We start from the raw sequence: 144,179 nt of genomic DNA on the forward strand, positions 1-144,179 counted from the left end.
GCAGTGTTACCACCACCTCCCTCCCTCCCTCTCTCTCTCTGCTCTTCTTTTCTCTCCTCTCGATCTTCACAAAGCACTCTCCTCTGCCCACAACCCTCCTGTTTCACCTCCCCACCCACCGATGTTCTCCCTCATCTTCCTCCGCTGCTCTTCCCCTCTTCCTCTCCTCTCTCAGCTCTCTCTGCTCTTGTTTTCCTCCCGTCGTCCCACACCCAGTATCAGCGGCTTATCTCCCCCCCTTGGCAATCCCCCTCTCTCTCCGTCCTGTCCTTCCTCCTCCTCCTCCCCTCATTTTCAGTGGAACCCCTTATTCCCCGCGTTCGCTGCCAAGTCGACCCTCCCTTGTCCGCGGCGCTGCCAAAAAAAATCCCCAACGGGTCAAACAGATTCCCTCATCCACCCCAAAAACTTCCTAGCAGGACGTGTTTACAGTACTGGCGAGCAGCTGACGCTCTTCCCACCCGAGCGGCGTGCAACGAGTTGCAGCGGCAGGACCGGCGTCGGTCCCTGCAGGCGGCAACAGTACAAGTGACACAGATGCAGGTCACAGGGTCAGCGGCCTTTACAGTATCCTCGTGAAGCGCTGGGAAAGAGATTGGAGCTCAGGAGAGACGCAGATGGATTTTCGTTTTCTTTTTTTTTTTTTTGGAAAAATGCAGCTGTCTTATCTTAAATCAGCTCCGGCTAAATCAATGGTGGGGCTGCAGCAGAGTCAAGTGTCCCTGCTAATGTGTGTTTTTCCACAGCAGCCATTTGACATGAAATAGCAGGGTAAACACAGGAGATACTAATGACATTAATTAAGGCTCGGTTCCATTTCAGTGTAACAGAAGCTGGGTTTCCATCCAAATATATCGAAATTTTGGAGCGAATTTTGTCAAAATGCGCAAAAGAAAATGCGAATTTATGCCTGTTTCCATTAGTTTTGTTTTTGCGATTATTGAGAGGAGAGTGCCGCCGTGAGAATGACCGCCATAAGATAGCTCTGTGTGTCGAGCTGAACAACAACAAAACACTCAGCTGACACTCAACAGCTGATCATGGACAGATTCCTGCTGAACTTGTCGCTCTTGGGATAAGTCTGCTTACTATTTTGGCAGCGCTAACTCGTAACCGCACCATCCTAATAAGGAATAAGAGACAATAAATAATAATAATACTAATAATAATAATAACTAATAATTACACTGTAGTGTAGAAGTGTGACGTGGTATCCGGTCCAGTCATCGTTTATTCGCAAAACCTGTTTCCACAGCAAAAAGTCGCATTTTCTTTTATCGACACGCTGAGAAATCCACCCCCATCCAAGCGTAAAAACTTTTTTGCGAATGTTTCAGCTGTTTTTCGAATTTCTGGCGTTTCCATCCAAGTTTTTTTTTTTTTTTTTTTTTTTTTTCGCAAGTTCTGAAAATGCGAATAAAAATAGGTGGATGGAGACCCAGCTAGTGTCTTTGCAGTGAAACAGCATGAACAACTGCAGGACCTGTTAGATCGAAATGGAGCAGAACCATCATTTATATCATGAGCAGCGCCTGTGTTTACCCTGCTATTTCATGTCAAATGGCTTGCCGTGAAGAAGGTCCATCCAGATCTACTGTAGATCCACCCACGTTTGGCCAGATTAGATTTTGGTGTTCACGTTGTCCTTGTTAGGAAATCTTCTCCGCATAGGAAGTTGCAAATTTGAACTCAAAGGGTTGGTAAACTTTGAAATGTGTTTTTTTTTTTTTTTGTTAAAATGTTTTTATTGTCATCACTGGATATAGAAAAAGTCATGAAACCATGTTGTCATGTTGTATTTTCCTGTAAAGCCCTTTGAGACAAATTTGTAATTTGTGATTCTGGGCTATAGAAATAAATAAAATTGAATTGAATGAAACGACGAGAATCTGTTCTTTCTGTGCAAAGCGAGGCCTGCCTGGTCAGTCTGAGTCAGTTTTTCTGGTGATAAAAAGCTGCGATCACATGTAAGAGTGGAGCGATCCAATCAGGGGGCGGGAGGAATAATAGTGACTTCAATTGTGAATGCAAATAGTTACCTCTTGCTGAATCTGCAATGGAGATGAAGAACAGCCAGCCACTGAGGAGCTGAGGAAGACCGCTGGGATATATTTCTATCCACACCTGAAAAGCATGCAAGCACACATGGACTCCTTTCCCTCGCCAACGAAAGCAATTCACTGAAGCTGAAGTTGAGAATGTCGGAAAAGTTTGACATTTTTTCTGTCGCCGATCCAAGTATGAACATAGGGATTTGTGCCTTGCGGAGCTATCTGACAGAAAATGTTTACACTGTGAAAATCAAAAGCAGCAGCATCTGCAGGAGTGAAGCGCTGACGACCGCTCAGCCAGTCAGCTGGATGTGTCACAGTGTGTTTTTTCCCCCTGCTGTGAGAGGTGGCTGCTGATCCTGCTCAACACACTCAGTGAAGACATGAGCCATGTCCCTGTGAGCCCCTGCCCTCTGGGAGCGCCTGGACAGTGTCTCTGCCTCGCAGCTGAAATCACATCACATAAGCAACATGACAGATCACTGGATTGCAATTAGCGCAGCGTATGATTAGGCATGACAGCATCACCGTACACACTGTGTTTCATTATTAAACATGAAAATGTGTTTCCAATTTGCAGCACACTGCACAATCTCCACCTTGACAAGTCCTTTAGTCCCTCATCACGCGCTCAAATCTTGTTTTTCTACAGACGAGGTGAAAAATCTGCCAGTGGGATGAGATAATCCCACTTGTTTCCGATGCTAATCAAAATGTTTCCAGAATTTCCTTGAATCCAAAATCCTAGTGGGCTGATCCGCCTTATTCTGCCTTGTTTCAACATACTTATACTTATTCCAGAAAAATTCCTGAAACAATTGAAAACTGAATTAGAAACAAGTGGGATTATCTCATCTCCAGATTTTTTTTTTTTTTCAATAGGAAGATTTTAATACTGAACAGAAACTAAGTGACTTAACATGGGGATTTTGGCAGAGCAGTGTGTGCCTTTACAGTTTTTTTTTTTTTTTTTTTTTTTTTTTTTAAAAAGGTTGACTGAAACAGACAGCTGAACGCTTTCAAACCCAAGCAGATTGATTGATTTCTTACAAAAACATGGGAGGTAAGCAATAGGCAGCTTAAACAGGAAATGACCCCAAGTTAACAACAAATCCTGAACAATTAAAGATGAGAGAGAGAGGAGAGAGAGAGGAATGACCTGAAAAATTAGGGGAAAAAATCCTGTAACATAATCTTAAATGTAAAAAAAAAAATATCATAATTAGAAATACAGTTTGCTAGGTCATCCTGCCCCTTTTCTGAGCATTTCTATAAACTGTGCTCTCTTTTTCAGTTTCCATGTATTTTCTCATAATTTTTTACCAATTTCCTGGAAATTTTTGGCCGATTTCTTGCAAAGTCATTCACCTCCTTTCCCATGTTGCCCATGTCTGTTTTCCCATGTTTCGGGAAGAAATCAGGCCAATGTGTTGGTTTCAAAGGGTTAAACGTGCGCGTTCAGACGCCTCTCACAGACACAAGAAATCTTGACCGACTGTGCATCCAGGTTTCAGAGGCTCAAAGCAGGGAAAATCTGGTCTTTTTGAAGTTTTGCAGAATAATAGCAATAATAATAGCAATAATAAAAAACAAAGGATGTTTTCTTCAGTAAAAGTCGTCTCGGCCTTTGAGCACAATTCTTTAAATCCAGCTGCTTCCATGTAACTCTTCTCAAGGAGCTGCTTGGAGGCTGACCGTAGAAGGTGTGGTGTGTGAGTGTGTGTGTGTGTATGTGTGTGTGTAGCAGGGTTGTTACTGGAAAAGCACAGCAAAAGGCAATCAGTCCGAACATCCCTGGGAAAAGATCATGAGACGTTACATTCAATGCAGGAACCTGGCGAGCTATCAGAGGCCAGAGCAGATTGGCTGTGAAAAATTGGAGGCATAAATATGAATGTAATATTGAAGAGCGCACTCCTTGTCCATTTGTCTGCTGGAACAGCTGTGCGTGGCGGGGACTTGGCCAGCGAGAGGCAACTTATTCAGTAAATGCGGCTCCACTGGGGAAACGGTGATGTGAATATGAGGCAAGAAAGACGTACTGGAAGTGCCTCCCCTCTGCGGCCAGATGATGAACTGAGCCGATATCGGCCTTTATTAAAAATCAGATATCAGCGAGTCGCTGCTGTCCACCTCTGATGGATGCCGTGCAGTTTGATTGATTTTCTTGGAGAGCTGATCGATGCTGCACTGGTTGACCACACAAGTGCACATCAATATGTGGAAATGTTGCTTTTTATTAGCATCATCTTGAGTTCCAGTGGGGAGTTTTGCTGCATCTTGATTGTCTAAATGCTGTTTCAGAGGGTTTTCTTCCCACTTTCACGACGACAAAATTCTCAAGAGTAACACTGAATATTAAATGGCACTGAAAATTACTGTTTTTGAAAGTTTGGTCCATTTACTACAATTTCCCTACGTTTTACATCGCAGCAAACCATTTTGCAAATGATGCCGGGGTACTAATGACTTCACAACATATCATCCAAACCCCTCCATTTTCAAATATTAATTTTAGGTTGAAACAGCCACCTTATAATGTTCTGCTTCTGTGGCTAACAAAGTCATCAGCATTCATAAACCACAGAGCTGATAATTGACTGTGTAAAGCAAACGTTTCCCCGGGGACTATTTTTCATGGTGGAGGGAGCATTATCACTCCACCCAAGTTCAAGTCATCAAAACACAACAGCGCTGCTGCTTTTAAGGAAAATTAATGTGGACGACTTTATTACAGTGATGGAATACTGGAGTGAAGAACGTCTGAAGTCTCTGAAAGTTCATTTTCATATCATAGCAGAATTAATGGAAACCAACGGCAGGATAAAAGGGAGGAAAATGTGACATCTTGATTTAGTAGAAACACAAAGTATGTACATGTTGTAGATATTACCCTAATCATGCAAATTCACTGGTATGGTGCTTTAAATAAACAAAGGGCATGAGGAAAGGGGTGTGTCTCAAAAAATGACTCTGTTCATGTTTTATAAGAGCCAGAATGTTTGCAATGTTACAACACACTGCAGCGTTCCAGTAAAGAGGACTTGAACACGTCACAGTGAGCAGGATGTGACTCAGGTGGACTGGGAGGGGGGTCCCAATAACATTTCACTGCTGTATGTATGTGTATGTGTGCGCGCCACTGCATGTCTTTATGTGTCAGAGCTGTTTCCCAACAGCGCTGCATGCAGTAATTATGCAGGAATGTGAGCGCAGGGAGCCTACAGACGGCTGGGCTCGCCGTCTCCAGAAGTGCAGCCCTCTTTATATGAGCCGTGAAAGCCAGCGAGATAATAGTCAATCAACGCGCTGCTGTGTGAGCCATTAGCTTCTGGTTAGCGGTCCGAGGAGAATTTATCATGGAAGAAGTAGTTATTATGGAAACCGCAGTGACTACAATACACTGAAAGTGCTGATGACTGCTTGACTTTTTTTTTTTCTCGTTATTTCAAGCCTGAATGAACAGCTATCCATCCATAAGGAGCCGTGTCATTAAAACACTCGCTGCACACTGTACCATAACTGAGGCTTGACTTATACACTGCAAAAATAATGAAAAAAAAAAAACTTAGTCTAATCTTCAGTGTTTTTCTTAAACAAGGTAAAAAAAAATCACATGTGAAATACGCCTTTTCATGTGAAAATTTGAATTTCACATGTGAATTTGCCATTTTCACATGTGATGGCAATATTCACAGGTGCAAAGAAAATAATGTCACGTGAACTTCAGGTTTTCACATGGCATTTGTTTTTCACATGCGATGTACAGTTTTCACATGTGCACTAGATAGTTTCACATGATTGAAAATTTTCCACAGACAATTGGTCGCACGAATTCATTCAGAATTAACATTTTCACATGCGCTTGGCTTCTGAGCTACAATTTAAACATGAAATCACATGAGATTTGCATCTTCACATGTGAATTCCACACTTCCACATATGACTGGATTCTTCTCATGTGAACTATAATTTTCACATGTATTATAATAACAAGTGCTTTCAGACCACATGTGTGAACTCATTAAATCACACGTGGTTGTGCATCTGGTGCTCCAAAACCACATGTGGTTGATTTCAAACGTGATGTTTTTTCCTAAGGCGAATCAACTTTTCCAGATTTCCACGTTTCCAGATTATTTTTTTTTTTTTTTTTTTTTTTTTTTTTTAATTAAGAGTAATTTGAAACAACATCTGAAACAAGCAAAACTGCAATGTCATTCAGTGCAAGTGTGGGCCGTATATTATTATAGAAATAATATTACCAGCTGCATGCTGAGCTCAGTCTCCTGGTGTCCCGTGCTGCTCTGTGCTGGTCAGTCCACACAGAGTCGGACTTCACAGCTGTTCAATGTGATTTTGAAAGATGCAAAGTGCAGCGATCCACAGTGCCTCCATGTGCTGCCGGCCCTCTGAAAGCAAAATCAATCAATCAATCAGTCACTCAGACTTTATTTGTATAAAGTGTAGAAATGGTATTCTAAATGATATTCAGTTCATTTTTTCTACAAGATTTTAGCCTGAGTACAAATTTCATGAGTCAAAATGGTGATTTTTAAATATCATCTGACATTTTTTTTTTTAAATGTTTTAATTTCTATGTATATTTTTTACATACTTTTAACTGTTACTTTTTTGCACTTTTTATTTTTTTTTTAATTTTTGATTTATCATTTATGTAATGAATTTATTTATTTTAGACTACAGCTTGCTGCAGCTGAATCTGTATCTTCTCATCATGTGTCTGTCAGTCCTCCTCCTCTCCTCTGCACTCTGCCTCTCTCCCCTCCCTTGCTTCTCTTCGTCGCTGCCTGGCCTCCCTCTGCCTCTCTCTCCTCCCTCCCTGTCTCTCTCTGTCTTCTTTCTTCCAGGAAGTCTAGAGATTTCCCCGCAGGGTCACATGGAGGAGATTGTCCTAATGATGTTTGGATGACTCTCATCACAGACAGGCCAAACACTCGGTCATCCCCTCCTCCTCCTCCTCCTCCTCCTCCTCCTCAGCAGTAGCAGACCTGGGTCAGAAACTGTTTGTATAGAATTCTGCAGCATTTGATTTCAGACTCTCTCAGCTTCCCAGCCTTTCTTGTCTTGTTACTGGTTTTGGCAGGTAAACAAGCATCGCTGCAAAGTCTTCCTCTTCTCTGGATCTTTTTTTGGCTGGTGAATGTTGAGGTTTCATATTTTCATCATAAGGCTTCTTGTATAGGACTATTAGCTGCACAGGCTTTGCTGCTTTTGCCAGCTCCAGTCTGAGAGCAGAGCAGCACTGGCCTCTCGCTGCAGAGGGTGCAAAATGTTGCTCATGTGCCATGCCAAAGGAAGCTGTGAGCCGAGCAGCGCAAACAGGATCTGCATGTGTTTCTGTGTTCATGTTCAAACACACACCGTGACCTCGACGGTGTGTCGGTGTCACCTTTTCTGCCGGCAGAGAGAGAGAGAGAGAGAGAGAGAGAGAGAGAGAGAGAGAGAGAGAGAGCTCAGTCACACTGAAGCTGAACCGGCAAATAAACTGCTGCTGTGTAACTCTGACTACCTACCAACCTCTGAACAAAAATCACTTCATTTATTTGCTTAAACTTTTTTTTTTTTTTTTTGGCTAATTTTAAGGCATTTTTATTGTTTTTCTATTTTTTTTTTTGATAGTTAAACAGTAAATATATAATTTAAATAACTACAACTGTAGTTTTCTCACAATTATTTTATTTATTTATTTATTTTTTTTTTTTGTAATTTTTGTAATACATTTTTCCTATTTTTTTTGGCTAACTTTCGCATAATTATTTTGTGATTCTTTGTCAGTGCTTTACTGATTTTCAGATATTTTTTTGTAAATTGTTTGCTTTTTTAAATGTACTCTTGTTTTTCAAAGAGTTTGAGTGAATCCACCCGGGCTTCTAACTAAGTTAAACGGTTAAGTGGAAGGCGATGTGAGAGGATCCCTTCATGTCACTGTGGCTGCCCATCAGCTACAACACAGTGTTGGCGCCCTCTACTGACCAAAACGGTGCAATGCATGTGTGCTATGAAATGTATGTTTAATTACTTTTAGTAAGTCTGATCAATACATGATCAGAAAATAAATTAATGCATAAATAAAATGTTGGTCAGCTTGATTCTCAGTTTTGCAGCTCATTCCAGCTCATCTTTCATTTGAAAATGCCAGATTTTTTCCAGAGCTCTACTTGTCTTGAGTGGATGTGTAAAACTTTGGTTGGTATTCAGTGCTGCAGCCTGGTACTAACAGGTGCTGGGCATCGACATGGCCGCCTCACTCTGTAGCAGAGTTTTTCACAGGGGGAGGCCAGCACGCCACACGCTTTCAGAGGAGGCTCAGACACTGAGGGAAAAAATTTGTGACAGATTTCTAATAAAGTTTTATTTTTTTATAAGACAGTGGTGCAAGACTAAATATCGGCCCTTTGGTTAGAGAAGTCGCTCAGGGAGCGTTCTGGGGAGTTTTACTATTTTCCTACTTACTCAGAGTCAGACAAACTAACAGATGCCTTTGCAGTCTGCCTTTTTAATGTATTTGTATGTGCTGGATATGGGTCTTGTACTCGCTCTTGCTGATATTTGGACAAGTTGAGATGAGGCAAGGCCCACTGGCTCACACTTTTTTAAACTCCTGCTCTACATATATTTTCTATATAAAGGTGCTAGAGGAATTGACCATGGGTCTGTGACTATGAGACATCACAGTATTTTCCACATTTTTCCAGCTCTCTGTTTTCTGTCCTGTCTGTGTTTTGCACAAGTCCTTGCATCTCCAAAAAAGCCAACTTTGGTAACATTTAAGTGCTGAAAATGGGTGTTATCTGCTTTGTAACAACTCAGTAAACCTGTAAACTGACAAAGAAAAAGCAACAGGCACAAGGGATGCTTTGCATCATTATGTACAGCGGTTGTTATTTGTGATTTCCCCAAAACATTATCAGTATTTTACTACATACAATGCATGTAATCAATGTACAATGGATCAACTTCAAAGAGAAGAAGAGCAAAAAAAAAGAAAAGAAATAGCAACACAAAAACAGGCGGTGATTTGACCACGACGAGACATTGGTAAGGTATGTAAAGAATAAACACTATTCATTTTTTATGTAGGACTATTCATGGTGCCATTGATAACAGCAATGCCATGGCAACCGTCATGTTGAAAAGACAAGTTTCTGATAGAAGCATTGAGGTTTTAGCTGAGTTTTACTGCATGGTGGTGTGCATGTGTAAAAGTACTTATCTTGGGACTCGGTTGAGATAAACTACAATTTGAAAAACTTTAAAAACTTTTTTTTGTTTTATTTTCCTAATGGTGAGATGCTATGGGAGGTCACGGCCTGCTAGGATGAAACCAGTCAGACACAAATCAATTTGCAGAGCACTCTTTAAGAGTTTTCATTGTTGCTTGAGCATTTTAAGCTCTGGGATGCACAGCTGGAATTGCTCGATGGGGTTTGAAAGCGGCTTCATTGGCCCAAGGGTTAATAAAATTTCCTCAACCCATGAGCACCAGAAAATCCTTCAATTTAGATTAATACAAAGTGAGGGAAAAAAAAAAAAAAAAAAACTCTCTAGACACTGAATTAGTGATGTTAAATGGACTTGGTCCTTGTCCTAATTAGCTTGAATGCATTATTTGGTTTAAGCAGCTAGCTAATGAAGAAACATTTCTTATTACAAGCCAGCTGAGGGGACAAGAAAGTGTGATGAAAAAAACAGAAAAGCGCTGAAGAAAACACTGACATAGTCAATCCTAGCTGGACTGTGCCTCCCAAAAGCAAGATGCTCTTGACTACGAAGACCAATACGACTGATTCACTAAGTTCAACTAACAAATGAGGGTGGAAAATGAGAGCGAGAGAGCTAAACTAGCGAACGGAAACTCACTGAAACCTGTCTTAACATCAGTAATAAAAAGATAGATAGTCCTGTGTTCTGGTTTAAACCCCTGATATTGTCCCAAAATAGGCTGCGGGTTCTAGGCACACCAAGGTACAACCTGAGCTGAGCAATATGTGCAATTTATGTGTTTGTTTTTTTTGTTTTTTTTGTTTTTTTAAAGACATGAAAATTTCTGTATGTACTGTATCTATCTGTTTGTTTAAATTCATTCCTGACCACCCGGCTGGCCCAGGTCTTGCTATAGTGATCAGAGAAAAAGAAAAATAATAAGGAAACAAAAAAAAAAGACGGCAACGACAAACAGTTTTGTTTCGATGTTTTGCAGAGCATTTCGAGACAAAAAACACGACAAGTGCATCATTGGCAAAAACTGCTGGTGAGGGAGAGAGAGAGAGAAGTGCACACGTGACTAGTGTGCAGTTTGTGTCTATTTGAGTGTGTGTAGAGTGTGCACATGTACAGTGTGTGTCTTCTTTTCAGTCAGTCAGTATGAGTGCAGTTGTGTAAGTGCATGTGTGTATGAGCAAGCACATATATAAAGAGGTAGCAGAGAAATGTAGTCAGAGCCATAGAAGAGTTTCCAATGACAACCGTTTGTCGGACGGCGGTGGAAAAGCAGATGTTTGATCGACCTGCTCTCCTCTACTTCCAACACTCGCCTTGTCTTGTTTCTCAACACCACTGTCGTTCTTCCTCGGTACAAACCACACACACCAGTTCAAATGTCATATACCAGTAATAGAAAAAAAAAAAAATCCTGAAGTTCATCATTCAGTCTGCTTTTAATTTTCAGAAATGGTTCTAGACTAACCATTTTATCAGCATGTAATTTAGCATGCCTACCATCCTTGGGGATGGTAAAGGGCTGTAATTAGTTTTCCATTGTCTGTTCTGCCAGTTAAAATAAATTCATTTTTTTTCTTCTTAAAAGCCATGACACATGGACATTTTAAGGCAATAAACCACACGGGCATTGTCTAGCAGAATCTTGTCATTGGGCCGTTCCCTCTTAAAGCACATTGTGTTTAAGGTCATAATACCTCGACTCCACTGCCTCAAATGATGTTCCATGCATCCACTGCCTACAGGTCAATTTAAACGTCCAAATTACAACTGGGTGAATTGACATACTAATTACTAATCACTGAAAATATCTAATGTATCCAATTAATAGTTCTGTACTTCCGAATCTCAGACATTTTCAGTTTTGATTCAGTCAAAAGCAGACGATGATAATGCATGCACCTTAGGAGGAGCTTATATTCCTTAAGCTGCGAGCTGAAATGTTATTCCTGTTATTCCTATCACATACTGAGTTGATATCACTACAGAATACCATACAGAGATCAATAAAGGCTTGGTGTGTCATTCACAGCATGGTTTGTAGGTCTGGGTTTCTGAAGTCAGAAATAGAGAGCAGCAGTGGAATTGTAGCTTTATACCCAGAGTTATGGAGTTTGATTCCGAAGGCAGAGTGATGTGTGTGGACTAGAGTAGGTGAGTGTGTGTGTGTGTCTTGGCTGGCTGCTAAGGAGGACAAAACAGGACATCGTATCTAAATGTCTAAAATAGGATCCCAACATTACAACCTTTATCGGACATCAGACGAAAGCGGACAACTACAGACGAAGCGGACAGGAAACCTGCGACGCTGACTGAGGGACGCCGTGGTGCTCAGAGTCCAGGCCACAGCTGCTGCCTAAAGCCTGGAAACACAAGACAGGAATCCATCTGGACAAACCCGGAATTCCTGCTAGCTTTGACATTAAGAAGGAGACCTTGTTAGGACAGACCAGCTACTACACTCGACTCAGTGACACAGTCGTGTACAAACCTGTAACTGTATGAGTAAGTGCGAGACCTCCGTTCATGTTTGGGCGCTTAAGTGAAGCTGAAAGCACTTTCAAAGGGTTTCTTCCTGCAGCACTTTCTGCTCTACAAACAGGACCAGAAGGAATACACAGCGCCTATGGAGTCCCATGAGACAACAACTCAGACAAAAAAACGTACTTGGCTAAATCAGGTGCTATTTGGACTATGACTACAGCGGGAGGTTTTAGTAGCATCAGAGTGTTCTGAAGGCGTCGCTAAGAACAAAGAGGGACAGCTTCAGCCAGGACCCCCCCCATCAGTCCAGATTCTCACCAAAAGCTTCCTCTGAAGTGTGCACGAACATGCTGATGCACATCTACTCATTAGCTCAATGCTTTTAGGGTGGAAAGGCTTTTAAGTTTCACACTGCAGGCCGCAAGGTTCAATTCTGAATTGCTGTTCTTTCCTCCCAACACATTTCTCTTGCACTTTTGACTGAATTGTGGATCCAAATTTGTGGCACATAGTCCAGTGTGGTCCAGACTGAATCGATAGACCTTTTCATCCTACTCTTAGCCCTGGGCTAACTATCTTTTTACCCATGCTAGTTAGAGTGAGGGGTATCCCCACTCTTAGCCCTGGGCTAACTAAACCCAGCTCTGGAGCAGGGGTTAGATGTCCCTGATTTTCCAAGGATGTCCCCCAAAAGTCTGGGTTGATCCTGCCTTCAAGTGCAATGTCAGAAGCTCGTATTTCTGGCGTTGGAACTCCTGCATCTGACTTGACTGGACATTCAAGCGCTTTGGCTGGATTTACCAGGCAACCATAGCAACCTGAGAAAATAGAAGCTGTTACAAACTTTACAAATCACCAACTTGGAAATTCAGGCAGTAGTGCTGTTTCCCAGTTCCTGGTTGGTAATTATGAGTTTGAAGTGGTGTTTGGTACTTACAAAATATGGTAACTATAACATATGTATTCCAATGAGCACTTGAAGGCACTATAAGTTTTGCATTGTTAGAATCAAGGAGAAAAAACAATTCATGGGTTTCTATGATGCCACTCATTTGTTTTGTGGGTGTCGTTTTTTTAGGACCGACGTTACAGTGACTGCTTGCTGCTACCTGTGTTGAACATGATACCGATGACTTCCACGAGGTGTACCGTAAAAAGTAGAACTGCATTTGCTTCAAACCTGACAATGCTGGACAGTTTGCTATGAAACGCATGTTTGATTTGAAACTGTGAGTTAACACAGAAAGAAGTTCCTGCTGTAGTTCAAATGGCTTTGACCCTGACACTGTAGATTAGCAAGAAGACACCTGAACATGTTGGATGTGTAACAAGTTTGCCACGTAATTCTTATTCTCTCTGGAATTTTGGGATACTATAAAAGATTTCCCACTGGTATAGCTAAGTGTATTGTCAGAGTAGGTCCTATATTGGTACCATGTAAACACAGTGACGTCATGTGAAACACATGAATGGAGAGTACATGAAAAGCAACAGATTTGTTGTTCTACAAATGTCCCGGGCTCTTATTTTCAAGCGTGAATCTTTAACCCCAGGCTACCTGTAAGGCCTGGGTTAAAAGGTACGAGTGTGAATCGAGGCTAACTAAGCGCTGGGGCTACAGTAAACCCAGGGCTTAGTCTAGCCCAGGGCTGAGGAATGCAAGTGTTGATGTGCAACTTGTTGTTCACACTCGTCAAAACCATCAGATCAGGGAGCAAACAGAGTTGGGACGGTTTCAGCTGCAGTGTGCACACAGCCTAACTCCATGCAGAGTTTAGAGCGAGCGCAAACACACTTCAGGAAAGTGATGCTGAGCTGGGTCCTGCTTTACATGATGAAGCTCCTCTAGGCTTATCTTGAGAGTGTTGAGGTAAAATCATCCAGGCATTTGAAGAGAGAGAGAGAGAGAGAGAGAGAGAGAGATAAAAGGAATATATGTACAAAAAAAATCTATATAGTGTTAAAATAAAAACGGATGCTTTATAATGAACACAATCATGCTGAGACCCAAAAAAAATAAAAATAAATAAAATAAAAAAATTTAAAAAATATTGTGCGGAAGGGAGAGGTAGTATGTTTTGGTTAAAAGCAGCGCCCAAAGCTTAGCGACACGTCTTCTGTCTGTACAACATAGGAGAAAAATAAAGTGAGAGAGAGCGGAGAGACCAAAAAGAGAGAGACTAAAGGAAAGGGAACTAGGGGGAGAGATGGAATCGGAGGAGACGTGACTGAGAGAAAATACAGAATGAGAGCAAAAATAAAACGAGGTGAAGGAGAAGAACAGAGAGAGACTGAGATACCCAGAGCGACGGTTTACACGAGAGAAACATTGGGATCCACTTATATACTGACTGGTCTACTGGCAAAATGATCTTATCAGAACAATCGTCTTTACACAACAAGAACAACTGGCAACTAGTTTACTGTATGATAAAAAAACCAACAAAAAAAAAAAAAAAACACTGCAGAGGTTGCTGAGGAGAGAGCTGTGCTGTTTGTATGTATGTGTGTGTGTGTGTGTGTGTCTGTGTGTGTGTGAGTGTGTTCATGTTTGGTTCCCTTGTAAGCTATTGTAAATATATTGTGTCATCCTGTAAATCACTGAGGTATCTGTTTCCAGCTGAGAGAGGTTTCTGTAAGTAAGGCTACTGAGGTGGAGCTGCTGACCTGGGTTGAGAGGAGTGGGGTTGGGGGGGAGGAGGGAAGAGCCGGCGGCCATCTTTGGGTTCATTTGAGCCCACACGGGGCGCCGTTGGCCTGCTACAATCCTAACATTAACCATCACAGGGTAAACTGTAAACCCGACGCAAGGCCAATCTCGCCCCCGGTGCACTTGCACATCTCTGTCTAGGCATAATTTCATCCATCTGCGACCCAAACTTTGACAATTAATAATAGAAACTGAGCAACTAAATTGGATGTCCACCAACAGAGCCACAACGGCCGATGCTTCCCTCTCAGACGCCTTTAAGCCGAGAACCGGCTCTTGCCCTGTCTTGCATTCCTTTTTTTTTTTTTTTTTTTTTTTAAATGTTTGATGTAGATGTTGACGTTGTATGAAAAAAAGTCCACTTTTTTATGTCTTTGAAACATGAGACCTTTTCTGTACAAACACAGTGATTTTTTTCTTTCTTTTTTTTGTTTTAAGTCTGGATTTTAAGAGCTGCAATGCGAGACACAGAGTAGTGAGAAAGCTAATGTCACACTTTGGGTTTGGGAGGAGACATCTTGTCAGTCACTACACACTCTGTCTGTACAGCTGCTAGGTCTGCCTGTGGCATTTCTCTTTAAAAATACTTTATCTCTTTATCTCTTCTATACAGATTCTACACAGTCTCTTGAGGGAGAGGGTTCAATCCAAAGGGTTCTCAATGGCCAAGAGGCCATTTCTGAATCACAAAGCAACTGTCTTTTCACAGTCAGAAGTGACACGTCCAATTCCACAGCAGCCATTCAACAAACTCCCAAATCCCATCAGCCTTGGTGCGCCACAGTCTTCCAAAAGCAGAGCCTGACTGGCTTCTGAGTTAAAGCTATGAAAAGTAATCCTGCTTTAATTGGCTATTGCAGAAGAGGCTGTTAGATGGTTGGTTGGTGAATGAAGAGGCACGCCCATGCTGTTGCTGCAACAGTTTGCCATTGGCCAATCTCTGTGTCTGTCAGTTGAGGCAGTGTTAGTTTGATAAGGAGCATGAACACTTGATTGTGTTTGATGTCCTGCTTCTGGCAAAGCGGGCGTAGCTTTTATACAGAGCCGGGGACCACCTTTCCATCGACAATGAAAATATTCACTTCACTGGGTTCCCTTCCCCTTCAGGTTTAGCTCCCAATGTAAGATGGCTGCGTTGCCAAGTCTTTCCTGTTCCACAGAACGAAGGGAGATGAGAGTCACTCCCCACTACCCATCCAAAAGGACCAAAAACAAAACAAAACAAAAACACCTCATTAAACCAAAAGGGCCATTCAGTTTGCCATCACAGTTGAAATCAAAATACCCAGGAGGCTCTGCATGTGAGGGATGGGAACAATGTAAGAAGGGAAGGAAAGATTGTTCATTTGCATTGGAAAGGCTCCATGAGTCCACTTCGCTCAACTCTGCTTGGTTAAATGACGTCCCAGCACGGCAAGCCAAGCGCTAGCTAAGCCAGCGAGCTCTGACACATAAAAAACGACAATCATGAATCAAATAAACAGATTTCCACCAAGATGAAATGAAAAATATGGATATATAATCATCAAAGCTTATCATTTGACCTCAGAGAGAGAGAGAGAGAGAAAGAGAGAGGTACATCCATAAACTTGAAATGGACAGAGAGGACACTTCCTGGTGTGTTGTAATATACTGGTAGGTCTTGAAAATGGTCGCCAGAGGACTGAGGTTGTTGATAAGCGTTGCGTCATGTGTAGATCATGCATGGAACTCAGTCAGACGGAGTGCACAACACAAAAGCCACTGGGAATGTTCAGTGAAATGAAGCTTTTGAACTGATAGCACGTCCACTGTCTCAGTGCCATGGATTGTACCATTGCTCATTTCATTGAGAGCATCATCCAAACTAGAATCAGACCAATATCGGCTTTTTATTAATGACTGGATGCTGGCTGGTTGGTGTCATCCACCACTGATATGATCCACTGTGATGGAGGTTCTTCACCCATCAAGTAGGGGTGTCTGTAAACCTTTTGTGTGCCTTTTGTTTTCACTTAACTTCAGGAGGGAAACACTGAATACATATATTTTTTCCACATCAAAATAATCCAATTTAATAATACTTTAATTTTTTTTCAATCAAAAATATCATTAGGAGTATCAGCTTTCTAAAAGCCATAATGGTCGAGCCGTCCTCTTCTTCAATGTACCAAACAAACAACCACTCAGCAACGCTAACTTGAATAGGATTTGCCGATTCTGTCCATTCCAGTTGTGAGTACATTAGAAAAGAGTTCATCTTCTATTTGCATAAAGTACTGTATTTCCAGAGCATCTTACCATCAAACAAATGAATTCTTAGTATTTTGCCTACTTTTATCCTTAAGTATGTACACTTAGCAAGTGGTATTTACAAAGTTTGTCCACAAGGGGGTATACCAGGCCTGCAAGAGGGGACAGGAGAGCAGCCTAGATTGTGTTGACAGGAAGTGATATGATATGTAATGAAGGAGAAAGTAACATACTAAACCTCGCTTATCACACCTGGCTGGTGTCAAAATCATACAATATGCAGAAATGTATGAGGCTTGAGTTGTATATGCAATATTTACAAAACTCTTTTCCATGTGTTTATGAGTCTGCCCTGTTGTTTCAGGCATCTGAAGATTTCACTCCAAAACAGTATTGGCTATGCATCACTTATCAATATTGCTACCATCCATAAAATATCCACTTTGCCCAAAAAAACAACTTGAGGCTGATGTTAAGCTAGCGATATTTCAAAAACACAGATTGACTCTGCCATTTGATGGGCATATGTCAGCTTCAGTAATTACCAATAATGAGCTTTATGTTCACGCAAACAATCACTTTATAAGAGGAGTTTTTTTTAAGTTTAACAGATAAGCTTGGGAATGAAACTTGTAGTAATTATTTTAAAAAAACTTTTAGCTTAGTTATACTGTACTTATCATGATTAGAATCACAGTGATGCCTAGAGCTTCAAAAACAATCTCCGTCTTATGATTGTAAGCTTACGCCATACACACAATAAACACCAAGAACACGACATCATCAGACAAGCTTTTCCCTGAGGCAGCAGCAGACAGCTGGTTTCTGTCCAAACTATCGAGCTCTAACTGTCTTAGCAGCAATCTAACCAGCCAAACAAATATTTTGGATATTCATTATCCATGAAACAGGACTTTGTGTGTGATGTGTGTGGTGTCTGTCTTCAAACTTCACAGGTCCATTAATGACAAAAACCAACACAAAAGTGCCTCCCTGTTCTGAACCCTCAGTCAGAGCTGTGCATACACCCCCTTGTGGTCCATCAATATTCTCATATACTGTACAAACATCAAAAAAATAGAAGGAACCCTCACACACGTCCCCATGCTGTCTTGTGTGTGTTTATATGTTTGTCATTTGAAAGATGATACGCACATATACACGCACAAAGGAGGAGGGGCCTTCAAATCCTCTACATTATACAGTGGATCACTCCAAACTTATTTGTTTCCATGGAAACAACCTTCTTTCGCTCATAAATATATATATATATATACACACACACACACACACACGTATATGTATATACATATATGTATATGTGTATGTATATATATATATATATACACACACACACACACACATATACATATACATGTGTATGTGTGTGTGTGTGCGTGTGTGTGTATATACACACACATACACACACACACACATATATATATATATACACACACATATATGTATCAGCTTATACGTATCATTTATATTTCTATAGCATTATACATACATTCTTATTTTGTGAAATTCCCTTTTTTCTTGTGAACAGGGGAATTCCAACCATAGCAACTCCTTCCATCCATCAGAAATCCTTTTCTCATCACCCCCTTAAATCACCTTTCTTCCCACTGTTTTCCACACTAAAAAATTCCCCAATCTTGTTCTCTTTCCTTCAGCTGACCATCTGACACCTCACCCTCCACAAACTGACTGGCTGTGTTTTCCAAACACAGTCAGGTCTAAACAGGAAAAAAACGCTTTATCTCTTCTTGTCAATTCACATCCCAGCCAAATATTTGTAGATCATCGGTGAACCAAATGTTTCCTTTCCATTTTTTGTGTTAGCTTGCCCTCTTGACGTTTATATAGTTGGCTTTTCTCCGCTGCTATCAAAGAAAAAGCATTAATAACTTTGTAATAGTAATGTGGTAGCATTGCTAGCAATTTAGCTGTTCCCCACAAGTGCCAGGATGATTAATGGCTATCCATGTGTGTCTCCTCCAGTCGCTCATTGCGGTGACGTCAACGTGGAGCAATGAGCCGCGGATGTGGGGAAAAAGAGATGTTGGCAGTCACATCCATCCGTCCGACCTTCTTCATCGTGAGAAAATGGTGGTAGGGATCTAGAGGACAGGATCCAGGGAAAGGTGGTGATGAAGAAAGGCGGGATTTTGGAGGCAAGTTTGCGGAAGTGGAAAAATCTGGATATCCTTGTGTTCCAGATGTATCAGGAAATCTGTGATATCCTGAATCCAGAGGCGCTTTGTCCACAAATCCAATGGTCAAAATATCTCAGAATCTGAAGATCTTGATGCCCAAGCACTTCAGAAATCCAGAGTATGTCAGAGTATGTCATTATCCATAAATCCCAGAGGTCCAGATGTCGAGCTCTGTTGCTTGAAGGTCAGGAGGAGGAGGAGAATGGGCGGAGGAGGAGTGGGAAGAAGAGGTGAAGGTTAATGTCTACCTATATCTGATTATCCCATCTTTCCCACCACATGTTCAGGGTTGTATCGGGCGGTGGGGTTTTTTGGGGAAAAGACGGTGAGGGATGGTTAGTCGTCATGTATGTGTGTGTGTTTGTGTGTGTTTTGAGTGTGTGTGCATGTGTAGATTGATGCCTCCGTCTCTGCTATGACACCTCGCTGCCAAACACCTCCAGCACCAGTGGGGTGAGCTGCATGCTGTGCTCGGGCTGGAAGGAGAGCGAGCGGGTACTGCTTGGAGTGCTCCTCATTCAGGCTGCGCAGGTCGGCCAGCTTCTGGATCATTTTGGCATAGAGCAGGCGCCCGCCTGGGTGGTTGACCCGAATGTAGGCCTGCAGCGCCTCCGACAGGCGGTCCTGAAGCTGCTCGATCCGGGCGTGGTCCTGGACGCCGGGGCGATCTGCAGGGGGGAGGACAGACAGAATGGAGAGAGTTTAAGTGCAGGAGAGGAATGGAAAAGATAGGAAAGTGGGGAAAGGGTGCAAGAGGAGGGAAAGGGTGGAGGAGGTTGAGGTTGAAGGGGAGAGGTGGAGGGATGGAAAGAGAAAGAGAGAGTCAGTCAGACAGTCAGAGCAGTCTGTCATTTGGTCAACCAAATCCGTTGCCACCAGAAGAAGAGATAAAATTATCGGATTATGTGTGTGGTCTAAGGCCGTGTTCACACTCTTCTGCTTGTCTTAAAGAAAAACTGCTGCCTCAACCGCATTTTGTGCTGAGAATGAAGAGCAGGATGCGTAACGTGCACTTTGTTCCCACACAGACTGGTGTAGCGGTGCAGTAGCTGCGACCGTGAGCGAACAGTATTCATGTACATCTGCAAAACAAGGTGGAGACACAAATACAGCCCAGCCACTGCACGCCTATGCTGACTTCATGATCAAAGGAGCGTCTATCAATGTTTTGCTGCGACTGTCCTCAGTTTAATTTGGGCAGTTGTTGTGGTTATAAACTGTCAGCTGGCCATGGAGCGTCAAACTCCGCCTCTTCATGGTTGGCTGGCTCACAAAAAAGCGTCAAATGCCATTTGGTTCCATCAAAAAAAGTTATTGAGCTGTTCTCAGTTTTAGTAAGTGCCCCGCTCTGCCTCAAAAGACGACAGGCATTTTTTCCAAAGTGGCTGTCTGCATATAAGTGTCAAAGCTGCTGCCCCATTTTCTTTCTTTCTTTCTTTATTTCTTTCTGGTTTAGAATACGAATCGATAATAACTGAAATAAACTGCACCTGAGGTTTGAAAACAGTGGAGCAGTTTGAAGACGCCTTGTGCTTTCAGATGGGTGTATAGTAACAGATAACAGATAATGACAGAAATTTAGAAGATGAATTTGAGTTCATATTGTTGGTCAGGCTTCAGTGAGCTCTCCACCCTGTAAAACATTTTGACTGTAACTCAATACAGTCCTTTATTATTTTTTTAATTGTCAGCAGGCCCATTTGCTTGGTCATTTCCCCTCTTTCTGAACAGAGAATGACTGATTATTGTATTGCATGATTGTCATTTCATAGCTGAAGGCATCACCTACGCTGAGATGCCTTCAGCTGCAAATCATTTTCCATGTGCTACTGATTTAATCTAGAACACACAAACATGTAATTACCATGTCTGGATGAAAACTGTTTTATTTCCACACGGTTACTTTGCAGCCATAAGAGCCGTCTGTCAAACAAACTGTTCCACTTATATTTATGTATGCTGTGTACCTTTTCATGCTGTCATTAGCACAAAAATTGGGGAAAATGTATTGTTTGATAATATATGAAGTTGACTGGTTATATCACACAGTTGGACCTAATTATTAATTGGGTTATTAATAATGAATTAAGTCATTATTAACAATTAATAGTAATTCATAACTAATTAATGAATTGTTAATTTTAATTCATTTTAATTTTAATTAAAATTGACTGGTACTTCTCTAACACATAGATCTACATAGATCTGACATTCAGCTGGAACTAACACACACACTTGCTCACACACACACAAACACACAGACACACAGACACACACACAGACACACACACACACAGACAGAGGGAGAGGCAGTACCTGGGGAGAGCAGGCAGATGGCCATAAGCAGCACGTGTTCCTCCTCATGCAGGTTGAGTTTCTTCAGACCAACCTGGAATTTCACCAGGGGCTCCAACAGATCCAGGGTGTGACCCGCTGTGGAGGGTGACAGGAACACACCATTAGTGACTGCAGTGTGTATGTTGTCTCTTCTTGTGCTACAACACAATTGAGAGCTTTGTTACAGACCAGGGGAGGGCACATGTTTTATGTCTCTGTATGGACTTGAGAATGAAAACATAGAGCCGGCTGCAAGAATAATCAATTCCCTCTGCATGCTGTGAGTGTGTGTATGTACTGTATGCATCCCAGACGCAAGGCAGTGCTTGACTGGCGAGTGAGTAAGCAGTAAGTTTGTTTGTGTGTATGTGTGTGTGTGTGTGTGTGTGTGTCTGTGTGCATGCACGCGGCCATTTTATTGCTGCCATGAAAATACTTGGATGTCAAATCCTCCATAGGAATGTGCAGGTGTTATTAGAGAGGCAAAGCGTGTGATCCTCGTGAGACTCTGTTGAACAGAGCTTGGGCTAATAAAAATCACAGGGACACGTGTGTGCAAAGCTACAGTAAGGAACGGTTTTCTGGCCTTGTGAGTGTGAGCAAGTATTTTCTTTTTTTGTCTGTGCAGTGACGCTGTATTGATGTAGTGCACGATGTTGGGTCCTTCACAGGAAACTTTTACTTTTGAGAGAGCATTGCTCCCACATGTGCATGGAGATGGCTCGTTAACTGCTGTGTGTGTGTGTGTGTGTGTGTGTGTGTGTGTGTTTGTGTGTGCAGATGAGCAGCAATGTGTATATACTTGCTCTACGCAAGAGATGCAAGAGTGTATCCAGATTTGACATTTACTAATGTGGAATGAGTATAATCAGCAGAAATCTGCATGCACGAAAGTACAGACAAAATTCACAAATTTGCTTGGATGCAAATTTGCAGTTGCATGGGATACTTCCAAGTCAAGAAACATATTAAACATCTCTGTACAAACTTCTAAATGTGATTAGACATTTATAAATCCAAAAACATATTTACATATCCAAACACATATTTGCTCATATGGATTCATTAGCAAGTGTCAATATATATTTGCAGATCTCAGTACATATTTGCAGATCTCAGTACACATTTGCAGATGTTGGTGCACATTAACAGATCTTAGTGCACATTTACAGATACTAGAGGCCATTTGCGGATATTTGTGCACATTTGTAATACCATGTTACACATTTGCACATTCGATCCACTTACCCTGGCCTTCATGTTATGTTTTCGTGTGTTTTGTTGTTGTTGTTTACAGAGTCACTTTGCAGTTTGTGTGTATTAGTGTGTGTGTGGGTGTGTGTGATGAAACAAACCCTTGGTCACATCGTTGATGCAATATTTGAAGTCCGGTCCTCCGCAGCTCCAGGACATGTCCTCCAGGCTAAATGACTGGTTTGAACGCAGCATGATGATCTCAATGGCGCTGGACTTCAAAAGGGCAATCTGGTCCTCTGCTGTCAGCTCTCTGGAACACACATACACAAACACACACACACACACAGACACAATGTGTTGCGAATGTATACAGAAACAAACAAATAAAGAGCACATACATGCTGGCTCCAGATAACAAGCATTTGTTTTATCCTGCCGGACAGACAGGATTGGTAGAGTCTACAAGCATGACGATAATGTTAAGTTAAGAAGCTGTCACTCTTGGTTTGTAAACTTTTTTATAGTCACTGTGTTACAAGCTACGGTTAAAACAAACCATAAAAAGTATTTGCACCTGCTGTTTTGACCAGGTTTTCACACTTAACACAAGGACACAGACACACACACACACACACACACACACACCATATTATTCCCTTCCACACAACAATCAATTCAACATAACAGGTATTCAGTCTACAACTGGTAATTAAAACATCCACATTAACAAATAAACATCCTCCTGTTCATTTCCCCGCCTACACTTCTAGATGTGCATGTGTGTGTGTGTGTGTGTGTGTGTGTGTGTGTGTGTGTGTGCACATGTGTGTGCTGTGATGCTTTGAGGGACAGTGTTAAGGACAGGGTGCAGAGTGAATGCATTATATCGTTACTGTGGCAACCGAGTTTCAAATCCCAGGCTTTGTTTGGCTACAAAAGCGTGCGTGCACACACACTCACAAACACACATACACCCCAACTCCAACCCTTTCTATGGAACACTATAAACAGTACTATGTGTAGCATGATGTGCATCTCCCCTTTATGAGATGCAGACTTAACAATACAAAGGCCAAAAATCATTCCAACTAGGCATGTTGATTTAAATGTTTCTCAAACAAATGCAATGTTGCAATGTCCTTATCCTTCCAATTTTTTTTAAGGCATAACCAAGCACATTTCTAAAATTTATTTACAATTTTGCTCACACCTTACAAAAACTTAACAAAATGTGTTAGTACCCAAGTGCGACTGTTTCTGCATCCCCTCAATCGCTCTATTTAAAGTCCTGGGAAACTGGAATTGAATAGCCTTTATTTTCCCCTGATGTCACAGTTGAGTGTTTTTTAGAAATTCACCAAGGTTTGAAAGACCCAAAAGACCCATTTGCTGGATCTACACTGTGTTTGGAGTGGGAGCTGAAGCCTTCTAAATTGTAGTACCAACAAGGGGGCGATCCAGACACTCAAACTATCAGGAAAAAAGGAACTGTCAGGAAGGAAACATTAAAAAGCCTTTTTTGTGGTGGCTAAATCAGTACAAAGCAAACATGTTTCATCCAGTGTCGCTCATAGTCAGGGCCTTTGAAACACGCAATACAGGTGTGGCCTCCAATAGGAGGCAATCACATGACCCAGAGAATATCATGACAACACATAGAAAATAAAGAAATAAACATAAAAACATAAGATGAAATTACATAGAAATATATACATCAGCATAATAAATGGAATATATGCACCCATATATAGGTTTTACATTGGCGGTGAAAATTGAGAGCATATATAGAAATAATTACAGAAAACATATGAAGTCTATATCCTCAGACCAGGATACTGAAGTTGTAGCTATGGTTGTGGTGGGTGTGGATTTGCAGGTTCAGCTGGAATCCTTTACTTGGCCATGACACTTGGATGTGTCACATATAAACAGTTCATTGTGGTATTCTAGGTGGTGGAAAAATAACTTTTAGTAGTGATTTGACCTTGTTCAAACAATAAGGCTGGTGCGGGACATGCTGGTTCTGTTTAGTGCTCGGCAAATGCAGCAAGGACATAAAGCAACTGCTGATTTGCTCAGCTGTCCAGTGTGTTGACTGTAACTTGTTTGTTGCTGCTGGCTGACAGACTGCACTTGATTTAAATGGCTTTCTCCACCTTTGCCACCATAGAATGAGCAGAGCAGCAGCAGACCCGAGGCTCATGAAAGACCAGGTAGAATACAACAAATATATAACGCTTGTTACTTGCAACAATAACTGGAACAACGCTACATCATTTTAAACAGCAACTCATTAAAGTACACCATTGCTCAGGTAAATAATAATATTACATGTGTCGCTGGGTTATGTAATGTGCTGCTGCCAACAGCTGTACATAATAAGAGCAGTCGGAGACAGTAGTCTCTGCCACGCTGCACAACCCCCCACATCAACGATATGATACAATATACTTTATTGTTCTGAAGGGGAGGTTGTCATGGACTTGAGAGCACACATGCTGCATACAACAGAACACACATGATGCTTACAACACATCATAGATAAACAAAAGCACACACACAAATAAAACTGTTCAGAGAACGTTAAATGTTTAAAGTAGTGGCAGTAAAGCATCATATTGCGCATGACCTGAAACGATGAAGTGATTATGTGCTCTAAGACCCAAATAAAAACAGGTAAATAAATACAGCATGCTTAACATGAACAGAACAATGCATTTAGCTGCATCTCTCTATGATGCTGGAGACTTTGCCATTGACATAACTTAAATACTCAAAAACAGTATCAGCTCATCCTTCACTCATCACCCTTAGTCTTTGCATTATCAGTCAAGCAAACAAATAAATAAATGAAAAATGGGAGGCAAAAACATAACCTTTATAATCATCACTATCATAAAAAAAAAAAAGATTTGCAATTACATGACTCTTACAAGGCTTCTCTCCAAATCACAATGCTACTTCCTCTTTACACCTTGGCGGGGTTTATTAAATCCCAAAACACCACAACTGAAGAGACACTATGGATTTCAGTTTCCTGTGGCTTTAAAATTAGGTATTCATTGCATTTACCCATTGGCATAGCAACATAGAAATCCATAAGGGATTATAGTCATCTCATTGATTCAAGTGAACATAACTAGGTGAGCAATTCCCAAACTGTCCAGAGACAACATTATGCATACAAGTCACAACTATAATCACAGCTATCTCATGGGTATCTCTGTTAAAGTATTGCTCCCGTCACAGAGTGTGGACAGTTATATTTTTTAATACTAAATTAACAACAAACATCTGCCTACATGCACGTCCCTGGGACAAAAACTCATCAGATGGGGGTCAAAATCGAATCTGCGTTTGTTCATGTCTGTCGGCCTCCGGTGGAATCCATACAAAGAGCTGCTGTTCCACATGTTTTCTATTACAGACTGTATGTATTGCATATTTTTAGGTAACGAGGGGGTTTCCAAGTCTATCCCACCCTCTTAATAAAGAAAAACCCTTCCAGCTATACCACAGCCTGGGCTCTGTCCCAAATGTTTGAGAAGAACTTTGCCCATGACGTACAGCAGGCGAGCTCAGTGGAAGGGATGAATGTATATAAATATAAACGTATTCGTACAGAGAGTAATTTTCTTTTTCCATTTCTGTCTGGTTCACACGCATTCAAACACACAGATGCAGAGTCCACATGACCCAAAATGTGCATTAAGTACCTGTATGCAACAGATTTCCTTTTTGCATTTTATAATTATGTGGTGTATGTATGTGCATACACTCAGGAACTTATATCTGTCAACTCATCACGTATCAGCCGTGCTACAGTCTGTTCCTGCATATTCTTGGAAGAGCTTGTTTGTTTGGAAGCGTTAATAGCATCTCTCTCTGCCCAATAACACATCATGCATACATGGAGGCAGTAAATCAATGTGTTCCATGTGGGAGGGTGAGCTCTCTCAAGCTGCTTGCCTTTGTGTGTGTGTGTGTGTGTGTGTGTGTGTTTGTGTGTGTGTGTATGTGTGCGTGTGTGTCTATGTATATATGTGAGCTATGGTTGGACAAATATAGATGTTTACTACTCTAAACATCACTCTAAGCAGTCGATGAACTGTTTGGTGGTTGCAGGGGCTATAAGGCTTAATTTTCAACATGGCTAAAAAGAGGGCTGGGCAATAAAACAGCAATAATTACCACAATATACTGTTCCTCAATGTACATTAAAAAAAAAAAAGGTTCAACAGAATGTTGATGCAAAACTCAAAATAACATACAAACGGCCGCTCATGTGGCAGGAACAGAGAACCTTCAAGCTGCAGGCCCAGGTGCAAGACATTGATTGTATCGTGAGTGAAAGCCAAGTAGACGGAGGACAATGTCGGCAAGAAAGGAACCACAATGTTTGTAGCATGAAGATATTTTTGCTTGCACATTACAAGCTTTGTTGGAGACCGGTGCCAAATTAATTCAGCAATGCCACAAACCTTTTCCTTGACTTCAATCAATACCAAGCAGTCCTTCTTGCTCATGTTCTGACATGCTTTGCAAATAATTTCTTAAGGCCGCTGTTAAATACATTTTTTAAAATATTTTAAATCTACCTCAATCTAATCTCATTCTACCTGTGCGATATGATGATATATATCGTGGGATGAGAGAAACAAATCTATCAGTAGATTTTCATCTATCGCTTCTATCGCCGTTATTTCAAAAGCCACTTCATGGCAGGATTTTACATCATTGAGCCAGAGCTCACAGAAGATTTTGAAAGCACAATTACTCCATGTGGGCTCCAATAACAAACAAGCATGGAGGAGTGTGACACAGAACAAAACTCCCCACAACACTCTGACACAGAACAAGGACAGAACAGAGCAGCCCGACCAAGACAAGCTGAAGAACTGTCTTTGCTGCGAAGAGCTCCCACGTCAGACCTCAATTCTGTTCAGTGTCACTTCACATAAAAAGGAGAAAAGAAAAAGTGCCCTTCATTTGTGTTGAGTTACAGAATTATGTAAAAAAAAGTAGTGGCCATGATGCCAAATATTGGCCAATTATAAAGAAATTACAGCAACAAGTCTACCAGCCGTATTAACAGATAAAAATTGCTGTAACTGATAATGACTGACAAAACAGAAAATAGGCGACATTACAGCCTCTCATTTTTAATGCTATTCAAAATTCATTTTGGACAATACATGTTAAAGTTCAACGTAATTGTCAAATAAGCATTCTACCAGATGTACCAGACTGTACATCTTTGATGTACCAGATGAATAGTAAAGGCTCCTCTGCTAAAAAAGCAGCATTACAACATTTTTCACATCTGAAGGGATTTTTTGATACAGTACTCCAGATGCTATCAGTGCACCTCTAGATCCAGAATTCATGCATTCCATGTATTTGGACTGATCCCACAACCGTACCTGAAGCCTGGGATCATCTTGGCAAAGCCGATGACCTTCTGGATGCTGTAGGAGACCAGGTCGGCCAGGTGGGGCAGCATGGAGAGCTTGGTGTCCTCCTCACTAGAGTCTGGACTGCCGGCGCCGTCCTGGTACATCATCAACAGGTTACTGAAGTTCAGCTTGGTGTCCACTGACTCTGTTCGAGGTGAAGAGTGGCAGAAGAGACAAGGGAAGAGGTGGATGAGTAAGAGGAGAAAGAAGGTGTGTGTGTGTGTGTGTGTGTGTGTGCGTGTGTGTGTGCGTGTGTGTGTGGAGGGGGGGGGGGGGGGGCAAGGGAGGGGAGGGGATGCAGAAAGGGAAGAGAAGAGATGAAGTAAAACAAAGAAGAGAGATAAGTAAAACAAGGTGAGAGCGAGTGAGTTCAATGCGGACACTCTATCTTCAGTTTATCTTCAAGATAGAGAACGCCACATTTAACACTTTGTTTGGCTTTTTGCTTTTGCTAGATTTACAACCAATTTAAAAAATCAAAATAAGCAATTAAAAAACTTCTGTCTATTTCAGATTTACCATATCAAATGGCAGTGCTGAATCTACATATGACCAGTATAAGAAAAAGACTGCATGAAATTAAAGGTTTAGGGTCATGATATCCAACTGTTAACTAAAGCATCTGTGATAACAACTCATTAAATTAAAACAGCTCTGTGTTAATCAAAGAGTGGCATGTGGAAATAAGAACAGTGCTACTACCATTTCCACTCACATCTTTTGGTGACATTTTTATTTGTTTTACATCTCTGGATCAACTTGGCATTACCAAATATACAGAATCTGTCAATACTACCATTTAGTTTCGCTGCTGCAACAAAAAAATATCTGATCCGTGTTTCAGACATTTAAATATTTTTTAAAACCACAGGTTTTCAGAATTTGAAACTTTTCAGACTTTAAGGACTAACCAAAACATTTTAAATTACATATCACCCTAAAAATCTCAAGGAAAACATCTGAACAAGGCGCTGAGCAAGAACAAGGACATCTTCAACATCTCTCTTTTCTTCAACAACCTCTTCTTCAGCAAGGGTACAGCAAATAGATCCTTAAAAAAAAAAAAAAACTTCACCCTGGCAGTGATTTAAATTGAACAATGAATGGCAATGAATTTATATTTGACAGATTCTGCATGTGTATGCGTGTGTGTGTGTGTGTGTGTGTGTGTGTCTGGTGAAAAACTTTGGCGGGTAAAAGAAGCAATGGTTTTACGGCAGCCATGGATGTTGAATGGGCTTTCATTGAGACACTAAGACACAGCAGGAAAGCACAAGCACCGCACTGAGCACAGAGGCTGAGTCATAGTGTGTGCGTGTGCGTGTGTGTGTGTGTGTGTGTGTGTGTGTGTGTGTGTGTGTGTGTGTGTGTGCGAGTGAGTGTGTGTGTGTGTATACACCCATTTAAATTAACGGATCCCTTCATGGCTGTGTTCTTGATAAAGCTAACGTTGAAGCGTGAAAAGGAACAAGAACAAGAGGGGAGGGATTTGTGTGAGTGTGTGTGTGTGTGTGTCTCACCAGGTGAGTGGTTGAAAGAGTCGGAGGAGGCATCTGACAGAGAGTGAAGGGAGGCGGCTCGGCTGGCACTGCGTGTTACTGGGCCTTCCCGCACCGGAGGCTGTAAACAACACAGAGAGAAAACACACACACACAGATTAATCTAAAGGAAGCTGATGTTGGTATCCAAGCTGTTGTTCAGCTGAAACTATAGAGGACTGCAGTCACTGTACTGAGTTAAAATGACTTTTACCTTGTTGCAATAATACTATGAGAAGTGTGTGCCACTTCTCCGCTGCAGCAACAGTGAGCAGGTGGGATGGGAATCAACAGGAACTTCCGATATGAAACGATTCACAATACTTGGGTGCCAATTCAACATGTAAAGTGATGCTGTAATTGTGATTAAATTTGATTTTACATTATATAGTTTTGGATTTTTTTTCCACTGAACTGTGGAAAACAGCTGAGTCACACTTCCAAAGACAATTATGATGAGCTCCTCGGTCATTTATTTACTTTGGTATTTTCTACATTTGTTGCAGGCCTACAGAAAAAAAAAAACAAGCAGTAAAACAACAAACGTGTGGTGTTTGTTTTTCTGAGTAATCGGAACCTGATGTGGGCAATATGGGCTGCATGTTGGTCATGACTTTTCATACAGCAGTGCTCATGTTTCCCAGCTCATCTTCACGTTCTGAATGAGTAATGCCAAAGTTCTTCCAGAGGTGCAGTATGAATCTCTATATTTTTTCTTTCAGTCTTTTCCTGTGATGATAGGCTTTAAATAAATGATTATTTGAACACCACTATCTGCTGCATTCTAAGCAGAGATGTTTTTTTTCCCGCTTTGAATAAAGATATGTCTAAAATAAGGGCTAAGTATCCGTTCTGGGCCAGCATGGTGGTATAAAAATCATTTTAAAAAAATTCTCATGGTGTTGTATAATTCCCACCTCTGAGACCTGTCTTGTGTTGTGTGTTGTGTACATGCCATATTGGAATTAGCTCAAAAATGAGCTGCTGACTGTAAAAAAAAAAAAAAAAAAAAAGTAATAATAATAATAATAAAAAAAAAAAACGCTCTTGTCAGCTTTCTAGTGATGATTACAAGTAGAGCATGTGGGAATTTTTCATGTCATCCGACTCGGCGTCACAAATGTGTCAACACAGGCAGCAAACATGGCAACAAATCCTCCCGTGTCAGCAGTCCAAGGTAATAAAAATCACAATGATCACACAAGCATGCAACATCTGCTGCACTTCATAGTTGATTTCACAGTAACTTTCTGATGACAAAACTCCACCTTACAGTCACTTTCTTTAATTCCAATGACTAAAGATCCTCCATGCTGTAGAGACAAAAAGTGGTGGAAAGATTACTACAAATTGGGACTCAAGTTGAGGTACATTACTTTGCTGATATTTTACTACTGTAAAAATCAGCTCATTTAAAATGTACTCGGAGAGAAAACTACTGAGTTACGTTTTCAAAATAATAACTGTGTTAGGTGCATTGTGCAGAATTGGCAATGACAAAATGTGCACCAACAAAGTTTATTTTGAAAGGTTGCACAATCTGTCATTGATCATTTGTTCTCTGCAACAGATGTGATTTAAAATGTAATGAAATACAAAACGCAAACAAAAATGTACTTGAGTAAAAGTAAAATTACTGACTATGAAAAAAGTACAAATACACAAAAAAGTTACTCAATTACAGTGACATGAGTGAATGTAATTAGTTACACTGAGCAGGCTATCTGAAATTGGTTATAGTGTTAAAATGCCATGAAACACAAGGTATATCACCATGATTCATTTCTTCAACAGCACACATGCATTTTCATGCTGAACATTTACTCCTCTAGACCAATAAGTATACCTTAGGTGTGTGGAATTACTTAGTCACACCTTTAAATTGCATTATCTTGTCTGGTTACCGTGACTAAATAAAAATCTGTAACGGTGCACTTCATGGACCCTTCAGATGCTGTATCAAGTGCAGCTCAAATACATACATAAATCCATAACCTTCACTGAATGGACTGTGTGTCTTTCCCAGTGATGATGAAGTGGGAGCTACATGACCAAATGCAGCTCAATGTTGTGCAATTTGAAGGTGTTTGCGACTTTAATCGCATTAGGATGTTTGAAGATCTTTTCAATACTGCTTGGAGTGAGAGATGAGAGATTTCACAATTGGAACTAAATGCATTGTGAGAATACAGGTCCGTGTGGCACTGACGATGTCACACAACAAAAACGGCACAAGCCCTTTTAAGGTCTTAGGTTTGGATAATATGGTTTAAGACATTTTAAGACTTTCACAGGCCTGCGGACATGCTGAAATTTTATTTCTTTGTTTTCATGCGTTGCTACCAAACATGCTAAAACCAAAACAATTTGCCAGTTTGTGTCGCTGCTCAAAATCTTGTTGTTTTCCAGTCTCTATCCACTTCATTCATTTTGGAGCAATAATGGACCAAACTTGGTGGATGTATTACCACGATGGGTAAGAATATGAACTTTGAATTAAAATGGTTTCCGTCTCCTTGCCAAGATAATTTTTTGTTCTTGTAATCTGAATCAGCTATGAAGGTTAGGATGTTGACATCTGAAAGCCATCAGCTCATCAGCTTGGATCATAACAAAAACAGTTCTGGACTGATGCTCATATTGAAGTCTTTTTTCTTGTGTCTTAAAACAACCTGTAGGTGTGGCTGCATCCTTAGTCAAAGTGTGGACTTACCCTGAAGCGGGTGAAGTCAGAGTAGGAGTCATCGTAGGTCTTATGGTGCGCCTCCACCAGACAGGAGATGATCTGGGCCTGCTCCTCATTCAGTCGTGGCCTCAGAGCCTCCCGGGCAGCCTCCTCCTCCTTCCGCTTCAAGATCATGTCCTTCTTCCTCTGTACCTCCTCATCTGTGAGAATGACTGGAGGGAAGGACGTAGAGAAAAGAAAGAAAGAAAAAGAAAGAAAGAAAGAAAGAAAGAAAGAAAGAAAGAAAGAAGGGACAACTTTGAATTTGATACTCTTCATTTAATAAAACATCTTACAAGAAAACAAGAGGAAAAAGCCTCTGAAAATCACTTCTCATACACACACAAAAAAATAATCATATTCACAAGCAACAATAACAACATTCACAATGTGCTCAGGGCTCAGAGGTACAGCTGTCACTGAAATACAGTCCAACCCTTTTCTACCACTATGAATATTTCATTCTGCAGTCCACAAACATTCAGAGATATGACAATCATTTTTTTCTTCATGAAAAAATGCAGAGGAGGGGTAGATAGAAAAAAGAACAGAGGAATCAAAGTAAACACTACAGCTCAACATATGTATACAATCTCATGAAAATTGTGTGACACCATGCAGTAAGCATGTATTAAAACTTGTGAAGGGAATTTTTTTCTTCACAGTTTTGACAGTCATCGTTATACACAGTGGGTCTGATCTAGACCAAAAAATCTGGTTGTCCAAGCTGTTCCTGGGGTTGTAATCTCATTTGTTAAAATCTGTTTGGTGTGATCCGAAAACCTATGGGACACTACGGTCACTACGGTGCTCACACACCATGTATTGCTACTGTGCATGCTCATGTCCCCTCCCCAAAACAATGTAGCTTAGCCTATCACAGCTGTGATACCTTTCTACAGCCACAGAACGACAAAGAGGGGAGCTGGGAATTCCTGATCGACTGAAACTCAGGTGGGTGCTGTTTGAGCTCCAACAAAATTCCCCCCACTCCTCAAAGTTGCAGGTTAATAACACAAGCTTTAGGGCTTATGTCCACTCAGCATGTTTTTCTGGCAGAAAAGCGCTGGCAGGGCGCATCATGGGTGTTGTATCTATGACAACAATATTGAAATATCAACATTAACACTCTAAGATATGGTCAATCTACTCCCATAAATGAGCTTTTCTCTCTTTGATATGACAGTGTCTGTCTGGCATACCATACAGCTCAGGATGAGCCGACACAGCCATAACAAGCCTCTCCTCCATTTTCTCGGTTGTTACAAAGTTAACACTGTCACCTAGGTGACGAGTCGGTCCAAGGGTGACGAGATGATTGGTTGCCAAAAGAGGACCGACAGTGATGACACCAGCATCTTTCTGAAAAGTTCAGAGTTTTCCACCTAGAAGTGCCCAGAGCATGCGGAAAAAACTGTTGGAGCACTCTAAAAAAAGACGCTAGGTGCAGCACTTTTTCTCAAGACGGCTGTATGCTGCTGCAAATGCTCCCTCCACCTTGGGAACAACTGAAGAAAGGCCCTGGAGCTCAGAAAAAAACACTACATGGACACAAACCCTTAAGCATCCAGTGTGTAATAGCCTATTCTGTTAACTGAGGACTTACCTACCAACTATTGAGGAAGTACAATAAATGTTACTTTTATGCTGACAAATCACTTCATAAAAGCAGCTTCCAAACAGTGAAAATCTCAGTTTTGGAATGAAGCTCTGCACATGTTCGTATCCATCACATGAGAAGCACAAGGGCTCAAATGAAGTTCGGATGTAATCAGGAGGTAACTCCATTATCACCCCAAGTATCACTGAGTGGCAACTGATCTGGACTCAGTGTCCCTAATTTAGTCAAAGTAAACACAAACACACACACACGCACAAAGGACTAATGAAACCAAACTCCCCGTAACCTATCTGCATGACAATGTTATTATGCACAGGGGAAATCTGATCCACACAGCACTGAATTACGCCGAGCTAATCAAGGCAAGACTTAGGAACAAACAACTCAGTGTAGGCAAATAAATCAAGTGTGCGATTGTAGTTACACGCTTGATAATGTTTGAGCCAATGCCAGCGCCGGCAAACAATAATTAGGCTTTAAGATCAAAGTTGTTTCAGGCAGTGGACCGGGACGCCCAAAGTTACAAGAGCGTGTGGCTTAGGTGTATTTGTAAGGAAAAATCCACCCGAAAGCCAAATTTGTGTACCTGCCCATTAGGACAGATAAAACAACTCTAACAGATCAATACTGCTTGAGAAATTTATAGTCCTATAGACATTTAATACATGATGGTGGAGGATACAGAATACATACAGCATTAACTGTACATATTACAGTTTAGTCAATTTGTCTGGTAAAGTCATCTGAAGGATGTTAAGTAGAATTCCAGGGGAATGTCTGTCTTTTCACTAGGGTTTCAACAGTTCAATTATTTTAACTATCATTTTAGGGCAGGGATCAAAATAAAGTGTTCTGAGCTTTTTATTTGGCACACACTTTTGGACAAAACAAACAAAAAACCTACAGTACCGTGTATTTAACGTTACGTGTTTCATCCTCATGTGATGAAATAGGCTGCTGTTGTTCCCCCTCTGGTACTAATGGTAAGATGGCAAAGATTGCAGATTAGCAATTTCTGAAAAATGTTTTTGGTTTTTTATTACCAATTTGTGTTATGTTAGAGGATGTTCCCTATTTCTGCACTGGGCTTAGTTTTACTTTTTGAAGATAACTTACAGGCTGATGCCTGTGGAGGTTGTCAGTCATCCACATGATGGTTATCCACATAGAGTTGTGGACTAGGCTGGCCCGCAGCACCAAATAAATAATAATGTAGATTGCTACTATTTTAGAAATTATCACACAAGTTGCACAAAGTATCAAAAGCTGTTTTAATACATGTTTTGATACTTATTTTCATGAAAAATATGGTAAAAGATTGTGAGAGTTCTCACCCACAATGAAAACAGTTTAATTCTCTGTATTTTGTACCTCAGCTACACTGTTTGGATCAAATCAAGCTATTTTCCAAAATGATTTCATCAGGCGTTTCCTCTTTTGCAATGTGTTAGAAGAAACGCTGGTGCCCAAAATTTTTGTCTGAACCATCTAAGATCACAGAAACAGTGAATTTTGTTTAAGGGTGGATTTTGGCTTTGTGCGTGAGACACCAAAGGGAGGTGGGCACTGATAGTCAGCAGGAAAACTAAGTTAGCACTAAACTGGGAGAAGGAACTTTAATGCAAGCTCCACATATTTCCATCCTGAGGTACATGAACCATACATTTCCTCAGGTTGACATGAGGAGAAGGCCTGTCATGTCTGCTGGCTTTTTAGAAAATCCAGGCAACGGGTGCTCAACGTTTAAGTGGCTTTTGCCTTATTCATGCTGTGCGAGAGAGTGGGATGTTTATAGTAACTCTTGTATTTTTGACTAGACTGCTAGATCTCCTGGGAAATCTTGGGTTTGCATGCTGCTGCCATGCATCCTGGAGCACTGCATTGTTGTATAATTGATAATGTATTCACAGTGTTGAAGTGTTATAAATTATATGTACTTGTGTACTTGAGTTGGGGAGTGGGGAGGGTCATCACTTTATTACAGTAACTCCTGTATTTTTGTCTACAGTGGCACAGTGGTTTACACTTTTACAAACCCTAACTTATACTGTCTGATGATTTATTTATTTATTTTAATAAACAACGCTTTTGATATTAATCACTGTTAAATTCTTCAAGGACCATATCAAAATGTACTTCCCGTTTCTCCTTATGTTTTTCCAAAGCAGTCACTTGTATTTTAGAAATCCAGTATCATTTTTCCTCCCTTTCATCAGCCATTGGTTTCCATTAATTCCACTCCTCCATGATTTACAATTTTTTTTTTTTTTTGCAATGTAAAATGTGAGCTAATTGTACTAAAGGGGCCAAACATTCAAAACATGGTGCTTTAAGATCCCACCTGCATAATGTTCCAGAGGCTGAAAAAAAATATTGTGCATTACAAGATATGAAGTATTTTATCTTTAACTTTTTAAGTATTTCATTTGCAGTGAGAGACAGAATAAAGAAAAGAGAGAAATATTTCCTTAACTCTAAATCAAATGTCAGAGTTATAGCATGTGTGCATCATGTGTTCAGGCACACCACACATGTAAAATGTTTGCCTATGCATATATGGCTGTATTTAATGTGTCTGCACATTATATACATATCCTGTTAAGTGTGTGAATTTGCTAGAAACCGTACAGGCATATACACGTTTTTAATGGTGTTATTACTTGTGTGTTGTATGTCATCATGGTGTTTGATGACACTGACAGACAGCAGAGCACACACAGCAATGTGGAGCGAGTAAGAGTTGATAATAAACAGGGAACAAGGGAACGGTATGCAGAATATTAAAGGAATAACACAGAATAGAACAAAACTGAACAGAAAAAAACAGAATTGGAGCGGAACAGTGGCAGAAGAGAGAAAGAAAAACCTCTCTCAGGCCAAGGGACACAGCAGTGGTAGTGTGGGACAGCTGGAGGGCTCATCATCTATCACCCCAGCACTACAGTCAGGACTAGTCCCATGCAGGCTTGACGCCTGGCTCTACGGTTCCCTGCAGAAGCTGCGACAGTGCTGCCCTGACCCCTGCACGCCTCTGCCCACGTTATCCTTCTGATCCTCAGCCACGATGACCGATTACCCATCAAGCACTCTGCTGGACAGACAGACAGACGGCACGATGGCCAAACAGACAGAGTGACGGCCAGGGAGACAGAGACAGTGAGGGAGAGAGAGACAGAGGCCCCGAGCAAAGGAGCCAAAACACACGCAGATAAGAGGGCGAGCCTGCCAGAGGAGCAAACACACAGCCAAACTGCTAAAGGGAGAGGCAGACAGTGATGAGCAAATTGCACCATCTCAATATACATACTTCACTGACATGAGCTTTGATACAATATTACATTTTTCCAGTAGGAGGAAAAATGTCTCCTGACGTGAGGGAATGCTGAAATGCTGCGATTTGTGAAGTTCATAGGTATAGCACCTGTTGTTTAGAGGAGAGGCTTTGGCTATTTAGGCCAAAGGTCATTCTGTTTTACCAGGCAAACCTTCTGCACTCAACTTTATCTGCTAATCGATTGTGAATGAGCTGTTCCTGCAGCAACACGCAGCATGAATAATCAATTCTCAATATTCAGATCAGCAAGGTTCTGAAAAGCAGAGCACTTCCAGTTTGTTCAGGTTGTATTCATGGTAACTGTAAATAACAATATTTAAAGTTGAGTTTTTAGTGATTGTATCCTCGATGGCAACCACAGATGCAACATTATATTAACAGTTTGATGTGGCTAATCCAGACAACAACAACAACTACTAAGCTACACTGGCTAAAAAAACAGGCAATTAATCAGAACGCTTAGCTGACCAAAGGCTTTGCTTGGCTTTCACTCCTTTTAACCCACCGTCATTAATTAGGCTTCGGCTGCTTTCCAAAATCCATCCCATCCATGCCAGGGACAGGCCGCCTAAGAACCACTCCTTGTGGTTAAGGACATCCAAGTGTGTGGCACTAACCCCGACCATGAATAGGCACAGTTTGGTCAGAGTTTGGCAGAGGCGCTCAAAGCAACTATTCTAAGGCCGGGACATGATTGAACCAGTCTGTCTCCAGCCAGGTTTTAGCCCTGGATGGCATCATTAAGGCTGCACTTGGCAAAAAAAACAACACACCATCAAAGCAACGGCTTGACCAACCCACAGCATGAATGGCTGAAACAAGCCTAACCCAACCACAGCACTTGGCAGACATACAGCAGGCCAGTTTACCAAGCGAGAGTTTGCTATTTGGAAAAGGGCTGATTGGACCGTGGTGGTGTGTTTGTCATGCCATGTCGTGCCACAGAGAGGGGAAAGAAAGACAGAAAGAAAGAAAGAAAGAAAGAAAGAAAGAAAGAAAGAAAGAAAGAAAGAATCAGAAAAGTGCATTGTCTGCTCTTCAGAAAAAAACAGAGGAAAGCAAAACAGAAAGATGGGGAGCTGATAAAAACAGATGAGGGTGTCAGTATCAGTAATAACAGAGAGACGAGCACAGATAAAAAGTGAGAGACAGGTTGACTGAGGACAGCAGAGGACATCTGAGGACAGCAGGTCTGCCTGTTTGTGGAGGCCAGAGGGTCACAGCGGGCTTACTCATTAACCAGAGGACTGACAAACACACACCATCAGGTTAACACAATTGGAAGGCTCTGGTTTGACAAACACACCAAGATTCGGTGTGATGGAGCCAGATTCGGTGTGTGGGCATCACTTTTGCTTGTCGTGATCTTCCAGAGGTTAATTTAGGTCAGCCGGGCAACAGGAGATCCCACATATACTAACTATGGAGTGGGAACACTTGTGGAGGCATCACCGTGGAAGCGTGCATGGTGGCAGGACGGTGTGTGGTATGAAAACAGGAGGCAATGATAAATGGTTTCTTAAAACCAGTAGTTTATATCCTTAGCAATCTTGCAAAGTACCACATCATTGTTTTTAGCTTTAGTCTAAACCCGTTTCGTCATTTGGCAATGCACAGAGGGCAGGATCATGCTACCAGACCTCATCACAGCAGATAGTAAGTCTATTTTCAATTCAGTGGGCCTGAGCAAGTTGATGATATTATATCAAAACTGTGGAATGAGTTTAGATATTGTCTGGGATTTTAGATACTGTGATGTTGTGGCATAAGTCTTTTGTGTTGTTTTAAACTTATTAGACTGTTCTAGCTGTTCTGTTATTTGCCTCTACCTGCTTGGTCATTATATCCAATTTATCAAAGATCACTTTTGTGTAAATAGTCATACCTAGAGTAACTATGTATTCGGTATTTTAGAATATTCAATTTTTTCCATATTGCCCATCCCTACTATTGAGCAGTATTTATGTAAAACATGATTAAGAGCTGTAGTATTGTGAAAAGTCAACTTCAATTATGTGTCTTCACACCTTAGCATCTAATTTCCATGGAAACTTCCACAATTCTTGCATTCAGAAATTCACGTAACACAATGAATAAATGACTTGCAGGTTCTTCATGATTAATGTGTGTGTTAATGTAAGACGACTGTGTGTAGCTGAATCTTTTTTTATGACAAAACATATTGTGTAAGCAAAATATATGTAACATGCTAGTAGTTATGTTTGCTAACATGCTTGCTAGCCATCCTAGTAGCCTAATGGTGCCGTATTCCCTACAGAGCATTTCCATTTCCTCCCCCCCCCCTTCCCACTACAAGCTGCACACTAATCTCCAGTGGCCTACAATAAGGTAGCCTACTGATCTAATTATGTTGTTGTAACAGTATTGTTCTACAATAAATCACCCTATTATTCACTGGTAAGTTTGCTGCTGTGTGCTGGCATGTGTGCGTGTGTGCGCCGCCACCACAAGTGATTTCATACTGTCACAAAGTGCTTGCTAACAACCACTGTTTCACTGGTTGGCCCACATATTTGTTATGTAGGGCGTAATGTTAGTGCTGGTTTAAAGGCTATTTGGTGTCCAGTAAAAAGGTCAGCTTGTTTCGGCGTGTGTGCATGTGTGCGCCATAGCCACAGTAAGTGATTTCTCTGATGCCACTATAGCTTGACAAACTACTGTCAGATAACTGTAATTTTAATGCCAGTCCTACATATTTGTTATGTGATTTAAAGGCTTTTTTAAAAGGCTGTTTGTACAACAAAAGTATTTGGAAACATGTTGGTGTGTTTTTATACATGTTTCAATTATTCCAAATTTCCTCTATCCGAAACACCTTAATTCCCGAGGGGTTTGGATAATCAAACCCCCTTGAGCCCCCTGTCTGTGTTGATTAAATTTCATTATGTTTGGACTGTTTGCACTGAAAATATGTTACACTCACACTTTTGTTGTTAATGTGTAAATGCATCTCAGACCAGGTCTGACAGTAGTTTGGGTGGCCAAATTTGGGGCACATTTACACCCAAATGCGATGGACTTTGTCTCTATCCAGCTAGAATCCCAACACCCGGGATGTATGTTAATGCAGGTGAAAAGGGGTGCGAGGGAAATAAAAGAGAGTGGGAGAGAGAATTGGACAGAGAGGCAAAATGGAGGGCAGCACTACAGACAAATCTTTGCCGCTGAAAGACACCGAGGGAGGGAAGAGAATCGTTTGAAAGGCTGAGATGTTTGATATCAGAAACTCTCCTGCGGGTCATAATCCTGTTACAAGCGCACACCAACACACACATTAACAAATGTACACGAGCACAGCACCCATGAAAACACACATGGGTCTTTTCCCGGCGTCTCTCTGGGTAACCTCTGTCAAACAAGGGCAGCATAGCGAGTGTTTACTCCACACAGCGCTGGCACAGCTCACAGAGGGCAGGTTCAAGCCTGGATTGGCACACACACACACAGACACATACAAACACACACACATACACACACAGAATTCTAATCTAAATGCTGGTGGAGCTTAGACAAAGCTGCCAACAGTTACGAGAGGGTGGCCTGAAGGCAGACAAACGTGCAAACACACCCACACACAAACACACAGAATGACTGAATGCTAATTAATCCTCAAAGATGTGTTCAGGAACATAAAATAAACCTGGAAAAAATCTGGAAAACAGTAATCTCTCACTATAAATGAACGGCAGCTGTACTGGTCAAAAAAAAAGAGAGAAAAATCTAAATCCTGAAGACTAATCTGAATGTGGTGGTGGCTTTAAAAGAAACACTAAACACACCAGATTAACAGGACAGTATTTGTGCAAATGAATCACAGCCTGTCCTTGTGCTGCTTGAGGCAACAAGCTTGGCAAGGAATTTTATTTTGTATCCAGCTTTATCAACTTCATTTCAGGATATATTAGTCAAAACAGTCAAAATGTGACTTCCTTCAAAAAGCCTCACAGAAATGACAAGGGATTTAATTATGCTTTAAGGCAAATTCTGTTGTTTTCAAATGGTTTTATTTTATAAGATCAATGAGAATGTTATCCTGAAAAAGGTTACTTTTTTTTGAACAGCACAAATATGGCAGCGCAGATGTGAAGCTGGACTACAACATGAAACCTCTTTCCGGGCTTGTCATTTTTTACAGCATGGTCACAAGACTCAGAGCGAAACTGATCACACGCATAGAAGGATGTATGGTTCGAAACATAAAAACAACCACATGTGAAGATATGCACTAAACCTACGTATGCATTTCTATGCATTTTCTTGTCAGTGGCCTGTCATATGAGCAACCTAAGGAGGTCATATGAGCAAAGACACAGACACACACACACACACACACACACACAGAGAAAACTGGGTCAGACTCACAAAGAGACAGCAGTATTTATCATTTTCTATAACCTTCCACATGCCCCTATCTGTGTGTGTGTGTGTGTGTGTGTGTGTGTGTGTGTGTGTGTGTGTGTGTGTGTGTGTGTGTGTGTGTGTGTGTGTGTGTGTTTTCAGTGCCAGCCACAGACAAGAAAATGGCACTCTATGATTAGTTGTGTCAACTTCACCCAATCAGAAGTCATGCTCAGTGCCACACCCTCACCCTGCTTTCAGGATGTATTATTTAAGGGCACACTGGTTATGTTATTATAGCTACATGAACACACACACACACACACACACACACACAGGATATTGACAAGAACACACTGGATTCATTATCCACATAACACATACACAAAACAGATATAACTATAGCAGCAGTCACGTATGCACCCATGCATGCAGTCACCTACGCACACACAGCCGAAAGACAGACGCACACACATAAAGCAGACAGGCACAGACTTCTGAATCGTTACACACACACAAACACACACAACCAGGCCAGCTGTCACTCTGAACAGTGTGTGTGTGTGTGTGTGTGTGTGTGTGTGTGTGTGTGTCTGTGTGTCTGTGTGCATGTGTGTGTACAGTGGCCTTCCTTCACCCATGACCCGGTGGCCTACAGGCATGGCACTCGCTGGGACAAAACAAAAGAGACTATTTTCTTCCTGTAAGGATCCCCCCTCTCTCTCTTTTCTCCCATCTCTTCTCAAAGAAACAGAAAAAAGCGAGCGTCGTGTGGAATGCAGAGTCTACTGGGGTTCACAGACGTTTTCCATTGTTTGTGGTCAACATGGTGGCTAACGACAGCCTCAGTCCTGCCCTGTATCTCTATCCGTCTCTCTTCGCACACATACACACAGTCTGTTTGTGAATGAAATGTGGGCCAGATCATTGTACTTCTCTTTGGAAAAAGAGGGCTATTGTTGAATGGTACTTAAACCCCCTGTCTTCCTTGCTCTCGTCCTCCATCCCGCCTTCCCTTCTCTTTCATTCTCTTCTCGTCATCTTCTAACAGCCTCTTCGGCGCAGTGCTGTGGCGGCTAATACCCACACTGTGTAGTAGTAGACTTAAATCTCTTTAAATCTAGGCAGGCACTACTACCTGTCATGATTATGCTAATGCTCCGCTGTGGGTGCCGACAGCCAGTCTAGTTTGTTCAAATTCAACAAATAACTGTCAACTCTGCACTTTGTTATGAGACCAAACTATTACAATCAATAAATGGGGGGCAGGACGCTGGCAACTCATAATCTGACTTGTAATCAAACATTCTAATGTAAATGAATAATGCGACATGTTTGCACGAAGGAATCATTTTTTCGTAAGGGTTACAAGACCTTATGGACAAGGGAGGCCATTCTGAACACTCACTGTGGAAGACTGACATATAAAGACAACAACACTTCTTCAACACATTAACTGAAAATGTACATACATTTAACAGATCTCCTATTCATTTACAGTCTCAGTAACAACAACTGCAATGACACACTGTATTTAGCAGGGAAGTTAGCTGGCTAGTTTACTGGTTAGTAAACCAGCTGACATGGTCAGACCTGGAGCTAATGGGCCAAATATGTTAAAATGTCAAGTGATATCCCTCTGCATTCTTGAGATCCATTAATTTCGAAGGTGAATCTGTTAAATGACAGGCAAACAATTAAAACATTAAAGCTTGAAACCCCCAAAATGAGAGTGTTGTCCTGTAACGTTTGCATGTGTTAAATGATTAATGTGGGTATGGCTTTACTCGCTCTTTACCCAGTTACCCAAACTGAGTCACTCACACACTAAGGTCAGTAGAATAAGAACTGTTCCTGTTCATTCTTAATTTTATGAGTTATTAGTTTTATTTTTCTTATTATTGACCCATGTAGGACCCACTGACCCATTTTATCACAATTTGACCTGTTATTAAATTACATGGCCTGTCAGTGAGTGCATTATCAGCCGCCACAATGGTATCAGTTGGTGTTAACCCCAACAGCCTGCTAGTTTTCCACTCTGGCATCCATAACTAACACGGTAAGACCTGGCTCAAATAGTATTTTAAATACATGAGGCTGTGTAGTGAGGTCCAGCAAGTTCAGAAACTGACAATAAAGTAATTTGCAAGTCAAACTACTACACTTTCATTGACACCATCTGAGTTGCACTGATGTGGTAAATCCCACCCATCTGCTATTCAAAGCAGAATAAAAAAGCAAACACTAACAATTGCAGCTACTGTTTGACTCAGGCCTCATCAACCTGCCATATGGTACGCTTTGCCTTTATGCATTTTCACTATTGTCCATCCAACACTGCAAATCAGATCAATTTACACCTTGCCACAGATTCAACTGGCTGCTGCTGTTGCTGCTGGAAATCTATAAATATTAGATTAAACGCTATTCAAGCAGGAAACCAGTTTACTGCTAGCGCCGGCCAACCAGACCTTAATCTCTACTGACATTTGTCTTCGCTAACATTTAAGAGATAACGCAAACTAATAAATGATGTGGGCAGGTGGCTGGAACTGTTTTAGCTGTGTGGTGCTTTAAAATAATCTTAAGATAAAAGTAAGGAGGCCAGACGTAGCACCATACAATACACAAGTGTAGGCGATGGATCCAATTGATCAAGCCTTGTAAATACTATCAAGTATGTTGAGGCTCATGTATTTCAAATGGATTTTAATGTTTCACACAAGTACATATTGAATGACTTTTAAGCAAACATGTGCTTGGTTGAAAAGAGGAGGGCAGGGCATGGACTATTTTGAGAGTTTCAAATATGAGGTATTCCCCACATGCTGTTATAAAATAACTGACAGGACAAAGTTAAAACATGTCGCAGTACTTAAAACAGTAGGAAGCAGTTAAAGTCTTTGGTTGATAAAATGATGATGCCCTTACCCACCAAATCCCCTATAATTTAGGGAGGCTAAATGATGATTTTCAGATAGTGACTGATTTTCAAAATAGTATATACTGTTTGGGAAAGAAAACCATCATTTAGCTTGTCTGGGTGCTTGTTGATGATGATGATTTTTCCATTTGGACTTTGTAATTATTGAGTACAAAAACTGTGAACTCTCCTCTGTGTTTAAGACGGTGGCCTGACATTGACTCTACCCCAAAACTGATAGTAAACCTGAAGAAATTCACACACTCCTTTCAGAATTCAGATGACAGTAAAAACAAGAGCTTATCCACTTCAACAAACTCTACAATCCAACTTAATAACTCATTTCATGTCTTTTACTAAGTCTCAATCGAGCATTCCTTCAAACAAGTGAAAACATCTGGCAGTGGGGTGAGATAATTCAACTTGTTTCCAATGACATATCACTTCTAAAGTATTTCCTTACATCATGTGACATTATTTTGATAGCAGTGGAATAATCTGTCTCATTTCAAGACTATCACTTGTTCCAAGAAAATTGTTAAAGCTCATAAACCTGGATTTGAAATAAGTTAAATCACCTCAGCTCAGTAGCAAGGGCAACAGGATTTCAGGACTCAACACTAGACTAAACAACTTGCAAAGATGGACATTTTTTGCAGCACACAACGTTGCCAGTTCAAATCCCCAGACAGGCTGCTGGTTAAATCTGTTGGTGAGAGAGAAGCGCACTCTTCTCATCTAACGTCTTGTTCAACTGTCAAAACTCCTCTGTGGGCTGAATCTTTCACTTCTCTACTTGTGGTGGTGTACAGACACCACAAGCTGTGTCAACTTGTCTGCTTAAACAAGGCCTAAGATGAATAAACTGCCCGAGACTCATCTATGGATGTTGAATCACACAGATTAGATACGTTATCAGCCACTATCAAGCAAATTAGCAGCAAGGCCCGCTCGCAGGCTTGTGGTATTACTGCTGTCAGCACAATGTCAGGAAAATATCTGCTACCACCTGCTGCCTTAACCCTTTGAAACCTGAAGTGACAACAATTTTCCTGAGGTTAAGAACATGGAAAAAGATTAAAAAAAAAAAAAAAAAATGACCCAAACAACCAGAAAAAAATTAGTTACAAGAAAATGGCCCAAAGATTATAAAAAATAGTGAAAAAGAGGAGAAAACTGTAATTTAAAAAACTAACAGGAAAATACAGAAAACTATATTCATAATTATTATAATATAATATAATATAATATAATATAATTATTATTATTATATTGTGTGCAAATATATGTGTATGTGTGTGTGTGTCTGTATATATATACATGTGTGTGTGTGTGTGTGTGTGTGCATGTGTGTGTGTGTGTGTGTTTATAAATACAGTAACAGTTCTTATTTTACTGACTTTTTCTCTTTTTTCTCATTTTCATGTCATTTTCTTGCTTGTTTGTTGTTCTTTTTCCTTTTTGGGGTAATTTTCTTGTAAATTTATTAGTAATTTCTTGTTAATTTTGGGGTCATATTTTGCTAAGTTGCTCATTGCCTTTTTCCATGTTTCTTGAAAGAAATGAAATGAGCTGAGTTGTTCCTCAGCAAAATGTTTATTAAAAAGTTATTAGCTAGTAACTCACTGGAATCAATATGATAGTGCAGACAATTCACACTCATTTAGGCAAAGCTGTTAACACTCAAACATCTGAAGCTGAAGATAAACAGCATCTCTATAAAAGGCCCAATCATGATGATATGATGATATGTCCGCTAGCTGATGCATTATAAAATCCAAATGAAATGAACCCAATTAGCACTGGTTTTTGCGCTGCTTCACTAAAAGGTTTTTGGTGGCTGAATGGAAAACACAACATGTCAGAGGGGTCAACTCACACTCTTTCATCATGCCGATGTCGATGCAGCGTTTGAGGCGACAGGCCTGACAGTGGCGGCGGTTGTCCTTCGTGATGGTGCAGCTTCCGTTGAAGGGACAAGTGAAGGTGGCTTTGCGCTTCATACTGCGCCTGCAGGGGTTGAAAACAATCAAATTACACCAAACCTTTATTGACAAAGCACTTGTCCGCTGCGATGGTGCAGCTTCCTTTTGAAAGGAAAGGTGAAGGTGGCATCTGAAGAGGACAAAAATCATTCCCATTTATTTATGTTTATTAATGAATCAATCAATAAATTATCACTGCAGGCAATGCAATTTGTGCTGTGTGTGTGTAAAGCATAAAACCTCTCTAACACTTAACACCCACAGACTATTTAGAAGTCAGCAATCATATTAAAATAAAATGCTCCTATGAATAAGTACTTAGCATGTACCAAAAGATTTTTGAAATACTTTACATATACATAACTAATATGAACATCTTGTTCATATTAAAATTCATTCTTTGGCTGAAGGGAAGGCACCTTGACGCTTCATCTTGCATCTGGAGGGATTAAAACTAATGAAATTTTAAAAGACTTCATTAACAAATCCAATTGATGACAATGCAGCTTCCACATGGTGAGCAAGACAGAATGTAAAGGCAAGTGCAAAAAAGGGAAAGAGAATAAAACAGTGGAAAAAAAATCAGAGAATAAGGAAATGCAAAGGAAAGAGAGAATAAGACAGTAAAATTGAGGCACAGGTAAAAAAAAGTCCTCTCTCTCTAAGCTAATCCTGACACTGTATTAGAATCCTGTTCCAGAGTTAACCAAATTCCAACATGACAAAAACAAAACTAGTACTGGCCATTGAGACGGGACACGTAGGAAAATCCTGGCTGCACAAAAAGGAGCAGCTCTGCCAGCTGCGTCTGGAGGGAAAAATAGAGCTCCAGTTCTTAACAGAGGGAATGAATGTTCAATAAAACCAAAGGAAATACTTCAACAAAATCAGATACAAACATCATAATTTTGATGAAATTACAAATGACAGCATTATATTACAGTATATTATATTCACGTGCTTGACTGGAAGGGGAGCTAGACGGTGAGCAATGGACTGATAGCGATGTAATTGTTGTTTTTATCTAAATATGCCTAATCATTCTTATTCCTACTTTTTATTCTGTTGTTATTGCCCTTAGGAATGTGCTTTTGCAATCCTCCCCTTTTTTATGGTCATGCCAATAAAACCTCATTGAACTGAGCTGAACTGAATTGAGTTAAAAAGAGCGAAAGAGAAAGTTGGACGACATAAACAACAGAGAAAGACTGTAAAAAAACACTGTGAAAAATGGGGAGTGTGACAGAGTGAAAAAGACAGCGAGTCAGTGAGAGAGAGAGAAGGAAAAGGTGGTTGAGAAAGCTACCCATTTTTTTCAAATTTTTGAGGTGTAAACATTTCCTGTGCGGTCATGCAATGATACAGAAAAACACATAATACATCTACCACTACCGCTGTGTATATTGACAGAAGGCAGTCAATAAAAATGAGTAGTGCTTTGAATGAAGAAATGAATCTATTTTATACGGGAGAGCACAGAACAGAACACCACAGCCTGGCCAGTGTACATTTATATCTCTCTGGACAATAAAAAATATATGCTTTTAGACATTTAGAAAATTAACAATCATTATTCATTCAATTGGTATCTGCAGGGTTCACACGGGCAAGGGTAGGACCTTTTTAATGCTGCCTGGGCGCAGAAAAAAAAGGCTAATTTCAAAATCAATCAAAGCTGTGAATGAGTATATAAGAATAAGAAGAAGAGAAAAAGGACATCAGGGAATCACTAATTAAGTGATATGGCGTCCAGCTGTATGTAGTTAAGATGATAAAACTTAATAAAGCAGATTCTACTTCTAACACTGTTCTGGATTCATTAAGAAACATGTCATTACATGGTGCACAAAGACTTTTATTATTGTATCAAAAACATTTTACTACTTTTAAGACATTAAACTTTGATAACTAGCTTTTCAGACTTCAAGTTATACATCTCCCTTTTGAGTCTTTTGTGAGACACAAAACTGACAATGCAAATTTTGAAAGATCTCAAAGCAACGCAGCATATGGTCAGTTTGCAGCCCAAGCCCGCACACCCACCTGAAGAATCCCTTGCAGCCCTCGCAGGTCATGGCGTTGAAATGGAAGCCGGTGGCCTTGTCGCCGCAAACGCCACAGATCCGTGGGGCGTTCCGGTCAAACTCATCCGGCCCGACCACCGACGTCGTCACCGTCATGGGCTCCATCACTGCAGACAGAGAGAGAGTTAGAGGGAGTTATCCTCATCATGCAGACAAGTGTTGGTCTATCATGTGTTCATTAATGAAACAAAGTGTGTGTGTGTGTGTGTGTGTGCGCGTGTATGCATGCTTGTGGGTGTGTTTAATTGCAAGCATGCATTTGCTGTTAAGATAAGCTCACTGATATGATGGTTTGGATCATGGGTAGATTTAATAAATGTGAGCGTGCGCCTGTAAATTTCGCAGCATTCCTACCTCGAAAAACAATTCGTATCCTCTTGCCAGCGTCAGTATGTGTGTGTGTGGGAGAGTTTGAGTGTGTGTGTGATGTTTGTTAGGGAGGCGTGTGTTTTCCTCTCTTTATACAGACAGGTGTTGGACAATTAGCATATTTAGCAAAAGGCATTGACAGGAACACTCTGCATCTCGCTGCCATTGGCTAAATGACTCAGCAGACACACACACACACACACACACACACACAGCACTGAGTAGTCCTAATTTGAATGGCGACATTGCTTTGCACAGCCAGCAAACACAACATTAATGGAAGACAGAATTAATGACCGAAAAGGGACCATTTGCCAAACGCTGAAATGACCGATACATTTAATCCCAGCAGGATGAAATATTCTCTTCGTTGCTCATTCGTCCACATAGAGGAACACACCATCTGGCTTTCCCCTATGAAATAAACAGTAGTAGAGTAGCACACACCGATAGGCCCACTGTAAGTAAACTAATCCATTTCAGTCTGTGCTGAAACTACTTCTGTCTTAACTCTGGCTGAACTGATTTGGCGGCTTTAAGAAGGTCAAATAAGGAGAGAGGAGAGGGAAGGATGATGAAGGATGCAAAAAAATATACAGTATGAGGGATCAGAGGGTTACAGTGTTGGCTATCATTTAATAAAAAGCCGTGGGCCTGTGCAGTGTGTGTATAATATCTTCAGATAGGACTGACAGACTGACCCTGGCAGGGTTGTTAAATCTTATTTTAGTTCATATGCTGATGTGACCTTATGAATATCTTCCAAATCTGTTCAGCTGAACGAACCAGACTGGAGCAGCCCTGGATACAAAAGGAAGAGCCTGAGAGTAGCAAAGACAGAAGGGTTTTTGAATGTTTCTGTACTGTTGCTTCCACTAAAACTGATATTAACTGATTTATTACAATCTGTTAGTGAATCTGCAGCTTTAAGTCTTTATCAAGACCTGTTTCATGCTTGTTGGAATTGAACTGAAGTCTTTTTCAGTTTGAAAATAGCTAAAGTAAAGTAAAGAACACCAGCCACCAGCAAATTCATTAAAAGACATTAAGTCCACAGTAACTTAATTCTTCTGTAATACCAATGAAATTTCAAAATATTATTTGGCCTTAAATGAATTTTTTTAATTATTTAAATTTTTTAAATTTATTTAAAGGAACTGGTTTTGCAGAGCAGACTCCTTTCCTGTCATGCCAATGCAAATTTGGTTTGTACTGGATTGAAATTAGTTCAATTGAGAGAAAAAGTGAGAGGGAGAGAGCGGAAGAAAAACAGAAAAGACCTCCTATCTCAGATCATAGTGGGTTCTTGGATGTGTCATCCCTGAATAGAGAGATCTGGACTTGTATGCAAACAAAACAGTTAAGAAACTCTATGAACAAGGGCAAAGCCATGAGGGGAGATGAGGAGAGGAAAACCAAACGAGGACAAACAGAGGAGGGGGTAAAAGCAGCGAACATTGGCACAGCAGGGATAACGATCACATGGTTGCAGAATATAGCCGGCGGGGAACTGACACACACAGAAGTAGGACTCAGATAGTGTCAGACCAGGACAACAGGATGGAAGGAATTAACAGAGAAAAAGTGAGAACAAGGGAGGGTCGGCAAGGGAGAAAAATAATGAAAGAGGGGTGGGTGGAAGTAGGTGAGAGGCAGAGATGGAGACAAACATAGACTCCATTAGCTCTCATTACCTTTCAGCTAGTTGAAGCTTCTGCATCACTTCCCAGGAAAACACACACACACACACACACACACACACACACACACACACACACACACACACAAGCTAGGAGCTACTGACTGAAGCATCAGTCCCATTACCCAGAACACACCACACAAGGAAACCAGGACACACAAATGAACAGATTTCTCAAAACGGTGTGGGCCAGGCGAAAAACACTGCATCTAACTGAGTGTATTTAGGAGCAGGCAAAGCACAGGTAAGGCTTGCACAAATACTATTTCTGTCATATTAACACTGCAAACAAGAGACCAACACTTATTTCAAGTAAGCAAATCCAGCCCCTGCAAACATGTTCTCCCAGAGATGACAATCCATTTGACACTCACAAATCGTCCTTGTGCCCTGTTTTGGAGAGAGAAAATAGTTCTTCCTTTGCTATGCTTTTTGCAGCTTGGATAATGATGCCAAGGTTACAGGAAATGAAGCTTTCAACAGGAGTCTCTTTAGATTAGTTAATGGAGTCTGACCTGAATGACTAAAGTACAGACAATTTCCAATGCTTCCTGTAAAAATCACTGAAAACCATGAGAAATCGATGCAGCCTCCAGTTTATTGTTTAGGTGTAGCCTCAAAATAAATTCCAATCCTAATTTATAGTTGTGCAGCCACTCCAGGACAGTTTGTTCTTGCTACATCGGCATCATTATGGGTAAACATGCCAGCAGCCTGTAGGGATGTAAGGACATGTCTCCTTACTGATGAGTAAATAAATGTGTGGGAAGGTATTTCAGTTCTGGGTGGACAAGCATAGATGTTTATCATAGATGACATGATAACAGCATTTCCATCAACCCTTTTTTATGCATGTTTATGCACATGTCAAATAACAAATTGACATGGAAACATCAATGGTAATTTATTATAATAAAACTTTTTATTTGATAAAGAAAGGCTGTAATTTGCGATAGAAATATATTTGACATATAAAAAATAGGGCATATACAGGGGATTTAATCACATGACCAGTTGCTTTTTGATCTCTGGCCTCAGATAGAGTTGTCGTCATGAAGAATGGTACAGGTTTACAGAAGAAGAAATCAACACATTCCTTGAACGGAATGGTGGTAGGAAATAATGGCATAGATAATGCAACATTTTATAAAGATTTGGATGTACAAATGCAAAAATGAACATGTGAAAACTAGGCACAGCCATGTACCGAGCAAACAAACCAGCTTGCCGGAGCAACAGTCACTTGATGATGGCCCATTAAGATGCATAATCATTCAGCACCCATGAGGGTTTTATTTACTGAGCCAGATATTATGAAAAGTACACCTTAATTTCCTTGATTTTTGGCAGCATTTAATTATTTGCTTGCAATTCATTTGAATGTTTTAAGAAAACACAGCTATAGGTGATACAATCATGTGTGAATGAGAGAAAAGCAGAAGGTTGGCCAGGGTCAGTCCTGGACCTGTACTTCTTTGCTATGCCCCTGCCTGGGAGCTGCCCAGTAATAACACAGTCTTCTACTGCTGGCCACTGAGCAGCTCTGCTGGGGCAGCTTCAGTGCCTTGCTCAAGGGCACCTCAGAGACTCATTCATTTTCCCTAGCCACAAAATTCCCAGCCGGTCCAGGCAATTTGAATCCTCAGCTCTCCTCTAACTACCTCTAGGCCTAACTACCACATTATTTGCTTTTGATGTTCCCTGGGTCTGGCCACTACTGCAACATTCCCTCACTCCCTCAAGACTTGGCTTCAAAACCCTGTGGTTAGAAGGGTGAAATTGTTCGGTAGACTGAATGGTCGGGAAACAAATACAACATGAGCCACTAAGCAGAGTTTTGGCTTCCACCAATATGCAAGAGGGTTTAGTTTCGGGGGAAAACTCAATCAATGGAGGCTTCAAAAACTTCTAAAGAGTTGTGAATGTCACAACTTTTTTTGTTAATATACAGTGTTGAGCCTCATTAGTAGAGACCGTTTCAACAAAGCAGCCAAAGCCTGATGCTGTTGCCTGTTGCACAGCTACACTGTTTGTGTGCATGCATGTGACTCACATGTAACCATGTGGGCTTGTCTCATCCACAAACATACTGGTGATTTGAGGTTACAATGTGTGTGTTTTGGGGGGCGGCGAGGGGAGGGGGGCAGGGGGGCAGGGCAGATTGACCATGCACACACACTACATTATTCATTATGTCAGAAAAAACTAATTGACTTTTTTTTAGGCAGCAGGAGGTGAATAATGAAAGAGTTAGAGAGAGACTGAGGTGGAGACACGGCATCTAGACGATCAATAGATCCACAACAACACCACCAAAACAACCTGGCTTTTTCATTAATAGCGATGATTAACAGTGGCACCATTAGACTCCAGGTCAGTGATGAAGAAATCCATTGTCATTTCTCTTTATGTGTTTCTCCTCCCTCTCTTTTTTGCTTTATGTTTTCTCTCAGTTGTTTCTCACTTGCAGCCATTTATTACTTTGCATTTTCATTTTACAGGCATGATGATTGACAATTAGAGAAAAAAGTTCTTCCAGACTAAATAGGCTGATGTGTAAACTGCATCTCGCCTACTCACTTTCTCTTTTCCATATCAACACTTCCCTTTTTTCTCACATCAGTTTTCCCAACATCTAATTTCTTAGAACAAGCCATCAGCATGTACAAGACAGACGTGAGACTGATGGGTATGAAAGGAAAGAAAGAGTTTATTTGTACAAAAGTTGTTTACATGATAATATTTATTTGTGTGGTATTAGTTTTTGTAATGTGTTGTTCTACAACGTTCCTGCTTTGACAACATTACACTGCACTGGCAGCCAAGACAATATATACACATAAAAGATAACAGATAAAAAGTGATTAGAATCAAGAGTTATACTGACTTTGCAAATCAGGCATACCCTCACCATTTAGTTTTGTTTACAAGGACTCTTTATAATGTTAGATATAATGTACTAATGGTTTGTTTGTATTATTTTATTTAGTTTTCGTGTATTTACATGCTTTGCCAACAATGTTCATGCCAATACAGCAAAGTGAATTGAACGGAACTGAGAGAGATGAGAGAGTGTGTGTTGCTCAACAAAACAGCTAAGAGCTATGGATAATGGATTCTTCATGGATCCAATTTAATCAAATCATTTGAGAATATCGACAAATGGGGAGAAGTGATTTCACATGATTCCCTGGGCATTTCATCATTGTGTACTAGAGAGAGAAATGTAAACATGCATCCACACACACAGACAGATACAGATAAGTAGTTTATTTTTGATTGCAACATTACCTGAATGTACATGGCACTAAAAGAATGAATTCAGCTTAATTATGAGGTGAGACACTTGACTCTGATTTTACCTGTATGCTATCAAACTTCATAAGAGTGTGTAACACTTGAGACTTCACAGGTCATTTTCTACCTGTCTAGTCTTTACTGAGCAGTATAAAATTAATTAAAAACAATGAAAGTTGCTGAAAATTTAAGTTCAAATATGAACCTTCACATTTAAGCTGTGACTTTCCACACATCTCCTCTTCTGGTGCGCAGGTCATTGTGACTTCTGCATCATGAGAGCATACTGTACACATCTGCGCTTGTTTGGAAGATATTTTAAAGTCATCTCTGCTTACTTAGACAGTGTACAGTAGAGAGGGAACAGCAATGTGCTGTGACCTTTCTCCAAGTTTCTTGTACACAGTATCAGTGAAGACACTAATCAAACACTGCATTCTACCAATGACCAGGATGTCAAATGTCAATTTTGCTAGGCAGGTGAATGACAAAAGGAGTAGGTTCCAGAGATATCAGATTGACTGGGTTCTGGCTTAAAAAGGATACAGTTCTAGCCTTGATAACACACACCGGTTGCCACTGTGCATCGAAACACTGGGGAAGTCCTTTTTACATATTTGATTAGGAATGTTATACATTAAAATCACTCTAGTATATTGTAACATAAATGAGCAATTTTCCAATTTCACTCCATCAATTTCTCTCTCTCTTTTTTTTTTTTTTTTTTTGGAAGTACAGCAGTAGTTTAGCAAGCCTGTAGTACAACCCTGGGATTTCAACAGTGGCTCCAAGCAGTACATAACTGATTCAACAAACAAGATGAAAAGCATGTTTTGGGGATCGGTGCTAGCCAGCTGACTGTCCCGGGATGGCCTGTTTACGCTGCAAAAGTGGACTGATTGTGCTGTTTAGTCAAGCCAGGCCACTGCCATTCACCTCATGTCCCCTGCTATAGCCTTGAGACTCCTACCACCCACTGCTCCTACGGCCCTCGCTCATGTTGATACAGCTACAGCAGTATTAACTATAGCTGAGACATGACAACGATGTCAAAACAATCCATCGTGTCTTTGAACTTTGAATCCTAGTCCACCTCAACTAGTTGGGAACGTGTAACAGAAATGAAATATGGAGTTATTTCATGTAGACACGATAAAAACAAACAGACATCAAAACCATAGTGCAAAACTTGCAACAAAGTTGTCTAACAGTTTCAAATAATATTAATAATAACAAATACTACCAGTAATTTAACAAAACATCCAAGTGATTTATGAAGGACATCATCCTTTTATGTAGGTCTTCTACAATGAAATTTTGAGATATTAAACTTGGTATTCCAATCAAAGTGAAAATTCTGGTATTGAGGCAACACCAGTCCTTTTATCATTCCCTGATTTCTCTCCACTTCGATGTCTTTCCATTTGTTCCTGTTTCGCTCTCCCTCTCTGTTTACCTCTCTCCCTCTCTCTAATCTCACCCTCGACTCTCAGCTGTACAAACACATTTTCCCATGTTATTTATGAGCACTACGCAGCGTTGGCTGCTAGTGGCATCTCATGTCAACAGATGAAACATTTAGCGCGAGGGATAATCAGGCTGGATTACAGAGGAGTTGCTGTGTCTGTTGTTGATGATGTTTTTTTTCCCCTCGGAGGCTGTGAGGAGTGTGGTCGAGCACTGCCTCGTCATGCTGAAATTTATATGCTCATCTATAGCATGTAAACAGGGTCCCATGACACTGTCAATTAAGACATCATCATCATCACACATTATGCTAAGGAAACACTGTTCAGTGAAGTGAAAAATTTGCAGTTCCTGACTGAATCCATAAGGAGCAAAGCTGATTCCTTCATTTCCCAACATAAGAGTGGTATTATGAGAAAGGAATCAAAATGAATCCAGTCTTATGTGAAAGTAGCAACACTGTATACAGAACAGAATAATGACCTGCTAATAATACTGTAATGCAGCCATTTGGTTCGGAAAGGTACTGAGGAGGGTGCGTGTGTCCAGAGGAAACCCACGCCTTTGTTGTTGTTTTTGATTCTTCTTCCGTTTACAAACTGTGAGATGCACTGTATGCTTGGAGAAAATGACGATGATGAACAGAGTGAGTTCGGATTCTGTACATTCCCTCACCGCTGTCGAGGTAAACAGACCTCTTCCTTCATATCAGAGGAGAACTGAGTCAGTTGTGTGATAAGAAGAGATATAATTTCATAAAGCAAATTCCTGTGTGTAGTGTTGTACACTGCAACAAAATGATAGAATCTAAGTTTTGAAAAGCTTACCTTGAGTAATCTCAATGTATATGTTTAATAAGGCCTTGGTGCCATAGGAAAAATATTCAAACTTCTAATAACCTTAAACCTTTTGAAAATGATGCCGGGTAACCCTGGTCAAGAGAGACTCAGCCACCACTTCATTTCTTAACATCTTCACAACACTTGACATTTCATAAAAGAGCTATGACAAAGCCATATTCTCTTATGAATACGTCTCAACTGCTTACACTCAAACCCTAGCAAACAGGAATACAATGAACAAGGCAGCTATCCAAAGCCACAGTCACAATTCACACGGATAATCACAAAGGTTAGGTTGATAAGGAGCTGATAACGGCCTGGTATTAAAGGTGCATGATGCAGAATTGAGAGTTCAAGTGAGGACTGATCAAACTCAACTGACAAAAGACAAACAAGGAAAAAGCCCATAATTCAAATGCCACATTTCAATCCACCCTCAGAAATTTTGCACAGTGCACCTTTAAATGTGTAATGTTGCTGAGTCACAGTTGTCCACCTCATCGTCCACCTCTAATATAACAGAGATTCCTCCCTGATCAAAGAGCCATAAAAATAAATTTGTGCATAAATTTTATATTTTGTGTCGTTTTTAGCATAGTATGTAGCCCTTTTCATTGGAAAGTGACTCCCTCAGCCAACAGCAAAACTGAACTTTGATAGAGTGTTGTGTTGCATGGTTACGTGAGTGTTACATGATTCCAAATAGTGAATAAATATCCTTATTAATTGCTGTGTACTCCTCTGGGTTGCTAATCCACAACACTGTAGTTCTCTCTCTTCTATCTCTTTCTGTTTCTTCTATATCTTCACTTCCATAGCATGAGCAAAACAGGTTCCAAAAATAACACTTTTAATATGTAAATGTGAACACCGCAGTTTACGCCACTATGAGAAACATCGATACCCATATTTTTGAGAAAATTAAATGTCTCTCATCTTGCTATTTTCCTACTTGAATTCGAAAGCAGATCCAGCAGGAACCATCTGCATCTCATAGTAACCTTGCGCCAGGAAGAAATAAGCACAAAGTACTTTCACAAAAATTATAATTACACAGAAAAAAAGTACCTTGCATGGAGCAACTAATGAAAATCGACTCCTAACACCATGGTAATACAACTAAACTCTCACAACTGAACACAAAAGTTAGGCTACATTTTGCTCTAAAAGGTCTAGCATATACCAGAGGTTCCCGCTGCCCAGGAGCATTCGGCTCACCTCACTATGTTTCAAAGGAAAGTTTTAGTGTCCGATGTTGATAAGAACCATGTTTCAGACACTGTTCCACACTGACAAGAATAAAATTTGAGAGCACAACACCAAATCATGGACAAATTTAATATTGAAAACTGGCATAAAATATTGACTACTGGCAGCTTCAATACAAAAATATCCACACCAGCGTCTGCCTTCAATCAATGCACTGAAATGCCTTAATCCACACTGTCGTGAAATGACGGACTGAAATGAGTCACATTCAGAAGTCATTATATATCGCTGAAAAGGAACATGTAGTCCTCTTGTGTGTCTTTCTGTCTGTCTGGTTTTCCTCTCTCTTTCCAAGCTATCCCTTCTGTGCCCCTTGGAGGCCAATCAAACCACTGCACTGGGTTTGTCTTCGTGCCTTCATGCCATCATAAATCTATCGTTCCAGTATGCAGGGCCTCCACAGGCCTATATGGTGCTAACACAACAGGACCACCTGCCTGGACGGGAGGAAAGGAACATGACGCATGCTGTGTAATAGAGTTAGCATGCACTGTATGCATTAGTATGTACAGTACCATAGGCAGACCAGGGATGTGTGTGTGTGTGTGTGTGTGTGAGTGAGTGGTCGTGTGTGTTTGGGTGTGTGTTTGTTTTTCTGGTGAGCATGTGTAAGAATTTTCCATTAAACGGAGCACGACATGGACTTATCAATGTATCGATTAGGTGGCGCCAGCGCCATCAAACATCATCACCATGATTGAGCACTTTGTCACTACAATACTGAAACCAAGCCTGATGATAGATGCAGATGGGTTTTAGCCACATGTGCTGTTTCACACACTCATACACAAATGCATTCAGAAACCACAGGTTTACTCAAATGATTCTTGTTGATGATGGTGATCAAAAAAAGCATAGGTGCTACACAAAATGCGCATGTGCGTTATGGCATGGGCCATGCACACTTCTGTGGACAAAATGGTTGTAAACAATTACCACTTTGTCTCAATACTGCAGTAATGAAAGACATGTTGTAGGCTTGGCTATAATCTAAGAGGAGGAACGGGGGAAGAGAAAAGAGAATTTGCCTGTGGGGATCAATGAAGTATTAAATTATTATTTGAAAAAGGATCACATCCTCCTTGTTTAAATCTGCCTCCAAAAGCTTTACAAATACCTAGAAAACTTTCCAACAAACTGTGCTGTTTTGCACAAGACATGAATGAGATTATGATGTCACTGGAGTAGCTTTAAACACAAAATATTTTTATTTTAATGAAGACTTCATGTAACGTCATGTAAAATAAATCACTTTGCCCAGCTGAATGAACAAAGTGAACCAGGTGTCCCCTGTATAGAATTCCATAACTTCTTATAGCAAAGCAGGTACAGACTTGAGGATCCTGAAGGAATCACAGAAGTAGTGAAAAACATTTCTGACTACTACTATGCAAAAAAAGCGTTAGGTGGAATGGGCATCTCATTGTTAAAGAAGTACAGGTTCAAGGTTGAACTGTTCAAGTAGCATTGGTGGAAGAAGAGTGATTTGAATACACATCACTGCCTGTGGCAAACTGAACAGCGATTTTAATAAAAGAATTACATAGCATAGTTATGTTATGAAAAAAGACATAACATTAAAGTGCATTTCTTTAAGAGCATGTAAAGATGACCGGTGTAAACCAGTGTAACGTTTTTCAATTACATTTCTTTGTCAATGGACAATAAGTTATGAAACTAAAAGAAGAATTCTATCGCTCTCACTTTTTCTTCAAAGCTCAGCAGTAACCTGGTGTTGCTCAGTCGTCTCTAAGCCTCACTGAGGGAGGGGCACCACAGGAAATGGAATCTGTTGCGTACACTATATAAGGGCTCTTTCTATAGGTGACACAACATGGAGCATGGCCTACTTTTACCACCAGCTGTCTCACAGGGGGTCTCATGAAAAGCTAACCACCATGATTCCTGTCCTATGCGGCACAACAAAGCAGCAACCAGGCTGCAGTTGAACGCACACACACAAATCCCACCACCCTAAAGCCAAACGGTCACTTCTTGGGTTTCTTTAGGTTACTGCCTTTGATCTTTGATAGTTCGATTAGCATTTGACATCACCCGGAGAGTCTTGGCTCAGTCATTTTTGGGCTTCAGATGCTTGGGTTTATTGTCCAAACAATCCAAAGTCCAAGGTCACAGGTGAATTGTGTTTTAGGCTGGGTTTTCACTTTTACATGTCATAACTCAAATCCTATATGGTGGATTTCTGCTCAGCTCTATAAATCACTAGACATCAAAGGTAAGGCAGGAAGTCAGAGAGGAGTAGCAGAATGTGAGCGTCTAAACCTCGACTTGGGAAACACAGATCAAAGCTGGTAGCTTTGTAGAGTTTTCTTTTCTGAGTTGGTGCAAGGGATGGGTACTAAATTTGGTGCTTTTAAGCGTGCCAACCGATATACGTCAGTACAACCGAGTACCTATTCACATTAGATCAATCAAATTTCAGTACCTTGAAAGTGGGTTGTGTTGTGAATTCCAGTAAATATTGATAAGATTCCTTCTGAACCTTTGGAAAAATGAGACTGTTTCAAGCATCTGAGTGAGAGAGTGTACATTAGAAAGACAGCGAGCCCACTGTGTTCGCTGCCTCTGAGCCAGTAAACACAATTCAAACCTCCAGTTGGGAGATTTTTATCTAATGATATTCCCACCTCTCTGGAAAAGAATATCCTTCAACACACACCTGAGAGAGGGGTGTGTGTCTCTGCAAAGTTCTTCTTCGTTCCACTCTGCTCAGGATGTGAATGGCGACGAACGCAGAGACACAATGCCAGCTGCTGTGAATATCACACAGCCAGCGGACGTGGTGTGTTCATAGTTCATACTGACTTTGGGACGGTTTCAATTATTTTTCGGGGTGGTTCTGGGACGGCGGTGAAAAAAGTCGGCCTGGAGCCCTGACTGTATGAATGAAGAATGAAAAAAGAAACTGCAGCACTATGAAGGCATGTAAGCTAATTGGCAGTACAACATGGTGGAGCATGGGACAAATGAATGAAACATATATACCAATATATACATACATACAAAAAAGTTAAGTCACACCCGAAATTAAAAATTAGATTCAAATATTGAATCTAATTTACAGCATTAACACAGAGGTTGTGAAAAATGTGTATTGCGTTGATTACATTACAAAGTAGTACTAAGTATGACAATGAAACCGCCCTAATTGAATAATTAGCACAAGACCTAGCAGAGATTGTTAATGACAATACATGGGCTGTATTATGGTGCAGCTGTGACTGAAGACTTCAGTACAGTATAGTGTTCAATACAGTAGATCCCAGGACATCAAACAAGGGGAAAGGAGGAAGGAGAAGGCTGATGTTATCTGACCGGACACCCGCACATCGAACAAACGAACCAGAAGCCATTAAGAGGAAGGGGGGCTCTGCCTGTGTTTATAGTGTAGGCTTTGTACTGTGTGTGTGTGTGTGTGTGTGTGTGTGTGTGTGTGTGCGTGCGTGTGTGCCAAGCCTGTTTTAAAGACAGTGATGGAGTGTCCCGACTGGCTCGAGAAGCATGCTACAGAAAAGCACTGATGCGAATGACTGGTATGTGGTGTACCCCTTGACAGGCACGCAGACGCACACACAAACACACACACATACACAAATAATGGGCACTCACCTCGACCGCATTTTGGATAAATGCAGTCTCTCAATACTTAACTTTGTTCCCATAGTTGTGCACATGAATATGAATACAACACACATGCTAACACACACACATTAAATTTAAAACAGTAACTAAATTCCAACAGAAAACACTATATTTTTGATACATAAGCAGTTATACTAAAGCGTGCACCCTCTTTCAAAAATATATATGCAGTCAGTCCATGGAGTGAGTACTTTTCAAAACCACATCTGCAATTACAACTTTGGCACCCAGGCTGCATAACGCGAAATGTCTTTGAATAACTCAAATATGTTCACCCAATATACACACGACTGTAAACGGCTTTATTGCAGTGCATTATGGATAAATACTAGCTGTCATGTGAAGATTCTTAACCTTCTTTTTTTCTCCATCGTACAAAACACAAACACAAACTGATACTCATCCGCCAGGAAAGTGCTGAAGATGCTGCTAATTGTCTGTATGGTGTGCTGACTCTCTCCCTCTGTGTGTGTGTGTGTGTGTGTGTGTGTTATACATGCGCCATAATGATAGGGGCACAAGAGAGAAGAGAGCTGGGATAAATACAGGTGGACAGCCCGCCTCACTCACACTCTGTGACTGATAAAGAAACACACACACACATAATCTAACATGGGAACAATCCTGAATAACCCAGCTGTGTAAATGGATGATATGTTAACGAAATTATATCACTCACGCGCGTGCACACAAAAGCCCTATGGGTGTAAGGTAAACACAGGCAGGACGTGGGAACATGAAAATGATTAGTCTGGCAAAATATATTCCCTTGTTCATCAGATTAAAAGCAGCAGAAAAAACTGTCAACATTACTGAATAAAAAAAGAAAAAGAAGAAGAAAAAGTAAAAGAAAAAAATCTTCTCCTCCAGGCTGGTGTAAAACAGCAGCTTATTACCCTTTGAATACATGAAAACAAATGAAAAACACATTTGTCTACATTTGAGGCTACTGGCCAAGACGTGTCAGACAAGTTGATATGAGGTGCGTTTGATTTGGTGACAGCATCTCTGATCTGACAAGGACTCCCTCCTCCTACTCCTCTTCCCGGCTGGGGCAAAACAGCAGTTTAATGCTTGAATACATTCCAAAAACACAAGATATAGTGTCCAAGTAACACACACATGCACAAACACAACGAGGAAGACTAGTGGACAAGTGTCCAGTTTTGAGGCTGCTGGCCAAGAAATATGTTTCCCATTGGAAGAGGTGCGCCTGATTTTACAATTAGACTGACACGTAGCACTAGTTTGCTTCATGGCTGGCAGACTGTAACAGCTGCAATACAAACCCCCCCCCCCCCCCCCCCACACACCCCTTGAAGCAAGTGGAGCCTGAGGGCAGGCTTTATTTTGAAAGGTGTTTTAAATTAAAAATTTATTCATTCTTTTTTTTTTTCTGAACAAATTTGTCAGCAACTTGGAGGTGATTTTTCCAATTTTTCGCTGGTTTATGACAATTTAATGTCAAACACGTAATTGTTCTAATTCTACATGTAGTTTTCTGGTAATTGCTAATTTACTGTTTTTCTCATTTTATGGTAATTTATCTACTTATTTATTCATTATTTTGCTATTTTCTGCTCATTTTCTTGCAGTTATTAGAATTTTCATGTTTGTTTGTTTGTTTCATACTATTTTGAGGTAATTTTTCCACTAATTTTGTGGTCACTGTCTTGCAATTAAAAAACATATTTTTTTGGCAAGTTGTTGGTAATTGTGCTTTTTGTGATTTTCTCAATGTTAAATAAATCATCAGAAATCAAAGTAATTTTTTCAGCTTTCAAAGGGAGCTTAATTGTGTCACAAAGATTCACATACAGAATGCGCTGTGTGTGTATCTTGAAGCACAGCAGCATGTGCTACAATGACTTAAACTAATATTTGCAAAAGCATTGGCATGCACACCAAATTGGGCTATCTACCAGATCATTTTTGGAGCCAATTCTCTCGTCACTTAGCTTGCTGGGTAACGTGACCAATGGGCCAAACTCCCAAAACCTTGGGTCAGACCTTCAGTAAGCTGGTAAACAACCAGAAAAAAATAATGGTCCAAATGCTGTTTTCTGAAAAGAATAACATACTCAGGTTAACAATGAACAATTGTCATTTTTTGAATATTTTAGAAAGAAAATTGAATATTGGCACAAAGCGGGCTATCAGCTATCAGCAGATTTAATCGAAAATATCAGTGTCAGCCTTCAAAAACCCACACTCCCTGCTTGATTTATTCGATCTCAGAAGTGATCACATCCACTCTTGCGGTTGAAATGTGGTGTCAAGCAAGCCAAAAATTCTAACTATTTGAGGCGATATTCAAATCTATTTTGGCCCGGGTCTGTTCTCCTGCTTTGGCTCTACTGCCGCCGATCCATAGCACAACAGCAGCTCTGAACTTTAGACCTTGTTTTTTAGGCAAAGGATGAAAATGAGCAGACCGCCAGGCTGCTGGCAGACTGACAAGAGGGTGGGGGGGGGCAGCCTGGGAAGGAAGAAGGGAGAGAAGGATGAAGGAAGAAAAGGAGGGAGTAACGAACAAACAAAGAGTAAGGAAAGGGAGAACAGAGGGAGGCAGGGAAATGAAGGAAGGATAGGAGGAAGGAACAAGAGAGGCATAGACAGAAAGAAGCAAGAGCACAAGAAGGCAGAGAGAGCAGAAAGGAGAGAATGAAGCAAGGAGAGAAAGAAGGAGGAAAAAAGCAAGAAGCAGGGAATCAACAGAGGAAGGAGGGGAGAAAGGAAGAAAGAGGGAAAGAAGGGTAAGGAGGCTTGACTTGAGGAAGGAGGAACGTCAGGAAGGTGTAAGACGTGAAAAAAAAAGTGAGGAAAAAAAGGAACGAGGTGGCAATGATGGAGCGCGGGAGGTGGAGAAAAAGGCAAGCGCTATTCCAGACCAAGAGAAAGAACAAAACAACAGGCCGGACAACAGAGTATCTCATTCCAGAGAAAAGCGCTGTCTTGTTTTCTCCCTGAAAAATGTATTAACGCTACAGGGAACTGACTTACGCTTCTATCAAACTGTCGAGCCAGTTTCAAACAAACTTTGCAATGTCACAAAAAAGTGAATTAGGTGCATTTCCATCGGCCTTGCTGAAGCAAACAAACAGGCTTCCTGAACATCAGACAAAAACATATCCAAGAAAAAACGGAAGAAGCCTTAGAAGACCTGATTAGTATTAGGCCACTTGTGATTAATCTTTAGTGCTGGCTAGTGTCAGCCATATTTCATGCTTGGAAATATTCTAATACACTCACATAATGACTGTACAACCACAACGGGACCTTTTACATGAGAGAGACGTATATGATGTTTCAAGGAAGCTGTGGTGAACTGATGTTTTACAGACATTTCAAAACACCCAGAGCCACTTCTTAACCGTTGTGCGGTAGGAAAAATAGCCAAGTCTACGTCATTGTTTATTTGACTGATGCACTTACATATTAAGGGAGAAAGAATACAGGAAGGAAAAATATGCAAGTTTGGGGGAAGGAAAGAGCAAAAGAAAGATGGGATCAGGGAAGGGGAAAAAGGGAAGGATACATGAAGGTAAAGAGGAAGGTGAGGAAGCAAGGAAGTTTGGAGGGAAGGGGGAAGAAAGCAGCAACAAAGAAGAAAAGATGGAAGGAAGGACAGGAAAAAGGACCGAAGGCAGAGAGGAAAGAGGTAAAAGTACAAAAGTCAACAGAAAGAAAGAAAAGATCCTTTATTAAAAAAATATATATATATATAAATATATATATATATTCTGTTTCAGTGCTGTTTTCTGTTAGAGATACTGAGTTTAAATAACAGTTTTGGCTGAAGTTCGTCAAAATGCCTTTCCCATTCTGCTTTTCTAGCTTGTAGATTTTCAGGTGGCTGACGCTGAGGAGTGGGACAGAAAGTGTTGGACAGAATGACGGCCTGGTAAGAGTACACATTTTACACACCAGAAGACACACAACATTCCTTAAAGTAGAACACAAAGTCTGTTCATCTTTGACTGCATGTGTGTTTTATTTTCACTTTCAACAGCTGCAGAGCAGAGGTGGTCAGAGAAAGTAGAGGGACATATGGCATATGCAGTGAAGTGCTCTGGGCAGCCATCCAACCAAAGGAGAGGGAGAGTAGGGCAGCACTGAAAGCCGCCGGCCATGCCGTTTACATTGCGTCACCTCTAACTAAGCTACTGACACAAAGGCGGCGTCCAAGTCTTTAGGCAGGTTTTATGTGAACCCAGGCCTGTAGGGCTTTTCAACAAGTGCACCTCAACGAAATTCAAGCACACACCAAGCTTGTTTGAATGTAAGTGAAAGCAAACTTCAAGAAATAATTTGCCTTTCTACATAGTCTGAGTCAATACTTAGTGAATATTCCTGCTCAAGTTTAACCACTGTTCTAAATTTAGACGCCTGCCATAAACTTTAAAACCAACATATGTAACCTTGGCCACAAACTTTAGTGTTAAGATAGCTATGTTAGACTATATTAGCTGCTACAGCCGGCCCATTTTTTAAAATACTGATTTCTTCATAACAATTGTGATTGTTTTCCCATTGCTAACATTGGCTTAACGTTAACACAAACACCAAGCTATTTTTTGTGTAGATAAGTGGCGTATTGAATCCATTTTGGACGGTTTTTAATGCATCATTCTGAGGCTTCTCATTATGGGTAGCTCTTTAATGCACACCCTGAGCTTGACCTCTCAGCTTGAACTTTATGAAACTGTAATTACTCAAAGAGCGAGAATGAAGAATGATGTATGAAGCTTCTACCACAATATTAATCCTACTGAATTGACACTGTTCAAGCTGCTAATGTACTAGTCCAAAGCCAAAAGTCTTTTTTTTTTTTTTTTCCCCAGGAGTATAGGCAACCAAATGAGAATTTTAACATCTTGCCCTGGGATCTGACCTGATTAAAACATTTTGCTACTCTCTCAATTTATGGGGTTCCACTGCAAGCAAGTCAATGAGCCATTTTGGGAGCAAATTCATGGCTTGAGCAACCAGAGTCTCAGCAAAAGGTTACTGTCATTTCCTCCCCTGCAGTGTTCACAGTGATGCTCACTTATTGCTCAATGAAAACAGCACTGGGTCACAACTACAATTTATTTGTAATGTTCACCTCGAAGCAAATTCTCTCCGCCTCTCACACACATACACTGAGACGTGGAGCTCAATCAGTGGCTCACACATTGCCTATCAATGCATTTCTGTCAACTCCTGAGCTCAAATACAAAACCAAAGATCAAGGTGAGCCCTAGGACCCCTGCTAGTTGACTTGCCATCAGGTTGTCCAGGTCGAAGCCAGTACAACTGAGCCACAGACATAACAACCAATAAGAACCCTGGCCAATGAATGACATAAGTCAATACCCTCTTCATACTTGCAATATTTAGTTAACTGAAATGCACCTGCTTCTCCCTGAACAATCACAGTGAGATACATGATCAAGCTCAACCTTGTCTCATCTAAGGAAAAAAAATAAAAATAAAAATCAGGCCCACCCACTACCTCCATTGAGAAATATTTCCATTTCATAAAATACAGCCTGAACACACAAACAGATTCATAACTGAAACGCCTAGCAAAGCATTTTAAAAGTCTTAAGGTAGATTTGCGGTTTCTCTGTGGGTAGTGTGTGACCTCCAAGCCTTTAGGCTCTCATTCACCTACTGCTCCACCACCACCACCACCCCTCTGACACCCCACCACCACCCCACGGTCTCTTTCTTCGGTGCTCTACATTAAAACCACCACATTGAAGCGAGGGTCGTGGCAGCCCCATTCAGGCAAGAGAAGAAGTTGTCAGAGCATTCATCCAGTGAAGCTGTCAGGCCAACACAGGGGCTGTGTGTGGTCTGTTTATGTGTGTGTGTGCATGCGTGCGTGTGTGTGTGTGTGTGTGTGTGTGTGTGTGCATGTTGCAGCAGCAGCTTGCAATGAGCAGCTCACACATTCAACTAGCATTGGCAGGAAATGCAGCGTGTATTTGTATACGTGTATATATGTGTGTGTGGTCAAGAATATGAAAAATACAAGATCTTGTTCTGTGTAGCCTCCCAGCTATTTAAAGGTGAGGCATAATATAAGTTGTAAAGACATTATTACCCTTGGACCTGAGCCTGAAGAAACCAGAGACAACATTATGCAACACACACCGTAATTATACAGTATAGCTCAACGCATAATGCAGTGCAACATGATGTCATATAATGTAACATCCCATCAAGGCATAAGGTGAGCTGGCCAAATGCAGTTATTTATATACTTATGATTACATAACTTTTTATAGATGTTTTGCATTGTTTGTATCTTTTGTATGCCAGTGTGGATTTGTCCAATTTTTAATCAGCCTTCAATCTGCCTTTGTTTTTTTGTTAGTTTTTGCTTAAAAAAACAAACAAACAAACAAACAAACAAACAGCAGTCATGTAACTCTCTAAGGAAATAAATTCTTTGATACGTTTAAGACACACAAAGGTGGCTAACAAATGTTACCACTGGTTTGTCTTCTCAAGCAAAGGACTTAAACCTAAAAAAATGCACTTTGATCATTTGAACTTGGTTTGGATGTGAAGAATGACACTGACCAGGAAAATATTATTTACAATCTTGGCAAGCTGCATATGATGGCCAAAGCTAGTAAGACCAGCAATCTTCTCGCTCATCTCAACATGATTGTGTTACAAAATGCAAAGCTGCTTCAAAACAAGGTTGAAGATCAAAATGTCACTGAAAGTTAAGCCAATGTGAAAGTGGAGAAAGGGGATTAACGTCGTGACAAGTTGCACACATTCCAGCCAAAAGAGCAATGTGATTTAAGGAAAAAAAAAAGAATCAAGAGTGAGGGATCAAAATAATGTCCCACCCTGCTCATACCACTGACCTGTGGTCAAGCTGCACAACATAACCGCACACCAGCTTGACTGCACACTGTATAAGTGGTACCTGGAAGCTAGTGAGCAGATGCATACACTGACTACACAGGAGAGTTGTTTGGGCCACTAGAGACCTGGTGACCGGACGATGACACCTAATAATACATCCAACATAGAGGCCACGGACCTCAACAGCTGTATGGGACTGCACATGACTATCAGTAAGTCTGAGCAGCACAGATCCTGTAGATGAGGATAAAAAGATTTTAGTCTTGAAGGACATTACTCAGAACGACATTACCTACATCTATCTAATGAACAGCCAAGCACAAGGCACAAAATAGCATGTAAGCAGAGGCATAACAGGCACACCTAACCTACACAGCCTAACCTACCAACCACAAGCCTTTGCATGGTCATTATGTTTTTATTTTTTTACTTTCAAGTTCAAGTTCAAGTTCAAATTTATTTAAAGCCCAATATCACTGTTTACAGTCTCAAAGAGCTTCACATGCCCACAAGTTTACAATGAGCAGGACAACGCCCCCTGATTTAATCATCATAGAGAGCAAGAAAAAACCTGAACTGTAACGGGGGAAAATGGAACAAATCTTAAGGACCAAATTACAAACAATAAATCCTAATCAAAAGACATTATGCTGTGTGTTTTGATTAGGCTGCTTATCTAACCCCGTTGTCCCTCAATTTTTCAGTGCATCTACATTATTTTAACATAACCCAACATAACAATGCAATGTAAGGCAGCCACTGCTTAACCTTGACTAACAATCAGTTGCCTTTTGAGTCAGGTATCTATGGAAAATGAATCCTGACATACCTGACTAAAGTAATTTCAGGCATAAAGAACAAATACAAGCAACCTGTGAAATAAAGAAAGCAATGTGCCACATACAGTAAGACACAAGAAAAGCCAGCAGTGCCAGCAGTCACTACTGACCTTTTACTAGTGTGAGAGAGCTCGCTCCATTTTCCTCCCAGCAGCCAAACACAGGAGCTTACAGGCAACAGAACAAAATACCCCTGGGTCCAAAGGTATAAATCCCACTTCTCACTCTTCCTCTCCCTCTCTTCCTCAGGTTTAACCCTTCAGCTGCCTTCCAGCCTGAGCCCTAGGATGATCTGAATATTCCCTGGTTTAAGGTAAAAGCTGCCACCTTCCTGTTTCCTTTAAATCCTGACCTTTCCCTCTCGCTACTTCATTACTTGCCTCTCTTTTTTAAATCCCTGTTTGCTACTATTTCTATTCCCTTCTTTTTCAGCTGAAGCCTGCAGCAGAAAATAGCATAGCCTCTAGCTATGTCAGTATTGAAAGGGTGGTGGGTGGAGGGGGGGTAATGGGCCAACAAGGTGAAGCCTGAAGGTTAATGGTTAACCTGATTATTGGGGTCAGCAGGGCAAACTCCACAAATATAGCACAAACCATCACTGACATGGCAGAGGAGGTTAAGGAAGGGGGGAGGAGGGGGGGACGGGGAGAAGAAGAGGGAGGAGCAACAGAGAGACAAATAGGCTAATTCACAAGGTATGGGGCGAGAGAGGGAGTAAAGAAGCAAATGCAACGAAAGAGAACACAATGTGAGGAGAAAAGGGTCAAAGAAGGAAGGAGAAAGAAGCAAATCTGCAGTGGAGGGTGAGAAAGAAAATTTTGGGGAATGAAATGAGGGGAAAAAAGAACAGAGGAATACAGAAAACAAAAAGGAGGGATGGGGAAAGAAAGGGAAGAGAGTGATAACAAAGCAGAGAAGGGAGCGAGGAGGAAGAGGGAGAGGCAAGAAAGAAAGGGAAGATGGAAGGAGCATGGAGAAAGATGAAAGAACTGCAGGAAGGATTCCCTGAACTCAGAGGGACTCTAACAACCTGTGGGTTTGTACACTTAAAGCTGCCCAACAGTCATGCTCTGTGAATGCACTGCAATACTGGGGAATGTGATGCAGAGCTTCAGATTTTTTTGTTAGCAATGTCTTCTACAACCCATGATTTAAGAGATTTACCAACAACCAAAAGATGGGGAAAATGTGTTACAAATCAACACAGTGGGTTCATTCAGATTCCCAAACTGAGCTTCAGGCCTTTCATGTAGCACTCAGTAGAGCCAGTCTGAATTTTCAAAATAAATAAGCTACCCACTGTTGTATCTGGGAAATCCCATAGCCATTTTTTTGAGGCCAAGAGCAATTGCCAGTTTATAGTGAGATGGATAATAAAACATCAGGTTTATCTTTTGTGCACAGTTACTGCAAGTACTAAGGAACATCAATACCACACCAACTTTCAAATAACCTGGTATGAGTGACAGACAAACATGATATTACGTGACGGTAATCAAAGTGTGATCGACAAATGGCCTTGTCTAAACTTTGTTGTATTTTGGCACCAACTTTAAAACTGAATTGAGTGTACCACCCTGGTTCATCAAAACAACTTCAGCCTTAGTTCAGGGAAATATTACCCTGATCCAAACCTCAGTGCTAAAGAACACCAGTACAAGGCTATACCAACTTTAGATCAGTGCAATGTCATATGAGTCATAACCTAATATAACCCTCTGAACTCTGAAATGAGAGGAACAAGATGTTAGCAAATATCCAAACACCGACGGCATGGATATCTCCCAGTGCTATCTTTATAGCCATGTGACCTGAGTAACAAGGTGACAGGTCTGGTGACTTTATTTCAACAGTTAACCTGGCCCTAAAAGAAGTGGCCGCAGGCCACATGACTCTATATGACAATGATCTTTAGGTGTTGGGAATTTTCTCAACCTTGGCATGAACCCCATAGCCTGAGGGGGCCAGTTCATGAAGAGTTCGATGATGCATTTAAATTAAAATATAGGGGAAAGGGCATAGAGGCAATGACATGCTCCTACATCTGACACTCCTGTATCTGTTTTACTATTCAGCCCACTTAGCTTAGTCAAAGTTCACCCTAAAATATTTGACTCAAAAATTACAGTTACATAAATACTGTAGGTGAAAGGGATTGTACTGAATGAGCTAGCTACATAAAAAATATTATTTTTGTGAAGATAACACATGAAGACTTGCTTAATGTGACGTAACAGAGTTATTTTGATGTCCAGCCACACTGGAATGTTATTGAAGTCCCTGGAGGATAAATTAGAGCTAACCTTAACACAAATAAAAGCAACCAAATCATCAACTTGTTTAGGAACCGTTAACCTGCCTAAACCTGCCTAAAAGCTACTGCTTTCTTCTGCTAACTGAACTTGAACTCTAGTAGCTGGAAGGTTTTGGTCAGCAGATTACCTTGCACACATTTTTCAAATGTACTCTCTATTTGATATTATATCATCTTTTATAGTTGAGCAGGTTAGGGTTAGCAACAAAGCAGTGATGAGCACGGGTTTCTGAGTTGAGTTCAGCAATTCTCCTAAACTGATGAATCTTTCTGCTTCTTTCCAATTCTTTGTAGAGAAATTTAAAGTCAGTATATCAATAACACAACAATGTACTGCTTACAACACCAGTATATCAGCAGTGTTTCCAATTTGCCTGGCCTGCATACATCATACATCAACAGCTGCCCATTTTTTATAGATTCATTTTGCACATCATGATGCACCATGCTGGCATTTAAAAAAATGTTGTCAAAAGGCAAGATTCAATTACTGTCAAGCACTGTAAGTGTAAGATAACTGCTGCTGATGCAGCGCATACTATTGATCACACACTCCTTTCAGTCATGCCGTCGTGCTGCTACAACCAAGCTTTCAATTCTACTTCAATAGTGGTAAGTTACTGTTAAGTTTAATATATTTTCACCAAATGTGTGGGGAAAACAGGAAATTTTTAACATAACCTGAAGAGGACATATATGAGTGGACAGCACATGGATTGGAATAGTTAACTAGACAGAGCTGCTGTCTGCCTCATGACAGGCAGTCAGAGTCAAACAGCTGAAAACATTCAACAGCCTGAGACAGTCCATCATGTCTTCAGCTGAATCCCAGTCCACGTCAACTGATTGACATTTTGGTGCCAGGGGTTAAGAGTGGTAGTATTTTGTTTACAGAGCCAAAAAAGACAAACACCTAAGCAACATGGACCCTGAGCAAAATTGGAAATGCAAACCTGATCTTGGTATTGAAGTCAATTCTGATATTCTGATAACACTACCGTGCTGTCTGTATCAACAAAAACTAAATATAGAGTTAATTACTGTATATAGAGACTGGATGTTGTACATGCTTTACTACAATAGAGATGATTATATGGGAGTATAGTAGTTGCAGTAACAAGTTAGTCATTGCTAGCCTACAGTGTCCCTTGGTCCTGGTTTCTCACGGGACAAAGCAGCGTTAGGGGTTCATGTCCCACTGCAGCCTCCAATTTTAAAAATGTACGCCAATATGGTTCCGTAATGACCTTTGGATTAAAGAGGTCCACTAAACGGTATGTGTATGCTATTCAGTTTCATTCATTCAGCATAATTTAAGGTCCACTATAAACTTAATTCAGCGGTAAACAGTGTTTGTGAACGTTTAGTCTCAACTTTCCAGACTAAGCACTGTATAGTTTTCATATTGAGCTCCAGCCATGATAGTGTTACTTTGATGAATCAATGGGGACACGTGACCACTGGGGCGTTATTACACCAGCTGACCAATGGGAAAACAGGATCAATTACTCATCAGGGAAAGCTGTAAGTTAAATTACTGCAAGGGCTGACATGATGATGACTGACAAGACAGAAAAGGCAGTGGGCACTTAGGTACGAGCTAAATAGTTAGTTTGAGCTCATACCCATAATGTGAATATGGATGGCTATAAATCTACTAACTAACTCAATACATTTGCTCAAAATGGAAGATGTTCATAGAAGATGAAATCATCTGTATTTTTACAATATTGAGCCATGAACCTAAGCAAACATGAATTGCCAACATGGTGTTTTGGAATGAAACCCACACAGTTGTTACAAATGCTGGCCAAACTCTAAGCAAAGTGCCAACGAGTCCTTGTGATTTCATCACCCCACTGAAGTCAAGAGGGGGCAAAAAAACTTGACAATCTGAGGCCTTTTACCCTCTGCCAAAAAGTCCATATTCAAGTCAAAAAAAGTAATCAGGCCAAAACAAATATATTAGCTTGCTGAAATATAAGGTGATTAATGTGGTAGACACCACTCAGGCAGTAAATCTGTCAGTTTTCAGACAGAACAACATCCATTTTAGCATCCAAAATAAACTCATCGGAAAATAATTTCCTTTCAGCAATGTCAAATGATGATTGGACAATTACCTCCATTAGCTGGGGTTCATGAGGCGTAAACTAAAATACTTCAAAATGTTGCCAGTTGCTCCACAAAATGAAGGTCTACAGTGCTCATTACATCATAACATGAGCCCTGTATTATACCCTTGATTCTTTACATCAAGAGCGTCAGTTGGCATCGTCTCCGTTGAAAAATGAAGTTCAAATGGGTGTACTTGGGTCAAACAGTGCACATTTTCTCTGATAGTAGAGCCGTGGCAGTGATGTAGAGCCACTGCCAGTTAAATCATTTTCATGAACTGTAATGAGAGGAGCTTTCTGTCCTCAAGCAAACAGATCTGACCCCCACTGTGGTTCTAGGAAGTGTTTTCCCTTTCTGTTTGTAGCAAGGAAAGATGTTTCACAGGCTTGTTCTGAGTGGTTCTAGTTAGTCCAGTGGCCTCACAAATTGACCAATACAGGAGGGGGTGTCATAAAAAAGCATAACTGTTATGAAAAATATAAACAGCCCAAATTCCATGACATTAAATTGCATTTTACATTGATGTTTTAAAAAATATGTTGGTGTGGCCAGTACATTTTTAGACCAGGTCATGCATACAGCCATCCTTGAATGCTATGAATTCTATGGTAAAATGAACGGTAAAATCCCTTTAAGTGGCACAGTGAAGGTACAATTGCCCTGCTCTAATGAGACGGTGACAGAAAGAATAACCATAACTCTGTGCTTAAACTCAAAACAATAAGAACTCTATTGAATATGATTCTTAAATCTTGGATTAAGCTTGGTAACCAGAGTTTCTAGAAGCAAGGATCCCTGATATTCTGGTTTTGAGCTGGACATGCTGGCTTCAGAGAGAAATTGAATCCTGTTATTTCCTAGGATGAAAGCTTAGTGTTCTGTGTATGTGTGTGTGTGGGGGGTAGGGTCCAGTGAGCAAGGGCCAGGAAGTACAGGATAAGCCTGGCCGGTATGCAACTCTAGTCTGTAGCCTTCTTCATCCTATCTAAAGGGGGAAAGAGGTGCATTCTTTGTGCATTATTTTCATTAGCTTATAGCAAGTTGGGAGACTGCAGGTTAAAAAAGGGTATGCAGCTGGTAACACACAGCACTACTAGCAACACAGGTATATTGTGGACCACCAATTTGTCAAAATCTTTGGGAACACCTCATTCATCTCACACCCACATATAAGCACACCGCTCCTACTCCAGACTCGAGGAAAAGACACACTCATAAACATACAACCAAATCGTGCCTTCCTTGCCTGTCTCTTCCTATTCTAGTTACCTGTCTTCCGATGGCAGACCTACTTGACACACTGCACACGCTGATGGGTCTTTGAATGTTCCGCCAGCACCATTGTGGAGCAGGTAATAATAGTTAAAATGACAACATTAGGCCAAGTATCATTTCAACCCCCTCAGGGAGTATTGTGTATTGAACTCCTCCCATTTCGTCTAGACCGCCAAGTATGCAGGTGTAAATCAATAGTGGGGCCCCCAAGCACACACCTGAGCTCGCTCGCTCTCTCCTCTCTCATCTCTCTCTCTCTCTCTCTCTCTCCCTCTCTCTCTCTCGCTCAGAGCTGAAGTTCAAGTTTCAACATTTATGGAATTTAAAGTGCATTTAACAGTGTCCTTTCAAAAACATTAAATGCTAAAAACAAAAAAAGTTAAGTTAAAAGTAAGAAAACACAAACGAAAGGAATAGCTAGATGAACACAGGAAGAAGAGAAAACAGATGTAGGACCACCGCTTTATAAAATGAGCAACTGATTGTGGTGGTGGAGTTGGCTTGGGGTCAGGACAGGGCTCAGGATAAGATCAACTGTATAGATGGGTTTTGCGTCTTGTGCTTGAAAACAGAAACTCTTTCACATTGCCTAATGTGTTTTGGCATGCCGTAAAAAGGAGAAGAGCTCTGAAGGAGAAGGACCTGGCATTCACTGACTTTTCAAGATAACAGGCACTGTAAAATCCAGCCTTGGTCCTGTTCAAAATTTAGTGGCAAACTGGGCAATCTTGACCATCTTTGATTAGGAATTGGGTCACTGATTAAATTGTTATACCAAGGGCAACTCCTTGCTTGTGAATTCAAGATATTGAAAATGAGATTGAGAGAAAATTAAGATTGCTGTAATGGGGGTATGTAATGAATAGAAGAATTATGATCGGGCATAACCAATGGGTTTTGACATTAAGAAAACTGATTTAGGCCTAAGTAACAATTAACGACTCACAGCCCATGGAAGTCACATCACTTGTTCAGCCTGTTGTCCATGTTGTTGGAATAAAACCCTAAAACATCAGGATTTATTTTATCTTTACTTGGGAGATTTTACCAAGAAAAAACTGCTTGCCAAAAAGCCACAGCGATTGACAGTCACCTACAGTAAAGTCTGACTTTAGCTCCAACTTGGACCACCCGTCTGTGCTGGGCACAAACACACTGGAACCCATGATAAGACATTTATGAGTAGCCTTTAATGTCTATGTGTTGACCTAACTAGTAGATGTGCTTTCTTGCTGAAAATGTAAAATGTGAAGAGTGTAGACTATGTGGGTTCAAGTTAGGTGATGGTTAGAATTGTCTGTTGGTAGAATCAAAGTTTATGACTCTCGTTCCAAAAAAATTCTGTGACCTCTTTTGCCTTCCAAATCAATTCTGTGACCCCTTTTGCCTTCCAAATCAATTTTTTTTTTTTTTAAATTAACCTCTCTGTTTCCATAGTTCACGACAAGATTTTAACTAATGAAAAATGCTGTTGGTGGGTTGATTGAATAATATTCCATAATTAAGCTTTAAACACTGTGGTAAGAAAAATAAATGAATAAGTTAAAATTAAACAAATAAAAATATAAACTTGTTCCTCTCACAATTATTACACCTGCCGCTCATCTAACTCTACTCTACAGTGTTCCCAGTTTCAGACAAAACAAATGATTGGCACATAATATAAAACATGTATAGGCTATATGCATAGAAATTGCATTTGATATGTCAAACCAAACAGGTTACTATCTTGATAATAATAATGCATATTTGCCGAAAAAAAACAAAACAAAACATATTTTATGTTTTGAACAAAGACAATATAATGTGTTTGGCTCTTACATTGGCAGAGTGGACTTATGGCTGGGAGCTGCTGCCCCTATTCCCTACTTCATCCAGGCAGTTCAGTGAAATGAAAAACAAAAGAAAAAAAGAAAGATGAACCTAAGTGGAATATTACCACATAAAACAAAAGATATTTTTACGTCCTCACTCATGGCACTGATTATGTTTTGTGTTCCTAGGAATGATGAATGTCATCTATTTTGGCGCAATGATAAAAAGCCTTCATTTTTCACTGCAGAGGGTTGTTTTCCCTAAATGTTTATAGTTCCAATTTCATGGCAGACGCTTACATGGCGCGTACCCCAATAACACAACACAACAACAACAACTAATATTAAGAAGAATAAGAATAAGAATAAAACACATGTATTTATTGATACCCAAGTAATCTTATGGACAATATCACTGATTATATTACCATTATCTTATCAATACAGGTCCAAGGCCTGATGTGTATCAGTTTGGGGATGGATATGTAGGATGGAGATTATATACTGTGTGGTATACAGTAGGACACAGAACTGTGATACAGAACAGAGGCAGAGGATGTGTGAGATCCAGGACACTGGATGTAAGAACAAAGTATGTAGCTAGAACATGATGCATAACATCGAAACAGGAGAATTAGGATGTAGAGTGTGGAGATGTGATGTAGCAACAGAACATGTAGGACGCAGGGTATAATAAGTATGATGTAGGATTCCAGATTTGGGAGAGAATGAAGGATATTAAAAGATAAGACATGGGCCCAGGATGAAAGATAAAAGACACACAACGTATGATTTAAGACACAGGGCCCTATCTTACAACTGGCACAAAGCAGCGCCAAGCGCTTCGCAAATGTCTTTGCTACTTTGCTAGCAAAAGTGGACTTGGACACACCCTAAATGCACTTGCGCAACGCTTTTCAGACTACAGCTTAATGGCAAAACAGAGGTAATATAAAGTGAATGTATCAAAGACACAGAACAGTTTTTCGCAATGCAAGCAAGCTTCTTCTCTTAGCTGTGTTGCAGAGAGGGAAGACAGCAGTGTTAGATGTGTTTTCGATACAGATGTCCAGAGACAGGTCAGAGGAAAGTGCTAGTCCTAGATTTCTGACAAGAGTCGTGAGGTGTAACTACACAGCCCTCAATTTTTAATGCCTGTAGTCCAATCCAACCTAGCCCAAACAAGATATCACAGGACATGGATACAGGATCTCTCACACAAAAACACCCACACCCACAAAAAGGGGCCCTAGGGAAAATCATTTATCTCTGGTCCCAAAGTAGGTTGACAGAGGATGCAGAAGGGAGAACAAGGCAGGGAGAGGCTGTATCCAGTATCTGTACAATATCATTATTTATCAATTTGTAGGTTAAAGGTTTCAAAAATCAATGAAGACAATCAAAGAACCAAAATAGATGATTGGAATGAATGATCTTTTAACCCTACAATCGAGATAAAACACCTAAGATGCAAGTAAGGTAAACTAGGGTTGGGCAATCGCTTCTGTTTTCACATTGTCCAATCGTGGCTACTTGAGAACACTTATAGGCAATCCAAACGCCAGAGGCCAGCAGGAGTAGAAGAGGATGGGTTAGCTATGTAAGTTGCATTACAGTACGCCAGTGTGGTGTCATCATAGAACACTTAGGCTTAGTGTCGATTATTGGTTTTACTGACATGCCAAAGGTGAGCCTAAGGATTTTAGACTGCCTGTCTGCAAGCTATGTAAAAGATGTGTGCCAGGAAGGACACGCAGACAATTACAATTACAGTTCACATTTGGCTTTTATCCAAAGCAACGTACATATGAGACCACTAAATTATTTGCACAAATGCGAGTTCACCAGCCCTCCAAGGCTGCAACACTGTCCCAAGCTAGCAAGCTCTTAGCCAAAACACACCTCACCAGCCCTCGATATTGGCAGCTTACCTCTCAAGGCTCCAAACACAAGCAAGGCATCATGAGATGGGTCCGGTGCACAATAGGCGTTGATAGATATCTTGCAAAGGTGGCACTCCCAGACCACACAGTTGAGAAGGTATCTTTCAAAAAAAATGCTGTCTATGTTTTGGGCAGTTTGAGCTAACGGGACAAAAATGCCTTTTAAACACAGCCATCCCTAATGTCCACAACAAGCTAGAACAGATATTGCCAGTGACTTAAAAGAGACCCACTTCTTGCTCTGACTACAGACTTGAAGTGTAGCATTAACAAGTCTTCCTAAATGTCTATAACAATTCACAATGTTCTTTACAACTGGACATAAAAATCCAAATGCCTTGAGACGACTTTTCATCCCAGAGAGTCACACCGCCAAGGAACATCCTGGAGTGCTTCAGAGGGAGGGAGAGGGACTACCAGCATGGGGAACAGACAAAAAAAAAAAAAAAAAGCGTGCATCACGACAGACAACAGTGTCAACATTGTTGCAGCTCCACGGCGACTTCAGGTGGCTGTGGGTCAACTGCTTGGGCCACAGTTTGAACATAGCAATCAACAATGCACTGAACAAACAAAAATCTAACACTGAACAGGCTTTCAGTGTGTATCCCTATTAACAGACTTTTCACACAGGGGGCACAGGAGGCAACAACTTCAAAAAGCTCAAGAGCCGTGATTGATTGATCAAAGAACATTAGATAACCATGTCTGGATGATTAAAGAGCATTTTTATGATGAAACCATGAATTTTTCCCAGTATTGCCCAATGCTAATCATGACTCAAGGTCTATACAGTGAATAAGGTCAAGACAACAAACAATTCTCCTTTACAAGTCGCACCAGTGACACCTGCAACAACTCACTTGGCCAAGGCTAGAAAAACTCAGCTGGCACTGCCAGGTGCTGGTTCAAGATCAGCCCACCAGCCCGTTTACATCTGTAAAAACTTTACTCAATCTTTTTATCCACCTCTAGATCCTAAGCTAATAAGTAAGAGCAGAAAAATTAAACATTGAGTCATATAATATAAGCTGTGTGTGAGATGTGTGTTTATGTTGTTATAAGATAGAGTTGTTCATGTTTGGCAAGGCCTCTGTGTGTGTGTGTGTGTGTGTGTGTGTGTGTGTGTGTGTGTGTGTGTGTGTGTGTGTGTGTGTGTGTGTGTGTGAGAGTGAGAGAGAGAGAGAGAGAGAGAGAGAGAGAGTTACTGTGTATCTAAGTTTTTCTATTTGCTCTACAGAAGTGAAGTCACTAAGTAAGCTGATTGTTGATTTAATTAAAGTTATATCATACAGGTAAGCATATAAATAGGGTGTGTGTGCTCCTGTAGATTTTTTTTTAATGAGTGGCAGGTCAAATTCTTACCCCAAAACAATTCAATCTGTCAATTTAAAGGACGCTAAATGAGGCAGTAACAGACATCAATACGCATTAATATCATATTTGCCGTATATAAACAATAGGCTTCTTGATGACAGTGAGCCTGAATGTGTTTTGCCTGCACAAACCTGCAGGACTGTTTTGAGACAAATATAGGACAAATGCAGTTTTCTACAATGGCTGCTACCGTGAAAGGCCTGCACATAATCTTTGGCGAGTCATGGTGGGAGGGAAGTGGTTTCAGTGCAGCAGCCAGGCCAGAGATTAGCCATTGAGATAAAAGGGGGAAACTCTCACAGGCAGCTTAACGGAGTGCGAAGGGCCTCTTGAAAGAGCTCCTTCAGGCCCAAACACAGACATAAGCTTCCATTCAAACTGCCATTATCAAATTCAATTCCCTTCCATCTGCCTTTGATGCAGTTCAATACATTCCACCTCTAATCTAATACTACTCCATTCTTTTCTATTCACACTCGCAGAGAACTATTCAAAAGAGGCTTCAAGACTGGCATCTTCAGCGCCGTAGTCTGTCAATCAAATACAGGCCTGGCAGCATCCTGGCAGCTAATAAACTCGCTGCACTCAGATGAAAAGCAAAGTCAATTTTTCAGGTATCAGTCCTATCTTCAGATTGATGGGCATGCATTGCTGAAGTGGTAGCGTGAGTTTTGAACAGGCTGCATGCACCCTGGGGGTTGTGAAACTTGCTCTAACTCTAAATGACCCTGTGAAACTTCAGTTCAAGTAAAAACGTGAAATTTACTCATGCTGCAATTGTATAAAATATTTCCCCAGACAGCAGTGATTTATAATTGGCTGTGCCCTGCAGAAACGAACCAAGGACATCGTGGTTACGTGGTACGCTTGTAAAACCACTGAGGCAGCAGGACGCCACAGTTTTGGCATTTTGGTTTTGCTTGATTTTTTTTTTTTTTTTTCTGTGCTTGCAAGTAATGAAGGAAATGTTGCATGCTACTCTTATAACATCACTTATTGATTCAAACAACATGCAGTTTATGTTGATATCACCCTCTTTGGCATTTCATACCTCATTCCAGTGTGCATGCATTAACAATTATTGATGGATTTTTTTTTTTTTTTTTTTTTTTTTTTAAGTCATTGAGAACTGACAGTGTTCTTACCATGAAAGTGAGCCAAAGCACTGATATTTTACTGCTATTTGTTAACACAAATTGGAGTTTAGACTGACCTGGCCCAAAGGAGTGGTCGTATTATCACTTAAGCCATCAATTTGGATACGGTATTTGAAAGCATTTGGCTTCTGCTCCGATCTAGCAGCTGTCATCATCATCACTGGCAAACTGACTGACCCTTTCACCTTGAGGTCTGAAATAGTCCAAAATAAGTATAAACAACTGTAAGAGGGTCTTATCAGCCCACTGTTACCATCATCGGCAAAACAATCACTGCTTCTTCGTATTGGCCTGTGAATGCCTCAGTTGAGATGAAAGTCAGGGGATGCTGTTGACACATCAGAAACAAGCTGTTAGGACATCAGCCACATAAATTGTGTGTGCTTGTGTGTATGTGAGGAGTAGGAGATTGGAAGGAAATCAGGGAAGATGAAAAAGGACTGCTATAATTCTGCAGGCTCTTGAGACGAGTGAAAAGCTGCCACTGCAGAAGACCTGATGAAAGCACAAAGTGGAGATGGAGAAGGGAGAAGAATTTCAACCTAAGATGGCAAGAAGGAAATATTCTGACACAAGTTATGTCTGTATGATATTATAATATGCCTGCTCCACCTGTTCTCAGTATTTTCATGCATATTCATGGACCAAGGGCTAAACTGTAGGTCAGTGTGTGCTGTATTTCTTGTTATTTCAATTGTCAGATCATAACATTCTCATCATGAAATACATTAAGTATATTGTAAAACATTGGAATAATGACTGACATGTTGTTATATGACATAAACTCAAATTTGTGAGTCATGTACTTTCAACTCCAAACAGATCGGTTTGTAAGAAATGGCAAGTCATCTTTTTACCCCTACCACTAAGGTGTTCAGGAGGTCACCAAGTCATCAAGGTAGTGGCTAGTAGCTTTTAACTAAAGGAACAAACAAACTGGACCGTGCTGGGGGAATGCATTTGGCAAACATAAAATGAAATCTACAAGATTCATATTGTTGGTTTGGGGTGCATTTTTGGTCTACTGCCCAGCCCTCTATGTGGCCAAGAGAGCTAAAGCAGGCAGGGGGAGCAGATATCAGGGGAGAGAAGTTGGTCCATCAGCAGAAAAACTTCCACCGTGTCTTTGTGGGCTGTCTGACGTGTTTTCAGGTGTGGTTGCATGGCGTTGCAAACTATGAAATGATATAATGGAGAAAAAAAAAAAAAAGCACACACAAGGATTATAGTGAGGTGCTGATCAGTGGATGTAGGCTTGAGACAGGAAAAAAGTGTCACACTTCCTGGCTCCATATGTATTTCTCTTTTATTGTGAAATTGTTTCAGCCCTCAGGTCCTCTTCAAGATATCAAAGAGAGATGCATATGTTCTAAGCTTTTAAGTCATGTGTTTTCACTTCTCGAAGGAACAAAAAGTTTGTTGCTGGTTGATAACTAGTCACTTCAAACTTACTGTTCACCTTCATGCAAGCCTTTCTGGTCAGCTGTATGAAAGAGGGGTCTGTTTTCAAACACGGTCAACTTTACATTTTAGCAACTCAGATGATGTTCTTATCCAAAGTGGCTTACAGGGACAAAATCAGAATAAGTTTCATTTGCTAGATCACCAACATGGCAAGGAATGCCAGTGGCCTTACAATCATGCTGTGACCCAAGAGAGACCATGGAAAATGAAAAGACCACCTCAGAGCTAAGCAGAGAGACAGAGGGGACTTCCCATTGTCCTGGTTGGTGAACAAACCTGTAGGAGCTCATTTCAAAGCATCTGAAGAGACCAAACCATTTCTTTTGTCTCCAGACAAGAGACTCACAATAAAGTATGGTTCTAGCTGTGTAGGAAGACAGGGTTACATGAGACAAGTCTATACAAATGATTCAACTTAAACCACAGTCTGTCCCCATTATAAATTACCCCAAAAGCGGAGACGAAACAAAAAAAGACTCTTTTCCACCCACTACCTGGCATCCATTTATGAGAGAGAAAATAACAGGGTTAGTGGAAAACAACAGAGACTGACAGAGAAAATGACTCATCTCTTACTCCATCCCTCCATCTCTTTTTTTCCTCCATCTCTTGCTCTCCCTTCCTCTCTTCTGGTTACCAGCTAAAGCACATCCTGTTCATAAAAACACCACTGAACTTAAATGAGAACACACACACCAACACCGCACCAACACATTTACTGCCTGTTCCAGGAACTGACGGGAAGATAGAAAAGCATGCACAAAGGAATACAAGGAGTGTGCAAATGTGACGTAATATGGTAATTGAATGTAAATATTGTTTAGAGCGCCTTTTACAGCACATCCTTTGAGATGGAAAATAAAGAAAAGGGACAACAAAATAAGGAGAGAAAGATTGAAAGAAAGAAAAAGAAAGAAAGAAAGAATAATGGCTGCACAAAATCCTGGTTAACCATGCAACCTAACCAACAAACCAAACAAATAATATAAAAAGGACCTTGTGACAAAGAATTTGGGCCTTTATTTAACTCTAGCAATCAAATGGCACTAATGGAGCTTTTCATTGAACTTGAAATTGGGAAAATCCAACCTCCTACATGGAAAAGCAAAAAAGGAATGCCAGAAATTATAGCAAAGATCTAAATGCTCCAAGTTTTTCAAAATGCCAATGTGTGACATCTGGATTTTTACTTGAAAACACGTTTAACTTCAATCGCGTGTTCTCTGTAATCTCAATTATAACAGTATATATTTATAGCAGTGTATTGTTTTAATCTGATGAATGGAACTAGCACAAGCAGTGAAGATGACTAGCTGTAGCTAGCCTCACTAACACTAGTGGCTAACATTAGTTATCATCATTGACTCTCATTAACAGGTCATTCGCTGTCAGTGGACAGATGTAACGTGTGATGTAATGCAATGTTTTCCTCGCTTCTTGCAGACGTCCACGTTGGGTGTAACGGAACGCATTCAGCACAGAAGTGGGAAGTTCCAGTTCGGCAGTTGGATTAATTTACTAGGCAAGCATTGTTGTATGACAAAGGTGATAAATGCCAAACAACAAAATAAATAAATAAATAAATACCTTTTACCATCAATTGCTCTCTGCCCCAGAGGGTCACATTTCTGGAGTGTGGGTCTCACAAAAATTCTCTCTTCAAGTCATATTTACCACTTGGCTGAGTTATTCATGTGCACTTGACTCATAATTATCAGATTTCCAACAGCACTTAAACGCAGCTTTTATACTGGTATGCACTTTTCTAGTAAATGAGAATTTATACAAGTATGGGAAATGTAAATATGCATGTATGTAAAGGACACTTGAGACATACTGTTTGCTTTAATACACCAGTTTGATTAGAGGAACTCCTGCAGCTTGCAACAGCACGACAGCACTGCAAGTGTGTGTGTGATTGTAATTGTATGTATGTGTGAGAAGCCCCTGCAGAGAAAGCTGCTCGGCAACACGACTCCATCCTTGGCTGGTTTGATAACCTCCCTTGTCTTTGTCTGCAATCCGCCTCTTTCCCCAACAGATATGCAGTTTACAGAGAGGGTTTTATTCCCTTTTTTTTTTTTTTTTTTTTTTTAAAAAAGGTAGATTAAAAATTCTTTTCATTTTATTGAAACAGAGAGAAAAAAGCTATAAGGTACAGAGAAGGACAAACACTGGGCTTCTTCCTAGGCCTACTCATTTGAATTACTGAATTTATATGAATTTCTACAGTAAGGTTTCTCCAATCACTAGCGTGTTTCTAAGCATATTTCCTATGACCAGGACGAAAACAAAAGGCAGCAGAGGAAATCACCAACAGAAATAAGTAGGAGCTGTATGCCAGAAAAGCACACCCCTGAGTATTTCTGGTATCCCTCAAGCAAAAGAACAAGGAACACATACTGTCAGTGTCATGCAAAAATGTTGTGTCTATAAACTATTTCACAATGTGAAATAGTGAATGTTTTTAGTGACACAAATGACTTCTTAAAAACTCTGAATTGTGTCTAGTCCCACAGCACAACCATGCAGATGATATATAGTTCTTTCTTACTGTTGGAGCCATGTTGCAACTAAGATGAGAAAATTCATAGTTGAAGTTAAATTTGGAGAATAATACAGCTTTTGTTTCCTTCATCAGTCCGTCACTGTTCAGTAAATTTCATGATTTGTGGAAAATCTGAATCTGCAGAAAATCTTAATATACCTTGATGATGACTGTGTCCTGATTAAAAAAAAAAAAAACATAGCCTACATATTGGAGGTAGCGTAGAACACTGGTGTGATATTTTGTTAAAGGGTGGTATGAAACAATGTCAGTTGGTGTTGCTCCAAGCAGCCAACAAAACAAAAAGCCCCAGGAAAAACAAATCTATTCAAATGTTCCTGATCAGGAAATGTTCCTATATGTGATTAGAGCAACATTGCTGAGGCATCAATAGCAAGAAGACTTCAAGAGAACATCAGTAAACTTGTTCTGAACAATACTAAAGAGATGAGGGAGGCATGTTCCACAAAAAGTGTCTTCCTTTGAGATAACATGGTTTTTAAACCTTTCTAAAGAAGCTCATGCAGCATGCATTTCCATGTTTCAGTTTGGCAAAAACATTTCTCACCAGCAGTTCTTCCCATACAGGTAAGATTGTATGGGCATGCATCGCTGATCTTGTTCCTCGCAAACACACTTCTAAGACTGAAAATATGTCATCATTTTTCCCGAAAATGGCACAATAGAGTTGCCTTCTAAGTAGTCCTGTCTGCCTTAGGGGATTCTTTCCTTAGCGTTCCTGCAGAGTCAGCTGAGGAAACCAAAATAAGAGAGGGGAAATCGTGACAAACTCAACAAAATAGCCTTATGAACCAAAAATTTCAAATTTTCACTATTTGAAGACAAACCTCATAATCACAAAGCACGATCAACTGTCACAACAGCATTCATGAATCACGTTATTGGTGTATCCGTAGCAAGTACAAATGTCTGTCAAACATTACAGATTTTTCTTGTTGTTTAAACAGGCGGTCTGAATCACCGCATATGAAAGAAGAATCTGATTGTGAGTGACAGTTTCAACTCTGTGGTGACCAGCAGAACTGTAAACAAGTGGTTTTAGGGAGGGACCAGGCACAGCAGAGTGTGTGTGTGAAGTATGCGGGCGCAAGTGTGTGTGTGTGTGTGTGTGTGTGTGTGTGTGTGTGTGTGTGTGTGTGCGCACGCGCGCAGATATTTCATGCTTTCATCTGATTATCACTTTACAGCTGCATGTGCCTTCATTCATGGATTTGTGTATGTGTATTCATATGTGTTCATATGTCTGTGCGTGTGTATACCAAAAGAGCTGAATGTTCTGTATTTCTCAGCCAGGCACGAGTCTTCAACACATCACCACACACACACACACACACACACACACACACACACTAAACTGCAGAACACAGAACAACCACCATATGGAGAAGAGAGCAGGGATAGAGAGAGAGAGGGAGAGAGAGGTGCAGAGTCAGGGCAAAAACAGGGGAGTGCAAATCATTAGCTCTGTTTTCGTCTTGTTGTGGCTGTTGTTCTGTTGCTTTTTCTTCTCTGGGATATAGTATACATCCTCAGAAAACAAAACCTCTCTCCTGGTTTCAGCGGTTGTCTATATATACATGTTTACAGACACAGACACACACACAGAGCAGGATGTTTGCTGGATTGCGGCTGCATGTTGTCTTAGGCAGTCAAACTACACTTCCCTCCTGACTCCTGTTGTACTCCTACACTCAGACGCAAAGTACTGACCACTGGCCACTGCCCCAACTTATAATGGAAGCTCAAATATCAGAACAGACTGCATAAAATTACCATTAGGTCTACTTTTACTTTTACTGACACTGAAACAACAAATATTATTAAAAAGAATATGACTAAACCATTCAACTGTTTGAAAGCTGAACAAATTCTATTGACTCCTTAAAAAAACACAGGACAAAGGTGATGAGCAAATGAGCAAAAAAATTGCAAGAAAAACAAAAAAGCAAAATACCACAAGGTCTACATGGATAGATTATCAAATACAAATATACAAATACAAGATACACACTGATGTGAGCAGGTGGGGACTATTTACATCTTATAGATGCGTGCATACTTAATGAGTGCAAGGTGTACAGTTATATCTAAGATGTTTTAAGGCATGAAGGGATGTTTTTTCATGAGAAAAAAACTTCTAAATATGTAACACTAATGATATTTGGTTTAATCAGTGGCGGGACTTTAATTAGCCTATCAGGTGCATATAAACTAGGCAAAAAAAGTTCTGCACTGCTTTTTCAGTCTCTAATTTCTCCCCTTTATTTATACCCAATAGTGTTGTAAAGCCTGATTCGTCCTCTTTCCAATGAGATACAACTTGTAAGGATCCTGCATTTCTGGAATGAGTGACACTGGTAAATGTGTGGGAAGCGATCAATTTTTTTTGAGAAAATCCCCTGCAATAATTTTTCAGTTGATCATTTCTCCCATTTAACAATACCGATTGGTGTTGTCTTTTATATTGTTAGAAAGCCTGATTAGTCCCTTTTTCAATGAGAAATAAGTTGTAAGGATTGTCAATTGATTGGTATGACCAACATGGCTAAACATCTCATTGGGAAGAGGACGAATCAGGCTTTACAACGGTATAAGATATGACACTATTGGGTATAAATAAAGGGGAGAAATTATAGACTGAAAAAGCGGTGCAGAACTTTTTTGCCTAGTTTACATTTCACAACTCCTTGAGTCTTAATATTCAATCAAAGCATCAAGGATTAAGGCGTCAATTTAGGAAAATTTTGAGGGAGAAAAAAATGAAAAAGTTACAAGGTATTCCTGGAATGGCAGCGTTATGTAACTGATGTTGAATCCAGTCAAAGTCGCCAGCAGGGAGGCAGGATAGATGAGAGCTGTGAGAGAGAGAGCTGCTGTTCCTGGGTCCTGTCAAGGTTTTCATTTCCTGGCTAAGAGGAATTAAAATACCTCATCTCCCTGCTGCCGTTGGCCCCCAGCCAGCTGAGGGGCCTCCCAGCCTGTGTGCTGGGTGGAGCCGGACAGGGGTCCTCCATCCCACCCTGCCTGCCTGTAGCTGGGTTTCAATCCAAGTGTTTTTTATACTGCATCGAATTGGAAAAGGCTGAGTGGAAATGGTAAATTTCTAACAGGAATTTTGACAAAGTGTGACTGTGTAGAATTGCATTTATTGCTGGGCCACAAATCTTTCAAACAACAGCACCGGCTTGCAAGAATATTAAAAAAAAAAAAAAAAAAAAAAAAATTAAAAATGTTTTCTTTACAGAGTGCAAACACTGCAGTTTTTGCAAATACTGTGATCTCAAGTCATCTCATTCGTGATTAGTAAATTGGAATACAAAACATTCTGCCTCACAATACACACTTTCACATTTTTCGCACTGCAATATGCTCAATTTCAATATATCATCCCATCCTTACTTGACATTTCAAATAAAAAGCTAAAATGCAAAAAAATAAAAAATAATAACAATAATAATAATAATAATAATAATAGTAATAGTAATGTTTTTTAACTAAGCCTGTATTTTCTGGTTGAGCTGCTGATGCTGTTTTTTTCCCCCCACAGTGCTGCCACACCCACAAACTGTTCATCACCTGCAGTGCTCCTCTCACATCCTTCACAGGTTCAGCAGCAAACAAACACCCACTCAGGTTTGAACACTGCCATGAAATGTGGATTGCTGAAGAAATACAAGCACATCGGATGTTTTCCCAAATGTTTATTCCTTCCACAGTGTCTTCAGCCCTTCAGCTCTCCTGGTGAGATTACAATGAATTTACAGAAAGGGTTTGGTGAGGCAAAAACAACTGCTGTCAACCTGAGTGTGTGGCTCAGGATCAGAACATACATTCACTGCCAGCCAATCCATGAAGAACATGTTTTACAAAGAGCCTCACGCAGATAAAGGGTGTACCCTACTAAAATCCGGTCACCAGTTTATATATGTCTTCCATGGCTGAGTAACATTATCCATTTCACAGAGCCTCATGACAAGCAGGCATGGCCTCTGACATGTAGAATATTTTATCTCAAGGCTATGATGCACAGCCTATTTCCAATCCAACGCACACAAGCATCTAGCTGCATGTCCTCTAAAATCATTCCCCAGATGAATCACACTGACTAAGGGTTTCAAGAATGCAAAGAACAACCTAAAATCTATATGATTTCCAAAAGCAACATGAGTGGCCTGGATTCAAAGAAATATAAAGAAGGCTGGACAATCTACTTTATATTGACACTGTGATATGAGACTTGATATAGTCTGGGTTTCTGGATATCGTAATATGACATTAGTGTTACTTGCTTTTAGAGGCGGTGAAGTGGTGCAGCATCTGCACTTATGACAACATTCTAGCTGTTGCCTCTACTTGCTTGGCATTCTTCCATTACTTGTGATTGTTCATCAAAAATTGCAACAATAGTCATCCGTACAATGTCCTCACGATACTGTCATCAGGGTATTTAGATAAACAAATGGCAATATATGACTTTTTCCTCATTGCCCAGCCCTGATTACAAATTATTTCTCTGTGTATTCAACATTGTTCAAGTGTTATTGGCTTTTCAGTGTCTTGTATGCAGCACAACACGTCATATTTGCTTCACTTTATAATAGTTTTTCATACGAGGTATGCAGAGCTTACCAACGGCGAGTCAGTTTTTCTCTTTCTGTCTTAGGATTTCTTTGTCCAGCTATGGCTCCAGTGTACAGCTCAACATACAAGCCCAGGAAAATTATTTCACCTTGAAAAGAGAAACTGAATAAATTCTTCGTCAACACTGTTTAACAACTGAGAAAGGTTTTGAAGTGGCCAAGTCAAACAATAAACACTCCCTGCAGTTTGTATTCAACAACAGGTAAAAACACAAGCATCCTTCCAGTGCTGTGATGGGTTAGACATAGGCGAACAAAAAGAAAATAACAACCATGTGCAAACATAAGAACAGACCATGTCAATGTACTGTCACGGTGAAGCTGCCATAGAGACAGAGGGAGAAACACAGATAGAAAATCAGAAAAAGAGACAAAGAGATAAGCAAACACACAGAGGTAAACTGTGATGGAGGGAAGTGGACAGGAGTTGATGGGAGGAAAGCCAGAGAGTGAAATTGTAGATAGTGTACAGAAACAGAGAGGTCACTGTGGCACAGCTGTGTCAGCTTTCAGCGCACATGCTGGGACACCACACACACACAGTGTATGTACACCAAAACATATACATATGCACTCCCTGTAATCACAAACACGCATATATGCAAGTGAAAATAGCCAATGTGCACTGAGTCACAAACATAAATGCACACACACACACACACACACACACACACACACACACACACACACACACACACACATACATACACTGTAGCATGACTACGTCAGCGTTGAGGTCCAAGCATGTGATTTCACACACACACACACACACACACACACACACACACACACACCAGCGTAGGTACTTAAGAGTCATGTTCATACACTTTCAGCTGGTCACTGCAGCACTGCTGTGTCAGCTTCCAGCTCCGAAAGCATGACATCCCACAAAGACACACACACACACACACACACACACACACACACACACACACACACTGGTGACTGCAGTGAAACTCTTGAGTACAATTAGCCAGGGAAGTGGCAAGTCTTTGAAATGAATGTGAGCAAAATTCTTTTCATTTACAGGACATGACAATACTGAGAGGCTCAAAACATAAACATTTAGTGGGTATCAAAAGGCTACACACTCATGCAGGTTTCCGAGTTTTATTGCTTTAAGGCCCAAAATTATAGTAAAAAAAATCACGACTCTTTCGACTTCTTTTGAATATTGTCAAACAAAATCAGGATAAAAGGCAAACTCATGTCTAACTTTGTATGAAAAAGGAAAAACTACAACAGTGTGTTGTGTCGATAAATAGCACAAACCTGTGTTGTCCAAATCTAGATGGGTAAAAGCTGACACGTCCACATTCTGAACACACACACACACACACACACCAAGTGGACACATTAAATCTCTTTTATAGCCTTCAAGTTGTGTCATTTTCCCAAATGTGATTCAGACAGAAAGGGCGGGGCGGCATGCAGTGTGCATGTGTGTTTTGGAACAGAGAGGAAGAATGTATGGCAGCGTTTCCATGCAAGCTGCAAGTGTGTACTACAAGCCATGAGCAGTGCGGTGCTGAAACAAATCTGACCCCAAGCAGACTCCAACTAGACTATTTCCAAGAACGCAAAGGCTCAAACTTGACATAATGCACGAGAATTACAGAGACAAAGTGAAAGCAAGAAACCAAAACAAGACATATACATAACACAGTATAACACAGTATGCAAGGAGGAAAGTAGAGAGTAGGAAACGGTGAGATAGAGAATAACAAGTGTGAAATGCTGGAGGTGGAGAGGGAGGGAAAATGACAGTAAAAATAAAAGAGGAAGGAGGCAGAGACAGACTGGAAGAACGAAGAGACAGGTAATCTGTATTTCAGGAGGACAAATTTGAGACCTAAAGCATAACTGAACTGCAGTACAGTGTTGGGTTTATAGTTAGCTGAGCATGGTCCACATGGTGGTGAAATATCCTCATCAGTTGCTTTGTGTTCCCATGGGCTGACAGTAAGTAATACTGTATTTGTATCTCTTCATTCACTTCAATAGTGCAGCAAAACAGCTCCCAAAATAATATTTTTTTTCTATTTCTTGTTAATTTCCTAGTTGAATTAGATCCGGCAGGTAGCATTTTCACAAATAACTGTAATTGGACATTTATGTAGTAAAAGTATTATTTTGGGATCTTTTTTTGCCGCACAGCTTTTAATGCTACCGGGAATTAGTCTTTACACCAAACTAGCAGACAAAATGAAACAAAGAAAAAGAAAAGGAGCAAGGATATGATAACAGTAAAGGCAGACTTAGTCCAGCCTTCTTCATCAGCTTTTTTGTTTGTTGATCAACCAAAGACAAGGGGAGGAATGAGAAACTGAGGTAAAGGAGGAGGAGGAGGTTATAATATGTTTTAATAATCAAGATATTTCATACAGCGTGCACATACATACAGTACATACCTTGGGTTTAGGGACTAGCCTAATGGAAAGCAGATGGTCAGGAGGCAGAGAAGAAAGAAAGGAGAGGTAAAGAGATGAAGATGGAGGAAACAATGTGGGGTGAACGGAGAAACACCAGAAAGACATCGAAACAGGAAAACAGGCTGGATTGAAGGAGAGACAGCGATGATTTGAGACACAGACACATAATCAAATAAAGACATAAAGGCAAAAGCAGCCTCTCTGTCAGTGTTCATAAAACCATAAATGGGTAGAGTAGGAAAAAAAAGACAGAAGGAAATTAATAGTTAAGGGACATTAAAGTCCAGCAGATTGTACAACTAACCCTGTTCTAAATTCATCTAAAAACGAACATGCAGTGCAAAGAAACCTGTCATTATATGATGACTGCATATAAGTCCTTTCAATCCTTTTTAAGGCCTTAATTTGGGATAATTTCTTGAGACTTTTTCAGACATTGTTAAGGACCTGCAGAAACTTTTGTCTGACAAACAGCAAGGGGGAACAAATTAAAACTCTAAAGTGTAATTGTTACCAAGTAACAAACCAAAATAAAACATTGCTTGAAACAATACAACCACTGGGGAAAATTAAGATTATAGCATGGGAAGGGAGGGACAGAGAGAGAGAAAGAGTGTGAGTGTGAGTGTGTGTGTGTGTGTGTGTGTGTGTGTGTGTGTGTGTGTGTGTGCGCACGCACGTGTGTGCAATAGCTCTAAGCAAAAACATGCTTGATCCTGTCCTGCTGGCTTTTGGCCTGCTGTTCTGCATTTACACTGGATCCACCAGCGTCAGCAGCTACATGCAGCTGTGTGTGTGTGTGTGTGTGTGTGTGTGTGTGTGTGCGTGTTGTGCATATGCATGCGCGTGCATGCCATATAGAGAAGGTTGGAACAAGAGAAAGCTATAGGAGAAACAGAGGGTGAGGCATGCAACACTCATGCCAAAGCCAATAATGGACAGTGAACTGAATTTAGAGAGAGACAGGGCATGTAGGGGGGTACTCAGTCGTCCACAACACTTTTGGATGACTGAGCAATTGTCCCACAAACAGGAAAAGGTGGGCGGAGCCTGCTGCAGGAGGCTTGTTGAGTTTCAACCAATCCCTCAGAGTGGGCTTGTCTCTCTCCCTCTCTCTGCTGCAGTGGCATCAGAAAGGAGAAGCGAGAGAAGGACTGTAAGCGGTGAACTGACAACCCCCCCTTACAGTGGGCCTCAACTGAGAGAGAGAGAAAGAGAGAATGAGGGAGAGAGAGACCCAGTCAGACCCTCCCTCTCTCTCCTCCTTGCTCAGATCGTCCACAGAGCAGAGGAAAGACACGTGAACACCTGCACTGCTGCAAGCCCACAGGACACAGCTTCACACACACACACACACACACACACACACACACACACAAAGTAAATCCCAGGTTTAATGAGTGGCCACACTAATGAGCCAGTCATGCTTTTAGTGTGGCAGTAAAACACATCCAAGTTACCTCTCATCAGTCTAATTAAAAAGCCTCAATTTAAATCAATGCAAACTGGACCCATTCATCTGCACTGGTTACAACACCATTTAGGCTGCTTGGGGAGCACGTCTTTGGTTCATTCGCTAGTCTGATTCCAATTTAGCCCAATCCAAGCCGATGAATAGGGCTGTACATTTTCAGGAAACTCAACTAGACTTTCATTTCTCCTCATTAAAAGCCAGAATTTGTGCTAGACATTAAAGCAAGTTGTTTTCATGAACATCGCCGGGGTTCCTAGGTAATTTTTCGGCAATAAACTTTCATGACTTTTCCATGACTATTCTGTCATGGCTTATGGTGCAGTTTGCGTGACCCATATTCTTTAGGGTCTGTATCCAAATGTTTTGAATGAAATGAAATATCCGATTTGAAAGTCCTTTGTCTTGTTCTTGTTGTTTGCTATTTGAGCAGGATATTCAAGCAGAAAAATGTATCTGTTTCCAAACTTAACATTTTAACACTTAACTCATTCAAAGATAAAAATGTAGGCTAATGAATATTTTTATATATATATTTTCCAAACTCTCAGGATGTGTATTATTTTTTGTAACTTTTCTAGATCACAGTCTTCAGTTAATAACCAGACAAACCCTGAAATATGCTGTCTTGTAGTCAAGACAAACAAAAAAAAATATCAAGCACTCATCCTATCCTTAATCACAACACTAAAGAAATTCTACAACTTCTATCAAGAGCAGTGTGCCAGGTCCATTTATCCTTTTAAAACTGAGTCACTGTGCATTCTGTAATTCTTTGGTGTATTTTGCTGCCAACCAAAATTTGCCCTCGGAGTGAGCAGTGTAAGGCAGAGTGTTGGTGATTTCAGTCTCTTGTTAAGCATTTTAAGCTGTTCCCTGGCCTCAGTAAGCCCTGCTTGGCCCGGATGAAAGAGAAGCGGGTCTGTGGATGATCCTAAGTCCACCTGACAGGTAAAATGGATATCCTGCTCATGAAGGACAGTCAAACAATACAAAGGGTCAACTGGTCTCAGATCTGTGCCTAGAAGGACAGCTTGGTCACCAGTGGTAAACGTCCAGCAGGGCTGCAATCAGCTCCGTTTCTAAATTAGTAGGTACTGACAGTAGGTAGGAGTAGAGGAGCAAGAAAAATCATTCTCTTAGCTTATAATATTATACTTTCCTTGATGGTGCTGTATCAAAATGGAAACTAATATTTTTTATGTGCCTCTCCATACTATACAGGGAATACTACATAAAATTACCACATAAAACGCACTCTATCAAGGCAATGGATTTCATCGAAACTTTTTTTAGAGAGAAGCAAAATTACAAATTTGAGATGATGACAGAACTTTTACTGGATTTACCACATGTCTCTGACACCAATTTGATGGACGCCTTACAGTCCCATCAGCAATATATTTACACCCTGGTGGAAACTGAACCTCGAACCTGGAGTTCGTGCCATGCTGAGCAACACCAAACCACAACTTACTGCAGGAACTCTGTGGTCCGAGCCCTTGTCTCCCTCCAAAGTAGTTCAGAGGTTGAACCCCAAGCAGTCTCTAAGCCCTCCCTGTATGTCAGCCTGTGACCTTACACTGTGAGGTGAACCGCTATTAGTGTTTATCTCACCGAGCCCCTTAGGGGCCTCAAACAAGACCTAATGATACCAACCACAACACCAAATCCTGGGCCCTGAATTACAGCTACACTTAAGTTGTAGCTACGCAATTATCACTCATATGGAATCCATTAGCCCCTGTTTAGCACATTTACATTAAGGAAAGGAAAGGAGAAGAGAGGAGAGGAGAGGAGAGGAGAAGAGAGGGGGTGTGACTGTATGTATTTTTAACATGTAATGTAATAGTCTGTGACATCTTCATATAAACAAATGTCAGTTTTGCTTCACTCTTTCATTGACTAGTGATTCAGCCTATAGCTGATTCAAGAAAGCCTTTTGTGCCTTTCTTTACATTTGTCGTTCTAAATTCTGTTCTTGTTTTGAATTAACAGAAGAATTGGGTAGTGACAGCCACCATGGTTGAACAGGCAAACAGACAAACAAACAGACAAAGAGAAGAGTGCCACCTAAAGAAACTAAAACTCCAATCACAATAAAATCAAAAGGATATGATAGCACTGACTACACTGTTTGGCAGGTGATCTCTGGGAGGAGCAGTGCAGAAACACCACAGTAATGAATGGTTTACAGCAAAAGCAGAGACAAAAATTTGTTATTGAAAAATACTTGCAATAATCATGTCTGAACATGCCAGAGGTTACAAGCCAGCTTGTGACTGGTCCAAAACTGATATTTAGCCAGACTGAGATTGTTGCTGAAATGACTCTTCCATCATTACACCTTGGGAACAGACATCACTTAAGCATGTACTGCGTTGTGTGACTGCACCACCATTATAGGAGGGTTTCAAATTCTGTTTAAATTCAGCTCTTGGATATTGTACACGTTGGTTTTGCTGCACTGTACCATGGGTTTGTTGACTTTTTTCAGCCACAAAATGTGTAAAAGAAAATATTTATGCAGGGAAAAAGATCGCAAAGGAAGGCAAGGAGCAATATGAAGAAAAATTAATGCATCTTAAGTGATTTGGATCCATATAAACCACCAAAGAGTGGACAACTGATCAAGATTAAAACACCTAAAGTAGTAACTAATAACTGATATTTTGAGAACCACCTATCTGCTGTTATTAACAGGCTGAAAAGCTGAGATCACTTTTTTGTTTGTTTGTTTTTATGCAACAATTACATCGCACAATCTGCCTATTTAACATTTCTGATTCTACATAATAGGCTATATTTTACTGGCCTCTCAAGCCAGAAGAAAAGCAAGGCTAGAATTTAACCACATAACTTATAAAAACTTGAAATACATGTCAAAACAAGTTTATAAGCTGATGTGTGTGAGAGAGCAGAACGCAATGAATATTATTCCAAAAAGGAATTTATGAAACATTTTCCTCCAGACATAACTGTAATGTGTTTCACAGGGTTTTATTTACTTATTTTAAGTTACAAGGCAAAATCTAGGCATACTGAATAATGAAATAAATAATCTGTGCAGTGTGCATCTAGCAGTATAGCCATTACTGTCCACCGTTCTGGTTGTGCTCTGTTCAAGGAAGTTGATAAGCTGACAGAGAGCCTTCGCCTTCAACAACACTTATTGGCAGCATGTCTAGCTCAGTCATTTTACAGATCATCTGATTGAGTCTTCACAACGGTGCCCGTCACATGTCCTTGCTGCTCCACACATCTAGTGTTGTATGTCCTTTCCTTTGGCCCAGTGAACTGTACGTGTGTGTATATATGTATATATATATAGATATCGATATAGATATAAATAGATAGATATACACACATATACAGTATATACACATATATACACACATACACACATATACATTGCTTGTTGCTTAACTGCAGATTGCCCCAGTGCGCTATGGGAATAATGAGTTCTTTAATTCAATGGCAGCAACAGTCTCACCAGCTGAGTTGGCTCTGTTTTGAATCAGCTTCTTCACTGAATCAATTCAGTGCAGTTCCATTCAATGAATGAGAAGGAAAAGGTGCTGTGGATTTTCACTTGTTTACGGACTGAAGTACATTATCATGTGGTTTGAATGTGTTCAGTTCATCATCCTATGCCACAAACAAGATTGAGAACTCTCTCTGAAGGATATGCTGAGTCTGTCCAGTGCAATTTACACACAGAAGGTACATGGGAGATAACAAATTGGAGCAATGGATAAGGGAGGTGTGAGCAGGTGACTGAAGAGGCAGCACACAGATGTTCATTAGGCTGAGAACTGGTCAACAAATCAAATAAAACCTCATGGCGCCAAGCAATAAAATTACTGCAAAATAAGTAATTTTCTAATGCACACCTCATGTAACTAAACATTACAGCTGAAGTCACGGAATCAATCTAGCATTTCTGCTTTTTGCCCTTATTACACTGAGGTGCTGGTTACAGTGTCAGTGTGTTTATATCAGTTACTTGCTCACTGAATGAGTCGGTGTTCAGAAGCCACACAGCACTCGTACAGGACCACTGAACAAACTGACCAAATCAGTGACTGAATCATTTTAGTGAGCGGACCGAAATAAACTGAATTTTCCAAATGAACCATAATTCCTACCACGACTCTGCTCTCTGTGGTCCACCGAGGGCGGGGCTTAGCCTTTCCACACATACACAGAGCAGTGTACACAGTCTCTGAGCGGAGCAGAGGAGAGACAGGTGAACACTACTGGAGTTGGCGACAACTTATTACATTACTGCAAGTGCAATAAAAGGCTCTGAAAATAGCTGCGTTTTTTTTGTTGTTGTTTGTTTGTTTGTTTGTTTTTGTTGTTTTTTTTATGCACCCAAACATGAATATGATGAAAGTGGCAAGGCTGCTAGAAGATTCTTGCATTCTGGCAACAAAAAAAAAAAAAAAAAAATCAACCTATGGGAAACACTGACAAGGGCATGGATAATGTATCACAACTGGACATTGCATTACCAAGTCATGTCCACCCCTTTGTTTTGATGACTTTAATTAGGCGGAGTGAAACAGTCTTTCTGCTGTAAAATAGTCCCCAGGGAAACATTTACTTTAGAAAGCAAATTAGGTTTAGTTAGTTGATTTATGAATGGTGATGACTTTGTTAGCCACCGAACCTTATAAGGTGGGTGTTTTAACTACAACTTCATTTTTAAAAATTACGGGATATTGATTATATGTTGTGAAATCGTTAGTCCCCCACATGATTTGCTGCAATGTAAAATGTGGGTAAACTGTAGTAAATGGACCAAACAATCACAATAACTATTATGATCCTTTGAAAATGTTTAGAAATATGCATATCGATGGGTGCACAACTGTGCGGCAACTGTATCGACTGTCTACTATCCAGCAATGGGGCAGCTCCCACTGCAGCGTAATGAGTGTTGACAACCAAGTCACCAAGTAGTAAACTCCCAACTGCTCTGAGGTCACTTTACAGCAGACTGTGGTTGTACTGGATAGCTCAGGAGTCAATGTGTGTTTGCATTCATGAAGCAGGTTGTTTCCAAAAATGAGCAATTGTGCTCAGTCAAGCTACCCCAATAAATGCAGGTAAAAAATAACAATAACAATAAAATGTAATTTACATGTTATAAAATGAATGGCTTGTAGAATTCCCTGTTGGATTCAATGTCTCTGTCAAGTCATTACCAAGTAATCCTACCTACATTGTTTATGCGCTATTAGTTAGATAATAGGCTATAACTGGACCAACATTAAAAAATGTAGTCTCTTGCTTGGAAACTGACAAGAGACTATTAAAACACTGCAAAAAAGACTGCCAAAAAATAGGTTCACAACCCTTTTGGGGTCTCAACCAGATTCTGATAAAAGCATAGTATACCAAATCTAAACAGTCTGTCCATGTCAGACCTGCAAAGAGTCATCTTCTATAAAGCAATAACAGCAGCATTCTATTTGAAAAGTCCTGAACTCCTTTTTATCTTTGTTCTATGTTGTGACATGACTGCCTGAGTTAGTTTAAAAACAATTATACAAGAAACAGTGTTGACTTAAAACTACATGAATGAAAAAAAGATACTGGAAAAAATGAATTCAAAGCAGCAAACCTCAGGCTACAGAGAGTGCTCAGACCTGCGGGCATTTCTGTGTGCGCGCGCACGTCTGAGTGTGAGTGTGTGTGGAGAGAGTAGGTGGGATTTGCTGGGAATTAGCTTACTTTTCAAAACAGTGCGCTGCACCTTGAGGGCCTCATGCATCTGTTATCATTTTACAACCTGCCTATAACTCAGACCTCTTGAGCACAATGTGCTCCGGTAAGCACCTCATTACAGAAAATAGCCCTTTGTATCCCACTGAGGTAATGGGTGGGTTGGACAAACCTTGAGATGAAGGAATCAACACAGCTAAGTGACAAAGTGATTGCCAGTCACACAAAAAACTCACCACTCCAAGCATTTTTTTTTTTTTTTCAGATTTAAAATATGTAAAGCAAGTATGATTCAGAGGCCTTCAGGCCCACTAAATATATTCAAAGCCTGGCCAGTATTTTCAAAGAAGAGAGACTGACATTCAGAAAGACAAGTGTGTATTGCTGAAGTGATGAAACCATGCACTCTTCAGTGGGAGGTAAGTGGCCAGTGAATCATGGCTACTTGCACCATGTTATTGTAGCCTGTAGTGTTTATTGACAATCAAGGAGAGGAGCAACCTTGTAAAAGCTGGGAGGTGTCAAAACAAGGTGAAAACAAACAAACACACACACTCATAAAATATCTACCGGTAAGCTCAACCACAAAACGGCAAACTACCACAAAGATTGCGCTTCAAAGAATAAAAATCAACCACCTCCCCTCCTGGTTCACAGTGCATCAGTTCTACCAAATGTGTTTTTCTTGCATTACATGAGAGGAATCAGTTACTTCTCCATAGTTAAAAACCCTGATCAGGCTCCTCTGTAAATAAGATTAAAATAACTTGCAATGCTTATTCAGAGGCAGAGTTTAATTTGATCTTCAGCCTCACAGCTTAACACATACTGTACAAGTAGCACATACTGTACAAGAACCTCAGCAATACCACTTACTGCGGACAGATGAATGAGGCGGCCACCCAAATCTCATTGATAAAACACAATAGAAAACTATACAATAGAATACAATACAATGCTGTTTGTCATCGCATAATTCTGACAATATGGTCATCATTATTATCCTGTAATATACATGTAAAATACAGAATAGAATAGAATAGAATAGAATAGAATAGAATAGAATAGAATAGACATGCAGTCCAATACTGATGGTGTCAAGTTAATAACCATTACCATTATCCTATAACATCTGTATGAACTCTATCCTGGGCTCTGTCCCTTTGTCTAGCCTGCCTGCAGAGGGGAACTGTGAACACCCCTGCCCACCGCCCCATCTATCTGCATGCAGAACTACACCTACAGGCATAAATACTTGTAAATATAATGCAAAGTAATGACCTCCATTTCAGTTTGGATTGCTATCAGCGTTTTAGATTTGCACGGGTTCGTGCACTGGCCCTGCTGCAGGCAAGCAGGCAGGCAGGCACACACATGTGGAATGTGAAGGAAAGCACCCGCCTACAATAATAATATTACCACACACAAAACATCACCGGGGCAAAGCGAACGTACAAGTGCCGAAAAGCCAAATGAACCTGCAATGCGAAATGCCATGTGGCTGTTATGCACATAAACATGTTACAGCAAGCAAACAAAACGAGAAGGCTGCGTGAAGAATGTTGCGGGATTTGTTGGCTGGTGTGTGGCGGCTAGCTTTAGCAGCGAGCTAGCTCATAACGCTGCAAGCTAATGGACTCTGTAGGGTTTGGTGCATGTCTGCTACTCAAACGAAGCAAGTGAATACTGTCTTACCTGATGTGGCATATCAACCTTCACTTTGCACAGTAGCAGAGGGGGGCCCCAAAGGTTGGAGCCAGGTCGCCAAATGTTCCGAGCAAATAAAGGTGACGGCAGCTTTTAACCACAATCCCCACCTCGTTGAAAAACTTTTTCCAGGGTAAAAAAAAAAAAAACTGTCAACAAAGGAGAAAGGGGGAGCGAATTAGGCAGAGCTAGCTAACGGTCACTCAGGGGGGCTGGGACTTCTGTAGCCCCGATAATGTTCCCTTCTGTATGCATGGACACCGTTACACCAATTCATTCAATAAATCTGGCAATTCAACGTAGCTTTCCCGGTCGGCAGTTATACACACCTCCTACCACTGAGCTTTAAACCTTTGACGCCTCCTTTGGGCGCTCTACTAAATTCGGCATATGAATAATACACGAGGCAACACTTATTTCAATAACATTTCAACTTGTAGAACTGATTCACATTGCTTGTAGCCGCCCTCCACGGTATATTTATTGGCAAAAAACTGCGGGAATACGGGCCGAACCAATTCTTAAAGTTGAAATTATACTGAGATTAGTGCTTCTTAGGTGACAGGATGAGTACCGAATTAAAGAGGAGATGTTAGGGATGTGTGAAGGGTAGTGGGTCATGTTCTATCACATCGGCACGTTTGCCAAAAAGCGAGGGCTCGTTAAATAGCCCCATTTGCGAATGGAGTCTGGAGTGACGGTCGCTCTCCTACAGGAGTTAACGGAACGTTAACGGGACAAGGATATGGGATAACGTAGGACCCAGGCACATAACCTTTAAAATGTCACAAACCACGTATTATTGTGCTACAGTAGCCGAGTGGCCGTGAAATGGCCTTACGACAATGACATTACGCCTGGGCTGACTGGGTTCATTGTTTGTGTCAGCGGCATGTCAAAATATTGCAGCCCGTTAGAGAGCAACAACAGCAACGATAACAGTTAACGGCAGCACAGTTTACTGGACTGAAAAGCGCGTGTGCGACTCGGCCTGAAAGCACTTTTCAGCGAGCAAATCAAAACGACACAAATAACACCCACGCATGAAATGCTATTGTGTTCTAACAACAGCTTACTGCCTCTGGAACATACTTCAAAAGGTATAGGAATGTGCAAAATAACTTACATTACTCCATGAGAAGAGCAACGTAGGCAGACACTCTGTTAGTCCAGCTTTTAGATCTGTATCTACATAGATGGACAGCACTTCTTCGTAGTCCCGCCCCCACAATTTAGGAGTAAGGAATATCTATACATATATCACCCACCAGCGCGTCCAATCACAGCTCTCCACTCCGGAAAAGTCTCTCTTGCCATTGGTCGCGTGGCTTGCCACTCTCAGCCCATATTTCCATCGGTCCTGTCTCTACCATATAGGGGTGTGTCGTGACGTAGGAAAACACTCTGGTAGGTAGTAAACAATTTATCCAAAAATTACAAATAATAAACTAACTAAATAAAATGCTATAAAAGAATTAACACATTTTTCACAAATTGCAACAAAAATCTCTGGACCTTGATGTGTTGGCTTCACATATAGTGAGTAGAAAGGTGACTAGGTGGAAAAGAAGAAATATAAATTCTGCTACAGTTAATGGGGAAAGGTATTTTGTCAGTGATAGTTTTTGAATGTGGAATGTTGTTTTTAAACTCTACAATATTCTCATCATGGATTATTTACAATTTACCTATGCATTATATATGAAAAGTCCCCAGCCCCCACCCTACCCCCCTCTGCCTCTGCCTCTGCCCTGAAAAGTGGTGAAAACTGATAGCATACACATACCAGGTGGATCAAGGGGTTAGTGAAACTGGTTTTGTATGTTACCAAGCTAAATGTAGGACACTCATTCTTTTGATAGCTTCTGTCTGTGAGTGTGTGTGTGTGTGTGTGTGTGTGTGTGTGTGTGTGTGTGTGTGTGTGTGTGTGTTTGCATGTGCATGGACGCCCAGGTTCCTCTTTGTCAGTCGGGGAGCATGTATGAACCTCTGGTGGAAGGTGAGCCAAGCTAAAGTGAGCTCAGAGAGTATGACACCACAGCGAGCAACAGAGCTACACGGCGTCCCCCCTGGGACTTTTTATTATAGCACTTCTATCACCGCATGAGGTTCACTGTGATGTGGAATTATCCTCTTTTCATATCCCTTTCTACTCATTCCCCCTGTTCATTTCATGGGTATATTCTGGAGCAGCTGGGACTCAGAGTCTTGCTAGGTCAAAGACGTGTCAGTGGGGATCAAGGGCATGCTGGATGCTGCAAGGATCTGACCTGTGACCTGTCCAGCTATGGGATGGTCTGTTGGGGCACCAGGCCAGCCAGTCATCCATAGTTTAATGTGTATTTTGGGCTAAAGGCCATGATACCATACATGGGCAGCATTAGCCCCTGTTGGAGGCTTTGCTTGTGAAATGATCAGACCAGCACTCTACAGACCACCCACCCTTCAACCATATTGAAAATTATCATCCAACGCCCACAGTTACATAAGCTGTTACAAGACAGATTTTTTTTTTTTTTTTTTTTTACATTTGAGGGAAAAGACATAGGTTCAAGACTGTGCACTGATAAGTGTAGTATCAAGCTGCGTTTCCATTTCTGCTTCTAATGCCTTTTCTGGTCAGTGCATGGGTGTAGATTTCAGGGGAGACAGATGGGACCCTCCAGTGTTGAGATGGAGGGGGATTGTCGACCCCGGTAAGCATGCCATACATATCAGTCTATGATGAATTGGTTAAATTAACAAAGATGACATAAAATAAATAATAAAAGAAAAGAAAATACATGATGAGTTCTACTATATTTTTGCCCTTGTGATATGATACTGTGTATCGTGTCATGAGAAAAGCATATTGTCAGCCCTATTAGTCATACTCATATATACACACATATATGTACACTATATTACCAAAAGTATTCGCTCACCTGCCTTTACTCATACTATGAACTGAAGTGCCATCCCATTCCTAACCCATAGAGTTCAATATGATGTCGGTCCACCTTTTGCAGCTATTACAGCTTCAACTCTTCTGGGAAGACTGTCCACAAGGTTGAGGAGAGTGTTTATAGGAATTTTTGACCATTCTTCCAAAAGCGCATTGGTGAGGTCACACACTGATGTTGGTCGAGAAGGCCTGGCTCTCAGTCTCCGCTCTAATTCATCCCAAAGGTGTTCTATCGGGTTCAGGTCAGGACTCTGTGCAGGCCAGTCAAGTTCATCCACACCAGACTCTGTCATCCATGTCTTTATGGACCTTGCTTTGTGCACTGGTGCACAGTCATGTTGGAAGAGGAAGGGGCCCGCTCCAAACTGTTCCCACAAGGTTGGGAGCATGGAATTGTCCAAAATGTTTTGGTATCCTGAAGCATTCAAAGTTCCTTTCACTGGAACTAAGGGGCCAAGCCCAGCTCCTGAAAAACAACCCCACACCATAATTCCTCCTCCACCAAATTTCACAGTCGGCACAATGCAGTCTGAAATGTACCGTTCTCCTGGCAACCTCCAAACCCAGACTCGTCCATCAGATTGCCAGATGGAAAAGCGTGATTCATCACTCCAGAGAACGCGTCTCCACTGCTCTAGAGGCCAGTGGCGGCGTGCTTTACACCATTGCATCCGACGCTTTGCATTGCACTTGGTGATGTGTGGCTTGGCTGCAGCTGCTCAGCCATGGAAACCCATTCCATGAAGCTCTCTGCGTACTGTACTTGGGCTAATCTGAAGGTCACATGAAGTTTGTAGCTCTGTAGCAATTGACTGTGCAGAAAGTCGGCGACCTCTTTGCACTATGCGCTTCAGCATCCGCTGACCCCTCTCCGTCACTTTACGTGGCCTACCACTTCGTGGCTGAGTTGCTGTTGTTCCCAAACGCTTCCATTTTGTTATAATAGAGCTGACAGTTGACTGTGGAATATTTAGGAGCGAGGAAATTTCACGACTGGATTTGTTGCACAGGTGGCATCCTATGACAGTTCCACGCTGGAATTCACTGAGCTCCTGAGAGCAGCCCATTCTTTCACAAATGTCTTGTTTCACAGTCTGCATGCCTGAGTGCTTGATTTTATACACCTGTGGTCAGACCAAGTGATTAGGACACCTGATTCTGATCATTTGAATGGGTGAGCGAATACTTTTGGTAATATAGTGTATGTGTATGTTTATATAGTATACATACATACATATGTATATAAATATATATACACACACACATTTTTGGAAGATATATCAAGCAAATAGTTTGAAATGAAAACTACAGCCTCGAGTGACAGACCCCCTTTACACCTGGTATTAACATGTGTTATGCATCCAGATTGTGCCTAGATATGATTTAGCCAGATTACATTTAATCCTGGTATTAATATGAGTCTCCTGTGTCCACATCCAGAGGCGACTGTGATCTGATTACGTTACACCACACACATCACATCCTCTGTGTGTCCGAGCACACCTACAGTCTGTATTTGTTGGATGGGTGTTGGAGACACAGCTGCATTTACACTTCTAGTTAATGTGGTCACAATGTGTCCCTAACCACCTCTGGATATGGTTTAAGCATTCATATCACAATCTGTCCTCAATGTGCCTTGGGTGCATTTGCACCTGTATTTTTATGAGAGCAAGAGCTCTCCAATTGCTATCTGATCACTGGAGAAACATTTAAATACCCGGTGTAAAGGTGATCACAGTGTCCACTTACCAAAGATCATACGTACCGTGATCCATAAAATGTCCACAATGCAGTGTTAGCTGGTAGATGTACTAGCAAGCCAAGTGACATCCTGTTTTGTTCATTGCCATAGAAGGAATTTAAATGAGAAACTGTAACATGTTAGGTTTACATGGAAAATTCCCTGCTACATATTTGGAACATTCCAAACTGGCAAGTTGTGGTTTGTTTGTACCAAACGGCTGCATAGCAGCCTCCACAATCACCATCAGTGTAAGAATGTGTCTGACTGAGACAGAAAAAAAGAGTGCAGTACAATCTTTCAGACATCGGAGGCAGTGCTGAGCATTTGCTAAGCAGAGCAGAATATAATGCGGTCAGTGTGGCTAACTGCTATAAATTGATCACTATATTTGGTTAATGGCATTCTTTGTGTAACACTTAGTGATTTTAGTACTGATCGTGACCAGTATAGCAGCGACTCTTGGTTCTGGTTTGGACTCCTTGTGCTTGTGATCTTTCTGTAGAGAGGATTTCTAAGGAATCTGTCTCTGCCAGTGAGGGGATTTCTTGTGAGGTGCTGTTAGTAATCTTACAACTATAACTGGAGAGCAGCGCGCTCTGTTTGTCTGTGTCTTCAAATGCGTGAACAGGACCCGTCTCATACAGGTATCAAACACTTCATAATGACATTGGCATATATAGAGACTACATTATTTTAAAGACTTTGCATAGTTTTCTCTATTTTTACAGTTTCTCTTAGATAAAGGAATGTTTCACAAATACCACCATCTCGGCTGATCACTTGATTTGCAAATTGAATTGTGAGATCATTTGGGATCAAACAGTGGACAGCATTGGAATCACCAATGACAAAAGAAATGCAGGCACGCAGAAGTTGATGCTGAGAGTACAGAGAAGAGTTTTGACAGCTTTAGAGTTTATCAATTAAAATGGTATTTTTCAGACCACAATATTCCTGTAATGGAAACACAATTAATTCAATATTGTAATGCTGCAACCATTTGAAAACTAAAGCCTAGGCCTGTGCCAGCAGAATACAACACTGAAAATGTAAGAGTCCAAGGTGGGTTTGGATGCTGTCATTAGTCTTCCTGACCCCAATACTATTCTGCGAGGTTAGGAAGACGGCCCACCAGCTGATACAGAGAGGTGTAGAAACAGTCTGCTATCCACCAGAAGAAAACAGATCGTTCCCACCTGGGGGTATTTTATGAAGCAAATTTAAAATGTCAAGAAGTTGAAGCTAATGCCAACATTTAAATCAGATTCAAGTAGTTCCAGTAACGCAGTGGTGCTGCTAAAAGTTAAAGAAGCTTATTTACATATTGCCAGTCCTCACACTGACTGCATGCAAGAGGCAAGGCAGAGTCTAGCTGCACCACAATACAACATGGATGTGATTATAAGGTAACGTTTGTTTTTCTGACTATGAAATGATGTTTTTTTTTGGTTGTTTTTTTTTTGGTTTCACAGTTTTCTTGAAGATTTCAAAGACAGTTGATTTCCTTAATCAAAACTGTAAATTTATGTCAACCTTTTAAAAAAGTGAAAATTATTTGCAAAACATCAGTCGGAAGGGAGTGGGAGGAGGTGTATGTCTGTGGTGGTCGTGTGTGTGTGTGTGTGTGGGGGGGGGGGGGGGGGGGGGGGGGGGTCACAATTTTACATGCTGTAGTATGACAATAATTGTCACTGTTGAAGTGAGACTGCAATATAGTAGTGAAAGTCTATTGCAGTTCTTGCTGGTATTTATCATCTGTTTATGAGTCGGAACTCTTGAAATAAGTCTGGCTTTTCAGCTTAGCTCCCTTCGTGGAATTGCTCCCCTGGAGCATCTATAGTGCTTCAGGCTGTTCTTACAGTCATTTGGGTTTGGAGGTGGTTTACATTGAACCCACCAAAAAAAAAGTAAAACGAATTTGTGCCTCATCCTTTCCACATGTGCAACTGCAGTTAGCCTACTTTTATGGGGATGGGGTGGCAGCAAGAAGGATCAGCCACTGTGCTCTAGTTATTATTACTGAACCAGTCTAGATAAAATAAACTAAGTTTGATTACGGTAGCCTAATCTATCCACCATCCCCAAAGCCACCCTGCATAAACTCCATGCCAGCCCTTTGCCACCCCATGTAAAAATTTCTAGATCCACCATTTGCACAAACATTGCAGCAAGCTTTGAGCTGTTGCTAGGTTAGAAAAGCATTCCAGAAATACAGTTCATGTACCGTTTAACATTGAAGGACTGGGAATAGCACGGTTCATGGGACCTTTGTAATGAAAAAAACAAAAACAAACATCAAGACACATCATTCGTTCTGTTTTTTAATTTCATATAATTACATATCTGCAGCTAGACAGCAGTACATCAGATGAGATAACAGAGCTAGAAGAAATATGACCAATATTGGTGTTTTCTCTTCATTTCAACATGAAGGCTATTTCAGGCGGTAAATGTAACTAAGCGACAGAGGACAAATAAAATCTTGGGCTTGGGTTGGGTTGGACACAAAATAAGAATGCCTGTCGGGTTAAGGTCAGGCTCAGTTACTATGCTCTTGGGCTCGGGTTGGATTTGGACAAAAATATGTGTCCCGATCTGCACTCTAATGTGGAGATAGAGGACTCATGAATACCTTGGAGTACATCTGGATCACAAGCTGGACTGGAGGAAGAACACTGATGCTATCTATAGAAAGTGTCAGTCTGGAGCTAAGCTGAGCGTGAGGAAGCTGAGGGGCTTTAAAGTGTGCAACAAGATGCTTCTCATGTTTTATCACAGTGTTGCAGCCAGTATGCCTCTGTCTGTAGGAGGCCGGTGCAGAGAAGGGAGATCTCAAGAGGCTCAGTAAAATCATTAGGAAGACTACCAGTGCCACTGCATGTAGTAGTCATGCAGAGTGCTATGTGCCTACTCCATTCTATCTTGATGCAGCACACGTCCTCTTTTAGAGGTCCGTTCATGCTCCTAGGTGACTTCATTTTGGGTGGAGTGAAACGATTCCTCCGCCAGAAAATAGTCCTCGGGGAAACATTTGCTTTATACAGCCAGCTATCAGTCCTGTGGTTTATGAATATGATGACTTTGTTAGCCATGGAAGCAGAATATTATAAATCGAATTTGACTTTTGATTGTATACTGTGAATTTTTTAGGATCCACCCATGATTTGCAAAATGGTTTGTTGCAATGTAAAAGGTGGGGAAATTGTAGGTAATGGGCCAAACGCTGTAACTCAGTCGGTCCTTTAAACCCTTCATGACCGCTCCATCACGTAAACAAACATGACATGGCTTAGCCACCTACATAATTAATGCATCCCACTTCACTGAGTTTAGGTTAGGTTTACACTGCCATCAGTCAGGTTTAGGTTTTAACAGGACACAAACCAGCCTCACAGCACAGCATGACTGTCAAATAGAATCGCTGACAACAGCTATTTTCTTTGATAATATTGTATCATATACAATACATTTTCCAAGTGTCCAACTATGCAATGGCCCACATCTATATGGAGACAGACTGTACACCCCATGTTAGGTAACTCTAGGTCATGTATGGTTTTAAGAGGCTGGGGCTGGATGTCACCCCAATTATGGCCAATATAATAAAATATGAAATATTGTTACTGGACGAAAATTTACAAGAATGAAAGTGCAAAGCCCAAGTTTCAGTAAACATAACTCTACCTTACCCTAACTGCCTCTGATTGGCTAGCAATCACTACTGTTAAGGTAAGCGATTCACTTCTGTTCAGGGTAGGGTTAGGGCTGCGTGAGGGTTAGGGTTAGCCAATCAGTGGCAGAGAAGGGGCAAGTGTTCCTGCGATATGCACGCCCAGTATGTCAATTTAGTCTCTCCTAAGTGAAAGCAGCATTAGATCACGTAACAGCTATGAGTGCAGCAGGCAGCAACAGCAGGTCCAGTGTGCGGGAAACTTATAACAATAACAGCGGATCATTTCAAGAGTGATGGGACTATGTGGTGAGTGTACTGTTTTCAAAATGGACATTTTTGAGGTTTGAAATGGCTGAAGACAGGTAGCTGCTCGACTGTGGTGACAAAAACAGTAAGCAAGAAAACTGGATGGTTTCTTGTCAAAGTTTTTGCTATTTATCTGCTGGGCTTGCGGTGCTGGTGCAGCCACACCCCCAACAATAAGGACGGGTCAAAGTCAAATTGTATTCCTAGAAACAGTTTGAAACAAACCAACACTAGTTGAAAATAGCTTAATCACAGTCCAAATTTAAAAACTGACATGGAAGCCTGTTGTTTCCCGGCTCCCAGGAGAGATCCGGGAGAGAACAGCTGTGTTGTCTGGTTGGAGGGACACCAAAACTCCATGCCGCCCCTTTGCCACGTCGTGTAAAAATTTCTAGATCCACCACTGCTTAAGATATTCCCCCTTCCAGCGCTTACTTGGTAAATAGCTATTTTTCTGTCCCTTCCAATTCAAACGAATAAGTCTTCTGACTGGCACACATCCCAGTGTAAAAAGCTGATAAATGGTGTTTTTTGGGGACAAATCTTGGGACGCAAAGGTGAATTGGCTATGTAGATATCTCACATTATTGCCTCAAACTGTACAGTAGCTTTTATGCTGAAGGGCATTCCCAAAATAAACCAATTAAAGAACTTGGAAGCCTGGAGTTATGCCAACATAAATCAAGTTGATTTTTATTCATCTTGGCTAGTCTTAACGGTGTAATATAAAATCCATCTACCAAGGACTATAAGAAAGAACATAATTCTACAGATCCCTCTTTAAATGTATGTGAAACTGGACACATTTGGATGCCTCCATGCATGCCTTCTATATCTTATCCTGTTGAACAACACAAAAGGAAGTGTCATTCTCCCAGGCATGTTGAGGAGAGGAGGGGGAATTTGGAACAGTAAAGAAATTACTGTAAGTTGTACATCCTGGAAACAGTAGCTTTCTCAACAGAGACATTCCTAAGATTTATTATATCCCATAAACCATACTATGATGTTGGTCCTCTTACAAAAGAAAACAGTGTCAAAAGTTTTCCATGGCTCGGTGAGCAGACTTGTGCTATTAAAAAAGTGCAGGAAAGTGGAATGTACAGTAAATGGAGGGGTAGTAAACTTGTTTTTCATTTACACATGAAGGAACTGCTGACACAATTACATTTTTTGCATAATGCTGCAACAGAAAACTTACTCTAGTCTTACCTCTGAGAGCAACAGCAACACTGGAACTTTATCTATGGCCGGTGATTGAGCGCTGGATATGCTCTCATTCTTCTAAAGAGGAGAACGTAAAGTTCTTGAACTCCTTTTTCAAGAAAGATTGACAAGATTAGAAGTGAGGCTACACCCTCCCTTCAGCATACCTGAGGCCATCATTATTCACTCCTGAATAAATCTCACATCAAGCACTTGTGGGGGCGATATTTCTTATGAGTTCCCTAGACATTTTACCAACCAAGCCATCACAAATAGTATTATTTGTATTATTATTATTTATTTTTTTAAATATGCACATTTATTTGTTAATTTTTCCCTCTCAAATGATGCTTCTACATTTTTAGAAATTTAGAAAATCATGCAAACCTAGAAATCAACATCGGACTGACTGACTGTAAGAAACCATTTTTTGTTTCTGTTCAGAATTTGGTGTCTGTGTTACAAAGTGCCTCCAAAATCAGATACCGATCAATGTCATGACCTGATCAATGTCATCCGTACCTTCATTTCACTTCATATCTGTGTCCGTGCCTCAGTCACAGCACTTTACCTTGTCTGAAACTAGTTTGCAATATTGCAGCCTGGCTTTTCACAAGAGCCAAAAGAACGAGCTCATGTTGTCCTAGCACCTTACACTGAATCCACTGGGTGAACATCATGACCGGCCACAACACAGATGATGTGCTTTAGTCAATACTGGACTGTTGGACTGACAATGCAAAACACTTGGATTATGTTGCACACAAAATTTCCATGTTATTTTTTTCACTTTTTTTTCTTTTCTCTTTTCTTTTCTTTTCTTTTTTTTTTTTTTTTTTTTTAACTCTGATGAACAAGCTCCCTGCCCCTTCAGTTGTGTTGTGAAAAGCTGACATGGTGGCTAACCAACTGTTACACACAGATAATGAGCCAGTTTTCACTTTGGGGTGAGCTATTACGTTAGGACTGAAATTGATCTACAAATGTGCGACTTGACCAGGAGCTGTTGGAGCAGGAGGAAAAGTATGTAAATCTATTAAACCCATAAAAAGTACAGGCCAAGTTTCAAAACGTGTTTGTACAGAGCTCACACCTGCCACCTCCTCAGGGTCCAGGGCTGCTTTCTCTCTGCTCAGAGCCTCCAGTGACAAGGAATTTTACTTGAGTGCATCAATTAATGTAGTCACTGTTAGTTATTATAGATCCAATACTTGTGTGTGTGTGTGTGTGTGTGTGTGAGATGTTTTTCCTCGTCCCTGCCTGTGTGCTGGAATCTAGGCCAGCCTTGTGGCTTTGTGTCTGAGAGGCGGATCAGCTTATATGTAGGGCAGCCAGGCATATGGGCGTGTTTGTATGTGGGCATGCGCACACAGGAATTCTTCCTTCACTCTCTCTCTCTCTCTTCCTCTGCGTGTGTGTGTGTGAGAGAGAGGGAGAGAGGGAGAAAGAGAGGGATCGAGAAAAAGGGTATATATGCGGTGTCTGGGTTGTCTAGGGGTATGCAGACTGTGTAAACATACTACATCGCAATCGGAACAGGAGGCACTCTCTCTCACTCCAATTGCACACACACACACACACACACACACACACACACACACTTTCTCCGTCGCTCTCTCTTCCTCTCTCTTCTCTCTCTTCCTTCCCAGCACTCGGCATCCCTCCCTGTCGCTTTTCCTCTTGAGCCTCCCCTCATCTCCCTGCCCAACACGCACACACACACACACATACACATACACACACACACACACACACACCCATCCACCCACACACAGCTCTCTCTCTCAGTCACTCACAGGGTGAGACTGGGAACAGCTGGAAAAGCAAACAGAGGCAGGCAGGCCGAGCCGTGGCCCTGTGGCTCTCACACATGACTGGCCCTTTACTTGAATGAATGCAGTCCTCACACTCAGTCCTCAGCTGCAGTCAAAAGCACAAGTAGTGCACAAATTGCGCAAACCTACAAGTATGCTGCAGCAATTAGCAAACACGCTCTTTAATCAACTTTGTGGACTGGTAGCCGTTTCACCTCTGGGTGCCCACTGAGAGTGCGAATGAATGTGCACACGACGCTAAAGCAACACTGTGCACCACTTCAAAATAAAAAAAGTGCAACACAATATTTTGGCTCCGTTGATTGAGCCGCTCAGGTGGAGCGTTGTTGCTCTCCCTGTGGAAGTGTGCAGTTTCAGCCAGCAAGTGCAGCAGCTATGGCTTTAGTGTCTCGCTCAAAGATACTTTAGCAGCAACGGCCACACCGGGGATCGAACCTGAGCCTTTTGGTTTAGGGGGAACACAAGCCAACAGGCCAACAGGCTCTCCTCCACTGGGTTTGCGTGTTTAGTGTAATATCTACAAAATGTATAAACTTCACGTTTTGTTCATCTTTTCCCAAAGTGAATGTATTTTAGAATTCCAGCATCATTTTTCCTCCTCTTTATCCAACCATTGGTTTCCATTCATTCCACTACGATTTGAAAATGTAACTTTCAGAGACTTGCAAACTTTCTTCACACCAGTATTCAATCTCTGTGATAAAATCATCCACATTAGTTTTCCTAAAAGCAGCAGCACTGTTATGTTCTGATGCCTCAAAATTGGACAGAGTGATGTGTTCCCCCACTGGAAAATAGTCCCTGGGGAAACATTTGTCTTACACAAATAATTGTCAGTTGTGTGGTTTGTGAATGTTGATGGCTTTATTAGCTGCACAAGCAGAACATTACACGATGGGTGTTCCAACCAAAAATGAAACGTTGAATGTTGAATGTTGTGAAATCTTTGGTACAGCTGCATGATTTGCAAAATGCGGTGTTTCAATATAAAATGTGGCTAAATTGTAGATTAGGTAAATTCACCAACATGCAGCTTTAAATATGCCTTTGACAGAATCTGCTGACTGTGCTGCACAGAGCCAAAGGTGGACTTGTGAGGGGATTTGGCCAATGGGGCAGTAAACAGGCAAAGATTCTGCTTTCCTCATTATGTATTTGATTCACTGAATCATTTCCTGACAGTCACTTTATGAGCACCTTAAACTCTCAGTCTCTCTTAAATTTCCCCTCAAATCAGTTGAGTTAGTTTTTTTTTTTTTTCAATACATAGTCAGTATTTGTAATCACTTAGTGTCACAAAAACACTTCTAGGAACAGGTGTTGCTTTAAACACTTCATGACTTGCATCAGATTCGTGTCTTCAGCTTATCTATATATATTGTATCTGTCCCTATCAAATAAGCCATTAATAAATTAATAAATAAACTCCTCACTGAAGCTACATGACATTGATATTGAGTGAAATATTCAAAGCCAAGATGACATTGTTTTATGGCTGCAGCATTATATCAAATAGAAAATATATAATATAATATATAATGTCTTTTACATCAGTTTATTATACACATTTCCCTGGAATTCAGCAGGACATATTTGATATTAGGACCTACACTGGAATTTCAAATAAAATTGTGTGGCTTAGAACAAATCTGACGCCACCGCTGGGACCGGCAGTTTTGAAGCAGGTAATGATAGGTATTTGGGTGACACCGGCGCAAAGCCATACTGCTAATTCACACCGCAGCCCAGGCCTCACTGACAACACACGGTGCAAACAGCGTCGATGGCATCTGCTGTTCTGTCCCCCCTGTTTGATTTTGACACACTGCTCGGCCTTCCTCCTCCTCCTCCTCCAACTGCTCAGCAATGTCATCATCAGCTTCCAACATCAATAAACTTGACCCATATTCACAACAAGTTTGCTGCATTCTTTCCGAGCAGAAATGAAGGAATCTGATAGCGGGGTATGACTGGAACATGGGGTCAGCAAGAATGTAAGCTTTTGTTTTGAGTGTAGGAGTCACATCGTCCCCCTTCGGTTAGAGTCCACAGGGTTTTGTGGCATTATCGAGAGGTTTCCATTGGCTTATATGCACTGAAGAAGTTCATTTCTGCAAACTAAAGCCAATAAAAATGTAATGTTTCGCATGCTTTTATTCATTTTTAAATTCTGACCTTGATTTATAACACAAGAGTGAATGAGAGATAAATTTGTGTTTAATTTAGTGGACTCTGTGTGTTAATAATGCAGTTACGAGGCAACATTCTTTATATTATACGCTCGTCTTTCAGCTGCTCGCTGTCATTTACTGCTGAGCGAGAATGAAAGAAAAGTAAATATCAATATAAGTTGTGTTTTATTCACTTGGCCGAGGGGAAGTATATTTGATGGATTATTTCCACTCCGTTCAGCTCCTCAGGAAGCATTTAATGTGAAGCGTCTGGGCTGGGAGAGGATACACACCCAGCCCTAACACTTCCAGCCAGACGCTACACACTCCACAACACAATACCACACAGTCGTAAATCAGCGCTATCATAAAAAAATCTACCTGTGTCTAGTCTCTCGCTGCAGCTACAGCCACTTGCATCCGAGTCCGCTGCACGGGAACATGATGTAAATGTTTTTCCTGAGACAAAAAATGACTAATATACATCGCTTTTTGAAATATGCACTCCAATATTTTGACATATAATAATCAACAGTCTACCCTTGGCCTGAATTTATTCTAATGTTGTTGTTGTTGTTGATGATGATGTTAATGATGATTAAGAGTAGTAAAAACAATAGTGAATGAGTATCCTGACAGATGAAAGACATATCTGATATTGGTTGACTGACTGATTGATTGAGTGATGAATGAAAATGGTGAAATTTAAAGGTACATTATGTAAAATTGCACTGAACTGAGGGACCCTCTCCATCATGGTCCTCATCATTGGCTTGACTCACTGCTGAATTACATGCTTATTTTATGTTTTCTGTCCACTGAGTCTCAGTGGTTGTTACTTGAATCAATACTCAATTTCATTTCAAACCATATATTGGCAATGAATACCACCTATTAGCATCCTTAAATCTAGACATATCACAATCAAACTTCCAAACCCAGTCAAATCCCTATTTGATATATAAATTTAATATATACAACCAAACACAGGCAGTTTGTGTAGTGCGCTGTGGAAATATGTATAAAATACTGGAAAGTCTTGTCAACATAACGGTGAGATGAATTAAAAAAAAAAAAAAAGCTTGCACATTCTTCTAAACTGTGGGTGATGTCTGGATGCACGGCCACAGTTCAGTGTGAGCTGTTACAGTCATACATGTGACTGGAATGACCAGTCACCCAACCATATGGAGTAATGGAACAGAAACCACAAGGCGGGGAGGAGAATGTATAGGATGTCACAGATCTGAGGAGGGCGGGGGGACACAGACGCCTGAAATATGAAGGAGGAGACTTTCTTTCTGTCTTTCAGTTCAATTAAAGTCAAAGGCACTTTTTATATGAAAATGAATACGCGCTGTTTTTCCCCCCTTCCTGGGAGATGTTGTTGTTTTACATCTGGGGACAGCCTTCCAGAAACTCCACACAACATCTCGACTGTAGGAAGGTGTCGCTTCCTTTCACTCCCTCGTACAGTCGTTACGACAATGCAGGATATCCCCGTCTTCCTCCTCACTGTTTGTAATCTCTAGCCGCTGCTGCCCCCCGCCCCACCCCTCCACCCTCCTCCACTCCCGCTCTGCAGTCCCTCGTGACCTCTGGCCTAGTGGGATCTGACAAGTCGAAGGGAAGAGGAGGTGGAGGCAGGAGGGAGGGTGCGGAGGAAGAGGAAGCCCAAATCACAGCTATGACTGAGTTCGGTCATGTTTGGAAACACTGACGAGCCATCCCATCTAAAGAAGAAGAAGAAAAAAAAAACACACACACAAGTCGGCCTATATGGGAGTTATGAAAACAGAGCTGAAATTCCAGTCTAATTGGTGCATCCTTCATGCAAGGATGGCTCCTTATTTTCCACATCTCATCTTTTGCAAATGTCTCTCACCACAAGTTGTTTCCATGTTTCATACAGCAGTGTAATGTAATGCTCCTCCAGCATTGCGTCAGAACCCAAAATGGGTCCTCACATGACAAGAGTGCTAGTGTATTAACCCAACACGCCCAGCCAGAAGAGGCTCAACAGCCACTGATATAATGTCAACTTTGTGCATGGAGGATGAGGATCACCTCTCTGTCACACGCTCAGAAATGAACTCGTTTTGATAGGATTTTTTTTTTTTTTTTTTGTGGCATTTTATTCCTCTTCAGGGGTGATTTTATTGAACTCTGTAATAACACATTTGCACTGCGCTTTGGCCAATAAACACCCAATTTGTACCACTAAGGTTTGCAGTAACTTCTTTACCACTGCTGGAAACTGGCGGCAGGCTTTCCAGAAGAGGATGGTGCAGTTTTCCCCTCGCGCTCTGTCCTCAAACAGTCCATCTCCCGCACCTCCGCTGTTGACTTTCTTACACCATGTTGGTTCTTTAAAGATTTTTGCTGCTGCAGCGGGGCCAACATTTTTTCTTGCCCCGGGCTGTCCAGTTTTTTCCTTTTCTTTTCTCTCGCAAAATGCAATGTAAAGAATCACCAGGGGAAGCACACAGGGGACACCAGACCAGACACCTGAGTACATGACAGCTTCTTAAAATGTTACATGAGCAAGCCAAAATGATATGCCAAAGAGGCTGAGAGACTCCACAGCAAAGCGTGCCAATGTCACGTTTTTCCTCACTTTGGCATTACGACTCCACACAGCAGCCTGTTATCAGGTCAGGTATGACGTTTGCACATGCACGAATGTTAGTTTGTTAGCTGATCATTAGCTTGTTAGCTCATCGTTAGCTCCTTAGCTAAATGAACCTCAGCTTCTTAGCTCATTAGTTAATGTTATCTAAAATACTTGGTTAAGGTGAGTTTAAGGTTAGGGTTAAGGCAAGGGTTAATGAGGGTTAGCAGCGTTAGCTAACACGTTAAAAACTCTGCTTTTGGATGGACTTGGACGTTCACCGTGTGTTTGACCCATCCCACACCCCACCAGCCTCCTGATGCAGACATCATTACTGCCCCTTAATAAAACCCTGCATTTTTCACGCATAGGCGATGCAAAACATGACACTGACACACTTTGCTATGGTGCAAAAGATGGTGATGAGCAAGTTAGTAAGAAATGCACCAAAGATTGACAAGAATTTAATACTTGGCCATTTAAAGGTATTATTTTTTTTAAAATTACAATAAAATTATCCGAAAATTTTGAAGAAATAAGAAAAATGAAAATGAGAAAATGAAATTACAAGAAAAAGATCAGAAAATTACTAGATAATTTGCAAAACATGCGGAAAAAATCATTTACAAAAAAAGATCAGAAAATTTGCAAAAACATGAGTTAAAAATACAGTAAAATTATCAGAAAATTCGCAAACCATTAGGAATAAATAAGTAAAAATTTGCAAAATTAGTAGTATAAAATTAAAAAATCATCACAAATTTTGCAAAAAAGAAAAAAAAAACTTAAAAGAAAATGACCAGAAAATTAGCAAATAATTAGCAGAAAATTTGTTAAAACAATTACCAGCAAATCATATTCTTAACAATTAGAATAATGTATTTAAAATTATAGTACAAGAGCATTCAAAGAAAATTACCCAACAAATTTGTTTACAAGAACAACGACAAAATGAATTACACAAAAATTGAAAAAATTGAAAAAAAAAAAAAAAAAAAAAAAAAAAGAAATTAAAAATAATAACAAATAAAGACCTCCATCCTCTGAACCTGCATTGCTCTACTCTTGGTAAAACACAAGGGCCTTCAAATGTGTACACTCTAAAAACTGCTGGGTTGTTTCAGTAACCCAAATGCTGGGTTGAGACAGCTGGGTCATGGGTTGGGTGACTTTGACTCAACTTTGGGTTAAAAATGGTGACCCAACGCAATGGGTTGGAGATGCTTGCAGCCAGCCAGCCTTTTCTGAGCAGAGGCCGACACGACTTGACCAAGCAGCACGCAGCAGCGTTGCTCCGGGTCCGGGATGTAACTGAAAATGGTAAGATAGTGAAACTACAACTAATTTATTTTACTGTCAAAGTGAGCTAAAAAAAAAAAAAAATCTACCAAATAAACAAACATTTTGTCTGTCTATGCTGTGGATGCACAGCCCCCTAGGCTAGACTACTAGGTTTGATGGTTAAAGTGTTTATTATGTGAGCTAAACAGGCTCCGAAGATTTCAGCTACCTCCGGCTCAAAGGTTCAAGTTTTCATGATTTTAAAGTGGAAAAAATAATAAGTCCATGAACGTTACTGAGTTTTTTTTTTTTGTTTTTTCATTTTAATTTGCAATGAACAATTGTTTGCCAAAAGAAAGTTTGGTATGAGGATCGTTAATGTGAAATGAGGGCGGCAGGGTGGTGCAGTGGTTAGCACTGTCGCCTCACAGTGAGAAGGTCCTGGGTTCGATTCCCACCCAAGGTCCTTTCTGTGTGTTTCTGTGAGTTTGCATGTTCTCCCCGTGTCTGCGTGGGTTTCCTCCCACCATCCAAAGACATGCAGGTTAGGTGAAGCTAAATTGTCCCTAGGTATGACTGTGTGTGTGAATGTCAGTGTTTGTCTGTCTGCCCTGCGATGGACTGGCGACCTGTCCCGGGTATTTCCTTGCCTTCGCCCTATGAGCGCTGGGATAGGCTCCCCGGCAACCCTAGTGAGGATGAATGAATGAATAATTCATTTTAACCCAAATAATACCGATAACCCAGAATTTGGGTTGTATTTTCAACCCACTTTTTGGTAAGTTTAACCCATCATTATAGTCATTGCTACCCATTTTTTGGGTAGAAAACATAACCCAACATGCTGGGTCAGACCAATAACCCAACCGTGCTGTGTTAAAACAACCCAGTGTTGGGTCGGTCCCTTTTTGACCCAGCACTTGGTTACCAAAATAACCCAAATTGGGTTGTTTTTAACCCAGCAGTTTTTAGAGTGTAGGGACGGCACTGAGGACACACACCAGGCCACAGACTCCCATTTGCTCAGATTTACGCCCCCCATGTAGTTAAGCTGTTTTCACTGAGTTAATACTGAAACCATTCCTCCCTTTACTGGAGACCCCCTGAACACTCGCCACAGCCCAAACCCCACTCTGAGAGCCACCGACATGGACTCTCACTCATTTCCCCTGGCTCACCCGCTCCGCTGGTGAAGGAGAGCTATAGATGGACTTTACAGCAGAAAGTAGGTTCTTTTGTAAAAAGCTAAGCCAAATACCAGGGCACGGCCGCAGGTTTCAGCACACTGTGTCCTTCACATGAAGCGGCTGCATAACAGTGTTTGGTTTGCCAGCATGAACATTAGTCCATTCCTCAGCAAACGCATGTGACACAGATCACAGCACCCTAAAGCACATGCTAAGCTAGAGGTTAAAGAGAGCACGCAGAGCATGTGACGGGATTATCATGCGTGGAGGCCGCAAAGTTCAGTTGTTATTGAATGTTTATTTATTACATCATTTTTTAAAAATATTTATTGCTTTTTGTTAAATTACTACTGTTGTTTCATATCTATATTACTTAACCAAACGCTATATTGTTTGGGCAAAACAAGTATCCTAATGTCATACCATTAAATATGACAGAACTCAACTGAACTGAAATGAATTGAATTGAATTGAATTGAATTGAATTGAACTGAATTGAATTGAATTGAATTGAATTGAACTGAACTGAATAGTGCAATAGTTAGATTAATAGACTACAGGCTGCTACTGGATTATAATACATGCTGTGTTGCTGTATTACATTTTAGGCCAGATTATAACACATCCATTGTGGACGAGATAGTGACAAGGTAGTTTTCTTTCTTCTTCCTCACTTTTCAGCTGATTTGATACAGATTTTAAAAAAAGCCCTTCTGGAATTTTCATTACACTACAGGGCTTCATTTGGGCCCTCAAAAAAAAAAAAAAAAAAAAACCCTTCAAGTCCTGTTGGTGATTAATGAGCGAGTGGAATGAAAACACAGACTCTGATGTGGTGTGCTGTCTTATCTGTGGCATCTGTCTATGTGCAAGCCTATAGGAATTGCATGTCTATGTATGTATCTGTGTGTGTGTGTGAGTACGTGTGTGTGTGTGTGTGTGTGTGTGTGTGTGTGGGTGGGTGGGTGTGTGACCATGTTGGCATCTCTCAATAGCAGTGTCCTTGCAGTGAAGAGGTACCGCTCCCACAACACACACACACACACACACACACACATACACACACAGATCGAAATATGAACCACGTTGGCCTTTTTGTTCTTCCTTCCAAAACAACAGGTGCAAAATTTGTACAAGCTGAGCTGCTTTATAAGTTATCCTGCATAATTTCCCCAGAGAGAGATTGACTGGAGAGGGAGGGAGTAAGAGAGAGAGAGAGAGAGAGAGAGAGAGAAGGGAGAGAGAGGGAGAGTGAGAGAGAGACAAAGCAAGGAAGTAAAGAGAAAAGGAAGACAGGCATGTGTGTAGGATTTCCACAACTGGACAGACAAATGGAAAACTGTAAATTTTATGTGTGTGTTTGTGTGTCCCTGCATTCCTGCATGCACGTGTGTGCACATGTTACTAAAAGCTGATATACGGGTGCACATCTGCAAATTAGTATCTATATCCCATTTGCACTGTGCAAGCACCTATGCAGCTCTGCTTTGTGTGTGCGTGTGTGTGTGTGTGTGTGTTTAGATCCCATTTAAAAAAAGAAGGCAAACATAAACTGGCAACCTTGGCTGTGTTGCCTTGGAGCCAAAGTTATACATAGAAAATTACACACTGGTGTGCCAACCCCTTCTGACTCAGGCCTGTAACACCCTGAGATCGAGAGAGAGAGAGAGAGAGAGAGAGAGAGGGAGAAAGAGAGAGAGGCCTAACCTACATGCATGCCTAAAAATACTGTACATAGATACATGCATAAACAAATACACAAATGTGCACATCAACACACACTTGCACCCACATCCAGCCTGCTCGATCAAACCGGGCGCTCACACTGCATTCTGCTCTGGAGCCGGGTTTCACGTCAGCGCTTGGCCTCTATAAGATCATGCATGCGACATCCTTCTCTTGCTGGAGACCAGCTGCACCAGCGGCACTTTGCCCTTTACATGCTTACTTCATATTTACACATGACGAGCTCTCTCTGCAGCGACTCACCCAGCCAGCTCTTATGTAATGCAGACCGGCTCAGGCCTTCAATTTTTAAAATGGCAAGTTTGAAAACAAGAGGATGAAAGAGAGGAGAAACAGTACGGTTGGAGCTCTCCGGGCAAAACGTCGAGCTCCCCAACACGCTGCGGTTAAATGTTGATACAAAGGGAGTGAAGGGGGGGGTTAGCTGAATGTATGTATGTGTGTGTGTGAGTGACAGGGAGGACAGAAGGAACACGCTTGGTGAGTCTCTCCAAGTACAACTGGCACGTAAACCCCTGTGGGCAAATGTTTAATGTGCACTTATTAGCCTGCAATTTTAGGTTCAGGAAAAAGGAATGAGGGGTAAAAAAGAAAAGAAAAAAAAAAGAACGATGCAGGAAAGCAGAGGAGAATCGACGGGGTCAGCAGGGCCCCACAGGCAAAAGTAAAAACGATCAGCTCTTGTGTGTAAATGTTTGATGTGGACTGACTTAGCCTCCGTCTTAAAAGGCTGGTTTGCAAAAAGGGATCGGGGTGTAAGTGTAAGAACAGACAGTGCTATAAGCTCCGTGACTTGTCTTGAGTAAATGTTTGACTAAGAGTCCCTGCTTGCTGTATCTGTAGCACGCCAGTGTGCAGAGGAGGCCCCGGAGGAGGAAACAGGGAGGAGACCGGGCTGTCACCTGGAGGTCCAACACCGGAATTTACAAGCACTGCTCTAACTTTTATCCTGCTTCTCAGAGGCTTTGTGATACTAATTTGACTGACAACTCTACTTATTTCACTTCATACATAACTAACTACATTGCAACACTCACATATAATATGATGACTTGTAAATAAACAAATGAACAAGGGTAAAAGGGGACAAGGGTATTTTCATTAAAAAAAAAAAAATCTTAATTTCCATATCATCTCACTCATGTGGATTTGGCCATGTTGGTTTTCAGATTTTTTTTATGAAAATGCCACCAACCTTAAAGTATTAATATCTCAAGAACGGGAGAAAAATGATGAGCATGCACGAACCAATCGGACACTCTGCCACAGAGATATTGAGGCATTTCTCATCCAGAATTTGGTCTTCCAATCCATAAAGCCGTATTCTCTTTAGCCAGTCAGATTTTGCATTTCACACTGCCAGCCAGCAGAAATGCTGCGTTGACCTCTGAAAGGATGCCCAACATGGCAGTGTGACAATAAACCAAGAGGAGATGCTGCGTGGCTTTCAAACCGTTATCGCAAAGGACTGGGTGGGAGGCTACATTATCTGCATAATTACACAGAGTTACCAGAGCAAGTCTGGCAACTAGCATGCTAGTGCAGGGCTGGCCTGACGCATAAGCGAACTAAGCACCTGGTTAGGGCCCCCAAAAGTGCTCTTAACATTTGATTTAAGGTTGCTAGGTTGTTGACAAGAGGGACAAATATTGCTCCCAAGTTCAGCTAAATTTTGCCAAGGGAAAAACTGGCATCTTCAGCAGGGTCCCTTGACCTCTGACCTCCAGATGTCTGAATGAAAATGGGTTCTCTGGGCAGCCACGGCTCTCCTCTTTGCAGACATGCCCACCTTCTGCTAATCCCATGCAGTTTGGGCCACAAACCCTGCAGTCCACATGTGTTCTTGTGGCCTGTTGTAAAATGGTGTGTTTATGCAGACTGGGGCCTAAACAGCCTTGGAGCTGCATCAATTGGCTTTGACTGGAAAGCTGAGACTCTTGTGGATTCAATGAGCCACATTTGATTCATGTGTGATGATGTTCGCCCCCATTGTGGCCATTTTGTTGAAGTGAGACCATTTTCACTTGACGTCACTGTATAAAATGACCTACAGTGACCTCTAGGATAACCACAGCCGCATGAAACTTTCCAACCGCAAACTAGAGCCCGAGGGCATTCAGAAGATATCTAGTCTTTCTAGGTATATTGACAATGAAGGGAAGTTTCTGAGCAATTTCCAGAACACAATGCTTGCCATCCAATCGCAGAAAAATGCAATTCATACAGAAAATCTTCAAATGCATAAATCTCCAAATGTATCAATTATTTTGAGTGTGCAGTCACTTTACATTATTGTCCCATAGTGCATTGCAGAGTGGAAAGAGAGGAGCCAGTCCCAGTTTAAAAATTTAAAATAAAGGGATGAACTCTTGTCTATTGGAGTGTCTAAGGGGTGACAGTAAAAAGAGAGAAAAAAGAGAAGAACCAGATGTACTATAAAGTTCAGTTCTCAGTGTGTACTGTTAAGTATATGAAGTATATCTTTGCTGTCCAGCACAGGTGGTGTCAGGCAGGCTAATAAAATGTATGTATTTTTTTTTAATTTAAACATTTAAGTGCAAAATTTTACATGTTATATTTTTAAGAACAAGTGTGAAAATGCTATTTGTACACATACAGACACACACACACACACACACACACACACACACACATGCACACACATGCACAGATACAGACATGCAGTCACATACGTTCACACACAGAGGATGGTGGGTCTTACATTTTTTCAGCCCCCGGTAATCCCAGTCTATCTAATTTGGGCTAAATCCTATTTTAGTGCTAATCTCAACTTTTGCCTAACTGGGGAATCCGCTGCCCTCACAGAGACCGGAGCCCTCTGCCATAAGCTGGATTGTGTGGCCTGCTTGGTAATAGCCACAGTAAGCGTGTGTGGCAGGACACAAAAGGAAGTTAGCAGGTCTTATTAGCATTTCTACACTTGACCCTGTTTCCGTTTTCCATTCAGCCGGGCCCAGAGGGTTTCCTTTTCCCTCGTGGTGCCTGGTGAGAACCTGTTTCTGGTTTGGGAAGAGGCCGCGGCATCGCCAGCGACTTGGAATCACTGCCTGAATGACTTATTTTAAAGCTGCACGAGGCAATTTCACATGGTGGGGATTCCAAATGGTAGTTACAGGTGTCTTTTTGAAAAAACTCAATCCCCAGAAATCCTGGAAGTTAATATCATGAAACGACACCCAGCGCAGCAGAGCTTGACAAGTCTGAACCCAATGGGACACAACAGATCCCGACTGTTATTTTCTGACTTATTTCCTGAATTAGGTAGGGTTTGGGTTTAGCAGTCCACATTAAATATCTTTATTTTTTCTCTGGTTTGTAATTCTATAGACCTGGGCTCTTATCAGCCTCTGGCCTACTGTGCTACTGGGACTTCAAAAGTGTACATTTTATGATAGCAGCTGGTCCGTTTGACCCTGATGAGTCCTGTCCCTTTAAAAATTTGATTCCTCTCCTCTCCCCCTTTTTTTTAAAACCACATCTGAGCCTGTAGGATTATGAGGGGGGAAAAAAAACATTTGGAGATCATCATCGAGCAAACAAATTAATTTATGCCTATTTTGGACTCGACTTGGGCTCAGGCCAAGAGAAAGACATTATCGTTCAAGTTTGGGTCGGGCTGGGATAGAACTTTCTCAGACAAAGGTGGGGTTGGGTTTAAAGATTTGTACCCGAGTCAAGCTCTGCAACCCAGCCAGACAGTGATGTTTTATATTAAAGGATACCAAAGAAACAAAAGAAGCAAAAGATCTATCGCTGATTAGATCAGCTTTCTCTGCGATGGAGCACTTGGAGGCAGTTTGTCACTTCTTGTGGGCGGAACACCAGAATTTAATCCGGACAAACGAGCTGAATCTGCTGCACCTCAATTAGTGGAAATGGAACACTCCGCTCTGCTGTGGCTCTGCTTTGTGATTTAGGCTGAGAAGACGGGTGGATTTTTACATATCAGAATCATCTGGTGCCCCTTTAATTCATTTGTTACTGTTACTCAAATTACTTACTGGCTAATGAAGCTGGGGGCTGGAGCAGAATGTTAGATTTGTTGATGACGCCTGACTCGGCCGCGGGGGAGGCCCAGACGACTACTGGCTCACAGTCCCGGCTACAAACGGCTATTCCATTACAAACCTGACCTGCCTGGGAAAAGGCCAAGCGACATGTTGGTCAGTGGGTCACTGGGAGCCGGTGGAGTTCCCTCTGGCTCAGTTTGAGATGCTCCAGACTTGGTTCTGCTACTTCCGTGTGCCTGTCAGGCCCGATAAAAGATGTGGGCACCTGTTCAGGCCGTAGGGAGACCAAAAGAAACCTATTAAAATAGACTAGAGTAGGCGTTTTCAAACTTTTTCATGTTCACCCCTGAGATGACTGTCATTAAACCCTGTACCCCCACTTGAAGTGATTTTTTTTGCCCTCGAGGCTCTGATATGAAAATTTATTTTGGTTTGTGTTCATTACAAAAGATGCCATACAAAAACATGGGGGATAAGATTATTAGCAAATTAGAAAAAAAATAAGAAATTAGAAATGAAAAAAAAAAAAAAAAAAAACCAAAAAATGAAATAAATTCATTAATTAAAAAAAAAAAATTAAAAAAGAAAATAAGAAGAATAAATGCCCCAAAACCGGTGAAAAAATGGAAACAAAAAAAAAAAAACTCACAAAAAATGAGCACAACAGATACCAGATTTTCACAAATTTGCATAAAAAACTATATGTGGAGGTGTAGAAATTATATATGTGTGAACTCTATATGCATATTATAATGATTTACATTATATACTGTATGTAAATATCAGATCAGTGAGGCTGGATCGATGTCACATTTCTTGTGTTAAAATACCTGTTCAAGGCGTTCACAAGTGTTTAAAATATTCCTCATAGTTGCTAAGGACCCCCTGGGGGGCCCTCAAGGACCCCTGGAGGTCCCTTGACCCCACTTTGAAAACCACTAGACTAGAGTACTGTGTTAGATTGGGTGAATGAATTAGATTATATGAAACTGATATAATCCCTGTGCAGTGATGGACTGGTCCGCCACAAGCAGCACACACAGCCTGTGCCCTCCACCTCTGATGCATACACACACACACCAGCCCCTGGCAGCTCGACCCACCTGCATCTCGCCTATTGTACACTAATGCAGAGGCTTAATGCAGTGCTATTTTCAGAGCGCTACATTAACACACAAAGACGCACTCTTTGGAGTTATGACAGACACATACAAAATTGGCCTGTCCAGCAGCAGCATCCAATGATCTCATGGCTACGATGACATGGTCAGACATAGAACAGTCCGACTGCTTTTACAGTTTTTTTCTGATTGCCTTAGGCACTATCTTTGAAACTAGAGGCTATTTTTTTTTTTTTTTTTTGCAAAACTCTACACACCAACCACAAAATCGTACACCAAACCAGCAACACAATATACATCTCTTGCAAAGGCAAACAATTCTTGCAAAACTCTTCAGACACTTTTAAAAACTTGTCTTTTGGATCAGTACACAACAGTAGAAATGAAAAACACTGGCTTTTGCTTTTTTCTGTATGCAGGGCAGCACCACACACAGGTATCCAAAATGTGTATTCCTAACATAACACACTATCAGTACAAATAAGGGGAAAAGTTGTTTTTTCTCACAACATATAACATGTTGAGATATATATCTAACATATAACTCACAGTTAAAAAATTAGGCAAAATCTTGTCCTCTTTGTGGATCTGGCCATAAGACTTCATCTTACTTGTTCACCTCCTCCTCCTCTTCCTCCTCACCCCTCTTCCTCTCTGTCCAACATAGGCTTCATAATTATTTATGTAAAAGAGTTTTCATGTGTGTAAATGTGGAAAGGCGACTGGTAAAATAGTGTAGCGATGTACAGACCAGTGTTTACAGTGCTGCAGTGTGTTATACAATTACAAACCTTGAAGTGTTCAAGGTGTCAGTGTTAGTGCTTCAAGAATCACTGCTAGTGTTTAAACACTCAGAAAAACCTGTAAAATGTTGACTGGCTGAACAACAAGGCACCTCCATTTAATCAAATAACAATATAAGACAACAAAAAATATCAATATAGTAAAGCTTTGTTTGTATGGCATGAATGACCCTGTAAACCACATTAGTTCTAACTACAGATAACACAAACTTTAACAATAGAGGCAAATGTCTCCCTGATAATTGTAGCACTTTATAAATACAGTTTGAGTGCATCCTTAAATAATACTTGTGTTACTACATGTTGGCTGTCATTTCTACATCACTGAAAGCTGTCCTTCCTCAACACAATGCGAGTGTGGCTTGGTAAAATGAATAATGGTGTTGCAACGCTGAACAAAGAAGGGAGTTATTTATGAGTATTTCACAACTTTCCAAATATTGACATTAGGCCATACTGAGAAAACAAAACCTTCTATTGCTTTTAGGTATTACGTTATTAAATAAAGATGAGTAAAAAAAAAACAAAAAAACTTGTGTTCTCTCCTGCAATGTCTCCCCTCCTCTCTCTTCTGCAGGCCAGTCTCCCATTTGTCCACACGAAAAGACATGAATTGTCCATTTTTTTTTTTTTTTAGAGCAGTCAATCAACACTGCTTCCACTGTGGCGATCGGAACACATTGACCTTTTCCTAACCCTTAACCAAGTAGTTTTGTAGGCTTAAGCAAAAGAAAGTGGTTAAAGATAACGTCAGCCAATGCTACTCTAACCCCCAAAAAATGCACAAGTCATGCCGTGTACACTGTGCATGACAAAAATGGGCAATTTGGTTCCACGGACACAAATCTGTAGATTAGATTTCATAAGTAATGCACAATCTGCCGTGAGACTGCGTTGCTCCCTGCCACATGAAACCACTGTGGCTGTGACAGGCTGCAGCTCATCTTCAGGTAGCTCAACCTTGCCCTCTCCAACTCCGCAGGATCCAGTCACTGGAATCTGGAGAGCTTGACTTTGTGAGGAAATCTGTTTGCTGCAAGAGAAAATAATAATAACAAGATACAGCAAAGAAAACCAAAGAGGACAAACTGGACTGCAATCAGATGGGTGTCTTATAGGTAAATAAGGTGTTAGTGAGCAAGTGTAAATAATTAAGTATTAAGTAAATAACAAAGTGTGAACTAGTATAAATAAGCAAGTAAATGTAAACAGCATAAGTAAGTAAAAGGTTTTCCACTGACGTTATCATTATTATGTAGAATTGTAAACTTGTGCAATTTATGAAGCTGGCCATTTTGTCTGTATTTTTTCACATTTAGATGTTGTCTTAGCCTCAATTTACAGTCCCAGCTCAGACCTTCATAAGGTATAGTGATTCTATATAATGCATATGGGAGCCTGCAGACTGCAGAGAGTTATATTAAAGAGTTATATTAAATCATATAATATTATTATTATTATATATGAAAACTAAGTGCTGGACTTGATAGGTGAGTGCAGGCCCAGGGTACAGCACTTTCCTCTTGTTTGCACCAATAGCCTCAGAAAGTCTATTAGCAGCAGCATACAGAATTGAATCCAAAACCAACTGACTGATTTTTTAAAATTAATTAGGCAAATCAAAACAAATGGATAAAAACATAATCCCTGTAATACATGTAAATTAAAATATTACATGCATTAAGAAAGAAAACACAACATACAATAAACAAGGAAAATGACAACATGAAAAAACAGATGAATTGATAGAATACATAGAAGCCATACATATTTATTTGAGGGCCCGGTAGTATTTGTATGGTAAGAATATGAACAGTGGCCCTGAAGGACGGGAGCTTTTAACGCAGGCTTTAAAAAGATGTCATCAAAAAGATTCAGCACAAAGAAATGAGGGTGATTTTAATTTGAAAGTATTTTCAGCCAGTGTGTGTAGTGATGGGTCATATCGCCTCAAATATATTATAAGGTGTGTTTCACGATGGATTTTAAAAAGCTCTACAGATTCATCATGAACTGGGGTTTTCTTATTATTATTCTTTTAGTCCATTCCCCATACTTTAATGTTGTATTGAATAAAGCATATCAGAAAGGATTTAATGTGCTATGACCTGATCGGTATATTGATTTTATAAATATTTTGATGATGCTGGTCTTGTGTATTGACCAGTAGTGACTTTAGTTAACCTGCTGGCACTGATACCATGCAGCAGCCTGTAGCCACCACAGAGTTGTGCCGGGAGCTCCTGCGTCTTCTTAGACCATAAGAGTATAAAGCCGAGCTTTTAGCCACAATGAGCTCAAGTGACTGGTCTTACCGTGCTATAATGAGAGACCTACAACGCTGTCCCTCCGTGAACCGAACACGTAACCTGCGCTGACCCAGTTGGGATTACGACCCAGACATTCAAAGCTAATTGGACAAGAGGAGAAGCGGGGGGGCTGTTACGTCATCATCTCATCCAGGCGGCTCTCTTGGCACGGAGAGGAAAGCCCTGTGGAGCTGCTCTGAGATGCTGTCATCCATATTCTGAAACAAAAACAAATCAGAAACAAATGCAAACCTTGCTAAGGGTGGAATGGAAGTCTCTTAGACTGAGCAATCCTGCTCATGAGCAAGTATTAATCATCATTGTCCTCATCTTCCTCAGTATCATGGTCCTCCTCCCTGCCCCTCTGGAAACACATAGTGGCATCATATAGCATACAATGCCTGAGTTTATGGCTGGTTTATTGAGTTTATAGGTAGTTAGCCTTTTTTACAGCGGACATTTTGACATGAACTAGCAGGTAAACACAGATGTCACTAATGAGCAGTGATGGGAGTAACGGCGTTACAAAGAAACGGTGTTACTAACGGCGTTACTTTTATCAGTAACGAGTAATCAAAGAAATTACTGTTTCCCCCGTTACAACGCCGTTACCGTTACTGACAATAAAATGCGCCGTTACTAGCCGTTACTTGCGCCGTTACTTGCGCCGTTACTAGCCGTTACTTACTACTAAAATTATTATTATTTTATTATCCTATTCAAAAAAATGTGCGTCTTGTGGAGAAAAAGCGGTGTGTCAATTTTCAAACCAGTCGGACTTCGCAGTTTTTCGTAACTTATCAACATGCATGAAGAATGATTGAGCACAAATTACAAGGAGTGTATGTGTTCCCCGACGGCAGAGCGGATAGTAGGCTATCTCCGCCTGCCATACAGAAGACTGGGAGTTCAATTCCCCACCTGGACAAACTGGCATCACTACTTTAAACTATAATGAATTACTTTTTCAAAGTAACGTGCCCAACACTGACTATGATAGATGAAATTTGACAGCCATGTCCACACTGCAACAGCAATGCAAAAATATGTGCATTAATAAGAGGATTTAAGAAAAGAAAAAAAGTAATCATAAAAATTACTTTCCCCAGTAATTGAATTACTCTTCTGCAGCAGTAATTGAGTAGTAATCAAAATTACTTTTTTACAGAAGTAATTAGTAATTGTAACTTATTAGTTTTGTGAGTAACTGGTCCCAACACTGCTAATGAGTTTAATAAAAGCGACATTCCATCTAAGTGAGCCGGAGTGAGCTAATATGCACAATATCAGGACCCTGGCTCTGTAAGACCTAAATCAAACAAAGCCTTCATTAATGTCATTGGTAACACCTGTGTTTGCCCTGCTATTTCCCCTCAAAATGGCTGCTGTCAAAAACTGCCGTTTGTTTTGCCTCCCTCAGCCTCTTCCTTTCCCCTTACGTTTCGCATTATGCTCTTGTCCTATAAGCCTCTCTGAGTCCAGTTTGTAAGCCGGTATTTAGATGCAGATTTGTCTGAGGCAGAGCTGATTTGCAGGCAGAAATCTCAAACATTTGCAGGCAGAGTCTAGAAGCACCATTTTTCTCTGGCTAAGTAGCTTTAGCCTTTTAGCCCTGGGAAAAAGACAAGAGAAAGAGAAAATGCAACCTAGTCATACAAAGTTATCGAGTTCATAACTAGTTGGCCTAACTGACGTATAAAGTGGGTAGTCATTTGGGTAGTAGCAGAATATTGGATTTCAGAGCCGACACCCTGGGACGTGCATATAAAAATCCTGTTCATTCCAATTATTGATTGAATATTATTTTGTGCACTAACTTGTAAAGTAAAAGTAACTGACCTGCTCTCTTGCCCTGCCCATAGCAATGTATTTTTAGTACAGGGCAAATGTTCAGCTCAAATCTCAAAGCGTTCATATTATTCAAAATTATTGAATAATGGTGGTTAAAGTGTTGTTTTTGAGTTCTTTTCATTGTTGTAATTTAATTAATCAATTTAAGGTTTCTTCTTCTAGTATGAGAAACATTGGATTAACCGTCCCTTTAAAAGCTGCTTAAAACACATCCCAGATAATACCAAGGTCTGAGACAGAGCCATCATTATGCAACCAGTGCTCTTCCACAGCTGAGGTGATCGAATTCCAAGAGGCCTCGTTTTGCAACAGCGAGTTATTAAGTCTCCATTGAACAGTTTACTCCTTATGATCTGAGCATGAGCATGGTCAGAGAGGACGATATTTCTAATTCAGGCACTCTGGGTTTGAAAAAGCCAATCACAGAGTTGTCTGAGCTGGTGAAGTTGAGTTGAATTGATTCGATGTAGAATAAACTGACCCTGGCATGGCAATGAAGTCAATATGCATTCACTCCACCCCACCCCCCAAAAAATATAAGGCTCTCTGAAGCCAGTTACTGTCTGGTTGCAAGTGCACCTCTCTATCTGTCACAGGACAAACTTCAAGAAGAGTCCACCTTATTGTGTTATTTAGTCCTCAAGTGTTCTCCTCAAGACTTAAAATCTTGTTTTCCTCACAAGGGTAAGAATCCACTGGCAAGGTGAGAGTCGTGTATTTTATTTTCAACACTTATTCTGAATCCCTCCACTTCAAAATCATGGTGTGCCACTTGTGTCGAGAGGTTTTTTCACAGAGGGTACTCTTCCTTTATGTCTCTCTCTGTTTGTTTGCCTGACATTCTATCTGTCTTTCTTTCTTGCTTCTTCGTACACACACACACACACATACACACACACACACTTACACAGAGTCTTCAATAGAAGACACACATAAGGCTGTCTGTGTGAGTTCTGCTCAGTACAGTGTGCAGTCTGTGGGTTTTATCGGAGGCTTCCCACCTGGAGGGAGGTTGGGAGCAAACACACGACTTCAGACAGATTTAGAGCGCTTTCTGCTCCACAGGAATGAATGAGGAGTACTTGTGTTGCATGGTATTTGAATAGTGCTCTTGTCAGAGTAAGCCATCCGTTCCTAAGGGGCTGCAGGAGTGTGAGGATGCATAATGATGCTGCTGGAATAAAGCCGCACAACGTCAACAGTTAGAGAGCTGACAAGAAACTGGCTGGACGGACATTATGACATTATGCACATTATGCACATTCTTTTGGATATTATTCAAACAACAATTGGTTTTGAATGGATCCATGAGCTGCACAGGGTCATAAATATCCCATAAATAAATACAGACCATGTAAACGTTCTTTATGAACTTACCCAAAGTGCCAGTCTTTCGAAAGCTTAGAAAAATGACTGAATGCCCCATTGACGTCTATGTATTTTTTTAAAACACACAATTAGATTTAAGTGGCTTTTTCTGGTGACGTGGGCAGTAAAATGCACTCCTCCGCCGATATACAAAAATAGGAGCACTTGGAGATGAGGGCAACATAAATGTGTCATTTCAGGAACCAAAATGAAAACACCCCGAAACTGGAACTATGAGTTGTTGTTTTTTTAATTTTTTTTTTTTTTTTGAAGTGACAACAGGCATATATTTTCTCTGGTTGGATGAACAAGCCATGTGTTCCACAGCTGTCTGCGTCATAGAACAGTGCTTCTTCTTAAAATATGGTCCAGGACCCAAAATAGGTCATGGGTCTGTTTCTGGGGGGGCCCCACATCATAAGAGCCTGGGTATGTAACCGAGATCAAATTTAGCCCGGCTGACAAAGTTTAAATCCAAATTTATGACAGGTAGCTTATGAAACCTCACTAAGTTTGGTGACAATATTTCTTTCTTCCATTTGGTTTCAATTAGATGTGTTTCTAAATCTTGTGAAAGCATGATAATACATATTGCATGTGTTTATGCTTAGGAAATCTCAATTACGCGATATTACATGTGGTTACAATTGAATATGTTTATGAGCTTAGTAAAACTGTCTCTTTTTTTAATCACATGTGGTTCAAATTGGAAGCCCGAGCCTCATGTTACAGTGATATTACACATGGTTATAATACGATATGTTTCAAAGCTTTTCGCTCACTGATAAAATGTTACACATCCCATATGGTCACGATAAACACTCTGTTCCGCTGAAGTTCGTGAGTGATAAGCATTTCTCTCTTTGTTTTTATTGAAAGAGACGTAGGTAGATATCTGTGCATGTTCTGCATTTATTCTGGGACCGCGTTCAGTATCACAGCCTCAACCAGAGCATAAAACTCTGGGTTGTTGGCTTTCCTTTTTTGCATTGGAGTCAGCGCTCATCACCACCACTAATTCCACTGTAGTCGCATTAACAGTGGAGATAAAAATGAATGCTATGTGCTCTGTGGCATTGTGTGCTACAGTGTATGTACAGTAGTTGTGTAACACCATTAATTAAAACTGAGATCTCTTTATTTCACACCACCTACTGTCTCCAACCCACAATGTCTCAGGAATATATGATCATTTGCCTTCAGATTGGTCTCTTTCAGTTCAGTTCTGCTCAGAGGAACTCAATGCAAATCACTGCAACTCAATTCATTTCACTCCATTTAAATGCTTTTCAACAAAACCTTACGTTTGTTTCTATAAGCACCAATTCCGAGGTACAGCTAACAGTTAAACAAGACACAAATTACCATCAACTAGAGAAATACCATTTGAAACAAATGGAAAATAACGGGGCCACTGGATACAACCACTATATACCAAACAGTGCGTCACAGCAGGGTAATAACCACAGAATCTGAACAGTGCTTCCCATTTTAATCAACATACCAAGATGGTCAGAGTGGTGGCCGTTTCTATGTGCACCAGTGACTGAATTCCATATTAATCAACTTCCAGTGAGTGGCTGACTCTCTAAGGTGAGACGTTTTGCAGCAAGGACCCAAGTAGTAGACCCAAGTTTAGACAGTTTTGACAGTTGTCTGCGTAACACAGCGGGAAACGCATTCAAATGTTCACTGCTATTTTGATAATTTCCAGTTTGAGGCAACACAGCACAACACTGAACAGTTGGGAACTTTGGGAACATAGCACCCTGGGAACTCTGTACCTTGGGAACACATGACCCCAGGAACAGAGGACCCTGGGAACATAGGACATTGGGAAAACAGGATCTTGGGAACATAGGATCTTGGGAACTTATGACCCTAGGAACATTGGATTTTGGGAAGATAGGACCTTGATGACATAGTTCCCTTGTAACATAGAACCTTGGGAAGATAGGACCTTGATGACATAGCTCCCTTGTAACATAGAACCTTGGGAAGATAGGACCTTGATGACATAGTTCCCTTGTAACATAGAACCTTGGGAAGATAGGACCTTGATGACATAGTTCCCTTGTAACATAGAACCTTGGGAACATAGGACCATGGAAACTTAGGATCTTAGGAACACAGATACACTCCCATGCCAAACATGCGCTCCCTACTGTCCAGTCACCCTTTGTATACACATACTGTATAAAATAAATATTACATTATTATATATTATTCACCGGTCTTTTGATCATTTCCAGTTTGAGGCAACACAGCACAACACTGAACAGTTGTCAAGCACATGTGACCCACTTCATGGCCCTTCTGACTCATAACAACACAACAATGAACTATAATCACCATTTTATTGTTTCAAATGACAGGGACAAACAGATCAATGTCTGCTCTACTCTGTTCTAGTTCTGTGGTAATAACGCTTCTATTAAAGGGTCATTATGATCTTCATTTCCTTATAATCGTTAGAGTGGAGGATGTAACAAAGAGAGACAGTAGGAACAAAAGCCAGTTGTTGTAGATGGATGTAAGCGTCATAGAAGGCTGCTAGCAATTTGGTTAGGTGGGCTTATCATCTATTTATTAGGCCTTTCTATGATACAATAATATATTTTAGATAACTTGTTTTAGATAATAACATGTTCAAGATAAAAGACAGTCTGCTTGACAACAAGTGATGCCAAAGACATGTCCACTGCCAGGATGATGGAATGCAGTGAGATATCACAACAACATCCAAATCATCGATCAGCGTCCAAAACAAGGCTGTCAGTTAACTGGAATGATGCTTATCATTATGACTAGTGCTGTCTATGTGTCCGCTTTGTCACACTTAAAAATGTGCATCAAACTTAATTCACTCAGCTACACTCAGCTCAGAGTCAGACAGATGCAGACAGAACACAGCAGAGCAGCTGTCAGTGCAGCTCAGGCTCCTGGGTGAACCTTTTAGTTGAGGTGGCGTGGCACAGGAAGGTGTGCCAGTGCCAATGATGTCGCACTGACACAAGAAGTTGTCGGTTTCTGTGTTAATTTGTCTTGTGAGGCCAGCACGCCTCAACAGCCAGATTTACACCAACACAGACAATGAAGGGGGCATTTCTATGAGCTGATGAGCAAAATGTGTGACTCACCAGACACCGACTGTTCTCCAGACACAGGGACACTGCAGTGCTGTTACCTTGAGCATCTTCGATATAATGGTACAGTTAGAAAGCAAAAATCAGCACCTTTCATGTCGATGTTAAGTTAGCAACCAGTGGAGAAAAATCTGTCACAAAAAAATGTGAAAACAGAGTGCATGCTTCATGTTAACATGATAAGCTATGGAGAAAGCTATAATATAGATGGCATCCATAATCAGTAGGATACATGGAAAATACAGCCAAGCCAGAATATGAAACAGTGTTACTAGCTGAAATCTAATCATCTTAAAATTTCATATGTATTAATGTTCACATTTATTTATATCATGTTTGTTTACCAAGCTGAAAATGTAATGAATTTTGTCAGTTTCGCATGGGGCATCAAACAGAATCATGATCCCAGGGTCCTGTGTGGGTTAGGTGAAGAGTTAGAGTTACAACTAATTACATGTTTTTCTGGATGTTTAAACACAAACAGTGACTCTTGAAGCTCAATTTCTGTAATTTTACAACACGCTTTTTGCAAAACTCTAAACACAGCTCGCTGCTTTACACTCAGTTTGCAATTTAATAACACACTTTTGGCAAAACTGTAAACACTGGTTTCTGTATTGCACACTATTTTGTCAACTGCCTTTCCACATTTAGACATTTTTACATAAATAATGTGTTCACCTACAAATCAGAGCTTGAGCCACAGGTAAACATATGGTTTGGACAACAATGGAGGCTGATGTTGGACAGAGACGGAGAGAAGTGAGGACAAAGAGGAAGAGAAGGACAGGGAGGTAAAGAGGTAAGATGAAGTCTTATGGCCAGACTAAAAAAGAAGGTGAGAAAGTGACATGTATGGCAAATCTTTATTGCAAACTGCTACCCTGCACACAGAAAACGCAAAAGCTGCAAGTGTTTTTCATTTCTACTGTCAGTGTGTAGTTGGTGCTTCTTGTGCTTATTCAAATGATGCTGCGTGTGTTGTGTATTGACACAAAATACATGTTTTTAAAAGAGTCTGAAGAGTTTTGCAAGAATTGCTTGCTTTTGAAGAGATGGATATTGCTTTGCTGTTTTGGTGCAAGGTTCTGTGGTTAGTGTGTAGAGTTTTGCAAAAATAGCCAATAATTTCAAAAATAGTGCCTTAGCAATAAAAAAAAAAATTGTAAGTATTCAGAAAAAAAAATGTAATGTGTGTTAACAGAATATTGAACTGGGGAACATAGGACCTTGGGAACATAGGACCCTGAGGACATAGGACCCTGAGAACATAGACCATTGGGAACATAGGACCCTGGGAACATTGACCATTGGGAACATAGGACCCTGGCAACATAGGCCACTGAGAACATAGGACCCTGGGAACATAGGCCATTGGGAACATAGGACCCTGGGAACATAGGCCATTGGGAACATAGGACCCTGGGAACATAGACCACTGCGAACATAGGACTCTGGGAACATAGGCCATTGGGAACATAGGACCCTGGGAACTTAGGATCTAGGGAACATAGGACTTTGGGAACATAGCACCCTGGGAACTCCGTACCTTGGGAACACATAACCCCAGGAGCAGGGGGCCCTGGGAACATAGTACCTTGGGAAAACAGGATCTTGGGAACATAGGACTTTGGAAAAAACAGGATCTTGGGAACATAGGACTTTGGGAACTTATGACCCTAGGAACATTGGATTTTGGGAAGATAGGACCTTGATGACATAGTTCCCTTGTAATATAGAACCTTGGGAACATAGGGCCATGGAAACTTAGGATCTTAGGAACATAGATACGCTCCCATGCCAAACATGCGCTCCCTACTGTCCAGCCACCTTTTGTATACAGATACTGTATAAAATAAATATTACATTATTATACATTATTCCTGCTTAAATCTTATTCTGTCAAATGTGTGCACTCACTGACTGTTTTTACAGCCTCGTCCAGTGTGACACACTGTTTTGTAACTCCCCGCCGTGTTCCGTGTGGAAGCTAAACAGGACGGCGTGTGCTCTCACCGTGGCCAGGCAGGCGTAAAGTGAGGACAGCCGGTGACGAAACTGAGTTTGACATGATCGCGGCGACGAAACTTTGCCCGGCCACTTTTGGGGGGGAGAATGGAAGGTAGGAGCGTGAGATGATGGGTGGAACAAAGAGCGGCGAGGAAAGGAGGACATGTGAAGGGAGAGGGAGGGAAAAGGCCAGTCACTACCCCGGGGAACGGAGGGGAGAAACAAGGGCAGGCCATTATGTGTCCATGTGTGTCGGCTTTTACTCACATGTGTCCTGAATACTTAACCCAACATGACCTTTTTTGTTTTAGATATAGCTCCCGAATCTGATAAAACCTGATAAAACCTACCAGATCAAATTGAGCCCTCATGAGAGTGACAGACAGGGAGACAGAAAATGGACAGTGGGAGAAAATAAGAGATTATGCGAGTGACAGTAAGAGTGAGACAGGGTTTATCTGAGGCTGTGAGTGTTACATAAGAGCAGTGTGTGCCTTCATCCCTGGGTGAAGTCGGTCGGCAGCATCAGACCAGAGCATGTGAGGTCGCGCACAGCCACAACCAGGCCACTATCACACACAGCAGGAGGAGACACTGATGACACTGGGACAGATGGCAAAGACATTCTTAGCAACGGGGGTTCTATATAGGACGGGGGGAAATTGTTCTTTCGGCTTGCATTGCAGCTGAGCCACTTTTGTGTCCATAAAGAAGCCATTCGTTGTTGCTCAAGTGGTTGCACATTGAGCCTTTAAGGTTGAGAGTGCTTTAAAAATGTCAGAAATGCTTTTTTTTCCTCCCTTTTTTTCACTTTGGGATTTGGTGATGCATCACCGAACTTTCTGTGACCTCAACAGGACACAAGTGATTGTCGGATTTTGGTCCACTGAAAAAATGTGTCTGTCACTCAGTGCATGCTTGATAACTGTGGAAACAAAGATAATAACTAACCAAAGTCAACAGACAACTTACATCGTGGCATCCTGATGGTTTCAAAACAACACATGGACACTGCTCAGTCATCATTTTAAAGCCTCGTGTTTTTTCTGGGGTAATTCCCATATGATATGTATGCAGCATCAGATGCACATGCACAGATGGCACGAGTAAGTATGTAGATAGGCAAATCAGAATACAAACTCATGGATGGACATGTAAGCGAGTAAGTATGTAAGTAACCCAGTGGATGGTGATTTTCCCTTCATTTTTGCCCTACATGGCTTCAAAGTGAGAAAATCACAAATTCCATATAATCCAAGCTCACATATATATTCTGTAGCCACTGGTGTCAACATGTCCTTAACGCTGTATCACACTTACATTGACCTCAGATGCCCTTCTTTTATAGCCGCTGCATTACATCAAATAGAAAACATCTAGACGTCTTGTGCCTCATTTTATACACATTTCCTGGTAACTCAGCAGGACATATTTGGTATCTTTGGAAACCCTGGAATCTCCAGTAGAATTAAAAATAAAGTTCTGTGGGTTTGAACAAAGCTCAACCATGCAGCATGCATTTGTTTTGCCAAAGCCAGTGATGGGACTGGCAGGGCTGAAGATGTTACGTGAGCAAATAAGTAAGTAAAGACCTTTTAAGTAAGAAAAGTATCTGTCTATCTATCATTGTAAATGCACATGACACTTGCATACCTATTATCATTGAGGTGCATGTTAAACCAAAACAAACAAACAAACAAAAAAAAACATTTCTTTGCATTTACTTTGAGATTGTTGACCATCCATTTCCAAACGTGAATTTCCGGATGCAGAGGACTCATGTTGCCACTTATTTTAGTTATTTGCTTGATTGAACGAGGCCTTTCATTTTCCTACTCCTCTGTGTGCTGTATTTGTTGGTGCTGCTGAAGCAGAACTGTCTGTGGTCAGTGAGATGGCTGGGTCTTTATTTATTTAGAGGCATATGATACTCATAAAATATTAGCAGAATTAATAGACTTACAGTATTAGTGCATGTATCTATTCATTGTTGGTAATCTCTGTTGCTAGACAAAGAGATGGAAAAAAGAAATTGTGGTTGCATGTTGTTTATAGACTGACCCTGCTTGGCTATCCTGCACTGCCTTACATCGCACTGGCCTGATTTCATTTAAATTCCTGCAGCCAAGGTCCAGCGACACATCAATTTACCGCCAATCCCTCTTAGCTGGTCAAACAGGACTCTGTGTGTGTGGGATTGCATATATGCTTAAGTGTTTGAGTGTGTGTGTGTGTGTGTGTGTGTGTATGAGTGGGTGGACACCGGTCCCAGACTGCGCCAAGGTTGGAGGAGCGGTGGGTCAAGTGGGAGTGGAGTGTTCACGTGTTGTGGGGATTGTGATGACAGGGTTGTGTGTGTGTGTATGTGTGTGTGTGTGTGTGTGTGTGTGTGTATGTGTGTCCGTTAAGCTGTTAGCATAGCCTAAGCCGCAGGACATCAGGGTAACGTATCCTCACAGCACCTCCCGGTTAAGCCACGGATGGATGGAGCTGTATGGGCCGCGCTTACAACTGCTGGGCAGACAGAGGTTGAGCCACGGCAGGATTCACCAGCTCTATAATTATCCCGCTCCGCGCAGGGAACGGCAAAAACAAGCTCGCTTCCTTGGGTTCTTCTTGGATTCCATTAGATTAGATGCAACTTTAATGATTCCCTGCACAGACAAAATGTGATATACATAAATAGAGCCAGTGGGGGGAATTGGAGATAATGCAACCAGCAATTTCAACCATAGAAAATAATACAAGATTGAAGACATAAGTGCATATTTGAATTTCAGACATGTGTAGGGGGTGCGAGGTATGCCTATGCTGTCAAATAGTTTTTAAGCCGTTAAGCTGGTCTTCTTATCGAGTTTGACTTGTGATGAATACGGCAGGTTGAACTCATGCAAACAGCAGAAAACACAGAGTTCAAAGGTCAGAGCCCGGATTCCCATTATAACCAGCAGGGTCATTGTTCACAAATAGGCCACGGGCAGCTGTGTGCATCGGGGGTCAAAAGCATGACACCGGAACATAATAAGGAGAGCGACTTCTCCCGCATGGCACTACAACATGACACGCAAACAAACCGACAAACAGTGCTGCAGGCCTCTGTAGGCATGAAGCCCAGGCATCTGTAGGCATGAAGAGAAACGCAAAATATCCTCTCTGCTACATGATGATGGAACATGCACACACACACACACACACACACACACACACACACACACACCTATTGTTGCTCCAGTGACAAAATGAAGTGTGACAGTCAGCTGAACTCTATAAACACTGTTCCACACACTAACGCTGGAGTACACTGACACAAAAACCTCAAAATGTACAGAGACACATTCCAGATGCCTGCTCATCAGATGGATGAAAAATGATAATATGCTATTGGGAATAAATGTATTTAATTAAAGTGCATGTTGCCAACATATTATTTAATTCAAATACAATGCAGAGAGTGTGAATTCTAGCAGTCCTCCAACTCTAGCATTGTCTTTGACTTCCAAAACAGCATCTGATCTGGGAAGCGGTGTAGGATTGCCATTTCCAGTGCAGGCCAGACATCACTGTGGTGCTCTCTCACTGAAAACTGAGGCTCTTCATAACAAGTAAGCCAACATCATGCACGGAGCCTGCAGCCTGCAAAACTACCTAAGTCTCAGCAAGCCAGTTAGCCAAATCTGCTGATGGGATGAGATAATCCCATTGGTTTCCAGTGCTGTTTCAGCTGTTTCAGGATTTTTTATCTGGGAACAAGACTAAATCTGCTGAAACAAGGCAGAATGAGGCAGATCAGCCCAATAGGATCAAGAAAAATGAAACCTGATTCAAGAAAATTCTGGAAACAAGTTGATTAGTGTGGGAAACAAGTGGGATTATCTCATCCCAATGGCAAAATTTTTTACTTGTTTTAACAAAAACGAGATTTTAAGACTGAAGACTAAATGACTGTTTAGATGGAGATTTTTGAAGATGTCACTGAGGAACAAACAATAGAGGCAACCACTACAATTATCGTTGGCCACCATGGCTCACTAGAGGAACTAAACTAATTGCCTCCATGTGAAATGTGATTTATGTCCTAGAAGTCACATGTGTTTGCTGAGGAAGTTATATTTTATATTTAGTTATGATGTTGAGTGCCAAAACATGCTAGCTAGTTAGCTAGTAAGCTGGCTAATCGATTCCTCCATGTTGTCGTTTGAGCTCAGCCTCAGCTGCCGTCAGCCTCCTGCAACTCAAACACTGCAGCTTCTCACACTGTGGATGGTGGACAGCTGAGTCTCATGAGGGATTTGAAACAGTTGTGCTGCCTCAGGGCGGCACGAGATAGACAGAGGAATGAAGGATGGGCAATTGTGCCTTCAAAGTGAAAACATAATATTTGTTATTCTGGAAAACAAGAATGAAATTTTGGGCTTCACAGAGAAAAAATGCTATTGCATTCATTTAACTGTTGGAGTACTACTTAAGGATGTTTATTTCCTAGGATGGTGACATAACATTTTGAGTGGGTGTTTCATTCCGTCAAATGAAAATTCACTGTCGGCGGTTGGCTTAGCCAGCGAGGAGGAGCAAAGCCAACTTTGAATGTTGTTTTTACAAATACTCACTCTGCCTTTAGATAAAATGAATTTAACCCTGATTGAATCAAATCAATCCAACATATGTTCAATCAAGTGTGTTAAGGTAAGTCAGTGATAATTAAGGTAAGTGTAAATAATGTGTACTATCAACCAAACTAACACATGGTGCCTAATAACAAACGACAATGAAAATAACAGCTACACAAAAACAGGAAAATAAAAGCATCCAATCACACTGACCAAAATGATATTTTAAAACAAGACACTGGCCCTCACTAACCAGAATGACTTTGATAAGCCAAAACAAGCAAAAAAAAATGACTTCCAACCATACGAACCACAATGACATCCATAACAAGGAAATTTTAAACATATCAACAAAAATAAACAACAAAAAACAAAAGTCTAGAAGGAAATATGACACAACCCCTAAAATACATCAGGATAGATAGATAGATAGATAGATAGATAGATAGATAGATAGATAGATAGATAGATAGATAGATAGATAGATGATAGGTGCTCTGCTGCCCCCACATGGCAGATTTTTGTTACTACAGCCATGGCCACACTGAGAAACAACACAATCCTTCATATGCCACTGCCTATTAACGATCAAAATACCGGTGACATTATTGATTTTCTTTGCCCTTAATTTAATCATTGTTTTCAAGTGCAAACTGCGAGACATACAGGCAGATAACTGTGGATAAAATATGACATTACTCCAAAGACACAAAACAAATCAAGATAACTTCTAACGTCATTTATTTGTCTGCTTGACCAAAAAACTAAATGAGAAAAAAAAAAAAAAAAGCATAAGCATGTACCAAAAGGAAGACCCAGTAGCAAAATAGTTTTTACTGGTGAAAAATTGTTTTGTTTTGTTTTGTTTTGTTTTATCATAGAAAAAAAAAATGATAATTTATTCGGCAAAAGGTGCTTTTCTAAAATAAAAACATAAATAATATCATTAGGAAAAATAGACTTCACTGATAAACTCCCTGAGAATAAGAATAAAACACAGCAATTATTCCTCTTCAACGAGTTCACAGTATAGATTGACAGTTTTTATTGCTTTTTTAGTGTTTACAAGTTTACTAGTTTTCATATATTTTTTAAAAAATATATAAAAAGCAGTGAAGTCAAAGATTAAAGAGTCCGACCGATGGCGTGACGTAGATGACGTCAGTTTTAATGAGTGAAGCCTCTTGCGTCTGTTTTCCCTATCTTTGTTTAAAGACCACAGAGTGATGCTAACCGTCTCTGCTGACACGGTGAAGCCTCTTCGTTTAGCACGAGCTACAGGCCCTGGCTTAACGTTAGCATGAGGCGAGACCGCCCACTCCTCTGAAGCCACCCGGCGGTGTCCGGGGCTAGCTATCGGCCTGGAGGAGGAAGGAAAACAGCTGCTCCCGTCA

At 40.8% G+C, this 144,179-nt stretch overlaps 1 protein-coding gene across 1 annotated transcript; it reads right to left on the reverse strand.

Annotated features, from left to right (window-relative positions):
• Positions 1–19,274: 19,274 nt before the first annotated feature.
• Positions 19,275–102,005, reverse strand: LOC115361733 (vitamin D3 receptor A-like). The gene is given in 11 exon segments (XM_030055326.1): positions 19,275–19,432; positions 19,434–19,606; positions 21,255–21,371; positions 22,631–22,782; positions 27,896–28,073; positions 29,449–29,548; positions 32,180–32,364; positions 46,311–46,441; positions 48,460–48,607; positions 100,821–100,981; positions 101,959–102,005. Coding segments are annotated over 9 exon segments (1,263 nt in total). The 5' UTR covers positions 48,606–48,607; positions 100,821–100,981; positions 101,959–102,005; the 3' UTR covers positions 19,275–19,351.
• Positions 102,006–144,179: the final 42,174 nt, after the last annotated feature.

Source organism: Myripristis murdjan, chromosome 7 (genome assembly GCF_902150065.1).
Source record: "Myripristis murdjan chromosome 7, fMyrMur1.1, whole genome shotgun sequence".
In the NCBI taxonomy this organism is placed as follows: Eukaryota; Metazoa; Chordata; class Actinopteri; order Holocentriformes; family Holocentridae; genus Myripristis; species Myripristis murdjan.